Source organism: Cricetulus griseus, chromosome X (assembly GCF_003668045.3).
Source record: "Cricetulus griseus strain 17A/GY chromosome X, alternate assembly CriGri-PICRH-1.0, whole genome shotgun sequence".
Taxonomy (NCBI): Eukaryota; Metazoa; Chordata; class Mammalia; order Rodentia; family Cricetidae; genus Cricetulus; species Cricetulus griseus.
In genome coordinates this window covers 34106991-34251169 of record NC_048604.1, presented here as the reverse complement: position 1 = coordinate 34251169, position 144179 = coordinate 34106991, and the positions used below count along the sequence as shown (strand labels likewise).

Here is a 144179-nt window from a genome sequence, read left to right as displayed (position 1 = left end):
GAACCACAATGGCATAGACAAATTTTTGTACTCTAAACTAATAAAGAAACAGGATTGTTTTAGTTTTGTTTTGTTGAAACAGGTTATTTTTCTCTCCATATTTTGACAGGGTCTCACATTGTAGTCCAGGAGGTTGAGATACTCATTATGTAACCCCAGGTAGCTTTGCATTTGTGGTAATTCTCCTGTCGTAAACCTTTGAGTGCTAAAATTACTATCCTGCTCTGCTAGAAATAGGGTCTTGTTATGTCATCCTGTTTGGCCTTTAGCTCCTAAGATCAAATAACCAGGACTCATAGAATGCACCAGAAAGTCCAACTTAATGAAACCATTCAACTTGAATGTGTTTATGTATTTATTTATGTGAGTATTTGTGTGTGCATGTGTACCTTGGTGCACATGTGGAGGTCAGAGGACAACTTAATGACATCAGTTCTTTTTCCACAATGTGGGTTCCAAGGGTTGAACTCTAGTCATCAAGTTTGATGGCAAGCACTTTTTGTCAGTAAGCCATCTAGTGAGCCTCAATAGCATTTTTTGATTATAAAATCAAACGTGGTGGTATTTACCAGTACAATTTGGCCAGTAAGAGTCTTGATTGAAGATAACATTGTTCAGACTTGCCTGACCTTGGGCTGGAAAATACAAAGGCAGAGCCATGTCTTTTAAATGGGAAGCAGCATAGAGATGTTCAACACATAAACTGACTCATTACAGCCAAACGAATGCAAAATTAGGCCATGAATATTTGCTCAAATTTTAACACAACAGTAATCTCCATATTATGAAGTTAGTAGTTAAACTAGAATGACAATATGGTAGGTTCAGCTTAGTTTATAGCACTGTAATTTTTTAAGTGAAGTTGTTTGCAGCTATTACTGAGAACATTGCCTGTCATTTTTGAGATATCTCATCATTTAATAAATTCAATATTTATAAAAAGGTATCAATTTGACAAGTCTGCAGATGCGTAATTTAAAAATATATTCAAATAATAGAACAGCAATGATGAGATTTTCTAATCTTCGCCTAAGCATCTGTTGTGTCTACCACGATTTTGAAAAGTCTGTTTCCTGGGTGAAGAATTATTTTGGTCAACATATCTGAGCAGCATTCTCAGAAAAATCGCCTTTCCCTCATGGCACTAAACATGATCGTGACATTTTTTGACTTTTGGGAGACGTGCATGTGGACACTTGGTAGTACTTCCAATATGCAATCCAGCCAGTTCCTACTCTAAACATCTAGGGCAAGAATTGTGTATTTAACACAAGGAAGTTGCTAGCACTGTGCCAGGTTTTCTAGTTTGACTGTCATTGTTTATCTTCCTCTCTGGAATATAACAAACAAACAAAAAGTAAAGCCACAACTGTACTATTGTTGTCTGCCATCTGTTTGATTCCATATTCTTCTACGTATTTCTTTCTTCAGCATCATTTCTTTTATTTCACATTTACACCTAACAAGAATTTTTATATAAAAATGCAATAGAATGAGAAATTTTGAATTTAAAACATCATAGGAAATAAATAAGATGTAAGGGATTCATGTTCTGTTTACTGAGAAAATTAAGAACTAAATAGTAAGCTTTTGGTGGGAATATAATATGCAGCTTTTTTTTTTTTTTTTTGGTTTTTCGAGACAGAGTTTCTCTGTGGCTTTGGAGGTTGTCCTGGAACTAGCTCTTGTAGACCAGGCTGGTCTCGAACTCACAGAGATCCACCTGCCTCTGCCTCCTGAGTGCTGGGATTAAAGGTGTGTGCCACCAACGCCCAGCATATGCAACTTTATTATTTGATATTTAGCAGGAAATTGACATTAGAGATTTAGAATGTAGTTACTACAGGTTAAACAATAAGCATACAATGCTTGCTTAACCCATCTTCTAACAAAAGTTTTAATATTTTAACATATCACTAGGGAACAAATTGATGATCATGTAATAAGCTTAATACATTAAGAAAAATATACAGCTTGCTACCTAAGTTAATATCAGTTATAGCACAGTACATTTCATGCTATTATAGGGAAGTTAACTCATTAAACTGGTACCCTCTTTATAATAGGAACTTTTGGATAGCTATTACAGAATATCTAAGAGAATAACTTCATTAAGTAAAATTTGTTTTGGTCCATAGTTTCAGAGATATTTCTGTCAGTCTTGGCAGGAAGCCATGATTGAGTTCACAGTAGTGGGAGTGGGATATGATGGATAATTACAAAGTACTGACCAGGATGTACAGAAGTTGAGCTATAATGAGAACTGAGTAACCGTCAAAGTCTGCTGCAGGTGGCCTACTTTCATCACTTAGCCTCTCAAAGTTCTGTAGCCTCCCAAAATAACAACATAAACTGTAAACAAGCATTCAAATATAAGCCTATGGGAGAACATTTATATTCAAACCATAATGCCCTTTAATGGATATCAATATGTTCATTTTGTCATCACAGTTACGTTGATTGTAATAGTTATTTTAATATTCATCATTATCAACATTCATACCTCTCTGACACCAACATTAGCACTAACTCCATTCTAAACAAAAAAAAAAATTCGGGATAGAAGTGATTAAATGCCTTGCAGAACAAAGTTTTAACAGCACAGTGATTGGAATTGCTATTCAAATAAATATCACAGCACTTCTTTCTCACTCAGAAAAATTTGGGTAGTCATGAGAAGCTAATTCTATAAAAATAAATGGCAAATAACATTTTTGAGCCAGAAATGAGCATGCAGTCATCAGCATTATGTACAGAACTGAGATAAAAGGGAAGTCCCACTCACTGATGCTATTAAAAGTGATACATAATAAGACTGATGTGAGCTAGTGGACTTGGCAATCAGACTTATTTGGTCCTGTCACAGACTTATATAAAATGTAAGTTAGAAAAGATTTCTGCATTAAAACTAAAGTGAGCCTGCACCCTGCACCTCATTTAACTATTTATATTTTTATCATCTCAGTGTCTTTCACAAGTTTTAAACAATTTAGTTCTTTGGAAACCACTTTTTATTTTCTTATTAAAATAGTCACTTTATAATCATTAACAAAGTGTACATTTTGGTCCTTGTAACTAAAAAGAAAAAGGTGAAATTCTATATTTAGCATGCTTAAATTAAAACTTGCCCTAATTGTATCAGCTGCCTACTAGGTATTTTTCAGTAATTAAAACTGAAAACTGCAATTACCAAAAATATTTTTTAAAAATCACTTTCATTTTCTTTCCCTTATTTCAGTATACATTTTAACTGAATAGAAGCTATTCAATAGTTCCTTCATTCAACAGATATTTACTGAACCCAACAGTTTGCTTAGATTTGTTAGGAATATAGTATTAAATATCCTTAGTCACAAAATGATACATGGTTTGGATTCTCTTGATGAATTGTATTCTTTTTCACATTTAAAAATAATTATTCTCAGTCTAGATACAGGGGAAGAGTGCCTAGGCCCTGCCCCAAACGATGTAATGATTCCTCATGGGAGGCCTCTCCTTCTCTGAGGAGTGGAAATGTGGGAGAGTGGAAGGAGAGGAGGGAGGGGGAACTGGGATTTGTATGTAAAATTAAAAACCTTTTAAAAATTAAAAAAGAAAAATTATTTCATAGAATTTGTTTTGCATGACATCATTACTTGTTGAAAAAATCTATATATCTTATTGATAGAATTGCTCTAGCTTAGAATTCTTGAAACTTTAGGAGCAGAAGTGATATTATAGAACAATATTGAGACTTTAATTTCCTGCCTCTATAGAGAAGAGAAGTTTCTAGATCTTCTCAAAGATAAGTATTACATTTTCTATAAGTTACTATCTTCATTTTCATAAAGTGCTCCTCTCTGGAGAAATAACTGTCAATTTTGACTTCAGAAGTATTTTTATACTTCGCATATATTTAGCTTGACTATCAAAAAGAGCAATCGACTCATCTCCAAAATGTGGCAAATCATGAGCTAGGCAGTCTGTTTCAAAAGGAAGATAATTTGAATAGTCATCATATATTACTTTTAAAAAGAACATTTCAAAAGTCTATTTCTACCTATTGACTTTAATCCAATGACTGCTATAAATGATCAGTTCTTTATTCAGCAACATAGAAAATGCGTATATTTGTTAATATTCTAAAAGGGAGAATCATACTTAATGTTTTCTTTAAAAATGAAGTAGATTTACCCTATCACATATTAACAAAAGTATTTAAGCATCTAATGTGATGTCTTATATCTGCAGAATGGAGTTATATTATGGATTGCTTTTAAGCAGATACTCTACTAGTGACTTGTGTCTAGCCTTTGCTTTTATTTCCTCTTAAAATTTTTAGTTTTAATGTTTAAAGACAAGGTCTTCCTAACATTTAGGGACCAGTAAGTCTTTGAGACAGATGGTTGTCCAATGCACTATAGTTTGGTTTGCAACTTTTCTAGCCTATAACCATCAGATACCATTTGCAATGCGTTTCCAATCATGTCAAGTAAAAATGCCTCCTGATGGGCAAAATATCCTCAGTTTAGATCCACTGACCTATGAGGTACATATCTCAGCTTGAGTGAAGCTATAATTTAGAAGATAAAAGGCAATCAGTAGACTCAGGGGTAGCAAAAGGCAATCAGTAGACTCAGAGATTGCCACCAAATAGATGCAGAAATTTGTATTTAGTATATGGATAATCAACTATCCTATGTGCAAGATGATGCTAATAGGTTATATAATGTCTGTCCTGCATGTACTCATCTGAGGCTTCCTTTTGAAGTAACAGTTACATTGTATCTGAGTGAAGAAAAAGAGAATCTGGTAAGGCTACAAACTTTCCATTTATTCTATTCCCAAGATAACTACATTGCTAGTGCCAGTCTGATTTCAATCAGGGTGAAACTGCCAAAGGGACTCAAGATGAAGGCATCAAAATATTCAGTTATAATTGCATTAACTAAAGAGTTAAATGCTTTAGTTATTCACTGTGGTCCATCACCCATTCTCCCAACCATGAGATACTGATATAGATGTTTGCAGTTGGCAAGAAGCATGAAAAATGTTCTAATTAAACATGAACACAAGGAGAAAAAGGAGCCATAATGTAAACATGTTGTTATTTTGCACGGTGAATGATGATTGAAATGTATATGCTTTTCTACCTATGAAAAACTAGGCAGAAGATGACCTAAGCACAACTGTAGTATAAAACCCCGATAGCATGTCAAAAGTGGCTTCATTTTCTTCCTGAAAGTTTTAACAAGGAGTATTATTGTTTTGTTTTGTCTTTGTAGCTCAGATTTCAGAGTTCCTGCATCATCTTTTCCATGGCAATATGATGTTGCTTATCCATGAACAAATAAGATAATAAAATTGCTTATTTTCCTTTACTGTTGAAAGCTTGAAAGAGAATACATGCTATTCTATAATGTTCCTTTGCATCTATTTATTAGTGAATTACACATGCTTAAATACAGGTTTTTCACAGAATTTCTTTATTTTCTTCACTTTTGTGAACACTCAAAATACATCCCATCTGCTTGTGCTTTATAAAACCCTGGGTTATATATATTCCAAGCCCTGTTCACTTTATTCTACAGCTAAATATTTATAGGATAGCTTTAGGACTGAAGTGTCTAACAAACAGTATACAGACAGATCATAGGGCTCAATATTTCACTTGCTTAAGGACATGATCTATTTTATTGTTTCATAAGCGTAGTCTAACCCAGTCGGTTGAAATTGACTTTCATTCTCTTTTACACTCCTTTAAAGACATCTCCCAAACAAATCACTTTAGAAATGACAGCCAACTGAGGGTGATTTATACAAAATATACAGACTGAGAGTAATATATCCCACTGGGTCATTAATTTCAGATGCAATAGTTGCTACCTTTGAAAGAATTCATTTGATCAACCAATGTAACCACATCTTCCTCTGTCAGTGTATTGCCACCATGAGCAAAAATCACAGTTGTTTGGGTTCTACCTTATATGTTGGAACATTTTCTTTTTAAAAATTGATTGGGTTTTGTGTAATTGGAGTATTTGGGAAACAGAGAACAAGAAAAACTTATTTCAATTATATAAGTAGGTCATTAATATGTAACATATAGTTTTGGATTTTTGCATTTTCACAATAGGCATGAAATCTTAATGATTTACAAAAATATCCTTTGTTTAATATATAGTGCCTTTCTAGTCATTTGATTAATCTTATGATGAAATCAGGGGCATATTTAATATTAATAAGATGTTCAATTTTCATCTCTGGATCTAAATTGGATCCAGGATTTACATAAAGAATGTTCCATTTAATAACATAGTACTGACTCCCAACCCATTTCCCAAAGGAGAGTACCAAAATCTGAGTTGAGCTAGTAAGCTGTTTCTGTCTTGCAGTAAAATTTAATTACATGCACCATATTTTCTCCAACATCAGCATTAAATACTGGGAGATCCTTTTTTCCTGTGTAAGCACACATATATGTAACATTATCAGAATGAAATTTTTTTAATTTAAATTAGAAACAAGCTGCTTCACATGTCAATCCCAGCTCCCTCTCCTTCCCCTCCTCCCCCGCCCCCCACCAAACCCCCAAATCCCCACTCCATCCCCCCTCTGCTCCCCAGGGAGGTTGAAGCCCTCCATGGAGCATCTCCAATGTCTGTCATATCATCCCAGGCAGGGCCTAGACCCTCCCCAGTGTGTCCAGGCTAAGAGAGCATCCCCCGATGTGAAATGGGCTCCCAAAGTCCATTCATGTGCCAGGGGTAAATACTGATCTACTACCCAAGGCCCCACAGATTGCAGCCTTGGCAGAATGAAAATATTTTATGAAAAAAAGATTTTTCAATTTTGTGAGTTTTATGAGATTAATAATCTACAATAACCTCACTATTTTTTCTTCACCATGGCAGCTTCCTGGAAAATAATACATATGCATATCATTATATACTTCCTGATATCCTAGAGTACTCCATTAACTACGATTTAATATTAATCTGTTAAAAGAATATTCTGTGTTGAAGACTATGGTCTTAGAGGGACAAATTGTATGGACAATGCATAAAATATCATAACTATTTTTCTTCTTTTTTATTTAATAATATTTCCCCGTACTGCTCTTAAGAAGTAATTCTTTATCGCTTAACACTGAACCTTTAGACTATTTGCAAAGTCGTAATGACTGACAGTTTTTGAGTTGAGAAACACTCCTACATTTCTCTTGATATTGTGTTTTTTAAACACAAAGTAAGTCTACATGGTTGTCTCTTTGCATTGGATATGTTGAGATCAATACTTAAGGCTGAGATTTGGTCAAGTGCTCTTTCTACTAGTTCATTTCATTCCTTTCTCAGCCCATGATGGAAACTCTATGTTGAACTCAGTAAATATTCTTAGAGGCTGACTATGGCTTTAGTCCCCTAAAATTACTTGCCCTAAATATATTCACCATTCCTTCATTATTTATCTAAAGTCTCACAGCCTTGTATTAAGAGCTGCATCTAACCCTCTATGACAAGGAATAATTTACTCCAGTTGGAGGGATACCTATAAATTCATTTTCTCTCCAGTAAATTCTTCAATAAACATTATACTTTCTAGGACTTCTAAAGGTGTGTGTGTGTGTGTGTGTGTTAAGGATACAAAGAAATAGGAAAAAACAACAACAACAACACACACACACACACACACACACACACACACACACACACTTCTGCTTTTCCTAATGCTGAGAATCTCCTTTTCTTAAATAATCAGATCTGTCTTCAATACTTCAACTTCATCATGCTTGCCTTCTTCTACATTTATAACTTGGTTGTAATAGATACAAAGAATTCACTTTAAAATGTTTAGAATGTGCACTTACAGATCAGCCATCATCAGAGCAGCTTCCTCTTGCAGGAGATACAAATGAATATAGAGATCCACATCCAGACATTATACAGAGAGTGAGAGACTTTGGAACACCCATAGGGAAAAGGGATATCTCCATTAAATCCCTTCCCTCAGATTTCAGGGAATCTGAGGGGGAAGGGAGTAGAAAGAGTTTAAGAGCCAGAGGGGAAGGAGGAGACCAGAAGAACAAGTTCTTCTAAATCAACATGAGAAAAGTTCAAATGAACTCACAAAGACAGACGCAGCAAGCACAGGGCCTGCAGGGATATGCACCAGGTCATTAGTATATACTTTATGGCTTCCAGATTATTTGTATGGGATTCCCAAGTGTACGAACAAGTGGGTCTCTCATTCTTGTGACTTCTCTTGGGCTCTTTTCCTTCTGTTGGTTAGTATGGTACAACTTTGATGTAATGATTTTTGTTTTATTTTATTATTATCTCCTAGAAGTCTCTTCTTTACTAATGAGAGCTGGGAAGAGAGTGGATCTGGATTGAGATTTGCAGGGAAGATGGGAGGTATGGGGAGGGGTCAAAGGAGGAGAAAACCATAACCGTGTTATAATGAGTGAGAATTGTGGTCTTGCCACACCTTAAACTCACTAGAAAAACAAACAAATAAAATGTATCCATTTTCTAGGGTTCTCAGTGTAGCAATTTGATCTACTAACCAGTCTTTTCAACGTAATGAGTTAGATGTTACATGTGCTTTTGCTTTGTTTTTGACTTCCATTCCTGTATTGAAATAAAATCTGTATTTATTTAATAGTACTTACTAATGGATTTTCTAAGCTTATTGAAAAAAATATAGGAAATGGAATCTTAGCTATGTTACTTAAAATCAGGAAATTTTCCCATGTTGTTTGTATAGAAAATAATGCTCTTCTCCAGCCAAGAAAGCTAAGAAGTTAAAGAGCAAACCTGAGGAAAATTTCTTATGCAAATAACAGGCTTTTATTTCATTCAATTCTTGAAGTTCAAAGTCATTTCATTTGTATTGTTTTGGACTCTACCAGGCACTTCAGTTTCAGTACAACCAGTGGAAAGAATCTAATGATCAGTGACTACAATATGGTTCACTGTCAACTTTCCTTAAATTAATTATTACAAAACTCCTAAAGTGAATAGAAAATGTTCCTGGTTGTTTATTAGTGGATTTCCATCGAGCTACTGTAAGACCCCCAGAAGCTCAGGCCTCCAGGATCTCAGCCCAGGACCGAGGTCACCCCAATCACCAGGCGGAGTTGAAAACTTAATGCAAACTGCATAAGGCTTTATTACAGTTGTTTAACAAGCTAACTCCATGTTAGCTCAGGCCTTCCATCCATCCACCATGGTGGATGGCTAGGAAAGACAGCTCAAAGTGTCTGCATAGATCATTAAACAACAATAAAGCCCCATGTTAGCTCGGATCTTTCACCCCTCCACCATGGCGGATGGCTAGCAAAGACCGCTCTAAGGGGCCGCAGAGAGACCTTGTAGGGCAGCGTAAGGGGAGTGTCTAGGGGTACGCACAGGCTCAGGATTGGTGTGCCTCCAGGCTTGGAGAGTTTGCCCTGTGTTGATTGGTCAACTGGTTGTTATGGCCCATAGGCCCTCCCAGGGTGGTTGCTATGCTCTGAGTGTCATTGCTGAGTACTTGTTTGTAAAGCACACCCGGAGCCATAAAGCATAGCACCACCAGCTAACCTCTAACCTCCTAGTGATTAAGACAAAGTCAGACAAGCACGTGTTTGGCTGTTATGGCTGCCGAAATGGGGAACTGGTCCCTTCACTACAGTATAAGGAATGGCTTTAAAAACTTAAAAAGCTTGCTAGCTCTTTGAGTCCTGGGCAGCAAGGAGAAGTTTAGTTTTCAAGTGTTCTCACTGGAAGCCACGCTTCGGTGTTTCAATAACAATTACAGCCTAATCCAAAATTTGCAGTTCATGGTCTGGCAACTGGGGGCTTCATTTTTCTTGAGTGTCCTTTAAGTAGATTATATTAATTATCCAAAGTCTTAGAGGAGTTTCCATTCATGAATTATCAGATAACTTCCCTGTCCATTTGCATTGGATCCATCAGTGCTTTACCTAGTTCCATATTAAGCAGGAAGAGCTTTCAACATCTTCATTTTCTTTCGTGCTACCAATCTAGCAATGTATTGACTCAATCACCTAATTAGTCTGCAGCAATATGCATAAAGTAACCATAAAGTAGCCTTTAAAGGACTAATAGAATGGTATCACCGAAATGAGCTCTTATGCTGCATATGGGAACATACAGGAGGCATAGGTCATATCTTTATGTTGCACTCACATTCAAGAAGGAAGACACTGCAGAAAGGTGAAGTCATTGAAGGTTATTCTTAAAGTTTTGCCCACCACACTAATCTACTGTAATACAAAGTCTTAAGGAACCTTTCAAAAGTTATTGATTGATACTAGTAGCAATGAAATATATTGTACTCCTCATCACACTACATATACACACATACACACACTGAAAAGGAGTGTTTTGGGGAAGTGCACTGATAATTTTTGCAATAATTGACACTATTTAAAATTGTCTAACATTTCATTAGAGGAAAAGATGAAATTAAGCTACAAAATTTATGGAAAAACAGTATTTTTAAAAAAGAAGGTCAGGAAATATGGTCCCTTTGCATTTCTCTTTATGGAAACTCATTTGTAATTATTGATGTTCTGAAAACCCTGTCTATCAAAATTGGGATGACATACATATGGAATGAGTTGTCTGTTTTTTATTATAGCAGTATGTCTAGGTTTCCTTTCTTCATTATTGTCTTTAGTGTGTGTGTGTGTGTGTGTGTGTGTGTGTGTGTGTGTGTGTGCTGAATCAGTATGGTCTTGTTCTTGTTAAAGAGCCTGAGTTTTGAGACAGTACTTCATTACATAGTCCACACTAGCACTCAATTTGCAATTCTACTTTGGTCTACAGAGCACTGAGATTACAAGTGTGGAAGTAGCCGTGTATTCCAGAATTAATTTTATTATTTTTAAAAAGGCTCAGTAATTCAATTTGAAATTACTAACTTGCATTTGATCCTGTGTCATCAAAGAGCCCACAAGTAAAAAGTGACCATTTATGGTAGTTATCATGGTAGCCACAAGATGGCAGTACTGAAGTGAGTTTTGCCTGAAATGAAAGGCAGCTGGATTGGAATGTGAAAGATCCCTGCAGGTCAATTAGTTTCTTAAAGGAACCATGCCTGGCAACCAGGCATGGCTGGGAGCCATCAGGAATTCAAGGCTGCTCTCAGCTGCTTAAGGAAGCTCAAGGGCTTGACTACTTGGGACCTTTTCTCAGAAACCAAACCTGTAATTGACTAACCAATGAAAATTGAACTCCCTGATTGCACCTGCCCACCTTTTGCCTTGTTAGTACTGTCCACAATCTGACAATATAGAGTCAGTGTGATCATTTACTAGCACTAGACTTACTCTTTATAAAAAAAAATGAAGAATATCAAATTCACCGTCATCATGGCTCCAGTACACAGAACAGTTCCTGACATACAGTAGACCCTAAGTGCAAACTTAGCCACTACGTTGATAGGAGAAAATGAGTATAGATATTTTGGGGTCTATTCCCATCAGGTATTTTTGTTAGAGATACTGCTAATATTTAGGTACACATGAGCTTTCTCTTCTGCACTGCCAAGACAAAAATCCATCAGCTCTGCAATTCTGGTAACAGTCAATTGAGATGTAAATCAACTCTGAAAATCCACCTCCATAACACTATACACCAAATTTACAGAAATCAACTCCCCTGAATACACATTGGACTTTGACTTTTTCCTCTTTATAACCAACTGGATTAAAATACCATTGAATTTAAACCCATCAATTTTTGCAAAGCACTCAAGAGAAAGGCAGTAGCTAACCAATCATAATTGCCGTATAGTCTTATAAAATAATGTATTTTGTGATCATTTAAATTTTAATACATTAGCTTTTAGAAAATGCTTCAGCTTGTAAGATTTGTCTCTACCCGTGCCTTTAGTTTTTTAATACAGCCAAATGGAAGAGTTCTAGTAGTATTAAATAGAAAGAGCAAGTTTAAACTGTCAGTGACTACTAGCCAACCATCTGGACTTCAACTCAGGAGGAAACTTCCAAGAACTATATATCCGTATAAATTTAATTCAGTGAAACTCAAGAACTACTTTCAAGTGTCTATTATTATCACTGGGGGATATAGAATCTCCTTGCAGGTTTTTAGTCTTCTTGAAAGAATGATTTTTAAATGAGCATAAAAGGAGTTCAAAGACTGTTTAGTGGAGTAGGAGAAAAAAGAACAGGGAGTTAAGCAGGAGATCTTGGCAGCTGGGAAAAAGGAAAGGGGGGGAGAGTAGAGGAGGACTTAGGGAAGGAGGCTGAGAAGGCAGCAGCTGCCACAGCAGTAGCGCCTTCAAAGACACCATGAGCACATAGGTAGAAAAGAAATGATGGGGGTGGCCAGAGCCTTTGGTCCTTGTTTGTATTCCTAATTGAAAAGGCACAAAACTGCATCCCTCTCAGTGTGCTGTGAGTCTTTGGTGGGAAAGTAGCACTCCATCCTCTTTGGACATATTTAACCTTAAAATTACCAGGTTTAACTGTATCGTCAGCTAACACTGGCTCTGGGTGGCTTAGAATTCAGGGCATTTCTAAACTAGAAAGGAATAATAACTACCTATATCTATTGCTGACAGTTTGCCTTCCATTTTGTTAACTTTGGATCTGGAAAGAATAACTCACAAGTTGCTGTCATTGTACCTCTTGGTTTTGTGTATTTGGAGCCAGTTTAAAGCGCTTGTCATTTGGTTATTTTTTATGCTTTCAGTTGGTTTCAATAAGCCTGTGGGGCTTCATCACTTGAAAATAGGTTATTAGCAGACAATAGAATATTTTTCCATTATAGTGTCTGAAGCCTGTTTCTTTTAATTACTTTTAAATTCCCTGTTTACCAAGACATGACTGATCACTGATCATGCAGATTGTTTCTATGTAAATATTGTACCAATGTCCCTGTGTCTAAGATGTTGCTGAGCAAACATAGTCAAGAGGGCATTTCACTCCCTTTTTTCCTACCTAGCACAGTGTCCTCTGGAAAATGTTAAAGAGGGGGAAATTCCTACTGGGATTTATACTTAAACGATAAGGATGGCTGGCCATTTAGATTAGAAACATACTTTAAGTGCATTATTTCCAGGATACCATAAGACCAAAATATCCAAACAACACTAAAGACTACTAATTGGAGCATGCATGATTTTTTATGCTGTATGGCTCAGAAGCTTTATTAAACAAACAAACACACACACATATACTATATATATATGCATATATACACATATATATATAATTTTTCTTAAACATTCAGCTTATACAAAACACTGATTGAGATTTTTTATTTTAATTAGAAAGAAGATTATTTTACATGTCAGTCCCAGGTCCCTCTCTCCCTCCCCTCCTTCCCTGCCACTCCCCCCCCAACTAATCCCCATACGCTATCTGCTTCCCAGGGAGGGTGAGGCCTTCCGTAGGGGGGTCTTCAAAGCCTGTCCTATCCTTTGGGATAGGGCCTAAGCCAACTTGCTTATACGTAGGCTCAGGGAGTATCCCTCCATGTGGGATGGGCTCCCAGAGTCCATTCCTATACTAGGGATAAATACTGATCCATTACAAGGGGCCCCATAGCTTGTTTAGTAAGTCACTGATTACTTGCTTACTGTTATACTGACTGAATTGCTGAAATTGGTGGATTTCTGCTGATAGTGGTTATAGGACAGACATTGGGAAGCCCACAGAAACATCTGACCTGAGCAAGTGGGAGCTCACTGACTCCAGACTGACAGCTGGGAAACCAGCGTAAGAACTAACCAGGCCCTGAGGACACCTCGGAAATATATGGGACCTCCTGTAGAAGTTCAGTACTTATCCCTAGCATAGGTGTGGACTTTGGGAGCCCATTCCACATAAAGGAATACTCCCTGAGACAAGACACACGGGGGTGGGCCTAAGCCCTATCCCAAAGGATATGATAGACTCTGATGACACCATGGAAGGCCTCACCATACAGGGGAGTGTGATAGGTAGGGTTTTAGTGGGGGGAGGAGGGTTGGTAGGGGAGGACGGGAGGGAGAGGGAACTGCGATTGTCATGTAAAACAATCTTGTTTCTAATTCAAATAAAAATTGGAAAACAATTAAAAAGATCAAACTAGGCCCCCTGAAAGTGGGCATCAGTTTCGGGGCTTGGGAAGTCTATGTGGCCTCTGGCAGTGGAACCAGTATTTATCCCTAGTGTACGAATGGACTTTGGGAGCCCATTCCCTATGGAGGGATACTCTGTCAGCCTAGACACACAGGGGAGGGCCTAGGCCCTGCCCCAAATGATGTGACAGACATTGATGACTCCCCAATGGGAGGCCTCACCTTCCCTGTGGAGTGGATGGGGTGGGATGGGGAGATGGTGGAGGGAACAGGTGGGGGAAGGGAGAGGGAACTTGGACTGGTATGTAAAATATTGTTTTTATATAAATAAAATTTCATTTAAAAAGTAAAAAGAAAATGTAGGCACATGTCTTTCATCCAGACACTTGAGAGGTAGAGGCAGGTGGATCTATGTGAATTCAAGGGTAGCCTGGTCTGCAGAGTGAGTGCCAAGACAGGCTCCAAAGCCACACAGTGAAACCCCATCTGGAAAAAACAAACAAACAAGCAATAAAAGACATAGGTGACCAGAGGGTGTATCTATGCTTCACTAGATACTGAAAAGCTAGGGTTTTTTTTTTTCCACTGTAAGAAATATTTTCTTGGGGCTGAAGGGCTGGCTCAGTTAGTAAGTGAAGTGTTAATCTAGTTAATCTTCATCAATAAAAAAATCAGAAGTCCAATATTGGGGTAAGAACCTAAAAGATCAGAGAAGCAGGGAGCAGCCTCCTACCTCTACCATTCCTCTGTCCAAAAGGGATGAAATCCCCTCTCTGCCCCACCTTACTACTTCCTGCCTCCCCTCTGTCTACAGTCCTCCAAACCTCTATGGTTAATTTTGCTCAGCCGGTGGCTAGCTCCGCCCTCTGACTCCAAGCATGCTTTATTTGTCAGAACACAATGAAAATATCAACAACAAATAAGAGCACTTGGTGTGCAAATATGAGGAACTGGGCTCAGATCCTAGCACCCAGGTGAAAAACCAACTGGCTTCCCATGTCTATAACTTCACTGTTTGTGTGCATATACCACACACCCCACATGGAAATACCACATCATATATATATAATATATATGATATATATGTATCATATATATGTATCAATACATACATATATCATATATATGTATCAATACAAACTACACATGTGAAAACTAACTTCTTCTTGGATGAGCCATTTATTCTCATGATGCAATTAATTAATGAATAAAAAGCTCCACTTTCAACATGCTATAGTATATAGGAATCCATCTCACTTGAACAATGAGGAAACACTGTTTTATTTGCAGTATAGTACAAATATAAGCAACTCAGCCTTAATGATGTTTTCTTTTTATGATAATATGACTTTTCCTTTGAATTTTTAAAAATGTTTTTCACTTACTGACAATATGTTCAATGGCTGACCTTAAGACATTAATAATTTTATTTACTTCTTTTCTATACTTTTAGTATTTAAGACAATTTTAAATTTAAATGTTTTCATTATATTCTTCCCATTCCCCAAGTCTTTCCAGATCCTCTACCCCTCCCAAAACCACTCAAGAAAGAAAAACCTAATACAACAACAAAATCTCCAAAATCATTAAAGCAAAATAATACGAAAACAGAGAGGAAAAAAACGGTAACCAAATGAAAGCGCACACAAAACCTGTGGAGTCCATTATATGTTGGTCAACTACTCCTGAATATGAGGCCTGTCCTGGAGTGGTTGATATACCCAGTGTCACACCATTGGAGAAACCTGATTTTCCCTCTCCCAGTGCTATGACAATTCAGTTGTTAACCTTACCCTAGTATCTACGCATTCATTCATCCATTTATTGTATAATATATAAAAAATAACATAAAACAAGAACTATCGCATTGAATTTGGACAGGACAAACCAACAGAAAGAAAAGAGCACAAAGGAAGACACAAGAATTAGAGACTCACTCACACATGCAGGAGTCCCATAAAAATGTGAAACTGGAAATACTCGCACGCACACGTGCGCATACACATACACACACACACACACACACACACACACACACACACACACACACACACTGTATGTATATATATATATATATTATGTACATATATATATATATATATATATATATATATATGCTGAAGAGTGATGCAGACTTATGCAGGCCCTATGCATGCTGCCTCAGTCTTGGTGAACTCATACGTGCCTTGTTCAGTTTATTTAGAGGGCCTCGTTCAGTTCACCTAGTGTCCACCCCTTCTTACATACTTTCTGCCTCCTCTTCCAAGGGGAGAGACCTTTTCTTCATTTAGTGGTATATCCCAAGGTCTAGAACACCACCACACATTTAGTGCATTTTAAAATTTTTTAATAAACATTTTTTTCTGCTACACTCTGCTAAATGTGTCAGCTTTTCCTCTGTTAAAGTGAGAACAATTTTTAAAATCAACAGAACATACTGCATGACAAATTCTCTTTGTTGCATTATTTTAAATCATCTTGCATCACTTCATCATGTATTCCTAAGATGGCAGTATATCCCCAGTAATGGTAACTACTGAGTTTTGCTTAAAAATACAGGATTGCATTTACAAAACAGAATCCTCTAGCTTAAACCTAAAAGTGGTAACTTGTAATATAAGGAAATGTGGTCCATTGTCACATTTTAAAAATACATAATGGTACAAATAACAACACTGACTATACTGTGATACATAGAGAAAAAGGTGTATCTTGATGCAGCTATTTCATAGTATTTAAAATTCTTGTATTTTTCAAAATTATAATATAATTACATTTCCTCCTATCTTTTCTTCTCACTAGCCTTTCCATATACCCCTTCTTGCTCTCTTTTAAATCCATAGCCTTTTACTCATTGTTACGACATGCATGCATGTGTATGTATAACATATATACATGCATGTTTCTAAATCTAACCTACTTGGTCTATAGAATATTACTTGTATGTAGCTGTATGTATTGTGTTAAACACATGCATACATTACTCAACATTGTATGCAGTTTAGAATAATAAAGCACTATTCAAATGGTATTTTCTCTAATCACAAGAAATACAACCTTACTGAAATAAAAAAAATATAATACTCTTGACAACCCTAGCACACATGGTTAGATGTGCTATAATGTCATATGTGAGGCAAAGTTCTCACACTGTTCACCAATAGTGAGGTGCAGTGAATTTATTTCCTTTATAAATTTTTGAAGTGGATAGAGGTTTCAAACAGGTAATGAATATATCTAATAAAAGTTCATTTTCAACCCATTTAGCCACTAATATTAAAAAATCATGCCCACGCATGCATAAAATGGAACCAGTTGCCCCTCAAGATATTTATGAACAGTGCCAAATTACAGCTATGGCTTATGCTAAATGAGTCTTTATTATTGCACTTCCCTAGAGAGATTAGATGACAGAGCTTGAGCAATCAGATACTGTTGTTAAGTGGAAAAGGTGATACTGGCAAAAGACTAATACATCGTTATTGGAAATGTCAATCACCTAAAGGTAACTTTTCTCAGAGTGTATTACCATGACATCGACTCCATAAAAAGCCATCCAAGAACAGAGCCTATAGCATTTTGTATCAATGACAAAGACTAATATTTTACTAAGAAAAATACATCATTCACATTTTAGAACATTAAAATAATATTTTTGTTTCCTTCTGTTTCTAGCAACAGAATTTCTGGCATGTCAAGGTGCTTAAAAATAAAAAACTCAATTAGGGATAAAATAATGAAGATTTTTATTTTAGGAAGCAATGTTTTTCATGTCTCATTGGAATATAAAATTTCTTTTCAAAAACTCTAATACACACATAATAGTATGGATAGGTCAATATTTTTCTATGACCCCCATCTCTGAGACTGTAACTAGGAGGATTCTGTAATACTTGATTGATCTCTATCTCTTTCTCTTTCCCATTCTTTGTTCAATTATTTCACACCACTTCATCATAAAGTTCTAAAATTGTGAGTACACTGTTATAAAACTTCAGTGTAACTGTCATATATAGCAATCATTTTATTTTCCAAAATTAAAATATTTTCATCATCTACACTTTTTCTTTTCTCTCTCCAGGCCCTCTCATGTTCCTCTCTATCCATGGCTTGTTTTTCTTTGTTATTCATGTATCTGCACGAATATATAAACAAGGTTGGCTCAGTTTAGATCCTGTTGCTCATATTTATGTGTTTTCAGGCCTGACCGCTTGGTATTGGATAACCAGTTAGTGGGCTCTTTTCTTGGAAAGATGATTTCTCTGGCTCTCAGCATTCCTTGATACCCTTTGATTCATTATCTAGGGCTGAGGCCCCACGAAACTTCCCACTTCCATGTTAGCATGTCTGTTGCATACCTAGCAATCTTGAGTAGTTTCTAGATGTGATCTAATACCCTCACAGAGCCATACTCAAATCTTTTTTTCTTTTGCTTTTTAAAGTTATCTTCAGACAAAACTGCAGAGTATGTAACAGCAAAGTTACCTCCAGTTAGTCTGTATTAGACTATAAGTCTGTGTAATAGCAAACCGAGTCTCTACTGCACTTGAATGGGAGGAAAGACTGTGACTGACTTTACATAGAATAATCTTTCAATGAGATGTGAAAGCAGGTGTTGATGTTATGAAGCTTGTTATTCCATAAATAGGAACAACTCCCCAGATTTTCAGCTGTCAGTCTTTCGCAGAGGTTTTAACATCAGGCGGGTCAGTTCTTACACCTGGAAAAGATGCTTGAACATATGCAATCACTCAATGGCTTTGGAACATCAAAATATGGTTTCACCTCATGGAATATTGGTGCTTTGGAGGGCAATGATCTAAAACTGTGCATTTAAAGCATATTTGTTTCTTTCACCACTTCCAACACACACATCCAGGCATGGGCACACAGACAGTAAGTCACACATTAAATTCATAAACAACAATATTTGAGAATCTGTATTATTCTAAGCTTCTTGACATACTGTATTTGTAAACTGTGTTGTACAGGGGAGGATAATTTACAAGATTTTCTATGAAACTAGTTATTTGAAATTTTAACTTCAAACGCACAAAGAGGAGTTTTAAAATAGGCATATCTGTCTCTCTAAACACTGAAAACATCTGTTGCAAGGATTACAGAACTGGTGCAAGAAATGAGTATTTTCAAATTTTCCAACAAATCAACAAAATAGTAGAGGGCCCATAAAGCAGTAAACAGACTCTAGCTCAGTGGTTCTCAACCTTCTTTATGCTGTGACCCTTTAATACAGTTCCTCATGTTGTGGTGACACCCAAACATAAAATTAGTTTAGTTGCTACTTCATAACTGTAATTTTGCTACTGTGTGTTTTCTGATGGTCTTAGACAACCCCTGTGAAAAGGTTATTTGACAACCTGTGTTAACAAACAGGTTGAGGACCACTGTTCTGGCTGAACTTAAAGATAATAAAATGAAATTGGATTTTTGAGTGCCTCCCAACTGGGCAGAATTTCTTAAAATACACTTCTCTGTAATAATTCTAGACACAGGATTTTTAAAGTCACAAAATCACAAATAGATAATTTTGTCTTAATTTTTTCATGACTTGTTGTGATCCCCTAACTATTCCATCTACAAAAGTAGAAAAAACAGATGCTAAAGAATGTGTGCACGTTGGTTTGTAGGCTGTTTGGGCTGCATTATGAAAATACCCCTTTGAGAAAAGGAGTCAAGATCATGTTGAGGAAACACACAGAAACAGCTGACCTGAGCAAGTGGGAGCTTACTGGCTCCAGACTGACAGCTGGGGAACCTATATAAGACCAAACTAGGCCCTCTGAATGTGGGTGTCAGTTGGGGGTCTTGGGCAGTCTATGAGGCCTCTGGCAGTGGAACCAGTATTTATCCCTCATGCATGGATGGGCTTTTGGAGCCCATTTCCTATGGAGGGATACTCTCTCAGCCTAGATACACGGGGGATGGTCTAGGTTGCCTCAAGTGATGTGACAGACTTTGATGATCCCCATGGGAGGCCTCACCCTCCTTGAGGAGTGGATAGGGGGTGGGATGGGGAGATGGCGGGGTGAGTAGGAGGACAGAAGGCAGAGGGAACTGGAATTGGTATGTAAAATGAGATTGTTTTAATTTAATTTTAAAAATTAATGAAAATAAAATACCACCAAATCACTCTCATGCTCCTTTTAAATCAGGAGGTACATTCAGGTGTGTGTCATGTTTTACATTCAGTTGGCAATGACAAGAAGACTCTACCTGTAATCTTGCACTTTAACATCATACAATATTGTTGAAATCACTGAGATACAAGAAGTTTGATTGTTTATTCTAAGTGACATGCCAACTGAGTAATAGGGGCATGTCTAAAACCATACCCTCTCCTGCCCAGTCTAATGGCCTATGTGTCACAAAATAGGATTTTTAGCATGGTATATTTTAATGTAAGTTATGCAAATTAAACTTGTCCACTGAATTTTCTGTATTTGTCACAAGTTTTCATTGTTACTGATGAACCTATTTTGTGTAGGTATTGTTGCTAGCTGGTGTCTCAAGTACATTTTCTAGTGATATGTTATATACCAGTGGCAGAGATTGGTTGTTCTTTGACATGCAACTGCAAAACCAGAAAGATTAATCAATCCTTTAACTCCAAAGTAGAGTTTTTTGTTCATTCTCTCCTATTTATCCAGGAGTGTCTAAAGCAGTGAAACGAAGAACTGTTGGAGAGATGAGGAGCTAAGAGTTCATTCTGCTGTCCAGATGTATCCAAGTACTCAATTATTTGGCAATAAATACATCTGGGCAACTGATTGAACTTTTCGCTTTTCTTGAGTCAACTGGAGCATCTACAACAAGCAAAGCCTGCTAGACACCCCAGACTGTATGATTTCTTAATCGAATGAGACAGGGGTGAAGGGACTTCATTGTAAGCCTAAGGGGGAAATGCATTTTTATATTTAGGTATGTTGAATTGATTGCATGTACCTTCAAAAAATTAAAGGAAATTTTGTTTTGAGTTTGTAAAACTAACAACAGAAAAGTATTCTCATCATTGATAATTGTCAAGTGCCTATATTGCCACTGTAAAATAAGTGTGTATTTGTGATTACTGCTAGTTAGGATGCCCTCCATCTATGAATACACACAGCTATAAGTCTATCCAATTTATCTCCTCTAGTAACTCTTTATCTTATTATATGATTCCATTTCATTCAGAACAATGGTACACTCCTGGCATGTTTATTACCTGATTGTTGTGCTAGAATGTAAGCTCTGTGAGAGCAGGGTCATTTTTTCCCTTGTTTTCGGCCACATGGGTGGCATCTGGCAGAGTGCTGAGCACATAATAGGCCATCAATAAATATTTGAACACACAGAAATTTGGCTGTGCAGTTTTCAGTCTTTCAAGTCAGTTGGAATTGGTCTCCAAGACATACATTAACATATGGTTTCTCCCTTAGTTCTGCTCTTTAAGAGTCTAGTTTATTTTGCTATAAGGATACTTTGGCCGAGATGATTTAGGCAGAATTCAGCTACCACCTGTGGAGAAACAGCTTCAAATTGCTGGGCGTGCTGCCCACTGTGACAGATTCCCTCAGTGTTTGCTACTATAACTGTGGAATGACTTGCAACAGCAATTTGAGTTCTATTAATTTAAGAGCTATTTTTGGAGTATTATTTTAGGTGAATGGAATAGGTCTTACTTCAGAAAACTTACTTTCTAAAATTCTAAGGAGTTCAGTTTTCTAGGGTCTTGTTAAATTTCACAATAACTGCTTTCATGTGGGCCTGAGGATGTAGTTCATGCATGAGGCCTAGACCATCCCAACAACGCAAAGCAAAAGAAAAACTAAGTGCTAGAGGAAAACTTCTATTGGCTTCAATACTCATTAGTAATTTCTGGACAGCAGATTGGAGAGTGTAAGTATGGGCAAGAACTGCTTTTAAAATGAATGATCATGTTAGTGTTATGAAATCTAATAAAATGTCCAAAAACGACCCCAAGTACCATCCCCCAAATGCTGCCCCCTGCTTTCAAATAAGAAATTATAAAATGTCCCAACATATACAACTGCATAGTCATAAGTGTGATATTTTCCCTTTTGCCACACTACTGGGAAGTGTCCAGTTTTAGGTGTGAGGGGCTGCATTCTAGGACAAGCCTAGCAAAAATGCAATAATCTAACAGCCTCAAGCCTGAGGTATATAGATCCCTTTCCTGACTTACTAAAGGGTTTTTTTTTCCTTTCCACTGATGTCTATTAACCTGAGGCTCTTTTGCCTGGTATAAAATAACACTTCCTGACAGAGCAGATTGCAGAACAGAGGAGGGTTTTGAAATTGCCTCTGTTGAAGGTTGTTCTAAAGATTATCAACTGTCAAGCTTGTCAAAGGGACTTAAATATAGGCCTTCTTGAAGACAAGAAACTAGATCATTTGATCTCTTACAATTTTTCAACCTCAGGAGTTCTGTGAATTCAAGCTTGTAGAACAAGTTAGGGCCTTAGAATTGAAAATAGAGTGTTTGGTTTTGTTTAATTTCATAGAATGCATTTATAAATAAACTTACAATATTAGAAACTCCCATGTTTACCACTAAGTCTTTAAATTTTTTTCCATCAAATCATAAAGAATTACATGATGTGACTATGCAAGGAAAACATGGATTTTAGAATGAAAAGCGTGTGCTCTATTACAAAATCTCTATAGAACACTTAAAATTGAAAGGAACATTCACGCAATATGCCTCAGGCCTAAGGATAATTTTTGGATTACATGAGTAGTCCCCAGACTGTTATAAATCTGTACATGAGTATTTTCTTCACAGGAGCTATCTGAACATTTGTGGCTAATTCACTTTTGATATTACCATCTGCTGAAAGATGACTGCATATAATAATCACAAGGAATTGACATTTTATTTAAGTCTTGATATATATATATATATATATATATATATATATATATATAGTTTATTATGTTACTATCCACTGCTATTACCTTCTTCTATCACCTCCCACTCCTGCAGCTCAGTTTCTTCCCAAATAGTCTCTCACCTTTTGGATTTTTTCTGGGGACAAATTTTTATCTTCCTGATTATATTGCCAGGGGCCTAACGATAAAGCACTGGTCTCCTAATTACATGTCATATTCAGAAGAGCATTTCACATGACGCCACCTTCCCTCTACTTTCTGATCGTTATACCCCTTTCCTATGATGTTCAAAAGGGAAAAAAATTTCGATTATGAGTCTTTAGTTTCTGAGCATTGAAAGCTGACAAAATCAAACCTTCGAATGCAATGTTACATAGTTCTTATATAATTTATCATACACAGTCAGACAGCGGTGGGTAAAAGAGCTTAGTCAGCAAAGGTGCAGACACCCAAGCATGATGACCTGATCTCAATCCTCAAGACTCACGTGGTGGAAAGAGAGAAGTGACTTCTGCTAATTTCCCCCTGTTCTCCACCCCTCTTCTATGGCATGCAGTGAGTATGCACACACACACACACACACACACACACACACACAAATAAATAAATAAATGGAATTTTAAAAAGTCACACAAGAGTAGTCTGTTAATTGTGTATTCTACAGCATAATAAGAATTCCATGTCAAATTTATTCTCTTCAATATGGGTAAAAAATAATGTGCTATGTCACCATGGTTACCTGACAGATTTTCCACAAATCTAAAGGTAAAAAACAATCTGAAAGGGTTAGTTTCAGAGGATGTAGGACAAAAAGATAACCAAGTTTTACCATGGAGTTCTAAAGTTCTTTATTCTTCAGACATAATGTGTATAAAATGACAACTCCATCCTCTACCGTTAGGTAAGATTTTATTCTTTTCCATTTTGCATCTTCAGCTTTTCCAAGTCTCACTTACTCTTCTTCTTAATCAACCGTTTTATACACTGTAGTTGTCTAATGAGCTGAAATGGAAAGACACACAAACACAGACACACATGAAGATGCCAGCCAGTATTCCCCAAAATGTTTTAACTTTGTTATTTTGTTATTTTTCAAGATAGTTACTGGTTATGGTTTTCTGTATTTTGGTGAATGACATGGATTTTGACAGTTCAAAATTTGTTTCTGAATATTTAACAGTAATCTTATTTTGGTTCACTTATTTTCAAGTGTTCATATGATTTTTATGACCTATGTTAATGAACAAGTATAACCTATTATGCTAAATAAACAAAGTTAAAACTCAATGTTCAGTGTTTGGGTTTATGTTTAGGATGCTAGTTACTTAACATCTGCCATAAAATAATACTATTGAAAACTTTATGGAAATTAATATTTGTCCCTGATTTTGTCTTAGCTTTAGAGACAGTATGGAAATATCTGTGATTCATGTTGCATGATGAAATAAGAAATTTATATGAATAGACACTGATAGAGAATTCATTTCTGTGATTTGGCCTCCTATTATTATTCTATGATTGAGAAACCCAATTAGTTTCAGGTTATTTTTTCTTGTCCCCTCACACACTTGTGCTTATATGCCCACAGATACTATGGGAGTCCTACAGATTCTACTTAGAAGGTAGCAATTTATTAATTATTTTAAAATGGAGTTTATAAAATTTCATAAAACACAAGTCTTCTCAAGTTTAGACGTTTGAACTCCCAACTGTTCTATGTAGCTGGAAGTTTCTGTTATGCCTGGTCCCACAGCTGTTTAGCCCCAAACAAACACACAGAGATTTACATTAATTAGAAACTGTTTGGCCAATGGCTCAGACTTCTTACTGGCTAGCTCTTTCTTAATTATTAACCTATAACTACATCATCTCCCCAGAATTTTCCTTGTCTCATGGCCCCGCCTATAATTCTTGCCTGGCTACTTCCAATCAGTGTTTTATTCATTGATCAATAAAATAAACATATATACAGAAAGACATTCCCCCATCATTCTGTTTGTGCTTATGTAACCAGGAAGGTTCCATTTTGAAAGATAAGTAGAATATAAGAGGTAGAGATCAGAAAGTGTGTATGTTTAAATGTGTGTGTGTGTGTGTGTGTGTGTGTGTGTGTGTGTGTGTGTGTGTTTCTTTGTTTCTCTTTTTGGTTATTTGAGGATTGAAAAATTTCGAATTCTCTCTCCTCTTTGTGATTATACAAACACTATTTCAAATACACAGAACATTTATTTTTAAAAAATTATTATATTGTATAATGAAGCAAAATTTAGGTCATATAATTCATGTAAATTATTTCTTCTATATTATGTTCCTAAACCTCTACAAACACTTCAAGATAATTTTCTATTTGGTTTAGTCAATTTTATGAATGGAAATTTTAATGGTTGTTTTATTTCTGTGATAGGGGAAGGACATTATATCCTTGGTACTGGAAAAATATAAGAGAGAACTAAAATGAAATAAATAAAACAAATTTTAGCTTAATGGGAATACATGACCTGGACTTCAAGTAATTTTAGTTAATAACTTGGGGATCTACACATATAATAGATAATTATGATTATTATTTTCTTAATGAAATTGAAATGTCAGAAAATAAGTAGTTGCTGTTTAATATTTTATCTATACATGTAAGGGAAATAATATATAGTTGGCTAATTTTTAAGAAAACAGTATTTTGTGAAACAATAATTCAATTTTACCAGAGCTAAGAATGTGTATAAAAATGTTTCACAAGATCATGACCATATGCAGCTATAGCAAGTTAATTTATATTGTTCTAAAATAATCTTATTGAAACAGAATACATTTTAGGGAATTTTTTACTTTTACACTAATTATTAAATACTTGAAAAATAAATGATCAAAAGGATTTTAGAATTTTTGGCATTATTAAAAAGAAATTGATATTTTAGAGAGATAAATTGAAAGGATAAAGGACATTGGAATTTATTGGTATTCTTTAGCATTTTCTATCATCTATTTCCAGACCTCAAAAAGAAGAGGGACTTATGTGTTGTCTGGTGGATCTTAACAGATAAAAATGGCCTAACAGTCTGCTGAGATCCCTCTCTCAAAAAATATTTTGAGTCTCTACTCACTAGGAAATCATATTTCACATATTCATTAAAGAAATGGTTTTGTTAGAATTGAAAAGGTGATGCTGCAGAATAGAGGCAGAACATATTAAATTGATAATTTGAATGACTAGGGAAAAAGTTATGTTAAATGAGATGAGAAATGGGAAATACACATTATTCTAGTGAAATCTTGATTCCCCCATTACATAAAATGGATCTTACTGTGTTTTGCTGTGTTCTCAAACTATATAATGCCCCTCTGTCTTACATACATTTAAAATTTAAACTCTCTCTCTCTCTCTCTCTCTCTCTCTCTCTCTCACACACACACACACACACACACACACACACACACGCACACACATACATGTCTTCTCATTGCCAAAATGGTACTTGCAACTCTACAAATTTAACAATCTTGACTCTTGAAATCTCTTTATAAACTTACAAAGAATACAGTTATTAGTTATGTGTTTGGTGTGGCAAGAAAGTGTAGTCAAATCCAAACTCAAAAACCCAGACAAAGCAAACTAGAAAACAGATTGCTTTGACATCTCTGTTCTTAGTTATGAAAATCTATGAAGAAAAACCAAAAGATTACCATGTTAGTCACTAGCACTCACACTACTTCCTCAATGTTCAGAGTAAAGATGGTTAGTGGCAGACTCCATCCAGCAAAGATGCATTTTGTACAATTTAATTCTCAACCAACATGTAAACATTCCAAGTATAGTAATAAGTAGTGAGTAGTCCAATACATAAATATTTTGTGACATCAAGAACAACCCTTTAAAAGATATCTTATAAGAAACGAAAAGTATCCAATCTGAAATTCTTTTATAAATTACTTAAAGATAAAGTATCACCTCTTAATTGACAAAAGAAGCTAAGACTGTTGTTTCCATCATGTAATGCAACTGACCTTTAGTTTTCAATTTTCAATACTACCTCATCTGCTTGGGCTGTAAGGTTTCATTAATTAGCTACTAATTAGTTATTACATAGAGTGACAGCTGTTCTTAGTATGGTAAACCTGATGTATTTGAGTATAAACCAGTTATTGCTGCCCTCTGGTGAATATTGGTGGTTAATGCAACAGTATAAATAGAACTCTCCATATAAATGTAGATTGCTTCATTTGGAAAAAATGAAAATACAAAAAATACGTTTATGTTATACAAATTCTTGAAATTTGTTATAGTTTTTAATTTTAATATAAGAAGAAACATTTTAATTTTAGAAATTGTATATGTTTCCCCAATGATTTGCAAATCTCAAGGAACTATTCGTAATTCCTTTCTCAAAACACTAATTTGAAGTTCTGTATACCCTAATGGGGGAATCTGCAGTAAAGCCACACATCACTAGACCCTAGATGAGAAATGTGACAAGAATGGATAGTTTTGAGCCTGTAAATAAGTGAACAAAATTGTTCTTAGCCATTCTTTACTGCTTCTGTACAACATGTTTACCTCTTTGTTAAAGTATTGACTTTCATATCACTAAACAAGTGCGTTTGAGTGTATGTAATTGTTTGATATTCAAGTTATGTGAAATTTTAACTAATGTTCTTTTTCTTTTCTTTTTTTCCTCTCCTCAGGGAATGAAACAAATCTTTTAATTTCTCAATTCTCAATTTGAACACTGCGGTTGCTTAAGACTGAAGCAATCATGGTGAACCTGAGCAACGGGGTGCACTCGTTCCTGTAAGTTTTAATAACAGCCAAGTTACCTTTACAATTGCTTACTCTATGTTATAAAAACGCTTGCATTTGACCAAGCAACTCTATGACCTGTATCAAAAAGATTGGTATTTTCTATTTAAAGATAATAAATGAGGAATGGGGATAATCAGGCATCTAATTAAATGTTAAAGCTCATGATATGGGGATAATAGCCTCAGTTCAAATAATTACATTTTTGGTTGCTTTTTACCATGGGTGAAGCTTAGAGGTTTTCTTTCCTTTATGAACTGAACAATTAAGACAACCAAGTGGCTGTTTTTTATGGCACTGCATACCTATAATGTGGACACCAAGGTGATTGAGACAGGAAGGTTACAAGATTAATGTCACCTTAGGATAGACAGATGGTGAACTAGACAAAAAGGGAGAAGGGGATAGAGGGTGTTATTACAAGCATCTGGTTGTGTAAAGAATAGTGGAGAGTGCTATAGATCAGAAGGCAGGTATTGAGGATGTAGCTGGACAGAACAGAACACTGTGATCCTGGAATGAACCAGGAGTTGAATTCAAAAGAATGCAATGTAAAGGAGTAGCAAAGGATCAGATACAAGGACAAAACCACTGTAAACCCCACCTAACCCAAAGGTACAATTTGAGGAGTAGAATATATAAACCCTGAGCAGTAGAACTGATAAGTCCTGAATCCCTTTGCTCCTTTGCAATAACTGAAAAATAATAAATAAAGAAATAGGGAAGGAGATGGATAGATAGATAGATAGATAGATAGATAGATAGATAGATAGATAGATACGAAAGTAAGTCTCATCCAGAAAACAGCCATTCACAGATGATATTTTCCACCAAGGAGTTTTGAATGTGATCATTTGTCTTATCATTTTTATCAGGAAAGATGATTGTGTTGGTTTTATTGGATACACTTTAGGAGCTCAAATCTTGAGAGAACATTTGTGTTTGTAACTTAAACAAATCTCATCACTATGAGGGAAATTAATTTGAAATTTACAATAGTGAAACATCTATATCTCCCTTGTCTTAGATTGACACTTAGCTTGAAATTCCTACTAGCAGACTCTGTTCAAGGACCCATATAAAAATGTGTGTTTAAAATTTAATTCCTAACTTTGACTGTGTGAATCAATCAGCTGCACTCTTTACTCTTAAGCCTAAAGTAAGTCCTAGAAAACCAAGGACACAAATGAAGCAGATAGTAGGAAGCATGGAAATTTAAAGAACAAAGCAAGAAATTGACAACTATCAGAAACTCACTTTGCAAATTTGAAAGCTTGGACATAGTTCTAAAAAGGAATGAATGTGTACTATTGTTACAGCATATTTCAAAACACTTGCATAAAATTGTTCTGATTACATCTTACACTTTTTAAAAAAATTTTATCAACACAAATCAACTTCCAATTTTCTTGTCTAATCACAAGATCCTTTAAGAAAATATCCCTTTATTTCTCTCACAGCTTTCTTAAAGGAGAGCTCAAAGAATCAATATTTTACAAATACAGAGAATAAAACATTAAGTCAGCCTCTGAAAGAGAAATACCACATATTTTCCCTCATCTGTAGAGCCTTGTCTTCATAGATTCACATAATGACATGTGAACAGATGACGTGAAAATGGAAGCAAAACTGTCTAGAGAATATTGGGGCCGAAGGGGACAGGGGACAGGAGAGCAGAAGAAAAAGTATTGAAGTGTGGGAGGGAGACATACACAAAATACCTTATATTCTTGTATAAAATTGTCTGAAGTAATCCAGCATAATCAAATAAAATGAAAATCCAAAAGAAAAATAATAATAATAATTACATAAAGTTAAATGATATTGTGCTTTGGAACTAGAGTAAACTTTTAAAATAGTCTGATATCAGACCTTATGATGGACCCTGGTCCTGTCAGTTACTTGGCTATATTGGCTTGACTAAGTGTCATAACCTAACTTTTTTTTAGCTCCATTCTGTTTTCACCTATGTAATGGTTATAAATCGGTACTGAAATCATGTGGGTTTTTTATGTAATCAAATATGATCATACATACATATTTTGTTAAACTAAGTGCCTAACTCAAAGCAATCACTCAGTACAAGTTAAATGACAGAAACTGAAATGATGAGGATGGATGTAGTCATGATCAAGGCAGTGGTAGGGAAGGCTACTATATACTATAAAGTGAAATATTGTGTGTAAGCAAAGCCTGATTTCTTTTCTTTTCTTTTCTTTTTTATTTTCAGTGTGCACCTCATCGGCCTATTGGTTTGGCAATGCGATATTTCCATAAGTCCAGTAGCAGCTATAGTAACTGACATTTTTAATTCCTCCGATGGTGGACGCTTGTTTCAGTTTCCAGACGGGGTACAAAACTGGCCAGCACTTTCAATCGTCGTGATTATAATCATGACTATAGGGGGCAACATTCTCGTTATCATGGCAGTAAGCATGGAGAAGAAACTGCACAATGCAACCAATTACTTCTTAATGTCCCTAGCCATTGCTGATATGCTGGTGGGACTACTAGTAATGCCCCTGTCTCTGCTTGCAATTCTTTATGGTGAGTACAATTCTATTCATTTCTCAGACTCAGATTGTTCTATAATTTTGTGCTAAGCCTCATGGTACTTATTCATGAAGTTAAGTAATTGATCTATAGAAGTTGGCAAACAAAATTGAAAAGCAAAACATAAGTAATAAGAAATTGATTGGATATGTTGAGGTTTATGAAATAAAACTATAGAAGAGTTCTCAAAATTTAGAACAGACATTTTATAATATAGTGAACTTATGCACAAGTACTTTATTCCTCAATGTCATTTGCAAATAATGAATAACTGTACAAAATGGGATAACTGCAAAATGCCACCCCAACTGTATTTTTGCCAGTATACTGACCATAAGTGTCTAATATATAAGAGAAAAACCAAGCTTGTCTTCTTTAGTAAATGTATTTTAAGAAACGTTTCTGAGCCACTGAGAATTAAACCCGGAGCCTCACTTACTCTACACAAAAGCTCAACCGCTGCTATACCCCCAGCATAAGTGGAATTTTTATGCTGACAAAGTAGTTGTTATAAAATGGGCACTCAAAAACAGTTGCTTTTCTTCTTCACATTGTCTATGCCTCATATTTTTATAAAGAGGCAAGGTATAAAAATTAATTTCTGAGCATATAAATGCAAGTTCATATCACAGCCATAAAATTCATCTTCCATAATGATTTTAGAGAGGCTTCAATATTTTATTTGATTTTTCTGCCATCTCTTTACTTTGCTTATTTTAATCTAGGTTTTGATTTTGGCTGAAACTTATGATAAAAAATCAAAATCACATAAAATTCTGGTTAAGAACACTGAATGTGCTTTCAGAGGACCTGGGTTCTTTTTCCCGACATCTACATGGCAGGTCACAACTATTTGAGATTGAAGTCTTAGAGGATCTGATGCCCTCTTTTGGCCTCTGCTGGCACTAGGGCATGCATGTGGTACATAGACATATACAAAGGCAAAATACTCATACACAGAGAGACAAAATTAAAAGAAAAACATTAAACTTTTAGAAACATTAACAATAAACATAAGTTAATCCATTAAGACTCATGTGTTCTCCCTGCCTCAGGCTCCCAAGCAGCTGTCACCACAGGTATATAGCACTTTATTTGACTTTCTGCAAGTATTTTTACTATAAACTTGTTTGTTAATATGTGGGGAGTCCAGTTTACCATTAATTGTTAATATACTCATCTTCCTGTAGAGTACTAGAAAGACAACCAGCTAGTTCCTTGAAATGTATAATGAAATTAGACAGAGAAAATATTATTAAAATAGTATCTAGTCTAAAATCCATAAAAGAGCAATTTGTTTACAATGCAATCTCTCATGACACTTAAAAAACTAAATAGCTGCTCCCAAATCTGTAGTGGAAGCACCTAATCATATCAGTTATTCTATAAAGTATTCTGAGGAAATAAATACAGTTTTCCTATCTCCACTGAGTTTTGATGATGTGTTTACTTCAAAGCACCAGGATTTCTCCTCTTCTTGGTTATTTTGCCTTTTACCTCTCCAATATTAATGAAGAAGAAGTCACAGAAATGAAGTGAAACAACGGTTTCAAAGGTACAGCTTCTACTGTGAGATCCCTACTCAATGCTTTCTGGAGTAGATGAAGGGCAGGCTAGAAAAAAAATGGAAAGTGGCGTAACAAAGGTAAAAAAGAGTATTATTAGGAAGCCTGAGACTCATCTAAAAACACGATTAAAAAGTACATTCTGAAAAGTTTCCAAAATGAGCCTCAGATCACAGACTTAAAAGCACGCCTAAATCTCAACAAAAAGTATCGTTCTGGAGGTAGAAAAGAGTGAAAAAGAGAGAAAAAGAGAGAACTGATATTTGAAGAAAAAAGACAGTGAATGGGTAAAGAGATATAAAAGTATTTTACAGGACAAAATGTAAAGGCCATCAAATCTCCCCATACTGCCCTTCACTTTCAGATGAGGAGTCTACATTAATTAAACAACAAAGAAATAAATGATATGAGATATAAGGATGTGTATTTGACAAGAAGTCAACATTCAATGTGAAGGATTACAGGTGAATTGGATCAAAGTAATACATATATTATGTATATTATATATGATAAAATATATTTTAGGTGTAGTCTATTATTTTGTATAATAAATGTACACTAACAAAAATCAAAATAAGAAATCTAAAATGAAACACTTAAAATGTAATTAAATATGTTAACATACCAAAATACTTTGCAATAGCAACCTGATAACTAGGAATATAATTAATTTTTCCCTTTTGAAAAGTTATTTTTAAATAGTACTGTGAGAAGCAGTGATTTATAATGGCTAGCATAAGAGGATGGAAAAAAGCATACAAAGCAGTGATTAAAGTAGACATTGTGTTCTTGATAACTGACAAAATCAATTTCAAATGAAAACAGTAAGAGGGAAAAGGATGTTTAATGATAAAAGACACAATTAACAGTGAATATGTACCAGGTGAGAAAAATCTGTGCATTCTATTATAAAAATAACATTATAAAGAAAATATTTAAAAAAAGGAATGATTTTAAGGTATCATAATACAAGGAAGACTAGAGAAGTGGAGGAGGGGTGCATGATGGTATGTACCTCTAATTCCATCATTAGGTAGCTATTACACCATCAATTCAAGACCATGTTGGCCTACATAGTGAGTTCAAAGCTGGCCTGAATTACATAGTGCGACTCTGTCGAGAGAGTGGGTGGAAAGAGAACAAAATAAAAATGAGTGCAGATCTTATGGTATGATATAAACTTTGTTCAAGGCATGCATGCCCCTACACACACACACACACACACACACCACACACACACACACACACACACACAACACAGAGCGAGAGAGAGAGAGAGAGAGACAGAGAGACAGAGAGACAGAGAGAGACAGAGACAAAGACAGAGACAGAGATTTAAGATAACTAAGAAGTCATAGAGTTTGATTTTATCTTAAGTTTTACTCTCAGACAACAGTAATTCAGAAGAATGCTATGTTGAAAGAATGAATGGATTGCAATCAAAGATTGAAAAAATGACAAATGCAACAAGGGCTCAAATTCATTTCAGTGGAGAAAGTAATCTTTCCAACAAATATTACTGAAATTTTTGGATATCATTTGTAACAAACAAATCTCAATCCTCATAAGACTGCACATCAAAGAAAAACTAACTCAAAGGGAATTTAAAGCTAAATCCAAAGCTACTAATGTTCTACAAGAAAACAAAGGAAAAATTCTTACAATACTAGATTAGGCCAAGAGTTCTGAGAATTGTTATTGGAACCTAAGGTTCATGTTGACTGCTCTTGTAATAAAAAGTCAAGAGAGCATAAAACAATGACACTGGGTGAATGAAAAGGAAGCTGCAGTGGACAATTTTCAGCAGTAAAGTATTAATGAAGGCAATCAGGAAAACAAAGAGCTAATTTTAAAAATGAGCAAGAGAGATGGATAGGGGAGTCACCAAGTAGGATGTATAAATATCATAAATAAATAGGTAAATGTGAAAAAATCATTATTAACCACATTTTTAAAATAAACTGGATTTAACCTCAAATTATCTCTTTCCATTACACTCTAGTTCATTATGTATGTTTTCATTCACAGAACTGTTTACACTTCTAAGTAATATTATGAGTTCATTCCACAGCCACATGCTAACAGAACTTAGGCTCAACATTAATTAATGAGGGATTTTTCAAGACCCCTTTTAAAAGGGAAGATCACAATCATTCTCATTGCAGCAACATAGCATGCCTTATTTTTCTGATTTTACACAGCTTCACTTTAAGTGCAACTATTATAAAAATGGCAGGTTTTATGCCATGTTCCATAGCAAAGAAATCAGTAAACATTATTGAGCAGCAATGTGTTCTAATTCACCACGAGCTGGTAAAAATGAGTGACCGACAGCTGTGTATCTGCTAAAGTTACTTGGAAACACTGAATTGGTAATATTTACTCTGTCATTGTTTAATTCTTTTTTCCAGCTTTTATTTCCCATCCAATTATCCAGACATTGAATATGTCCTTGAAGTATTATGTTTAATCCATTACTTTAAATGAAACTTAGAATACATATTTAGCTTACTCAGGTTGCCAGCCCTATTTAGAAGCATATCTTTATGTAAATTGCTGAGCATGGGGTTAACTGTCTGTAGCTTTGCTCACTACAATAAACACATCTGACCCTCTTCATGCATTTCATATGTGGCAAGCAAAGAAGCTTTCTGGTTTTAGAGTATCTTTGTGTGTGTGTGTGTGTGTGTGTGTGTGTGTGTGTGTGTGTGTGTGTGTGTGTGAGGACTTTTTTCCTCTTTTTTAATTTTAATTAGAAAGAAGATTATTTTACATGTTAGTCCCAGGTCCCTCTCCCTTCCCTTCTCTCCTGCCCCCCCAACTAATACCCTACCTATCCTATACCCTATCTGCTCCCCAGGGAGAGTGAGGCCTTCCGTAGGGGGTTTTCAAAGTCTCTCATATCCTTTGGGATAGGGTCCAGGCCAACCCCCTTGTGTCTAGGCTCAGAGAGTATCCCTCCATGTGGGATAGGCTCCCAGAGTCCATTCCTATGATAGGGATAAGTACTGATCCACTACAAGTGGCCCCATAGATTTCCAAGGTCTCCTCACTGACACCCAGGAGGAGTGGACTCTAGTTTCCTAGCTATCAGTCTGTGGACCAAGACCTCTCCCTTGTTTAGGTCAGCTGTTTCTGTAGGTTTCATCAGCCTGGTGTGGACCCCTATGATCATCCGTCCTCCTTCTCTACAACTGGATTTCAGTTCAGTTCAAGGTTTAGCTGTGGGTGCCTGCTTAGAGTACCTTTTTGAAAGCACTGTAATAGTATAGTATAGATACATAATCCCCATTGTAAAAGAGACAAATCCAGGTTGACACCCACAATGGAAAGTGGAAGTGACACAATCAAAACACCAGCATGTCCAGTATTAGCCACACAGAAAAATTTATACTTATCAGATTGCAGAGTAATGACAATGAGTATCTTTTACACAATTAGGGCACATTGGAGTAAAGACATTTCAATAAGACTTGTGAAGATGATCAAATTTTTGAAGGACAAAGTGTCATCAAACTTTGGCTATAGTAATCTGCCAAGATCTAAACAGCTGTTTTCATTTTAAATGTAATAAAAAATCTAATTTTTCAGGCATGGAAATTCAAGATTATTCATGCCACAGCCATTTTTTGAGTGCCTATTTTACACCAACCACAATTCTGTGTAATGAGACTAGTGTAAAAACCAATAACAATACCTTTCTGTCCACAGGTGGCTTACTAATTTCTTGTTTAAGTAACACCTTGGTCAAGGTCACATTATCAGACTAGGAAAATATCAAAGTTAAGATCTGAATGTAGATTAAGTTGATTCTAACATCCATTTGCATTTTCAATCAATTATTCCAGTTTGATATTCATGATTTACTCTTAAAAACCCAAGAGGAGCGCCGTGGGTGTGGTAGCTCAGTCATAGACCACTTGCCATGCATGAGGCACTGAGTTTAATTCCAAGCACCATCATTAAAAAAAATCAGGAGAGTTTTGTGAGGAGAAAAGAACATGGGAGCTAATCTAGAGAAAAATTAGAAGTCAGGCTAATAGGTAGAATGTCAAGAAGGTAAGTGTGCTGGCTTACAAACTGTTTCAGAGTATGAGCAAAGTGAAGCAATTTCAGGGCTTCAAACATTCTGAATCCTTTGGGTATCACTGGGGTGTATAGCTCACAGTACACTCAAAATGGCTGCACTTGAGTTTTTTCTGCTTTTGTGTCTTTAATGATTTCCTTATGTGCCTAATAAGAAATTATCATTGCTGTTGTAATTTCTGTATCACTGCTATAATGTTCTTCCTCCCTTATAACTGCAAATTTTTCATACATCTAGCATGGTAATGGTAATGGGTAGTGTTCTCATCTGAGCTTCAGTTTCATTTTTTAAAGAAATCTTTCAAAAGGACAACACTGAGAAATATCACTCTGTATAATCAGAATGGGTATATAATGATACCATTAAATTCCTAATCCAAATAAACACACAATGTTAAGTTTGAAAGTTATTTGGTAAACTTACCTCATTTCACTTTGTATATTCAGACAAGGAATTTCAGAATGAAATAAAATATTGCATTTGGTATCATGTCTTAGCATGTTGAGCATGGTACAGCAGAGGTAAGTATGAATGACAAAATATTTAAATGTATTTAAGAGTTCATCCACCCTTCTCTCTCCCCTCTTCAGTTCCTTCTATGTTTCTTCCCCTAAGTGTTTCTCCAATTCATGACCCATAAAACCTGGTGATCCCATTTTGTATTGAACTTATGAACATGTTTTCAGGGCTGTTCACTTGGGATTGGATAGCATATTAGGGAGCTTGCCCCAGGAGAACACCAATTCTCTGTCTCATTAGTCACTGACTTCCAGTAGTTAGTTGGAGGTCTAGGAGGTCTTAGGAACTTTTTCTCACCTATGTTGAGATTACCTCTTAGAGTATTATTACTTTTATATAAATATTTTGAGATTATAAAAGAATTATATAATTTCCTCCTCTTTCTTTGCTTTAAACCCTCCCATATGACCCATCCCCCACGTTTTCAAATTCATGGCTTCTTTTTCTTTAACTACTGTTATTTTTTGCTTTCTGTTCTGTTGCCACTTTCTGATACCCTTCTACGTCACCTATGTCACCCTTAACTCTCTAAAAGGAGAATGATGCCTCAGAGTTTCAAGGTTCACAATCCACAATTGACTGGCTGATCTCAAAGAAAACCACAAACAGAAGCTTCACAAGTAATTTAACTCTATTTCTGCATAGAGAGTGGCAAATTGCCAAAAGGCATACGCATCCTCTAAATAGCTAATACTGAGGTCACTATAGTTCCCAGTTCTTCAGTGAACAGGATCTAGCCACAGGTGTTTGCATTCTCAGTTTTCAGCTGTACACTCATCTTCTTCACATACCGCAGAATTATTAGTCTCTACCCACAGTCATATCTAAGAAATCATCTCAAAATACACATATTTCATGGTACCAAATATGTATTATAGGTACAACCTTTAAGAAAAACCCACTATTGTTCTATAATATTTAAGACTGCATGGTTCAAGGACAGCATGGAGTGGGTTAACTTTTCTCTGCTATATACCTAAAACTACCATCCAATACATTAAAGAATTTGATGCGTCAAAAGAAAGATGTTAAACTAACAAGAGAATTCAATAGTTTAAGGAATGATAAACAGTGACTCCCCGAAAGCTCATATATTCCTGAAGAAGCCTGCAACTCAAAATCACCAATCAACACATGGGAAAATCAAATTCAAAGCAAGGATTTAACGAAAACCTAAAATAAACCCACATCCACTGATGAGGTGGACTCCTCTGTCTATAGCAATGGAGGCCAAAGGCAATTCCCTATTCTTTCCCAATGAGAATAAAGATAACATGATGAGTTAGGAATAAGAAGTTCGGTGACACAACTGCACAATCGGGTGGTTACAGGTAATAGCGTGATGCACATTTAAGCAAGCCAGAACAAAGGGGTTTGCATGCTTTTATCATAAAATGTAATGTCTCCAAGGAGATGCATCTACTTATTTTGCGCAATGTGTAAATGTATTGACGCATCATAAGGTTCCCAATTAATATGCACAATTTTATGTGCATGTTTTTCATCTGTCAGTTATAAGACATGCCTTTTGCATTTTCTATAGGATGTGTAGCACTGGAAAGAGCAGATGTTCAGACCATAATCAATTTTCCAAAGACTTTATTTGCATGTAATTTATATAACGTAATTATCACACTTCTCATTTACCCCGACTTTCACCATCACTCCATAAGGGAGCATAAACAGGTGCCAAGGCCAGCTGGGATCATTCTTTTGCAAGACAGGGTGCAGACGAACTCCCAGGATGGTGGCTATTTGGCTTTGAGGGCAGTCACAACACCTGTTCAAAACAGTAAACACAAAAGTCATGTTAGTTTGCAAAAGTTGTCACAACTCAAAACCATTGACTAAGTGGATTGAAAAGTAAATTTGTTTTCTCACAGTTCTGGAAGAAAAACGCCAATAAAACGTAATGTTATTGTTCCCAATAGCTTCCGTAGGAAATTGCCACAAACTTGGCTTCAGAATATATTCTTAGGGGCCCAGCAGTTAATAGCACTTGATGCTTTTGCAGAGAATCATGCTGCCCCACAACTGCCTACAACTTCAGTTCCAGTACATCTCGTATCCTTGGACATCTGCATATACATTGTGTACATATGAACAGGAACACATAGGTATACACAAATTTAAAAATTTAAAATAATGTGTTCTGTGGTTGGAGATGGCTGGGCTAGTAAAGCATTTACTGTGCAAGTCTGAAGACCTGAATATAATGTAGATCACCCACCTAAGTAACTAGGCACGTTACACATGCCTGTAATCCCAGCACTGGGACACTGTAGCAGGAGAATCCTTGAGGGTTTCTAGCTACCCATTCTAGCCACATTGTTGAGAAATAAGGTCATTGGGAAACAAAGAGTGCATTTGAAAGAGTTGGAGAACTCATTTTTATTAAGCTGGCTAGCAACAGATCCAGTGAGCTAGTGCTCAGGCAAGAAACTGGGCTCAGATCTACAGTTACTTCAACAGTAATAGCCTGTGCAGGATTATTCTGGGTCTCTTTTGTTATTAGTGGGCTAGGAGTTTGAAGTTTGTTGACTAAGATCCATAAGCAGCACCTTTACAGAAGCAAAAATGACAGGTTGGAACAGTTATTCTGTAACTGTCTCTCAAAGTTAGGAGACAGTAGAGGGGCTAGCCTAGGCAGAAAGTAAGCAATATAACAGAAGCAGGGCACAGAAGTGCCCTAAGAAAATTTATCTCATTTTAATCCTTCTTATAAAAATCTGTGAGTGAGCTTGAGTTTCAGTGAGACCTTGTCTCGAGAAGTGTGCTACTACTTGCTGATGAGATGGCTCAGTGGTGGTTAAGAGCACTGATTGCAATTCCAGAGGAATTCACATGGTCATTCACAACCATGTTATTCCAGTCCCAGAGACTCCGTCACATTTTTCTGACCTCCACAACCACCATGAACACACTTAATGCACAGACACATGCAGACAAAACACTCATAAAATAAATCATTTTTTTAATTTTTAAAAATTAAGAGAGTAACTAAGGAAAGCACCTGAGTTTGACCTCTGTACACATGTACACACACACTAGACACACACACACACATGCACACACACACACACTGTTTTCTAGTCCTGAGAGCAAACAGCTAAAATCAGTATAACTAGGTTGTACACTGTCTTCGAGGCCATACTTAGACAATAGAGTCTAAAAGACGCTGATTTCATTTTTTAATCTTCCTATTTCTGGTAGCTTCCAGCATTTCTTGGATTGTGAGCACATCTCTCCATGTGATTGATTGCTGTGTCAACATTTTTATAGTATTGTGACTGGAACCCAGGTTTTCGTGTGTGCTAAACTACACTCTTTGTTTTACATTTTACAAATGAATTTTGATCATTTTCATCCTCAATTACCCTTTTTTATTATCTTCCATCTCCCACTGACACCCTTCTTAACAAGTTCTCTACCTATTTCCATGACTTTATTGTGTGTGTGACCTACGAACTTTATGTTTGGTTGTATGAGCATGAGTAGGGTTATTGACTAGTAGATGATTGACTTGTCCATGGCTATACTACTGAAAATAATGCCATTCCCTCTCTCAGGAACTTGAAACTCAAATAGTTTCTCATGGAGGACTAGGGCTTCATGATGGTGGGATGGGGCCCATACATGATGGAAAGTTGGCTAGCCCAATCTTGTGCGGGTCTTGTGCAAAGAACCAAAATTTCTGTACATTCATAAGAGCAGTATATCTTTGCATTTGTAAGTGCAACTGTCATGTTATATCTGGAAGACACTGTTGTGAAACATGCCTCACCAGTGGAGAGCTCTTACATTCTTTCTGCCCCAACTTCTGTTATTTTACATTGTTCATTGGGCCTTAGAGTGGATTATATAAATATTCCTCTTAGGGCTGACAACTCAACAGTTAGCACTGTGACTAGCTGTGAGTTTCTGTATTAACTATCACCCAATGAAAGCACAACAGTCACTGAAAAAGGCTGAGAGTAAGCACTAATCTTTAAGTATAAAGATAGATATGTAGATGGTAGTTGGGCTAGGGCCCCCCAAGACATGAGATTTTGGCCAAGTTTATGGTATCGATAAGGCATGAACTCCTTCCTGTGGATAAAGCCTCAAATTCAAACAAGAAGTTGCCATGGCCCGAAGTGGTAGCACAAACTATAATCCCAGCACTCAAGAGGCAGAGGCCATTGGATCTCTGTGAGTTTGAGGCCAGTCTGGCCTACATAGCAAGTTCCAGTTCACACAGTGAGATCCTGTCTCAAAACAAAAACAAAACCAGAAAGTCATGCCGCTATTGTATCACTGTGCATATCTTAAGTAAACATTTTCAGCATTGACCCCCCAGTCTCTATATAATCATTATCTTTCTGAAACCTCACACTAATTCCTTTTAAAAAGGACACATGTAATTTTATAGCTTTGTCATAGCAGAGAATTAACTCCATCGTGGCCACCCAGATGTAATTGAAGTCTTCCTCACTTACCTCATATTTAGTACCTTGTCTCTAGAATGGTCTCCTAAGGGGAAGCTTCTTATTAGGTAAGTAAACCATCCTTATTTGCAATTTAGTCTGCTCCAGTGAGCTACATTAGAAGAAAGGATCTATGAAAAGACAATAATGTTTATATCTGCCTCATCAAGGGATTCAGGGTTCTTATGGAAGCTAGCCAGCAACCCTGTCAACACTGGCCTTGCTTTTCAGAGCCTGTCTGATTCTCATCAGATCATCTGCACTATAACATACCCAACCGTAAGCTCTGTGCTTCTCATCCTCTTGCCCTTAGCATTACCCACCTTAACTATAACATTCCCTTTTAACTCTGACATTCACTCCTACAATAACTAATGTAAGCAATTTACAGTTTTCACCAAAGCCTTTTCCCCCTTACTAGCTACAGAGACCTTATCTCCTGCCTCATTAGCATTGAATGATGTGTGTAGCTATATACACAAATAATTGCTACCATTTTTAGCAATTTCATATGTCAGTGAGGCATTATTATATCACTACTGTCATTAAAAAAATTTTAAAACTGAAATAAATGGTCCTTGGCATCTTTCTATTACAAGGCCCAAATAGGTTTCAATAAAGCATAAAATAACAAACATAACTTTCTCTAAATTATATTCCACAGGATTATGAGTGCAATTAGTCCTATATTTATATGTGAATCACATCTCAGATATTTTCAGGACAGTTTCATTCTTTTTGCTAGCAACCACTTCAGCCTCAGCTCCATAATCTTCTAAGACACAATGAAATAAACAAAATAAGAAGAGAACCTCTAAGTATGTAACATTTCACATCTTTTCCCTTCAATCTACATTTATTCATTCTGTTCAACAACTTACATTTAATCTGTTCAGCTAGTGTTAGACAGATCTTACAACCTGGAATGCTCTACGTAAAGACTACCTGCTTGGTATGCTCCATCTCCCTTAAGTCTTTCTTGTTTCAATGACCATCCCAGTAATATATTTTAATGTATGGTTTCATGAAAGAGTTGTCCAAGCCTGAACACCTCCTTCCAAGGTTTAGTTAAAATAGATAGTTAGGATGTGACATATCTTCTTATAGTTTCAGTCTACCCTACATGTAAAATTACAACAACTATGGATTTAGGATTCAAATATTAAAATACCATGTATAAAATGTTACCTTTAAAATACTAAGAGATTAATGCTGGGAAGATTGCTCAGCTCTTGGCGTGCAATTATGAGGACCTGAGTTTCGATCCCCAGTATCCACATACCAGCTAGGTACAGTAAGGAACACCTGTAATCCCAGTGCTGGGAAATCAGAGGGCCTGTTAGGTGGCTGTTTAGGGCTTTCTAGCCAGCCAGCACCTATACACCTACTCTCTCTCTCTCTCTCTCTCTCTCTCTCTCTCTCTCTCTCTCTCTCTCTCTCCCCCCCCCTCTCTCTCTCTCTCTCCACACATTAAGGGAAGTATTTTTTTGTTGAAAACTCAACCTAAACATGTGTCTTCCAAGCCCAGAATGATATGTCTTGGCATTATTTTCAAGCTTTTGCAATATCTAAGGCATATTGACTTCCATAGAGTACACCGATCAATCTGAAGTTGTTGAATGACTTATATATTTGTGGTGTTCTGCACAAACTCATTGATGAGCAAAATGAAATCATGCCCCCTGACAACTTTATATTTGAAATATCTGATTCTGTCTCTTGTGAAACCATGTAATAAGAATTTCCAATGTACTTGCACAGCATAGGAAATTCACACCTTATTTTGCACTCATGGCTCTACTCAATACACCATATTGCCATTCTCTCAAATGTTGTACCTAGTGCTACTCATTCTTTTGTTTGTCAGTTTTGATCACTTACTATGCTTTGTAAGGAATAGAGAAGAATGTGTAAAATTAAAAATCTCAGAAATTTTTCAAATAAGCAATAGGAAAAATAAAAATGCAATATTACTTTCTTTTTCTATCTCAGTATGCAGCATAGCACCAAGTGTATATTTAGTTTTTCTTCAAACACGTAACACAACATTTGCGATTTATCACTAAAAAATCCTTCCATGTTTATAAAGCACACATACACAGATTGCATATGTGTATATGTATATTCAGTTTATCATATTGGAAATATTGCAAGTTCTTTTCATGATTTCCATGATTTACTTTGTTACAGTGTTATTTTATAAATTATTGTGAGACATCAGTCTGTAATCTAATATCTGTAATAGTCACTCTCTCAAAGGATTCATTAACATTTCCAGGTTATAGAGGTATTACCTTAAATAAGACATCCTCATTTATTTATACCAGTGGGTTTAATTTTTTATTTATTAGAGTCAAGAAATCTGCTAATCGGAAATAAGTTTGATACCTAAAATTACTCTGAAAGTTTTTCAAGAGTAGGCAGTGTGCAAAACTCAGGATTGCCTATCTTTAGAGAGAAGTAACCAGAAGCTTATGCTAAAGGAAATTGGGAAGGACATAGGAATTAAAGTGGAGAGAAACTAACATTGGTGACTACCTACTCTATAAAGTTCTATCACAATCTCCATATTTTCATCTCCACTTTCATAGTTTCTCTACAGATTATAATATATATAATATGTATGTGATATATATATATATATATATATATATATATATATATATATGTTTGCAACAGTAATTCTTTTTGCAATACAATGTGAGGCTTGACTTTCTCAGGGTCAGCAAGGCAGATAAGATTTACATACAGAGCAATAAACTAAAACTGCTAGGAGGAACTTTTAGCAACAATTGCTTATGGTTGTAAGTAAAGGAGAAGGTTTAAGTTTAATTTGCACAAGAAACAAAACTTGGTGCCTTCCGGTGCTCTGGCCTTGGTGGTGTCACAGGCCTTCAGGAAAGTTTACTTTTCCCTGAGGATGAAGAGCAAGTGGGATGATTACCTTTGTCTTTATCTTCCCAGGGGAAATAGGAGGGTGCAGTAATTAAAAAATTTTGAGTTAAAACAACAAGAAGTTAGAGAATCTTTTAGTGCAGGGTTAGTTTAGGTTATTGCTTCTCTATCAGGACATACTTATTTTTTCTATCCATCTAAGCAGCTATGAATCAACAACTTTGGATGTTGTTGATTTCCAGATAGCCGTAATTCTATGGATATCTGGAAATTCTATAATTCTATGTCCTTGAATATCTGGAAATGTCTTAGATGGGATGCTTCTGCCTAGGCCCTAAACACTGACCAAATGCCTGTCAATAAGGATAATTGTAGAAAGGCAGGTCTCTGCAATTATAATGGAAAGGGGAACAAAGACCTGATAGTGGGAAACAGGTCTCACACATAGCTAAGGAATGTAATCAGTAAACCAGAACCTGTTAATGGAGAACAGGTTTCACACATAGCTAGAGAGCCTAATCAGTAAACTCAAAATGCGTAGGAGAAATTTGTTCCCAGTAAATGATGAGGTGGTGCTGAAATGTGGGAAGTAAATCCCAAGTTTGTTGCAGAAAGGAATAAGCTACAGGTATAATCTACATCAAGAAACACACAATTCATTCATGAGACAATAAAGTTAAATACAACTTTTGTATTGGTTTATCCATCAACAGAATCCTTAATTCTTCTGAGTAATCTCATGATATGATAGTTATATAATTACTGTGTGATCTTGTGGCTTGTAGCATAAAAAATCCTTTAAGGGCAACTATATTAAAACATGGACCTGCTCAATAAGTTACTTCCCTCCTATATAATTACCACATTATACACAGGGATGAAGGCGAATTTTTGTTGGCATTTAGTTATTGCTCCAAAATAGAATATATATATATATATATATATATATATATATATATATTTATTTATTAAGGTCCACAACTGATTCTCCCTTTTGTTAGAGATGTGTGTCTTTCAGGAAAATAGAGATAAAGATTCTCAAAGTGATTACTCATACAGATTTGGGAAATGATCCTCCCTTTTGCTATTTACCTTTATCCCTGGTATTTTTGGATATTCTATCAGTGTCCATGGGAGTGTTCTAAAATTAAATACTTCATGAAAGTCAACATAAGATAAATAGAGTTACTTTGATTTATTGAAAATATTTTCACATGTATTAAGAATTTCTAGAACTTTTCTACCTACAATTTTATTCTGCAAATGGAGTCATTTACCTTTTTAAGATACAATATTTTTTTTGTTATTGAGAATTTCATACTCATATACAATATATTTAATCCTAATCAGCCCACACTCTCCATTCTAATTCCTTCCAGGTCCTCCCCATTACCCCTCTTGCTTTTGTGTTCTCTGTTTTGTTTGTGTTTTATAATACAATGAATCTAATTAGTGCTGCCCATATATGTATGGGTGTCAAGCCATTCACTGGATCATGGTTAACCTACAAGGGTCCACAACTCTAAACTCTAAAGAAAATTAACTCTCCCCTAGCATCCATCAACTGTGAGTAGCTTCTCAGCTAAAGGTGGAGGCTCATGTACACCCTTAATGGCCATGCTGGTTCTCTCATGTACACCCTTAATGGCCATGCTGGTTCTCACAATCTTTCCAACATTTTCTTCAGGGATGCTCCCTGAAGTTTGAGAGGAAGCTTTGTGATTTACATGCACCAGTGATGGCAGAACACTCCACTTACTTTCTGCACATTCATCATTTGTGACTCTCTGTATTCATTGCCATCTACTGCAAAAAAAAAAAAAAAAAAAAAAAAAAAAAAAAAAAAAAAAAGCTTCTTGGTGAGGACTGATATCTGCGGTAATTTATGGGTATGGAGGTATGACTTTAGGAAGCATTTAGATCCTATGTTAATTTAGCAAAATAGTAATAACATGGTCTATATGAACCCTGGCCATGCTGTTGGAGACCAAATAGTTCTGTTATGGAATGTCTTGTGGTCCAGCCTCCGGTTTCACTAAACAGCAGCAACCGGGACCTCACTATTGTATTGCTAAGTCGAGCAAGTCTCAGTGTGGAATGTCTCCTAGTTTGCATCTCTACAGAACTAAGCATTTGAATAGGCCTGCACCTGGGCGGAGGTGCTAGGTGTGTAAGTAGCAAGTGAGGACAGAGAGTTAGGGGCCATCTAGCAGAGAGGAGTCAACAGAAGGACAGAAATGGCCTCCTGATAATCATAGAAGTATGTTTAAGAAACAGCCAAGAAGATGCAAAACAAACAAGAGACTCTAGTTTTACAGCATGGAATTGAGAGCTCTCTAAAGATAACAAGATGCCTGTGTTTGGTCTTTATCACCACTAGGTTGCTAGGAGTTTCCAAGCCCACGCTCCCCAACTCAGGCTGAACCTCTTGGCTGACCTGGCTTGGAGACAAAACTGGCCGAGCTATGACACCATGCATTCTTGGTCATATTTCTAGTGTCAAATATAAATTTTCTACTGCAGAGTTTATGTTAATTCCAACCAGAAAGTGTTTTCTTTTAAGAGGTACCACCATATCACTAGTTTAGTGATCATGGTGTTTTTTTGTCATCTAAACATAATCACAGGGCTAGAGAGATGGCTCTGTGATGAAGAGTACCTGATGCTCTTGCAGAGAGTACGAGATCAATTCCTAGCTCCCATATCAAGTGGTTCACCACTGCCTGTAACTCCAGTTCTGGAGGATAAAATTGTAAATGGAGGTTTGTCTCCCACCTGCCATTTCCCAAATATATACTCAGAGGCTTAATTGTAATTGTCTGGCCAATGGCTCCGGCATATTACTCTAGCTCTCACAATTAAAGTAGCCCATCTCTATTAATTTATATTTTACCAGTAGGCTCATGGCTGGTTACCTCACATTTTCCTTCTCTGGCGGGAGCATGGTGTCTTTCTAACTCCACTTTCTTTTCTCTCCATATCATTGTTTGAATTTCCCACTTGGCTCTACTATGCCTGGCCATTGGCCAAATCAGCTTTAGTTATCAACCAATAAAAGCAACACATACTTGGAGCATACAGAAGAACCTCCCACATCATACAATACCCTTTTCTGGAATTTGTGGGCACTGCACACACATGGTACATATAGACAAACAGGCAAACACATATGCATGTAAATGTAAATAAATTTAAAATAAAAAATTGAAAAATGTAGTGGGGCAGTGATAGAGCACACCTTTAATCCCAGCATTGGGGAGTCAGAAGCAGGCAGAACTCTGTGAGTTCAAGGCCAACATGGTCAAAAGAATGAGTTCCAGGACAGCTAAGGCTACATAGAGAAAACCTGTCTTGAAAAACTAAAAAAAAAAAAAATGCCTTTTGTTATCCACTGCTGGCAGTTGAATTTCATCTGTTGACAGGTCAAAAGTTTTTGTTTTGTTTTGTTTAACATTTTTTATTTAAATTAGAAACAAGCTTGTTTTACATGTCAATCCCAGTTCCCTCTCCCTCCCCTCTTCCCCTGGCCCCCACTAACTCCCTATCCCAACCCCTTTCTGCTCCCCAGGGAGGGTATCTTCAAAGTCTGTCATATTATTTGAAGCAGGGACTAGACCCTCCCCTGTGAATCTAGGCTGAGAGAGCATCCCTCTATGTGGAGTGGGCTCCCAAAGTCCATTTATGTACTAAGGATAAATACTGATCTACTACCAGAGGCCCCATAGAGTGTCCAGACCTCCAAACTGACCTCCACGTTCAGGGGGTCTGGAACAGCCCTATGCTGGTTTCCCAGCTATCAATCTGGGGTCCATGAACAACCCCTTGTTCAGGTCAGCTGTTTCTTTGAGTCTTGACCCACAGCCTGGTCTTGACCCATTTGCTCATCACTTCTCCCTCTCTGCAACTGGATTCCAGGAGTTCAGCTCAGTGTTTAGATGTGGGCGTCTGTTTCTGCTTCCATCAGCTACTGGATGAAGAGTCTAGGATGGCATATTAAGTAGTCATCAATCTCATTATCAGAAAAGGGCATTTAAGGTAGCTTCTCCACTATTTCTTAGATTGTGAGTTGGGGTCATCCTTTTAGATCTCTGGACATTTCTCTAGTGCCAGATTTCTCTTTAAAACTATAATGGCTCCCTCTATTATGGTATGCAACCTAGATGCCCCTCAACTGAAGAATTGATTTAAAAAATGTGGTACATTTATACAATGGTGTACTACTCAGCAGAAGAAAAAAATGGAATCTTGAAATTCATAGGCAAATGGATGGAACTAGAAAAAAAAGCAGCATCCTGAGTGAGGTAACCCAGTCACAAAAAGACAAACATGGTATGTACTCACTCATATGTGGATTTTAGACATAGAGTAAAGGATTACCAGCCTACATTCCACATTGCCAGAGAAGGTAGGAAACAAGGAGGACCCTAATAGAGACATATATGGTCTGCCAGAGAAGGAGAAAGGGACAAGATCTCCTGAGCAAATTGGGAGCATGGGGGGAGGGGAGAGGGAGTTAAGAGAAGGAGAAGGGGAGAAGAGGAGGACATGAGGGAGCAGGAAGATTGACTCAGGGGAAGAATAGAGGAGATCAAAAAACGAGATACCGTAATAGGTCAAATTTTTTGAGATTTAAAATTTGAATGAATGGCCTTTAACAGTGTATAGATTCCATCTTTGTTGTACTTTCTACAATCCCTTAGTTTTCATAGTTGTCTTACTCACTGATGTTACTCACCTGATCTATGACATTATTTAAGTTTTTGAAAGGCCTTTTAGAAGTGAGCACAAAAGACAAAACATTAAATTTGATATATTAAATGCATTGCCTTATTATCTCCACTTGCTAATAACTGTTTTCCAGGAGAGAATAACTATACACTCTGGCCACCACTAGATAATCCCAGAGATTGTCTCATATGATCATTAATAAATCAATCTGTGTCATACATTGCCTCAATTCATTTAGATTTTCATGAAACTCCTATATTTTCACCATCAGCTGTCATCATTCACATTATCTTCTGGTCATCCACCATCTGCCACTGGGTATTCATAATGTCTAATTAGGCATTCATCATTTCTCACTGGAATTCCACCATCTGCTACTGTGTGTCCATCATCATTTGCTGGGTATCTGCTGAGTACCACCATGTCTGCTGAGCATTTATATTCTTCCACCAGGCATTGTGGACTCTGCCGATTCTCTGCCATTTCACCACCAGTGCCATCCATGAAAATGCTTGTCCTGTGAATCTTCTCAGGGAGACACAAACAAATGTCTGTTCACACTAAAGAAAGCACCAACAACAGATCAAAGAAGTGTTTCCACCAAAATCTAGTTTAGTAAACCAGCAACTTTATAGAGATTGTTGACATAAATGTGATTGAGGGCTTATATACAGGTGCATCATGAAAAAGTCCATTCCAGTGCATGTGTTGTGATTCATGAAATCGGCCTCCCTGGTGATTTTTATACAAGTTATATAGCTCAGCAGATCAGAGAGTTTATTCTCCCTGACAATTGTTACTGTTTATGTAACTTTGGAGAAAGGAGACTTACAAATCTTGTGAGTTTCAAAAACAGCCTGAAAAGTCTGAGTTGTTCATTTTGTTTGCTTACTGAGTGTTATTTAATAAGCCCATTAAAAGATGGAATATTTTAGTTTGGAAGAAATTGCTACACAACAAAGCTCTACAAATTTTGTTCTTTAAAATGACTATTTAATTTTATTACTCTTTCTCCAGACCTTATATATATTGCAGGGCTGGTTTAGAGTCTGGATTGCTCTCTTAATTTCTTACCCTTAGGCATTCACACAAAACAATCAGGAAGATTAAACAAGACTCTTATGTGTATACCTTTCAAATTTTTCAACAAATTAAAGCTTCCTTCCTCCCTACAATTAAATTCATGAGACTACTTTAGATTTTCAGGACTACATATCTAAACATGTGAATTAGTATTTTTTTGTTTGTTTGTTTTTCAAGGCAGAGTTTCTCTTTGTAGCTTTAGAGCCTATCCTGGCACTAGCTCTGTAGACCAGGCTGGTCTTGAACTCACAGAGATCCACCTGCATCTGCCTCCCAAGTGCTGGGATTAAAGGCATGTGCCACCAATGACTGGCTCGTGTGAATTATTATTTCTAATGAAATATTTTCATCCCAAATCTTCTATCAAAAATATGTGATAATTTCACTGTATACTCCATACCCTAAAGAAAAATCATTAGCAGATTCTTTTATTTTGGGTTCAAATATCACCAAAGGTCCCTATGTTATAGGCTTAGTCCCCAGAATGACTGTACTGGGAAAAACTCTGGATATTTACTTGGATAGATCTTATGAGAACTTCTGTCATAAGGTTTGTGGCCCCAAAAGCTGAGATTATCACCTCTTCCGTTTCCTCTACCACATACTACCTAGCATTGTCATTACCAACCAAACAAACAGCCTAAAAGCAACAAGTCTTCTTAGCCATACACTGGACCTATAAAACCATAAGCCAAAGTGAACCTTTGTCTTCCTAAGTTAATTAGGAATTGGGTTTATGAGGTATTTTATTTGAGTGATGGAAAGCTAGAGAATACACCTAGATTCAACTATAAGAAAAAGAAAAAATTACAATGACAGATATTAAAGAATGTAGTCTAGAATGCTTGATTTTTGATTATATGTAGAATATGATGTATCTAGATATTACTACTTTTCCCTGCTTTCCTCATTAGAAGTTAGAGCTGCACAGCCTTAGTATTAGCTTTAGTTTAACACCTTTACAAAATAAGAATATTAATTTAGTTAGCATTCTTGTTCTTGCAGACATCATTTGACTACAGGCAGGTAAACAACACTCACTAAAGTAAATAAAAACCACTAACATAATGAAGAATTTGCTTAAGGTCAGGCAATTTATTCCAACTGCTATATGTCTCTACTGAACAAATAAGATAATCAAAGCAACGAACTTTAATTACCATCTACATTTTCTCTTATAAGGGTTAATAGTCTCTCTCAATCTAGTCATAACAATAAAAGCATTTTTCTTTGTTTCTATTTGTCTAATCTCAAACACAATTTGTAGTGTAAGTATATACCATTCATAGTTCATCGCTTCACAGATTATCTATTTCTTTGACAATTCAGAGAACACTAAATTTGTAACTCTTTCCCCAAATCCTGTATGCCTATCCAAAGATGGTGAGAAAGAAGATAAATAATATATATTGCATAATATAAGTAATTTATATATGTGACATGTGTAATGATGTATAATTATAATAACTAGCATTAAATGAATTCTATTTCATTCATATCATTCAATACAATGTGGAGGTAGAACACACATCTTCATTACATTATAGATAATGATGGAAATCAAAGCACACAATGTCAAGCTACTTCTCAAAGCAGTGTCCTAAGAACACAAGAGATACTTATTGAGTAAGCTAACACATACTCACAATAAAAATAGATCCATCTTCACACGTAAAAGTGGCACATTTAGGATCATTGTCAATCATGGTTATACATCACATCTTCAAAGACCTGGCAGCTAGGTGGGAATGTTTTGTAGTGATATATTATTTATGGTTTATTAAAGCTTGTTTTAGGATTCTTAAGCAAAGTCATTTGCAAGCCATAGAAGTCAGGCATACACCTTTAACCCCGGCAGCCAGAAGCTAGGATGTGGTGGTACACACCTTTAATCCCAGACTCTGGATTAAGAGGTAGATGGATATCTGTTAGTTCAGTGCCACACTGATCTACACACAATTGATCCATTTCTAAAAAGAAACAGCTCACACAAAGCTGATCTCAGCACTTGGGACCACCCGCCTTTAATCCCAGGACTCATGAGAGATATTTAAACAGGAACATAGTCTCAGAGCTGGTATTCATCCTCCAGCCACATTGAGGATAGGAAGGCATTCACTTTCAGGATTCTCCAGCCACGTTGATGAGAGCATAGCAGTCTGGGATTACAGTCTGAGATTTGGTGGAGACAGGATCACCTTTCAGTCTGAGGTAGAGGTAAGAGCTAGTGGCCAGCTGCTTTGCTTTTCTGATATTTAGCTTGAAGCTTGAACCCCAATATCTGTCTCTGGGTCTTTTATTTTTCGTGTTACAATGTATAGTAGTTAAATCTCTATAGAAATCAATCTGGAGGTTTTTATTTTAGAATCACTCTTATTTACCTATCAATCCCCAATTCCCTCGCCCTTCCATCATCTCATGCTCCCCAATGAACCCCCAACCCTCTACCACCCTGTTATGATAAATCTTTCTGCCAAAAGCCACCAAGCCCCACCACCACGTGTGAGCTTTACGCCAGCCGCCCACCTGAGTTAGGGCCCAAATTAATACACAGAGAGACTTGTATTAGGTTCAAATGCTGCTTGGCCAATGACTAGGATTCTCATCTGTTAGTTCAGTCTTAATTATCATAAATCTATATATCTTATAAGACTTATCTCATAGAGAATGCCTTACTCTGGCTGGCACCCTCTCTTGCCAGTGGCTCACATCCCATCGCTGGAAAGAGAGACACTTCCTGTTTCTCCTTGCTTAAATATGAGTCTCCTTGCTATGTCACTTCCTGCCTGGATCACCATTTCTCTACTACATTTCCCAGAATCCTCTTTGACTCCTAGTCCTGTCTAACTTGCTGCCTCATTGGCCAAACAGAGCTTTATTCAACAATCAATAAGACAAACATACACAGAAGTACTTCCCCCATCACCACCCACTCCCCAAGCATAGTGAGGCCCTGCATGGGGGACTTTCAAAGTCCTAACATCATTTGGGGGAGGGCCTAAGTCCTCTTTCTTGTATCTGGGCTGCAATACTACCATGGGCTCCCAAAGTCCATTTGTGCTCTAGGGATAAATACTGGCTCCACTGTTAGAGGTCCCATAGATTACCCAGGTCTCCTAGATGGAACCCAAATTCAGAAGGCTTGGTTCTGTCCAATGCTGGTTCCCCAGCTTTACAACTAGGGTCTCTGTGCTCTCACTAGGTCAGGTCAACTGTTTCTGTGAGTTTCTCCATCACGGTCATGGGTCCTTTGCTTGTCCCTCCTCCCTCTCCACAACTGGATTCCAGGAGTATGGCTCAGTGTTTAGCTGTGGATGCCTGTTTCTAATGTGATCATTTGATCAGCTACTGGATAAAAGCTCTAGGAATGGCAACCAAGGTGGTCATCAATCTCATTATAGGGGAAGGGCATCAAAGGCAGCCTCTCCACCACTGCCTAGATTCTTAGTTGGGGTCATTTCTGTGGATTCCCTAACATCGCCCCTGTGCCAGACCTCTCTCCATACCTGTACTGTCTCCTTCTATCAAGGCATCTCCTTTCTTGCCCTCCTCTATTCCTCCCCTCTCTCAGGCCTCTTGTTCTCCTCCCCCCTCTCCTTCTTCCCTTCCCACCTCATTCCTCTCCACCCATGCCCCATGATTCCACTTTGTTCATGGGTTCTCATTCCCCTCCCTTTCTTTGAGGTACTAAGCAATCTTCTCTTAGTGTCCTCCTTGTTTCCTAGCTCCTCTGGCAGTGTGGATTGTAGATTGGTAATCCTTTGCTCTATGTCTAAAAATCATATATGAGTGAGTAAATACCATGTTTATATTTTTGTGACTGGGTTGCCTCACTCAGAATGGTTTCTTCTAGTTCCATCCATGTGCCTGTGAATTTCAAGTTTCCATTTTTTTTTTTTTTTGCTGAGTAGTACTCCATTGTGTAAATATACCACATTTTCTCTATCCATTCTTCAGTTGAGGGACATCTAGGTTTCTTCCATGTTCTGTCTATTACAAACAATGCTGCTATGAACATAGTTGAACATATGTCCTTACTGTATGAATGTGCATTCTTTGGGTATATGCCTAAGAGAGGAATTGCTGGATCTTGAGGTAGACTGATTCCAATTTTCCTGAGAAACACCATACTGATTTCCAAAGTGATTGCACAAGTTTGCACTCCCACCAGCAATGGAGGAATGTTCTTCTTTCTCCACATCGTCTCCAGCATAGACTATCATTGGCATTATTGATTTTAGCCATTCTGATAGGAGTAAGATGGTATCTAAGAGTGGTTTTGAGCTGCATTTCCCTGATGGCTAAGGATGTTGAGCACTTTCTCATTGTATTTCAGCCATTTCAGATTCCTCTGTTGAGAATTCTCTATTTAGTTCTGTTCCCCACTTTTTAATTGCATTGTTTGGTGTTTTGGTTACTAGCTTCTTGAGTTCATTGTATATTTCGGAAATCGTCCCTCTGTCAGATGTGGGGTTGGTAAATCCCCACATCTGTGTCCTTTGCCTTATAGAAGCTTCTCAGTTTCAGGGAGTTCCATTTATTAATTGTTGATCTCAGTGTGTGTGCTACTGATGTTATGTTCAGGAAGCAGTCTCCTGTACCAATTCATTCAAGGGTACCTCCCACTTTCTCTTCTAAGAGGTTCAGTGAGGCTGGATTTCTATATTGAGGTCTTTGATCCATTTGGACTTAAGTTTTGTGCATGGTGATAGACATGGATCTATCTGCAGTCCTCTACATGCCAGCATCCAGTGATGCCAGCACCATTTGTTGAAGATGCTTTCTACTTTTCATTGTATAACTTTAGCTTCTTTGTCAAAAATCAGGTGTTCATAGGTGTGTGGGTTAATATCAGGGTATTCAATTCGATTCCATTGGTCTACCTGTCTACTTTTGTGCCAATAACAAAGAAATAAAAATAAAACTACCTTAAGATCCAACTGTACCATTCCAAAGCTGATACTAAAAGAAATGTAATCATACCACATAAACCTTATGCAGTCATGTTTGCTGTGGCAATATGCATAATAGTCAAAGTATAGAGCAAGACTAAATGTGCATCAAACAATGAATGCATAAAGGAAATATTATAGAGATGCACATGCAAATATAATGGAGCTTTGTTCAATCATAAAAAGGATGCAATCATTGCAAAAAAATGTAAATGGAACTGAGATTCACTGTTAAGCAAATTTATCAAAAATCAAAAATCAAAACTTGTACATTTTTTCTCATATGCAGAATCTTGGTAGTTTTTTGTTTTTTTGCTTGTTTGGTTTTTGTTTTGCTTTGTTTGCTTTAGAAATTAAAGTAGAAGGAAGACCCTAAGAGAGACATACATGGTCCCCTGGAGAAGGGGAAAGGAACAAGATCTCCTAAGCTAATTGGGAGCATGGTGGGAGAGGGAGTTAGAAGAAAGAGAAGGGGAGATCAGGAGGGGACAGGAGGACATGAGAGAGCAGGAAGATGTAGTCAGGGGAAGAATAGAGGAGAGCAAGAAAAGAGATACCATCATAGAGGGAGCCATTATAGGTTTAAAGAGAATTCTAGCACAAGGGAAATGTCCAGATATCTACAAGGTTGACCCCAACTAACAATCTAGGCAATAGTCAAGAGGCTACCTTAACGCCTTAAATGCCCTTCTCCGATAATGAGATTGATGACTACCTTATATGACACCCTAGAGCCTTCATCCAGTAGCTGATGGAAGCAGAAGCAGACACCCACAGCTAAACACTGAGCTGAACTCTGGAATCCAGTTGCAGAGAAGGAGGAGTGATGAGCAAAGGGGTCAAGACCAGGCTGGAGAAACCCACAGAAATAGCTGGCCTGAACAAGAGGGAGCTCATGGACCCCAGACTTATAGCTGGGAATCCAGCATAGTACTGCTCCAGACCCCCTGAACAAGAAGGTTGCTTTGGAGGTCTGGACAATCTATGGGGGCACTGGTAGTGGATCAGTATTTACCCCTAGTACACAAATGGACTTTGGAGCCCTCTCAACATAGAGGGATACTCTCTCAGCCTCCACACACTGGGGAGGGTCTAGGCCCTCTTCAAAATGATATGACAGACTTTGAAGATCCCTGTGGAAGGCCTCACCCTCCCTGGACAGCAGAAAAGGGTTGGCATAGGGGGTCAATGGGGGGCAGGGGAGGAGGGGAGGGAGAGGGAACTGGGATTGACATGTAAAACAAGCTTGTTTCTAATTTTTTAAAAAAGTGGGATTATTTAGAAAGGGTAAGGGAACTACCAAAAGGGAAGAGTGAGGGGACATGGTATGATAATGGGGAAAACATGATCGATATGCATGATATGTGTGTGCAAAAATATAATGAAACTCGTTATTTTGTACAATCATTGTATGCTAAAGAAAACATCTAAACAAAGTAGTTAGGAACACTCTGGGAAGAGAATTTAGTATGATAATGAGCAAGGTTTACTCCAGGACACTACTGCTGGGGGGTGATTTCACACTCCTGTCCTATTATTTCTATGAGTTAGGTTTAGCACAATGACTAAAGGCTTCCCAGTTCCTTTAGGTGGTCAGAGTCTGAAACAAGTCAATGCAAAAGCCTAAAGGAGAAAGAAGCAAAATGAAAACAAGAATGCCACTCTCTCATACTGCAGTTAGATATTTGTGAGCATAAGGATTCTTTGCTTTTCATCAGAAGTGCTTTCTAATTAGCAAATAGAGTGAGAGGGGATATAATATGTATTCAAATATTTGAAAGATTTGCATGTTCATTTGCCCTGACATGCAAAAGCAAGATCAATGTTAAAATATGCAGAAAGGAATAGATTATGGTTCAATAAAATGAAATGCTCTGCTATCTCCAGAGAAATACTCTATCACTAAAGGCTATTAAAGGGATTACTACATTATTGGTGGGAGATAAATGTAGACATTCTTAGGTTTTAATCTACATCATAAGATTTTATAATGAACTTGTGTATTTATATTACTCTGAACAAGTTATTTAGAGCCCCAGATTTTCATTATGAAGATATATATATATATATATATATATATATTTATAAAAAATTCCCTTGTGAATGATGAGTAGATAAAGAAGAATTAATATTAATATTAATATTTCTTACAGTATTATTATTGCATTTCCTACATTCTTTTATGTGTCTATGATCTTTAAAAATCAGTTTAGTTAGTCACAGCAGGACATTTTAGATGAAAATACACTTATTAATTCCATGCTGTGTTTAATGACTCAGAAGGCATTTTGTAATTAAAAGAAAGTTTGTTTATAGTAGATGGACTACATACCCATATGCTCAATTTTGAAATTGGTCTTTCATATAGTCAATGAGATGTCTTATAACTACACATCTTTTTTTATTTAAAAACAATCTCCCTGCTGTCCTCTCATTCTTCCCCCATCCCCCCCCATCCCACTCGTGTCCACTCCTCAGGGAGGGTGAGGCCTCCCATGGGGGAATCATCAAAGTCTATCACATCATTTGGGGCAGGACCTAGGCCCTCCCCCATGTATCTAGGTTGAAAGAGTATTCCTCCATAGGGAATGGGTTCCGAAAGCCCATTCATGCACTAGGGATAAATAATGGTTCCACTGCCAGAGGCCCCATGGATTGCCCAAGGCCCCCAACTGACTCCCATGTTCAGCAGGCCTGGTTTGGTCTTATGCTGGTTCCCCAGCTGTCAGTCTAGGGTTCATGAGCTCCCACTTTCTCAGGTCAGCTGTTTCTCTGGGTTTCCCCAATATGGTCTTGACCCCTTTGCTCATCACTCCTCCCTCTCTACTGAGTTTGGCTCAGTGCTTAGCTGTGGATCTCTGCTTCTGCTTCCATCAGCTACTGGATGAAGGCTCTATGATGGCATTTAAGGTAGTCATCAATCTCATGATAGGGGAAGGGCATTTAAGGTAGCCTCTCCACTATTACTTAGACTCTTAGTTGGGGTCATCCTTGTGGATTCTTAGACATTTCCATAGTGCCAGGTTTCTCGTTAAAGCCATCATGGCTCCCTCTATTAAGGTATCTCTTTCCTTGCTCTCCTCTATTCTTCTCCAAATTCAACCTTTCTGATCCCCCATGTTCTCCTCCCTCTCCCATTCTCCCCTACTCTTTCTCCTACCTCCCTCTGCCCCTCTCCCATGCTCCCAATTTACTCAGGAGATCTTGTCTCTTTTCCCATCTCCAGAGGTCCATGTATGTCTCTCTTAGGGTCCTCTTGTTTCTTAGCTTTCTCTAGTGGATTATAGGCTGGTTATCCTTTGCTCTATGTCTAATACTCACTTATGAGTGAGTACATGCCAAGTTTTTCTTTCTGTGTATGAGTGAGGTAACCTAGACATAACTACACATCTTAACTGTTCATATCAATCTGCATACACTCTTAACATAGTGCTTCCACTATGTTGTAGTGAGTATCGTTGTACTACTATTTAAAAATGTTTTCATTCTTTCCCTCTTAGGATGATACATATATCCATTGTGTACTGAAGTGTATCTTTGGCTTTGACTAAAACATAAAATCATAAAACTTTCACTGGGGTTCACTGGTGGAGAACCTTCTTACGGTCTACAAGACTCAAAAGCCACAAGGGCAATGACAACAACAACAAAATAAAGTGCTTACTTTCTAATTTTTCTGTATCCAAATAAAACAGACTAGATAGTCACCTGTGTTCACATAATACTAAGTCCCCAAAATATACTAGGTTTACAGTGATTCAAGGCCATGTTTTCTTTTTCAATAATGTCATTAATATTGGTAGGTGTTGGAGTTTGGAGTGTACCTCTGGAGGAGTTCTTTTGTTCCAGAGTCAGGAATTGAAAGCAGACATATGGGTATTGGGGAACAAAGTGAAAATATATATATTAAGAATTAATACACTGCAAGGTAGGGGTATGCAGGCCAGTGCAGAGTGGAAAAGTTTAGCAACTCAACAGTCTTAATAGGATTGTGGCTTTCATCACGTAAGAGTTGGATCATTTGTATAGTACAAGCTTTTGGGGTCATTTATATGGCATGGGCTTTCTCACACATGTTCTTTTACATGTAGCTTTACATACAGCTTTCATGAATCTCATATTTCAGTAACATCTTAAATTTCCACTTAAGGATGTCTGTTTTAGTATGGTAATATGTTACAGGTTACCTTCAGACACTCTGAAATGCCTCACAAGTGACACCAGCTAATTCTAATTGCCCTCAGAGTAGTGTTTCCCTGCTTTCTTGTTGGTGACTGGTTTTTCTTACCTGTTTCTTCTTCTTTTTTTTTTTGGTTTTTCGAGACAGGGTTTCTCTGTGTAGCTTTGGAGCCTATCCTGGCACTCGCTCTGGAGACCAGGCTGGCCTCAAACCCACAGAGATCAGCCTGCCTCTGCCTCTCCAGGTCTGGGATTAAGGGTGTGCACAACCAAAGCCTGGCCCTGTTTCTTCTTTTTAATAACCCATTAAATCCAATTACTGCTTCCTATATGAACACAAGTGTAGGGCCAGCCATGCACTGAAAGAAGAACAATTTACCAGGGTCCACAGTCTAGAGAGAACTGACTCTTCCTCCTGTTCCAATAACCTTTGAGTACAGGAGTTCCCTCCGTCATCCATGTTGGAATGTTGACTACCTTCACCATATACATGTCTTCTGCAGGCCACTAAAACTGCTGTGAGTTCTTGAGTACAATGGGCCTTGTCATGTTCCAAAGAAACTGGTTCACAGCGATATTCCCTGACATTTAGCTCACATAATCTGTCTGCCACCTCTTCCATGAGCTTCTCTGAGTCTTGAGGAATGAAATTGTGATAAAGATGCATTCCACAGACACCTTTTCTCTGCTTTAACCAGTTGTGAATCTTGTATTAACCCCATCTATGCATAAAAGAATATTCTCTTTTGATTCCTCAGAGTGTCACTAAGATATAAGAATAAAGATAAGGATTTAGAAGGCAGTTTGACATGAGCTCCCTAGCCATTGATTCATGGCCAGTTTTTAATATTTCTTTTTCCTTTTTAAAAATTTTTATTAATTTCTCTTTCTTGTTTTACATATCAATCCCCTATTCCCTCACCCTCCCATCCTCCCATAACCCCACTGACCCCCCCAACATACCCGCCACCCACAGCTGAACAATGAGCCATACTCCTGGAATGCAGTTGTGGAGAGGGAGGAGATATGAGCAAAGGACCCATGGCTGTACTGGAGAAACCCGCAGAAACAGTTGACCTGACCTAGTGAGAGCACAGAGACCCTAGTTGTAAAGCTGGGGAACCAGCATTGGACAGAACCAAGCCCTCTGAATGTGGGTGTCAGCTAGGAGGCCTGGGAAGTCTATGGGACCACTAACAGCACAAATGCACTTTGGGAGCCCATTTCCTATGGAAGGGTAGTATTGCAGCCCAGATACAAGAAAGAGGACCTAGTCCCTCCCCCAAATGAAGTGACAGATTTTTTGATGATCCCCTATGGAAGGCATCACTATCCTTGTCAAGTGGCTTCAATTCATGGACATTTTTAAAGTTCAAGGCATGAGTTTTCTCCTGTGGAGTAGGTCTCATCCAAACAGAAAGTCTTCAGTTACTACCATAATATTCATGTCACTATTGCGCCAATGGGTATCCATTACCAGGTTGGCCACTAGTGTAGTTTACTGTAGAGTTAAGATTGCTGCTGACTATTCTTCCCCAAAAGTCTTCATAGCAGCTTCTGGAACTATGAAAGCTAATCAGTAGTGAGGAGGCTTCCAGGTAAATTCTCCATTGATTTCTCTGTTCTGTGACCCACGTGTATGGTATATTCAGCAGTATGGCCTCATTATTAAATTCTGGTGGGAAACCAAGAAAAATGACACAAATTTGTTCTGTTTTAGTGATTTCTGTGATCCCCTGTACCAACAACTTGAAGGGAGATATCTTATACCTGGCCATGGGCTTCTTGTTTGATAATGTATGTTTTCTAATAGGGGACAAGATCCTCAATCACTGCAGGGTAACTTGGATTAAAAAATTTAAAAATATATTATTTGAGAAAGCATGGAAAATAGTAGATTTACACATGGATTTTCAACATCCTTATTGTTAGTTATATCCTTTAACCATCTCCTCACTTAGCTTTCTCCCCAGTGTTCCCTATTTTCCTTTCAGGCTATGTTTTATGCTATCTCCAGCCCTTGGGATTTCCCACCTCCAAAGCCCCCTTCTAGGTTCCTGGCCTGTATAAGTATTCAAAATTCACACAGAAATCTAAAGATTTGAAGCTAGGATCCACATATGAGGGGGAAATGCAATGTTTGTCTTTCTGGGTCTGAGTTACCAAACTCACCGTAAATATTTCCAGTTCTTTGCACTTACCTGCAAATTTCTTTTTTTATAGCTGAGTAAAATTCCATTGTGTATGTGTGTCAGATTTTCATTATCCTTTCCTCAGTTGATAGAAATCTGGGCTGTTTCCACTTCCTGGCTATTGTGAATAGAGTAGTAATGAACATTGATATGCCAGTATCTCTATAGTAGGATACAGAGTCCTTTGAATATATGCCCAGGGGTGATAGAACTGAATCACGTGGTAAATCTATTTCCAGATTTATGAAGAACCTCCAGGCTAGATAGCAGCAGTCTACCAGTTTTCACTGGGGTAAGAAGAAATCTCAAAGAACTTCTAATTTGTGTTTTCCTGGTGACTAAGGAGGCCTAACACTTTTTAAAATATTTCTTAGCCATTTGTATTTCTTCTTTTGGGAGTTGGCTATGCAGGCCCATGCTGTTTTTATTACTATCACTCTGTAGTATAATTTAAGATCAGATATGGTCTTCCCTCCATTATCATTTAGTTTTCGCAGGACTGTCTTGACTATCCTATTGCGTGGGAATCAAGATTCACTAGACTCAGTACAGGTTAAGTGAAGTTCATTTGGGAGAATGCATTTACACAAGAGGCGGGTGGCCACCACAAGGATCCTCTCAGGCTGTTCCCTGTGACCCGACTGGAAGCTGTGGTCACCTACTCCAGATCTAGTCCTTCCTCCCTCACGTCCTCACCTGGGCATGGTCAGTGCTACAGGAGTGGGTGGATATCTCACTCCACTATCCATCATCTTTTGTATTTTTATATGAATTTAAAATGCTTTTTTTTTCTATTTCTGTGAAGACTGTTATGGGTGTTTTCAATGGAACTGAGTGGATTCTGTAAATTTTCTTGGGTAGATTACTCCTTTTCCCAGTAATAATTCTACCATTCCACGAGCACAGAAAGTTTTTCTCCTCTTCTAGTATCATTTTGCTCTCTAGATCAGCTTCTTTTATGTTGCAGTAATAAACTACCAAGACCAAAGGCAACTTAAGGAAGAGAGAGTTTAGTTTGGCTTATTGTTCCGGGGGGATGAAAGTGCATTATGGTGGAGCAGAGGCATGGCAGCAGGCAGCAGGCAGCAGGCAGCAGGCATGGTCACATATCATACCCTTAACCACAAACACAAAGCAGGGAGAATGGAGGTGGGGTAAGTCTAGATAGTCTCAAAAGCCTGCCCCTAGAGATGCACTTCCTTAGCTAAAGCCACATCTTCTAAACCTTTTTGCCAAGCACCAAATGGGGAACAAACGTTCAAATATTTGAGCCTATCTGGGACATTTTTAATTCAAACCACCACAATTTCTTTTGGGTTAAATTTTTTATTATAAGCCTTTCACATCTTTGATTAGATTTGTTGCAGGCTTTTTAAAAAGGCTATTATAAGTGGGGTTGTTTTTTTATTTCTTTTTCAGCATATTTGCTATTTGTATATAGAAATGCTACTAATTTTTCCATGTTAATTTTGTATTTTGCCATTTTTTTTGAAAATGTTGATCAAGTCTATGAGTTTTTGGGTGGAGTGTTCCTGGTATCTATATCTGTAAACATGGATATTGGCTACTTCTTATTTTGTTTATATTCCTTTTATTTCCTTCTCATAAATTGCTACTCTAGCTAGAACTTTGAGAACTATATTGAATATTGTAGTTGTCCTGACCTGCAGGACAGCAACCTAGAGCAAGAAATCCAGGGAGGGGAATGGAGACAAGAGATGTGAGAGAATGACCACAAGACAGGATTTTGTTCAAGTGGCAAATTTTATTTTTTCCAGGCTAGCTTTTATAGTCAGTAGTAAGGGGTAAAGGGGAGGGGGAGAAAAGACCAAGAGCCAGGTGTTAGTTTAAGCAGGATGCTAGAAAACTATAGAAAGAGGATGTTGGCAGGGTAAAAAGTTCATGGGTGGTGGGGAGAGGGAGGGTTACTTAGGTGAGTGGTGGGACGTGGGAGGGTTGCTTAGGTACGTGGGCCTGTGGTTGGAACAAAGGATTGATGTCTGGCTCATGTTGTTCCTTCTGGGTGCTCATGCTCCCAGAAGCCATTTATAATCAAAAGACAGTTCTATAACCGTGTGGCCTGCCAAGTTTGGCCTAAAGGTTCACCCCAAGCTGTATGGTTCCCAACAGAATATGAGTGGAGAAAGTGGAAATCCTTATCTTATACCTGATTTAACAGGAGTGCTTCATGTTTTTCTCCATCTAGGATGATGTTGGCAAAAGATTTTCCATATACAGCCTTTATTATATGGCAAATGGAATCGCAGAACTGATAGTGGAGGTGGACACAAGCCTACATCCCTAACCCAGAAGAAATCTCCAATCGAAAATAAAAATTTAGTCTTTTTTAAAGAGTCTCACTGGGTATACAAACCATTCTAAAGGGCAGGCCCTATGTCTAGCAGTAGATGGCCAACACAAAACAAACTCAATGGCATTGTTGGAGATTCTTTGTCTCATAATACATACATATACATATACATACACACACACACACACACACACACACACACACACACATATATATATATATATATATATATATGAGAGAGAGAGAGAGAGAGAGAGAGAGAGAGAGAGAGAGAGAGAGAGTCATTATTTTGGGGGGGTTCCTGTGAGTGAAAACATGTATGCCTCTGCATCTGTATGTGTTTCTTTTGGTTTTTCTTTGGCTCTTTAGCTTCTGTTTGTTAGTTTTGTACTTATTTGTTTAGTTTTTTGTTATATCATGTTTTATTTTAATATTATTTAGATGCCTGCTTGTTTTCTAAAGATAGACAGAAATGGTATGGATATGGGTAGGAGGGGAGATGGGGACAATTTTATAGGAGTTGGGGAAGGGGAAATAGTAACCAGACTATATTGCATGAAAAAACCTTATCAATAAAAAGGGAAACTATAACACACATATTTTCACTTCAAAACTTTACTAAAAAAAACATTGAAGGCTTTTAATATTATTAAGCACTTATTCACTTTTCTATGTTGTTTATATCCATCTCATATACTGTAAACATAATAGGCCCTCCATAGAGCACTCATAGATTTTCATAGATTTCCTATTTTAGCAAGAAGTACAACATGAGAATTTCAATGTGCTATTTAAACAATATACATTTCATGTATTTCATTTCAAATTTAAAATATTTTTTAAAAAACAAGTAGACAAATAATGGAAAATAAATTGTCTACACTGTCTTATTTCACTTGATGGAAGTGAAGTTCCTAATTTTGAATTCCTCACAATCCTGTAATCTGTGAATACATGAATTTCGTCAGTGGGTGGCACATATCAACTACAGCAAGCAATTTTTGTCTTCTGTGCAACTAGAATGAGATCTTAAAGATGACAAACTATTTTTACTAAACTGTCATATAGCAATTTTGTTGCCAATAGAAAGGAACTTGGTTAAAGAGAATAATGTAAAATATAAAAATTAATAATTCATTATGCACCTCTTTGAATTCTTATTGTTTCATAGCCTTTATTATTTCAAGTATGTTAGTCTATAGTCAGTCTATTAGTTCACTATATGAGATTCACTGCGACATTTGAATATTAAAAACGAAAGTGAAAGCATCTAGGAAATTTGAAATCTCTATATAATTTTGATATTATTTTAGTATTACATCCAAACAAGATTCTACCTTGAAGAAAAAGGAAAAAATTAAAAGTAAAGATAATTTTTTTTACTAAAATGTACCAAAATACATTTCTGGAAGTGCTTTATCATTTTAAATATGATGCCACATGGTAAAATGTAGTAACCACAGATTTCCCAAGTTTGAACAGAATAAGGCAAGGATACTAGAATTCCAGTAGAGTAGGAAAATTGATTAGCAACATTCACAAACTTATTTCACTTAAAAGTATTACGGAAGGTTTTGTTTAATACTAACATTTATTAAATAATTTTAATATGTAACACTGTCGGAAATTACTTAACTTTCACTGTGTTATTCTTCTGGCATTTTCTGTTTAAGTCATGCTGGAATCAAAGTTTTAAGGCAAAATCTGTTTCCAACAGTCTAGGCTTAGCCATCTATATCAATATGCCAAAAGAGTATTGGAGAAAAGATGAGAAAGGAGAATTAGTTGTTGCATGAAGAAGAGGAATGGATATAGCCTAATGACTCTAAATTCACCTTCAGTTACTCATAGGAGACTTTAGACTTAACTGGAGGAAAAACTGTGGCAGTGGCCCAGGAAATAAGCAGTCCTGGTTAAGATGTGTTGTTGCTCATTTTTTTTTTTTTTCAGCTCTAGTCTATTGTGGGAAATTACCAATACGGAGTCAGGTAGAAATATAAGGGTATTTAATAGGGAAAAGCCTTACTTACAGAGCAACCTAGCCAGCCGGCGTGGTAGAGGTCTCTACAGCAAGCAGCAAAGAGAAACCGAAACCGAAAATGCAGTCCCACTACGTCACTCTGACCACGCCCTCACAAGCCTGGTCAGGCACACCTGTAGCCAGCCCCTAAGAAGGCGTGGCTACAGCTTTCCCTACACTAGTCCTACAAGGTGAGCCAAAGAAGTCCTTAGAAGTCTGTGTATGACTTCAAGATAATTACTATAGCAACACGGTTCAGACCTCCTTCATAGTTAATTGCTTTCCTCACGATGGTCAGTCCCTTGACACTTTGTTGTTTCTGAAATCTAAGATGACTACTGATTTACTATACTACATCCCTGTTACTTCACCCTTGAAGACCTTCCCCCAATCACACATTCCACATATTGGTGCTTTCGTTTCTTCCCATTGACCACACTTTTCTACTACTTTCTATGTTATAACGTTTTTTGAGTGGCTTTGGAGGCTGTCCTGGAACTAGCTCTTTTAGACCAGGCTGGTCTTGAGTTCACAGAGACCTTCCTGCCTCGGCCTCCCGAGTGCTGGGATTAAAAGCGTGTGCCACCACCACCCTGCTTATTCTAGACATTTAAAAATGAGTTCAGAAGCATTGTCCTGGCAGAGATGGGGGAGGAAATAAATGTGCAAAGAGTATGCATACATGCACCGCTTCTATTTGGTTCTTGTCAACTGTGTCCTCTCAGGGTTTGTCTGCTTGTGCATTACCTGCTGCGATGAGTCACTTTTCTTTCATTTGGATATAATTTGCAGCCCCATTATCCAGTCTAATAACTTCTTACTGAAAGCTAGATATTTAAAACAATAGCTTATAGTCCCTTTGGGATCAGGTCTTCTCCCCATCCATGTTTCTTGTTGCTTCAAGGGTTTTATATCTCATTTCTGTTTATTTTAGTGCCCTTACTATATTAATACTGAACATTCTATATTTCTTGAAATGCTTAGCTGCCACATTCTTCTCTGTAGTTTTTCTTTAGTTCTGGTTTAGTTTATGGCTTGGGCTCTTACAACTTGCTCCTGAAGCTGGAAATAGGGCACACGCCTTTAACCCCAGCACTCAGGAGGCAGAGGCAGACAGATCTCTGTGGGTTTGAGGTCAGCCTGGTCCACACAGAGTTCCAGGTCAACTAGGACTACATAGAGAGACTTCTCAAAGGAAAGAACGCTGTTTTGAAAGATCATATTTCAGAATTAAATAATAAATGTTCAGAATATTTCATGAAATGATGTAAGCCACTTTTTATTTCACTCTGTTCTGAAACAGAGTTTATTTCAGTCTCAGCTATTACCTCCCCCATTTGAGTAGAACATCAAAGAGAGGGAAATGTTATTACTATTATCTTCGCTTGTTTTGCAGTAATATGCACAGACATGCACATAAGTACCACCTATTTGTAATATACTGGACATTGTAAAGTCCTGTATGCTACTCTTATTCTTCTTACCAACTTTCGGGATTTTTTAAAGCCAGCATCTTCTTTGTTCTAAATAAATTCATGGACTTAGCCAAATACTGTGTTACTAAATCCAGCTTATTGCTACTGTTCTCAATAATACCCCAGGGATAGGGGTTTTTCCAAGGAACTGAACTCAGAGTCAGGTCAAATAGCCCAAGGCCCTGGGAATAGAATGCTTTAAGGAAACTGTAATAGTTAATATTGAAATAGTGAATTCTTCTAGGGATGGGGCTTAACATAACACTCAAAAGCAGGTCATCTCCAAGTTCACCAGCTGATGTTTTTTCATGGGTTGTGTGCTGTATCACTACGGTAAGAAAGGAACTGGATTAGACTCAAATGTAAACAGTATAATTCCATTGTTTACACCAATGCTCAGTATGTTATTTTAGGATGGATATCTTTTAAGTCAGTTTTATGCCTTTGGTTATTTTCTAAAGCTCAAGATTTTTGTTGTTATTGATTCTCTTTCAACATTTTTATTGCCTTTGTGAAAGAATTCACCTAGATCCTTACTCTGCCAATATGTACGTCTAGTTCTTGTAAATGCTTCTTTACTCACCTTTAATTCTCACGACAGTTTCAACATAAAACACAAAATTATCTAATAAAAGCAAAATGCTTATTTAGTTCCATCCACTACCTAAACTGTATTCACTTTTCCCAATTGAGTAAAAAAGGTATAAATAAGTCATTTCATTTAAGTGAGAATTCAAACAAGTTCATAAATTTTGTTTCTTTGTGTATTAGTTACTTTTCTCATTGATCTGACCAAACTCCTGGCAAGAAGCAATTTGAGGAAGGAAGCTTACAGCTTGAACTTACATGGTCCATCATGGCAGGGAAAGCATAGAAACATGAGAGACAGGCAACTGGTCACATTGACTTGTAGCCAAGAGTGATGAATTTTGCTGCTCAGCTCACTTTCTGCTTCTAATGTAATCTGAGGCCATAACACATGGATGGTGTAGCTGGAGTTCAGGGTGGTTCTTCTTTTCAGTTAATATATTCTAGAAATGCCTTCATACACATTCCCCAAAATAAATTTCCCTGTGACTCTAAATCCAATCAGTTAACAATGAGGCATAACCATCACACTAACAAATGGCTTATTAAATCATTGAAGATTTCATTAATATATATTGAAGTATGTTTCATATTTTCATACATGTACATTATAAATTTTGATCATATATAACCCTCCCTATTACTCACTTTTGTTACCCACCCATTCCTGTCAATCCCCTTCATAGTCACAGCTAGCCCTGTGTCATCATCAGGGTTTTTATTGCTGTGATAAAACACCATGACCAAAGAAACTTGAGGAGGATTATTTTGCTTACACTTCCAGGGAACATTCCGTTACTGAGGGAAATCTGGCTAGAAACTCAAACAGGGCAGGAACATGGAGGTAGGAAGTTAAACAGAGGCCAAGGAGAGATGCTGCTTACTGACTTGCTTCTAGTTGCTGCTTGCTCAACCTGCCTACTTATAATATGTAAAACCGACAATGGTGGGAAGTGATAGTGGGCTGGGCCCTCTCACATTAATTATGAATCAAAAAATGCACCAAAGGCTTGCCCAAAGACCAATCTGGAGGGCACATTTTTTTTTCAGTTGAGGTAGCCTCTCTCAAAACAGCTCTAGATTGTACCAAATTGACATAAACAAGCCAGAACAATTTACCTTGTGACCTTGACCCCTTTCTAAGCCGACCCAGAGGAAGAGTAGATGGGGGTAGAAGGAAGGCAGTATGGGGGGAAAGACAGGAGGAGGGCAGGGAGGGGAAAATGCAGTTGGCATGCAAAATAAATGAAAAATTTAATTTATAAAAATAAACCCTTAACACTTTTCCTTTCATGTTCATCCCTAAGATCTCATGTCAATATTAATATCACAATATAAAATATTCTAACCATTTAAAAATTTTACTTTTTTATTCAAAAAGTTTTTCATAGATTATATTTTGATCACATTTTTTGCCTCCTCCCGATTCCTCCCAAATCGTTTCTACCTCCCTACCCACCAACTTCATGTTCTCTCTCATTCTCTCAAACATGAAAATCCATACAAACAAATATTCCACCTTGTATAGGTCCAATGTTCTGTACAAATTCAAACACATTCAAAGCTCAAAGTCTCTTTCAAAATTCAAAGTTTCTAAACTGTGGACATTTATAAAATTTTTAAAAATAGGTTAAATACTTTCTAACTCCAAAGATAAAACCCCAGGTCACAATCATAGTCTAAACAAAGAAAATCCAAACTTCAACAGTGTAAATAATTCAATGTCCAATGTCTGGGATTTTTGAATGATCTTCTTGGCTCCAAAGGGCTTGGACAGTCACACATCACTGGCTTTTTCATTCCCAGGAAGTGAAGTTTGTCTCTAATACTCAGGACACCTCTACTCCACTACCACAGCTACTACTGTCTTTGGCAGTCATCCCATAGTACTGGCACCTCCAAAATGTTCTGATCTCCACTGCAGCTGTGATACACATCCACCAATAGCCTATTCTGATTACTCTTAAGGGACCCCAGCCCTGGCACACAGTGCCAAGCCACAGCTTAACTCAATGACCACTTCAAAACCAGCATCACATTACAAACTTTGATTGCTAGAATGAGATATAGCCTCAGCTCCTTTTGGACCAGAGTTTCGGTGTGCTGACTGGGAGGAAATACTCCGTAAGATTTCACCTCAAAAACACTGGTCCCTTTTAAATTATGGCTAATTCACCAGTGTCTCATAACCAGTATTCATTGTCTCAGAAAAACAAAGGCTTTATTCCAACTTCTTTTCTCTTGTTAATCACAACAGATTCCTCAACTATGGCTGTTGAGATACCACAGACTAACACCAAATATTAAAAGAAAAAGAAAGCCACAACTTTATGTGTGCCTTGACCAACAATAGCTCTTAATTCCATTTTATCCTAACATCCAAGACAAGAGAAAAAGCAAAAATTGAGATGTAATAATTAATAAATATAGAAAGATACCACAAGGTCAGAAATGAGAGATAGGAAATTTACAAGGTTTTTGTAGAAGTAATCAATATATTTAAGTTGAATCACTTTACAATGTCAGACCCTTGGCAATAGCTCTTAATTCCATTTTATCCTAACATCCAAGACAAGAGAAAAAGCAAAAATTGAGATGTAATAATTAATAAATATAGAAAGATACCACAAGGTCAGAAATGAGAGATAGGAAATTTACAAGGTTTTTGTAGAAGTAATCAATATATTTAAGTTGAATCACTTTACAATGTCAGACCCTTGGCAGGTTACTTTCTTTCCTTTTTTATTGTGAACCTAACCTTTAACAGCTGAGCCAACTCTCCAGCCCTGAAACATTACTTTCTAATGAATGATTTCTCTGCTATGAGATTTTCCACATTCTCCCATTAGTAAACACTAAAAAAGACTAGACAAGTTATTGAAAACAAGCTTCTGAATCCAGCATTACAAGCAAACTATACGTGCAAGGGTAAGCCATTTGGCTTCCTTGAGCCCTTTATTTGGGATTGCAAAGATTAGCTATTTCTACATTTGTCTTTATCTATAAAATATGATTAGTTATTCTTTGACACATATATAATAATGAATATATCCAAGGACTCAGCATACCTTTTTTGTTTAGTTTTGTTTTGTTTCCCTTACTCTGAAACAAGTATACTAGAATATCCCTTCCCCCTTTCCTGTCACAAACTATTTTACAGAAGGAGTTTAAATCTGCTACAGACTCTATAGTAAGATAGAAATATGTCCCTTTCTTCTCACTTGTATTTTTTTCATCTACTTCTATTCCACTTTGGTTTTGTGTTTTGGATCAAATATATGTCTAATTCCAAAGAGCTGATAGGGCCAAAAGCGAAAACAACTTTTAAAGAAACCTTCTTGAATCATTTATTAATCATTATCAGTCATGTAACAAAACTACAGTGTATTAGGCACTAGACTTTGAATGAATGCAGACATGGCCCTAATCCCTAAGAAATATTTCAATTTTACAAAATAATGAACATAAAGGAATTATATCTTGTATTTCCCTAACTTAGGTAAAACATCTGATTTTCATCATTACCTTCAATAACTTCTGAAGAAATTTCAAAATCAACAATGACAAAAATGTACAATGACTAATACCAGTTAATGAAGACATAAAATGGCCAATTCCAGCAAAAAAATCATTGAGGCAAAGATTTTTGTTACATTACTTGGTTGACAAGATGAATTCTTGTAATAATGCATAATGCATGCTTACGAAACAGCAAGTATTTGGCAGGAAATAAAGTGTACGCCACTTGTAGTAATGCTATCAATCTTTCATTCTCCAAGTAGACTTTTAGTTGATAAAAGTAGAGTGTTTGGAATGTTTTGAAGGAGCCATGTCTGTTCAACTGTCACTGCATCTATCAATAATCATGAAATATCACTAAAGTTATGTGCTATTTTGTGAGATACTGTACTGCATTCAATGAATAGAGGTTTATATCTCCACACTGATTTATTCTCATCTTGGACAAACTATCTCTTATTTCTAAATAAAAAATATGTCACCTAAAAATCAGAGAAATAATATCTCATTGGCATGGCACTGAAGCTTAGAAGTTATATATATGAATAGTGTAGCACTTATTATGTATCTTGTGTTTCAATTATTACTAGTGAAACTATAATTAAGAACTGATTTTTCTAGAATGTCATTTTATGACCTAAATAAAGGAATGTAGAAAAATTACATTTAAATAATGATAGAAGAGGGTGATTGCATTTAGAAAAAAACACATTTCAAGGCATATAATATCTTAGAAATCAGCTCAGAACAGGAAGTAGCCTACTGAACACAACTTTCTTTAAGAAAAAATCTTGTTATGTAGACCAGACAGGCTTTAAACTAGCACTCCTCCTACCCTACCCTGCATCACTATGTTGAACCTGAATCATAAGTTAGTGTTTTTCTATGCCTCATATATGTCTTGGAAGGCCTCTCTCTTGGATGGCACACATCCTGCCACTCAAGGATGCAAAGGGGAAAACGGACAATTCCTGTTTCTCCTTGCTTAAGTATGAGTCTCCTTGCTATGTCACTTCTTGCCTGGAACACCACTTCTCTACTACATTTCCCAGAATCCTCTTTAACTCCTAGCCCTGCCTAACTTGCTGTCTCATTGGCCAAACAGTACTTTATTAAACAATCAATAAGATAAACATACACAGTACATTCCCCAACAGAACTCCATTAAGGTTACTTACATGAGCACTGCTTTTTCTGAGTAAGTTGAGGTTGCTTATATATTCTTAATTCAATATTGGTGGAAGATGTGTGTTTAGGATTTCATCTATTTCTTCTAGATTTTCTAGCTTTTTGGAGCATAGAATTTCAAAATATTCCCCAATGATCCTCTGAATTTCATTTTAGTCTGCTGTAGCAAGGCCCTTTTCATTGCTAATCTTGTTAATTCCAGTCTACTCTCTGTTCTGGTCAGTTTGTAAATCTTTTTTATTTATCAAAGAATCAGTACCATCAAAGATTACAAAGCATCTCTGTACAAAGTCCTTGAAGCTCAGAACCAGGTTTGCTATGTGACTTATCAAAAGATTTTCAGACAAATTAGAAACAATGTTAATAGGAAAATATAAGACTATTAAGCCTTGATTTTAGTTTTCTGAAATGTAGTATTCTACATTCTTTGGAGTAAAACTACTGATCAAGCATATCAGACACATAAATATGTTCATATGTGTGTGTTTGTATGTTATGAGTACAGCTGTTAAAAAAAGAACTGAAAAGATAATAATGAAGCACCAGGGAAAATTTTAACTCAAAGTTAGAGCTCAGATATAATAGTTCAAGACTGAAGCAGTTATTGCACTGTAGAAATCTGCTAAACAAATAATTTGAAAGAATATCGAGAAGTCAACATAGGTGCATACCTCTTTTAGCACCATAAAGAGCTATATCATCAGTACAAGGATGAACCAGAAATGAACCTGAGCCACAATCTTACCCTAGGTCCTGACAAAAAAGGTATTATAATATTGAAATGTGCAATAAGACATATAGAATCACATCAACTGGGTTATCTAAAATGTTCAGGAACACAATGAAACTGTTTTCTCCTAATCACAGATTGTTTTTTAATTCTAAGAAGTGGAGACTGCATCCAGTCAATGTAATGCCAAAGGATCTGTTATATTCTATCAAAAGCCTTAAATTTGCTCTGCAGAAAGGGAATCAAACTAGTTTGAACTATTTTCAACTATTTATATTCAATTTTTATGTGATATATTTTGATCATATTATTTCACCTCCCCAACTTCTTCCAGATCCTACCCAACTTCATACCTACTGAACTTCATGTTCTCTCTCTCCAAAAAACATGAAACAATATTTTGTAGGTCACTGAAGTTGAGTTTTAGCAATTTCAGATGATTTACCATAATAACAGTTTTGAGCCCATTTGGCCTGAAATAACTTAATGTGCTAGTTACAGGTTCTATTGCTGTCATCTTATTTCAGTCTACATGTGTTTGTCACTCTTCAAAATTAAGGGAAGTCAGGATAGAAACGAGGAAGCAGAAACTGAACCAGAGGTCATGGAAAAGTGCTGCTTAATGGCTTGTCCCCCATGGCTTGCGCAGTCTGTTTTCTTTATATAGCAGCCAGAACCAGTGGTCCAGGGATGTCACAGCCTACAGTGAGCTGGACTCTCCCATACCAATCATCATCAACCAAGAAAATATGCCACAGGCTTGCCCACAATGCCAATTTGGTGGGGCTCTTTTCTCAATTGAAGTTCCATCCTGCCAGATAACTGTGGATTGTGTCAGGTTAACATAAAACTACCCAGAACAATCAACCTTTCATCAACTCGATATACAAACTTATAGCACAATTAAACCATAACCTCAATTGTTATCCCCATGATGTGATGTTAATATCAAAAGAAAACATTTCAGTTTTTAGAAGTTCCACAGTCTTTAAACACTTTAGAAGTTCAGTCTCACTGGGCTGTGGTGGCACACAGCTTTAATCCCAGCTCCCAGGAGGCAGAGGCAAGTGGATCACTGTTCCAGAACACCCTGGTCTACAGACTAAGTTCCAAGGAATCCAGGACAACACACAGAGAAACCCTGTCTTGAAAAAAAGTTCAGTCTCTTTTAAACATTCAAAGCTTGAGTCCCTTTAAAATATCCAGTCTCTAAAGTATCCATAGTCTCTCAAAAATTCCAAAGTCTCTTCATTCATAGCTCCTGTAAAATCAAAATTATATATATTCTTACTTCAAGAAAGAAAAATCAGGGCTTAGTCACAATCAAATCAAAGCCAAAAATCAAAAAGTTCAAAAATTTCTAAAGCTGAACATCAGGAATTCGCACATGATCCTCTAGGCTCAATTCCATTTCTTCAGCTCTGAAATCCACAGCACACAGCTTGTCTCCTAGACTCAAGCAGGGTTATCCTACAGCAAATGAGCTCACTGTTGGTCATCTCAAGGTAATGGCATCTCCAAAATGCTGGGCTATCCTGCTGCAACTGATGCAATGCCTTCACAACCGACCTCTCCTTACCCTTACTCCAGGACCCCAGCCCTGCTACACAGTGCAAAGCTTCAGCTGCTCTCCAGGACCCTTCATGCCTTCAAAATCAGAACCTCCTGGGTGACTTTTACACTACCAAGTTTGGCTTCTGGCATGAGATATACCTGTGGCCCCCTCTGCACCACAGCTTCTGTTGCTTTTCCCTAGAAAACACTTCCTAAAAGATTTTGTGTCAAATATCCTGGTTTCTTCTTAATCGAAGGCAACACTTGAGCCCCATCTGACCAGTATTGATTGTCCCAACAGAGCAAATTTTTACTATGGTGGTTCTTAACTCAAAATACCAAATTGTCCAAAAGAATCTTTAAGGGACTCTGAGACTTCACAAGCCAGGACTTCTTCCTTCACACTGTTCTCAGCAACAGCATCTAAGTCCTCACAGCAGCTCAATAAGCTATGAACACTCAATGGCTTTTCTAGAACAAAGTTCCAAAGTCTATCCTCAGTTCCCCACAAAACATGGGCCAACACTGTCACAGCTACAGCTCATGGCCTATATTAATTTCTGTTTTAGTTAGGGTTTCCATTTTGTGGTTAAAAAAAACTGACCATGATTCATTTGAGTAGTAAAGTTTTTATTTCATATTCCAACTTGTAGTCCATCATTCAGAAATTCAGGGCAAGATACTGGAGATATGAACTGATGAAGAGGTCATGGGCCATGGAGGGGTACTTCCAACTGACTTGCTCCTCATGGCTTGTTTAAACTACTTTCTTCTAGCATACAGGAATTCCAACCCAGGGTAGCACCACCCACAGTGAACTGGACCTTCTTCTATCAAACATCAATGAAGAGAGTGTATGCTAGGCCTTTCTACAGGCTGTTCAATTGAAGGCATTTTCTCAACTGCACATATTAATTATATAGTAATGAGATGCATTGTCTTTTCATACATGTATGCCATGTAATTTTATCATATTCATCATCCATTACTCTTTTGAGGTCCTCTTTTCTAGTTAATTCCTTATTTCAAAAACCATGAGAGAAGGCTGGGGACCACATAAGCCCCTCCTCTCTGAGGGACTTATAGGGTTCCATGACCTTCCTAGCTTCAGTTAATGTCCAATAAAAATCCAGGGAAGGGTGAGGCCTCATGAATCCTCCTCCCCAACCACAGTTAACTGCCTATAAAAGCCCATGATGGCGGGGTGTGTGTTATGCCTCATGAACCACTATTTTCTTGCTACAGTTAACTGCCAATTACAACCCAGGGAGGTGTGGGCCTTCTTGATCACTTCCCCTCTCGCTACAGTTAACTGACCTCCCCCCAAAAAACAGGGAGAATGGGGCTCATAAACACCTTCTCTCTTGTTACAGTTAACTCTCTATAAAATCTGAGGGAGGGATGGATCCTTTTGAGCCCACCCCTAGGCCTACATCTAACTGGCTTTAAAAAATCAGGAAGGTATGGAGACTCATGAGTCCCTCCCTCCTTTATGACAGATGCTGATTGGCTGAATCTTGTGCAGATAATAGCAGCTGTAGTTCCAATAGCCAAATCATGTCCCAGAAGAAAGCATTCTCCAGTACTTCTGTTCATACCCTGTCCTTTAGACTCCTTTCCATGATGCTCCTGAACCTTGCTGCAGAGGGCTATACAGTTGTCCCATTTAAGAGTGATCAATCAATAGTAACTGATTCTCAGCATGTTGACCAGTTACAAGTCATTGCAGTTCCTGCTGCCACATCAAGTAGAAGCTTCTCTGACAAAAGCTGACAGCAGCACTAATTCAAAACCATAAATATGAAAAGAACAACTGAGAAGGGCACATCATATCCATTTAGAAAAGCAATATCAGTAGCTTCCTCTTTAGGACCTATTACCAACTCAGCCATAACCTTAGACTGGATTTACATTACCAAGCATGAATGCCTCCTTGTGCAGTGGGCACCCAATTCAATAAGAAAGTAGTTGGTTATCAATATAACCATTATGCCGCTATTGAACTAATAGACATATCCTGGTGCTTATTAATATGAACCACTACAAAGTCAATACAACAATACTCTATCTCAAATTCTAGGGATATTTTCTTTCTTTTGGTTCTTTATAAGGCAAAACTTTTCCAATCCAGTCAATTGTCTTACATTCTTTTCTGGATGGCCTAATACCTGAATTCTGGAATTATTAATTTCTATACTTTACCCTCCACTAGCCAGTGGTCCCATAGAAAGAAAAACCTACTTAATCTGAGGATGAAATTCCCTTCTTGATTCACCAAGAATGTCTCACTTTAGATGTACCTGGTCACCTGTAGGAATATTTTGGGAAAATGTGGCTGTCAACTGGTGAGAGCAAATATTAAATTGTTGATAGAGGTGTCTGTTGAACTAGAAATATATGTAGACACATCTCTCTCTCTCTCTCTCTCTCTATATATATATAGAGAGAGAGAGAGAGAGAGCAACTGTGAAAACATTTAATGAAGCTTTATAAGTAAGGAAGACTGTTTGCAATCTTTATTGCAGGATAGAGGAAAATAAACCTACATGCACACACAGCTTCCAAACCTTCGTTCAGAATTTGTTATCCCTAAGTACCATTTCCATCATTGGTACTTTTCCTATGACTCTTCTATGTTGCTTTGGCAGGAGACATTAAAACATGTGAAACAATATAAGATTGAAGGGCATTTACTGCTGGATGCTTCATCCTAGCAAACTATGTTGCTTCCTGGTGAATTACTAACCATTCCCAGTCTGTTCCTTTATTAGTCATCCATTAGCAAGTAGCACCTCATTCTCCAAGCACTCATCACTAATTGTAGTAAAACAATCTCATCATAGTGTCACTTTTCCTGCTACAGTGACAATTTTTGAAATTGTTTTAGAACATACCAGCTGCTTTCTTTCTTGTTTGTCAATAGTTATTTATGCACCTAGTTTACTTCCAGTGGAAAGAAAACATTTATGCTGATGAACATCCAAGACTCTGTAGCTCACCCTTTGGTTACCCTAATTATGTGCCCTCTATGTAGAAGAGCCATAGAAGCCATGCTCTATGCTATGAAGGCACACTCCAGTAGCTCAGACAGGATGTGCTTAAACATATGAATAATATATGTCATCCTTTTGTCAAAGTCAAATGACTTGACTGTTATCAATACCAATTATCAATATTCTCACTAATGTCATTTTATTAATTGAATTATCATGCTAAACAGTTGAGAGCTTGTTAAAGAAAGTATCAAATGTTAAAACAAATATTTTATGCTTTCAAAGACAAAAACTCTTTCAGAATTTAGATTTGCTACTAGTTATACTTACAATGTCTAAAGTAGTACTGTATTTCATATAGTTAAATTATGGGCTTGAACTCCAAAAAATGTCATGCCACCTCCCAAACAAATCTACCATAAAAGATTCTTATAGACATCAAAATGATATTTCACAATCTCTTTTATTGCATGGAAATACTTAAAACCACCCCCTCGATGATTGACTATCTCCAGAAACAGTGTCAAGAAATATGGACTTGGAAATTTTTGACGGATAACTGGTGGAGGTGGTATGTTATTAAGACCTGCATAAATTTCTTCAAGAGAAGGATAGTATAATCGGGCAAAAAATCCTACTCCCATCTTGGAGTCTGGTTCAGTAGATTAAGTTCACGTTCTCAAGTCCATGATGAAAAGAAGAGGCTCAAACAGGTACTTGGACAGTCCAAAGGAGTTTGTTGAGGAGTTCCATCAGTAATTTTCAATATTGTCCATGTTCAGTCTTGAGAGTAGTCTTAAAAGAGGTGAAGATTTAAATCCAGAGGCATCGGAAACTGATATGACATTGAAGACCCAAAGTACAGATGCTACTTGCAGACAGGACGGCAGGTTATGTCGGTAGTGTTCCAATGATCTTGTTGTGAAGCATAGAGGCTAGAAAGACTGGCTACCAGGGGCTTGCTTGGTTGAGCCAGCCAATACGTAGACCGACCAGAGTGAGACTGAGACTGCTTGTTGAAAGGAGGTTGCTGTGTACTACTGGGTCTGTCCTCATTGGTTGAAAGTCTGAGCAAAGATGATGTCAATAATAAGGTGATCTGTGACATCATGAGGCATAAAAGTACTGGTGCCTCTGTTACTCGCTAGAGTACAGGACACATTCCAGAGTACCCAGACTCTCCAAAGCTTTCCTGTATATCAGGGAATATAAAGAAAAACTGTGGTACAATAAATGTACTAGAATAGAGATATATGCAGTTTACATTTGGAAGACATAGTAACTGTACATGGAGTTTCAGAAATGGATTCCTAAATGAAGTACTATTTCAGCTGGGCCTTTAATTATGCATAGGAGTTTCTTTGGAAGAACATGAAGCAAAGGGCTATTTGATAGGTATCGGTATGGGGGAAAACAGCCAAAATCAATAAATACAGAGAAAACTCAAAGGGGAAAATAACCAAAGATGACACTAGAGTAAATTGTAGTTCCCTAAAATGTATGCCATACAGTCTAATGAAATCCTATAGATTTCATTTAACAAGGCTCATAATCATCACAGGTTATCCAGTTACTATTGGAGTCACAGCAAATTAAGGAAAGCATGTAGTGCTCTAACCCAAACTGGAGCCGTGCCTTGTGCATACTTTTGACTAAAAAAATCCTTCAATAATTTATCAAGTTTAATAGGGCATGTGTTATCATACATATTATGTGTAACAGATATTATCATATACACAATATTCACTATAAAATGTGTATGTAATGCATACCATATAATAAATGGTACCATACTTTATAGGAATTTCTTCCTGCCACTAAAATTAATGTGCATCCAACAGAAAATTTCTTTCCACTCTCATTTCCTATATTTGTTTCAAACATAGACACAATCTGCCTCAAGATGGAGGTACTAAAATACAAAGAGGGGAATTGTAACTGGTCAGGCAGAAATGAAGATATACTAAAGAGACACTTGGGTCTCAATTTGACTATCAGACTGTTGAAACAATAGACTCAAAACAAATGAGAATTTCCCTAGGAACCTCATGCTGAGAGGAGGAAGGGGGAACTAGTCTCCCAGAAAGAGATTTCTAACAGTTCTCACAACTTGACAGGATGAGACTGAAGCCCATAATATGATGGGTCAATGCTGGGCAGAAGCTGATGGGTGGCCAGACTTGACTTGGGGCACAGGTTGTGACAACCCACTCCAATATCCCTAACAGTGCTGAGGCCAGAACCCCTGGCATCCCAGCCACTGTCTCACTAGTAAGTTGTCCATAGTTTGAGTAACTTTTCAAATGAATTCCTTGAAGCCTAGTTTTTTTTAAAAAAAATCTTGCTACTGCTACCCAGACTTAATTTATTTAAGAAAGACACTCAAACATGAGTGTGAATACTAATCTCCATGGTGATTACATTTGTCTTGCTGCCATTCCTCCTTTTCTATTGATTCAACAATCTCTTTGCACTTCAACATCATCAAGTATTTTCTTTTCAGAAACCAAACTATAGCATGGTTAAAGTAATACGCTGGAGCCAAAGCCCCAAACAAGGAAATACAGAAACATAAAATTAAAGGCACAACCCTTATTCCCCTTTCTGTATCATTTCATTTTTCCTGCTGCTGAAAAAGTGGGGTTACATAGTACAAATCCAGCTGAAATGATCCTTTATACATACTCAGAAAGGCAGAGAGTACAAAGGAGGTTTGTGGTCTGTCCTTGTACATATGAAAACACTCTGAAACTAATATATGAATAGGGAATGAAAATATTTATCATCAGTCCTTAGGGAGTGGCTTGCAAGTCTGTTTAAATGAAAGTAGATTAACCCAAAGTCATAGCTTTTGGAAGAGGTAGAATTCCTTTTCCTTATGCGTGTGCCCCCTGAAAGGTCAATCACACTTCACACACCTGTATAAAGTGTAAAGGCAGGGCTAATGGGACTCGATGTTTTTTTGTTGTTGTTGTTTTGTTTTTTGTTTTTTGTTTTTTTTTAATGAGGACACAAAGTTGGATGGGTGTGGAATTGGGCCTGGGACCTGGGAAGAGATAAGGGAAGGGACTGAACATGATCAAAAGGCAATGTATATAATTCTCAAAATAATAAAAATTTAAAAGACATGTAGAAAACCTTAGAGTTGTGAGATTCTCAGTTGGAAAATTTACAGGGTGCTTTGAAATAATTATTTGCCAATCATAATAAACAAGCCAGGTATGAGTTCCTAGTGGAACTGTAGGGTCATAACTTTCAAATGCAGTGAAGTCCTCAGGGCTACACAGGCAGAATTTTCTCAGCTGAAAGAAGTCAATTAATACAATATGTCCCCACATAACTCTTTCAGAATTTTGTCATCATACTGTGAAGCTACAATCTCTGAACTCAGTGTGGTTCTTCAAACTACATTTTTGATAATTAATTAAATTTACCTTAGTCTGTGCTAGCATTTCCCAAAAGTGTATATGCAGAATACTCTCACTGCACTAGAATTTACTTTACTATAGTGTAATATGCCTATAGGACTATTATTTAAACAGTCAGGGTTGCCTAAACTTGGAGTGTATCTGGCAAGGGTAACAGATAAATTATCGTGGAACTTGTAATTAGTGTAAGAACTCTTTTAAAGGTCTGTAACAGATGATTGTTCTGAGATGTGGAGAATAATTGGAGAAAAAGGTGGTGTATTGGTTACCAGGTTTGTAGGCCATTCAGGTTATCAGTAGTCACTGCCATTTCAGCAGAAACAGAAGACAAAGTCTTCTTGTCATCATTTGTACAGAGATGCATCAATCAATGACAAGTTCCTCAACAGAGAACTGAAGTTCAAGGTGCAGCAGTTGACCCTCCTATGGACAGGGAGGTTGAACATCCTGCATAGTGCTGCCAGGAAATCCCTACTTCATACTAAGAGGGGGCTGGCTGGTTGCATATGTAGGATGTCCCATCTCCCCGCCCACTTCGTCATGACAGATACTGGAAACGCCATTCTGCTTGATTGAAGAGCAATAAAATCCAAGCATAGAAGAAACAAAGATATTGAGCTACGTCACTAGGAAGTGTGGAGACTCACTGATATAACTAGCTCTTAAGAGGACGAGGGTATGTGAATGCATCTGTAAAATTGTGGCCAGCGCATCTACCTGGAACCATATGACAAAAGGGATAGCGAAGTTTGCAGAAATTCCTATAGACCCATAGGCAGTGCTTCAAAGTGTGTCACTTCCTCTCAGTATTATGCCAACACCCAACAGGAGGAGCTTTGGTAGTTGGACATTTTTATGGATGATATTCGCAGGTAGAGTACCTAGAGAAAGAGAGAATTCAATACCTACTCATAGAAAGAATGCCATTTATAGACTTAAAGTAGAAAAAGTAAAATTGGATTACTAAGTCAGAAGTCATTTACCTCATATCAGGAATCCAGAAAGGATTTAATAATTGTAAATAGGATAAAAGCAGTCTAATTTCAGGCAAGAATCCAAGTTACAAAGTGGAGACAGGAATGATTCCAAGAGAGACAGTGGTATGTCACCCAATGTTTTTGAAAACATAATTGTTAGATATAGCATCTAGCCAGATCAAAGGGACTTATCATTATATGATATATAATTATACATATTTACAATTTGTTTTCAAGATTAGGCTTGCCTCTTGAAATATTTTGTGAAATAAGTACTGTATTTACCAAAAATTTGTATATGACAAATCTGCATCTTTCCAGGTGTATTTTCAGTCACATATAAACACATTTGATTCTTTTGTTTTCACGTAAAAAGAACAACAGTATGATTTCTTATATGATTAGACATAGATTTGCATTTTCTATAAGATTCATGATTAATTAAAGAGTAAAAGTGAAACAAATATAGATCTTGTATTTATCTTGCAAATTTTTAATTAGAATTTTATGAAATGTGTCACTGTAACAAATTATTTTTTCATTTTCCTGTTTCTAGTACTTGCTCTTAGACAATTAAAACCTCTAGATTGTTTTCTACTTACCTTATATACAGACAAACTATAATTTCTTCTTACTGAACCTATTGTTGCTTTTAGAAGCTATAGTTTTACTAGGCCTACAGTGGCAGGAATATATAGATAATTTTATTCCTTGTTTTCCAATGCCAAACAAGTTGCTTAAATACTCATCTCAGTAATAATGAACAAAGTGTCAACAGGGGCTTGTAAGATGGCCCAGCATATGAGAACACTTACAACTAAGATTAACCAGCTAAGTTTGATTGCTGAGATCCACCAATTAAAATGAGAACACAGAATAGTGCATATTGTCCTCTAACCTCCACGTTACCGTATCAAATGTCAGCCCCACATATACACACAATAACTAACTAATGAAAAAAATAAACAGAAACAATGAGTAAGCTCAGTCTTATTTACCTAGCACTCAGAGGGACCTAAGTTTAAGCATTATAACTGCAAAAAGAAAAAATGTTTAATAATGAAAATGAGAAAGTTATCATCTCTAGTTCCTGAATTTGAAGACTGCATTACCTAAATTATTGTATTATTTCTATTAGTTGTTGTTTTCAGGTAAACTATCAAATTGAAGAGAGTTCTTCATATCTATATCTATATCTCTCTATATATATTAAAATTTTAATTAAGAATGATTTTTGCTTATTCAAATTATTTTCAGTATCTACTAAAATAGCATAACATTTTCTCTATCATTAACATAATAGATTGTGTTGGTATATTTTACAGTGTTGGATCATGATTGTGTTACTGTAATTACTGTTGTTTTGTCTTGATGTATTGGTCTTTGGTACTTTTCTGAACCCTGTTTATTAGTATTGAAACTGAAATTTTGTATGTATATTAATGGATGTTATTTGTCTCTAACCTATTTAAAGGATTTCAAGTTTTGACGTTGACACTCTGTTTATGAATTTTAAAATGTTCTTGATTCCTTCAATTACCTGTTCAGCATTCACTTGTGTACTGTTTAATCTCAATTTGCCTGTGAATTTTCTGTAGTTTCTTTTGATGTTTGTTTCTAGTTTAATTCCATTACAAGACAGTGGTTGTTAAGATGTGTTCTGTGTCTAACACATGATGTATTCTACAGAAAGCTCCAGGGGACACTGAGAATGTTCTCTCACATGAAATGCTCTGTATGTGTTCTCTAGGCCCATTTGACATATCATAACATTTACCTATAATTTTCCTCTTTATATGTTTGTCTAATAACCTGTGTATTGGAGGAAGTGGAGGTATTTGAGTAATCTACTAGTATTGCTTTGAGGGTTGATCTGTGACTTTAGTAGTATTTCTTTTATGAAAATGGGTAGACTTTTTCTTCACTGAATATATGTTTAGGGCTGTAATGTCCTGATATTTGATCTTTCCAGTGACCCATTCTATTGACTAGACTTTCATATACATTTTCATTTCCAGCATTTTAGTTCATTTTTCTTCTGTGTTCCTCTTTTATTCAATTTTCATTTTAAAAGCACCGACAGACCTCCTTATTTTTTTCATTTATTTGTATCCTTTTGCAATTTATTCAAGAGTTTATTCACGGAGCTAGAGAAATTGCTCAGTGGTTCAGAGCACTGGCTGCTCTTCCAGAGGACCCAGGTTCAATTCCCAGCACCCACATGGCAGCTTACAACTGTCTGTAACTCTAGTTCCAGGGGAACTGACACTGTCACACAGACATACATGCAAGCAAAGCAGCAATGCACATAAAAATAATAATTTATAAGAAAAGGAGCTTGAAGAGTTTATTCATGTCATCTTTGATTTCTCTTAACACATGTATGAAAACTTTTTTGATTTTTCGTCTGGAACTTCATCTAAAGGAGGTCATTGGAGGCCAGTACTGTGGGATTTACAATTTTTTCAGGAGACATGTATTGGGGAATTTAAGTTTAAGTCAACTAATTTTTTAAGATTTATTTATTTTATGTATATGAGTGCTCTCTCTGCCAGTATGCTTGCATGCCAGAGGTGGCATCAGATATCTCTCATTTTAGATGGTTGTGAGCCATCATGTAGTTTTCTTGGAAGTGAACTCAGAACATCTGGACCAGCAGACAGTGCTCTTAAATGCTGAGCCATTGCTCCTAGCCCATAAGTCAACTATGCTTTTGTGTGTGTGGAAGTTTGATAACATTTAAGTGGGACCAGATTATACTATGGTTAAGGTAGCAATTATTTTCTGTTAGACTGGTGCTCAGGAATCAAACTCTATCCCAAGATCCCCCTGAAATTAGAATGCTAACTGAAAAAAGTCACTAGAGGTGAATCCACTGTGAACATGAAGTAATAGTCAATTAAAAGCAATTATCTTTCACATATCCATCATTAAAGACATGTTGATAGTACCGTGTATAATAATATATTAGATCCCCTCTTCTGGTGTGCAGGTGTGCAAGCAGACAGAGCACTCATATACATAAAACACATAAACAAACGAACCTTTAAAATTAAAATAAATAAATACCATATTTTAAACCCAATAATATTGTGGGGATAAACAAGCATAGAACAATATACACTAAAACCCTAGTTACTGTGAGTTGAAATGGAAAAAATAGGCATAATCAGTAATAGGAGAAAACAAAATAGAAAGCAGGAACAACAAAAAAAGAAGAGAAGAGGTAAGACAGCACCCGATAAAGGCAGAAAGAGGTAAAGAAATGCAATCAAACCCCGAACAATCTTAGTGTTATGGAGGACGGCACAGGGAGAACCCACACATCCGTTCACACCCCAGGTCAACCTATTTTCTTTAGGAAAGCCTATTCAATTAAGGCAAAAGTGGGCAGAGCAACATGGTTCACAAAACTGAAACTAGATATAGTCCGTAAGGAATATATAAAGGTGAAAGAAAGAGAACTTAGCAAAGCCTGGCAATCTGTTTCTCTAAATTCCCTCACATGAGTATCACATGGGCACAGTGGCTGAGCCTGTCTGAAGCCTCGCCTTTTTTTCTCCATCGGATTAGGTGTAGTTCAGTGAGATCAAAGCCTTTGTGGGATTTTGCTTCTTCTGGCAGTCTACTGTTTACCCACCACCAGAGGGTGTGGGACATTTGGCTCTCTTTCTCTAGCTACTTGGATAGGGCTGTAAGCTTTTCTCTGGCAGACCTCATACTCTTTTTAAAACATTTTTAAGCACTTGCCAGAGCTTGTTCCTTTTCAGGTGAGCAAGTGAGTCTCATTCTAATCTGTTCATCAGATGACGTGTCCACTGCATGGGATTCTGCAGAGATCTGACTCAACACTTTTCCATACCGTTGATGGTATTCGGCAGGCTCAGTCTCTGAATCTTGGCCCAGTACACTTGCTATGTATTCCCAGAATGGGCCTTGCAGAAAAGGACCTTTGTATTTACAACTTCAATCGGTACAAAAATCAGCCAGGATCTAAAAAACTGGCTTCATTTCTGCTGACCTTGTCATGATGAACATATCATCAAGTAAATGGCATGTGGATCCCAAGTTTCCTGTGTGGCTGATTATAAATCTGCTCAGTGGTATTGATTGATTTTGACTCTTGTTCTCTATCATCTTTAAGTTATCTCGTAATAAAAGTGCAGTGAGAATTTCCCAAGTTTCTCTCTTTGTCTTAAACACAATTCCAACCGTCTTCAAGGACATTCACTCCACACTGGAAACAAAGCACTTGCTCTTTGGGGCCTAAGATGTTGCACTTCCTAAGTTTTCCTTCCTTTCTTTGCTAGGAAAATTAATATTTGTCCACCATAATTCATCTTAGGACAGATGTTCTCCAATCCATTCTGCTTTGTCTCCAGAGAGTCTATTAGTAGGTGTATGGACATCATCTGCTGTCTTCTAAACCCTAAAGTGTCATCCTGTAAAACATTATATGTAACTTTGCTTCTAAAAATAAGATTTCATCTTTTCCAGCTATTCTTTTTTACTATGGAAATCTCTAAACTTTCCACATATTAACTGTATGGCAAATGTGCCTAGATCATGTAAATTCACTTATTGCTCTAAGAAATCTGCATTTATGGTAGAAAATAACAGATATAATAGTTTATCCAGTGGAACTTCTCCTCATCTGTACATTTAAAGCACAACTGGGAATGAAATTTTATAAGCAAAACATGTCAAGTACTGTAATCATCAATACAATCAACTTCCATGGCAGACATGATTCAAGGAAGCAAAGAGAAGTGATAACAGACTGAGGTTGTAGCTCAATAGTAGAGCACATACCTAGCATGCACAGGGACATAGGTTCAAGCCCTAGCTCTGAAAAACAAAAAGAAAAGTTAGCAATCAAAATTCATTAACACTCTGTTTAGAGGACTTCCTAGCAATGAACACTTGAATAAACATGACATTGGTCGAGTTTTCAACAGCCATCACTTTCATATAATTCAAGAGGAAGAAATACTTTGTGCCATGAGAGGTCACTAAGACTCTAATAAATAATCTTCAGTTTTGTGACCTAAATAACCGGAAGAAACTAGGCATGTTGGTTCACACTTATTCTTAGCACTCTGGAGGGCTGAGCCAGGAGGATTGTCATAGCTAAATGTCACATAATGATTTCCTTAGCTAGAAGGGTGAGATTCTGTCTCAACATCAAGAAGAAGAGGAGGGGGGAGGGAGGGAGGAGGGTGGGAGGAGGAAGGAAGGAAAGAAGGAGGGAAGGAAGGAAGGAAGGAAGGAAGGAAGGAAGGAAGGAAGGAAGGAAGGAAGGAAGGCAGACCTAGGAAAAAAGTCTAAATAAACTTCAAATTCAGTCGAGAAGTTGAAGGAATAGCTAATAGAACAGTGATAAAAAGACCACAACTTCTCCTGTGAAAAGCCATAAACTCCTCCTAAAAGTTCATTAATTTAAGTTATGCTTGCCAGTAAATGCTTCAAGTAGGTTAAGAAATGATAAGTGAATTGAAATGACATTTAAGCTGCAGCCCAAGGAATAAAAATTATGACTTGTTCCCAACTAAGTCAATAATGGCATACAAAACAAAACCACAAATACTCTTTGATGCAATACAAATAAAATCCAGCATCTCGACAATATAATATTCATAATGGTTAGGTTATGATAAATTTTCAAAAAATAACAAGGGAAAAGTAACATTCAAGCATGTGCACAGACCCACTTTTCAGAAGCATACCCTGAAAACATTCAGACACTGAAATTCAGAGATTATTATGATGATGATGATATAAAAGAAGCTATGTTCATAATCATTGGAAATTGAAACTTTCAAAAGACATAGAAACAACAAAGTAAATAAAGGGAATTTGAGAGCTGAAAAATAATACATGGAACATTTCATTTTGTAAGCAATATATTGACTTTATTTGCCTGAATTTGCTGAATCCAGAGCATTAATTTTTATTGCATCTAGGACTACAAAGACCCACAATATCTAAAATACTTAACATTCTTTTAAGACCATTCTTTTAGACACAATAAAGTAAAGGAATTTCAAAGCTGAAAAATAATACATGAAACGTTTTAAATCTTGTAGATTAAAAGATAGATATAAGAGCAAATGGTAAATGACAGAAAAAAAGCAGTGTATTTGAAGAGAAATTCAATCATTAAAGTCAGCACCAGATAGCAAAACATACTCAGAAAAGAAATAATGCATCCTATGGAATAAATGATCAAATCATATATTAAAGTTCTCCGACATATACATGACTTGAGACTCAATGGGTAAAAGAGGGAACATTCTATTTGAAAAATAAGGATTGAAAAGTCCTAAATTTGCTAAAAGTCATAGAACTTTTAAACAAACAAAAAAGCCCAACAAAGCACATAGCATCAACCCACAGGGAGAGAGAAAAATCTGATTTACAGTGGTGCTTCATCATCAAATTAAAAATATTCCCAAATACACAAGTTTCATTAATATTAAAAATCATAGGCCAGGTGGTAGTTAATCCCAGCATTGAGAAGCAGAGGCAGATCGAGCTCTGTGAGATCAAGGCCAGCCTGGTCTACAGAGAAAGGTCCAGGACAACCAGGGCTACACAGAGAAGCCTGTCTCCAAAAAACAGAATTTAAAAAATCATAAATAGTAATCAGAAAAGGTGTTCACCTTGAGAAAAAAAGCAAATACTGACTACAGGACGCCCAAGAATGGAATTATAAAAGATTTGGAATCAATTACTTAAATTATTTAAACTGCTAAAGGAAATAGTGAACAAAGAACTAAAGGAGACAAGGAAAATGATGTTGCAAAAGAGAACATACTTAAAAGTTTAGAAGTATAAAAAGGAACCAAGCACAAATTTGGAAGCACATTAACTGAAATAATATGTTCACTAAAGTGATTCAACCACTGAATGTCAACAACCTAACTTTATGCATTGAGTAACTAGAGAGAAAGAGCAAGATCAGCCCAACATGCAAAATGATAAACATAATTTTCTGACTGATTTCCTGTGTCAAATGGACACAAGGAGAGTCATCAGAGAGGAAGAAGCCTCAGTTAAGGAAATCTCTCCATGAGACCCAGCTATAAGGCATTTTCTCAATTAGTGATTGATGTGGGAGGGCCCAGCCCATGGTGACTTGGGTTCTATAAAAAGCAGACTGAACAAGCCTCAGAGAGCAAGCCAGTAAGCAGTAATCCTCCATGGCTTCTGTATCAGCTTCTGCCTCCAGGTTCCTGCCCTGTTTCAGATCCTGTCCTGACTTCCTTTGATGATGAACAGGATTATGAAAGTGTAAGCTGAATAAACGCTTTCCTCCCCAACTAAGTGTTTCTTCACAGCAGTAGAAACCCCAACAAAGACAATAATATAGACTAAGAAAATACACAATTTAGAAATCCAAAACTTCTTTGAAAATTTGACAGTTTTAGTGAGAAAAACTAAGGAAAGGAGAAAAACTAAGTGACACGATTGAATAAAATTAGGTACAAAAATGGGTATGTTTCCATAGAACTGAAAGATTAACAAGTAGGAGTGAAGAAATGGCTCAGGGGTTAAGAGTACTTGACATGTTCTCAGAGGACCTCATTTCAGTTTTCAGTACCCATATGAAGCAACTCAGCAAACACCTGAAAATCACATTTCCAGAGGATCTAAGGGCTTCTTCTGGCCTTTAGTAACACACATATGCATGTGTGCACAAACATAAAAATAGATAGATGATAGATAGATAGATAGATAGATAGATAGATAGATGATAGACAAATATTTTAAAAGATTAGGAAGTAATACAATGTCACATACCATATGACAAGTTAAATACTCTAGATAAGGAAAGAAAATAGAACACTGAGAGAAAACTGAAAAACAAACAGAAATATTTCTGATTATATAGCAAAAATCATGAGGAAACTACACACTGGATCCATAAACTAAAATTATTTCTATGTTATACGCAACAATAAACAATCCGTGAAGGGGAAAGGGACAAGATCTCCTGAGAAAATTGGGAGCATGGCAAGAGGGGAGAGGGAACTAGGAGAATGAGAAGGGGAGAAGAGGAGGGGAGAGGAGGACATGAGGGAGCAGGAAGATTGAGTCTGGGAAAGAATAGAGAACAAGATAAGAGACACCATAATAGAGGGAGCCATTATAGGTTTAAAGAGAAATCAGGAGAGGGAACTGGGATTGACATGTAAAACAATCTTGTTTCTAATTCAAATAAAAAGTGGGAAAAAACAATAAACAATCCATAAAGGTAATAAGAGCATTTGAAAAATCTCATGTGACCACCCCATTAGCTATTGATAGGAACATAGTAATAATGAGTCAATGAACACATAGAAGCCTCCAAACATAATTATCAACAATCCCACTATGAAAATAATTCCAGTTATATGAAATGTCCAAAGTATATAAATATGTAATGACAAAAAATAGTTTTCCTAGGAGTCAGGGAACAAACAAAGGGTTGTTGACTGCATAATGGATAGTATTTTTCTTCTGTACTAAAGAAATATTCCAAGCCTAGAAGGAAGACATGTTTGTACAATATTGGGAAGCGACTAAATGACCTGGGATTGCACACATTAAAGTGGTTACTTTTATATTATATGTCTACTGTGATTAAAAAAATTATAACTGATGTTATTTATCATCATCATCATCATCATCATCACTGGAAAAAATAATGAAATTTTACTGTCTTTAAAATGTTGTAGAGAGGGAGCAATAAGTAGACTACAATGGAAAAGTGTAGACGGTCAAATTGGATAACATGTTTTTTTTTTTTGTCTTCTCTTTTTTCTCTTTCAGATTATGTCTGGCCTTTACCTAGATATTTGTGCCCCGTCTGGATCTCACTAGATGTGCTATTTTCAACTGCGTCCATCATGCACCTCTGCGCCATATCGCTGGACCGGTATGTAGCAATACGTAATCCTATTGAGCATAGCCGGTTCAATTCGCGGACTAAGGCCATCATGAAGATTGCCATCGTTTGGGCAATATCAATAGGTAATTATACCTGGCCATAGAATTGCAGCGGCTATGCTCAATACTTTCGGATTATGTACTGTGAACAACCTACAGACATCGACTGGTAACATTGCGTTTGATCGGGAGACGAGTAATTATTCTTGACCTACATATCTGATATTTAGGTTAAAAATAATGAAAGTGGTATAATGCATATGGATATGAAGGCATAAGTTTTCCATTTGTATAGCTAAATTATTTTTTACATTAATAAACCAATGGATTCTGCAACACAGATACAAAATGTTATGAAGACTACAAAGATATAAAAAAGCCTAAATTTTAAAAATATAACCTTGAAATCTATAAAAAGAAAGATCTTTCCAGAATATTTGATCTACTAATTTTTACATATCCTATATGCAAGTTTTTAATGGAAAATTAATAATTCAATTTTAATTGGCATGAAATAAACATACATAAATTTGTGTTGCTATTAAACAAAATTGACTATTTCTCATCCATTTTAATTAGTTTTTTAGTTCTGCTTAAACACAAAAAGACAGCTGTTGTTTTTTGAAAGATTCAAATTATTTAAGGAGAGACAAATGACCATGCTATTTCACATACTTAAGATATTCATAAATGTTTTGACCATGCTGATATTAAAGTCAAGAATTTTAACTAGATGGAAGTTAGACGATTTCTAATCCTCTCCTCTCACCCAGTTGAACTTATATGTCTCATGAAATAATTTGTCTTCAACCTGTGTTTCTTTGGAACATTCAGAGGGAGACTATAACAAGATCCAAACCTCTCTTCACTATTCATTAATCATCTATAGTTTTATCTGTGGATTAGTCAAGTGATACATAGACTTGTATCACTTTTAAGATTGTTTTGTTGTAGCTGATTCTGTACATACACAGCAAGGCACTCTTAGATAACAAGCCATGAAGCCTCCCACAGAAGCATACCAATCTATATATGCCAATTGTGCTTATGAAGTTCAGTTCACATTCTGTCAACTCATAAATCAGCATATAAGGTGATAGATATAAGTATGAAAATTTTAAGATAAAATGATACTTTTACATTAAAATTTGATGAGAAAAGAATAACATGTACATAGAAAATAATGAAGATATGTAGAGTATATTAAGAACATAAAAATAAAAAGCCGAAAATTTTTTAAGGTCCTTACCTCATACGCCAACAAAAATATTATACAGCAACATTATTAGTAAGCATAAAATTTTGGTAAAAATATTCTGTAGAATGTTTACTACAGGATGGTGAGACATTAAATTCATCCAGAAAATGTAACATAATAAATTTGTAAGTACACAATAATTTGGACTCATCCAAAGAGGCTAGACAAAACTTCAAGGACAGACAGACAAATCTACAATGATGTTATAAGATCTCAACAAGCCAACCTTGGTGATTATGAGGACCAAGAACAAAACTGCTAGTGATTTCTTAGATGAATTATATATCAATTTTTGAATGTTTTGTTCTGAAGATTATATTATACTCTTAAACATACAGTGACTCATAGGACATCAATATTAAGTGTGTTAAAAATGAACATTTTAAGAGAAAATTATTTGTTCAGGTTTTTTAAAAAGGAACATAAGCTGACCAGTTGTGGCATACACCTTTATTTGGGAAGTAGACATAGGCAGATCTCTGTGAGTTCAAGGCCAGCGTGGTCTACAGAGTTTCAGGACAGGCTCCAAAGTTACACAGAGAAACCATGTCTTAAAAAGCAAACAAGAAAGAATTTAAAAAAAAAACACAAATCTATTGTATCTTAATATATACATAATTAGATCTAGGACAATAACTATGCTTGCAAAAATAAAATCAGTGAGAAGAAGGGCATTGTTTTGCAGTCTTTATCATTGGATTTGGTGAAGAAGTAATTCACTTCAATCCCAAGTATTGCTTTCTGTACTCTCTTCAGTGTTAGTCTGCTAATTTCATCTAATTTATTGAAATAGGCTATTTTTAATTATTTAATATTTAATTATTTAATGTTGTGAAAATAATACACAACATCACACAGACAACTTCAATACAGGAAAGTGTTTTTATAATTACTTCAGATAATTATGAGAGAATTGGCATTGTATGAGAACTTAGCAAGCGGTAGCTTTTTTTTTTTTTTACTTGCAATGTAGAATCTGAAACAGTATCTTGGAATTTTTAATTCCTTGCCACATTAAAATCCACCAAAATACATAAGCAAATTATTGACACTTGATTTCGAAACACAAAGCATAGGTCACTGGGAAAATATTGGTTCACTAATTATACAGACCTTCCAAAATTTGATTATTTCATTATACAATATCAAAATATTGTGGGTGCTAATAGTCACTACTGATATTAACAGAAAAGTCTTTAAAATTTCAGAAGATATCAAACTTTAAGGGATGGATATGAAGTTTTTAAAAATATCAATAGTCAGATAAAAGTTTACATTGTATCATTGGCATGAAACATCACCTATGCTTGTTACCTGACTTGAGCTCAATACATTTATTTTTTGAGAAAATATCTACCTATATACAATTCTGAGAAACTCAGGTGTGTCTGGCAGACATTATTTCAAGCAGTAAGCCTGATAAGTATGAAGTACAGTAAATCATTTAGCTGTAGTCTTCAAAATTATACATAGTACTCTAAAATCTTTTCATTTTCATAAAAATCAAAATTAGTTTATCAGTCTCCAAGTAAAATATCTTGTTTTTTTAAAAAGAATAATTGAATTGAGTAAAGTCAAACAATACTATGGTTTGCAATCCATACACATATCCATATGTACAAAGAAATATTTAATATTTCCTTATGGTGTTTAAATTTGATTTTACAGTTTTCAGTCTTCCATCTATCTTTTGTAGACACATCTCTGGGCATTTAATTTATTTGACTGCTATTGTAAATAGTATTGGTTTTAAAATGTTTATTTCAGATTGCTTGTTGGTGGTATACATAAATAAATACACCTAAAATTTTACGTATTTATTCTTTGCCCAGAGATCTGGTTAAATTCACTTGACATTTCTAAGAGATGTTAGGAGTTTCTGCCCTTTTCTATATATGCTCCATGATATCACTTATAATGACAGTTTCATTTGGTTCTTCCTATCTTTATTACCTTGATAGAATGTGCAAAGCAGTGTTCAGTCAAAGTGGAGATAGAAGACATTTTCCCTTCTTGTCTGAGTAGAAAAGTTTTAGTATTTCAATATTAAGAGTGTTGTTTGTGTGCTGGGGTGTGGCTTCAATGGTAGAAGGTTTGTCTGGCATAGGGAAACAAAAGAAACTAATGTGTGTTAGTTCAGGCCTTTTGAAAATTTCTTTCATTGGATTCAGGAATTTCCCTTTCATTCTATATTAGTTGTGACTTTTCATAATAGGTATGAATTTCCTCAAATCATTTTATCCGTATCTAGTGTGATGATTATTGGATTTATTTCCTCTTTTGTTCTCTTAGTATAGTTGATTATATGTTTTTGAATTGTAACTAACCTTGAATTGCTTACATAGATTCCATTTGGTAACAGATTTTTCATTTCTATGTCTTTGGATTCTTTTTTAATTTAATTAACCTTTTAAGCTAATTGTCCAGAGATATTTTTACTTTTTATTTTGTTTTCTTTGGTGGATAGTTTTAGTTGTGAGGAACTGTCTCTATATCTTTTTAAGTATTTGAAGATTTTTAGAGTATCACTTTTGCTTAGAACAATTAAATAATTTAGTCATGTAGCAGGACTTGAGTGTGTGTGTGTGTGTGTGTGTGTGTGTGTGTGTGTGTGTGTGTGTGTGTGTGTGTGAGAGAGAGAGAGAGAGAGAGAGAGAGAGAGAGAGAGAGAGAGAGAGAGAGATCTTAACTGTTGATTTAATTACTTCAAAATGAATAGTAATATTATCATTTTCTTTTTCATATTATTTTGGAACATAGTCATTTTCAAAGAATTGTGTATTTTACCTAATGTTTCTAATGTGTTGGCACTAAGCAGCATATATAAATCTTATATCATCCTTTTAATATCTTCCTAAAGGTTTCCTTTTACTGTCTCTCTTTTCTTTTTAATTTTGCAAATGCTATATTAGTTTTACTGAATTTCTCCAAGAAGCAAATTTCTTCTTTACCTCCCATTTCCATGTCATTGATACTTGCTCCTTCTGTATGTCCATTTACCTGCTTACCTTGGGCTTACTTCACCTTTTGACAGAAATTTCATTCAGTGACTCTTCTTTGGGTTTGTTTTACTGTCCATTCTCTACTTTTAAAGAAAAATCAGTTTAGTCATTTGATATCTTTTAAAATATGAACATTGCAACTGCAATTTTTCTTCTAAGCACTGCTTTCATTGTGTCTCATAGTTTTGTTATGGTGTGTTTTAATTTTATCCTAACATATTTTAATATATTATGGCTTCTACTTTGATCCACTATTCATATAGTATCAGACTACCAAATTCCCAATTTATTCCTATGTTTGAGAATTTCCAAAATTACCTTTCTATTAGTGAGTTCTCCTTTTATTCTATCATAGTTGGAAAACATACTTTGCCTATTTTCAGTCCTTGTAAGCTAATTGAGAATTGTTTCCTGACTATTTGAACATCTATTTGTAATAATATACTTGGGAACTCTTATGGGTGCACTTAAGAATATATATTCTGCTGTCATTGTTTGGAACATTCTGTAGACATATATTAGGTCTATCTATATTATAGCATAGATCAAGTCCTGTAGTTCCTTGTTAATTTTTTTTATTTACTCAACCTGTCAGTGAAAGTTATGTAGTAGAGTCTCCATTCTGATTTGGAACTAGCTACTTCTTTTTAAATTATGTTAATTATTCTTAGTGTATTTTATAGTTTTTTCATTAGATGACTATCTATGTGTTTGTCATCCATATGTCATCTTGACTTGTTGCCATTTTTATTACTTTAGCTTCTGTTTAGTGAGACTATCTCATTGTGAAGGCTACTGTACTTTTATTTCAGCTCAAAGTTTGAGGGGAGAAATTATTTAATCTTGACATGTCTGTTTCTGTAGTGAACTGCTTCTGAGAATTTTGCATGAATTTTGTAATTTGATTTTTTCCTTGTCAGTTTATTTTTATTTAGTTAGGATTTTTAATTTATTTTCCATGCTGACCATAGTTCCCCCTTCTTCCTCTCCTACGGTTCCATCTCCCACCCCCTCCCATCAACCTCCACCCTTATGATTACTGATGATGTGGAGGTTCTGAAATATCTAATCGGCTACTTAAAATTCCTTTGAGAAATTTTTTAATTGGAGCTTTATAGGTTTCTCATGTTGCTATTGAGTTGTTTGATTTCCTTGTACATTCTGGTTATTAGCTTCTTATCCGATGTACAGTTTGAAAGTTAATTCCTTGAATTCTCTAAGTTTCCTCCTAACACCCTTGGCTGTTTCCTATGCTATGCAAATTTTTTTTTTACTATTTTATAATGTTTTTTATTTTAATTAGAAATATTATTTTACATGTCAATCCCAGTTCACTCTTCCTCCCCTTCTCCCTGCCCCCCCAACTCACACCCTACCTATTCCATACTCTTTCTTCTCCCCAGGGAGGGTGAGGCCTTCCATAGGGGTTCTTAAGAGTCTGTCATATCCTTTGGGATAGGGCCTAGGCCCTCCCCCATGTGTCTAGGCTCAGGGAGTATCCATCCATGTGGAATGGGATCCCAAAGTCCATACCTATGCTAGGGATAAGTACTGATCTACTACAGGAGCCCCCATAGATTTCTGCGGTCTCCTAGCCAGTGAATAATTCTTACCATTGTGTTTTTGTTTCCATCAGTTATTGGATAAAGGCTCTCTAATGACAGCTGGGGTAGTTGCCAATCTGAACACAAGAAATGACAAGTTGAGACTACATATTTACTATCTCCAGGAGTCTTATTTGAGTTCATTCTTATAGAGTAATGTGAGTTTTCCTTGCATCAGGTTTCTACCTGACCTCTAAATGCTCCCACCCATTCCAATCATGTATTTCAGAATTATCTCCAACCATCCATCCCCCAACCTAATCCTTCATGTTCCCATCCCCACCTGTCCCCAGTCCACCCAGGATATCTCTTCTATTTCCCCTTTCCAGGGAGATCCATGGGTGCCCCTTGGGCCCTCCTTGTTACCAAGCCTCTCTACCCAATTATGAGGGAGTACATACCTTGTTTATATTTCTGGGCCTAGGTTACATCGCTCAGGATGACGTTTTTCTATTTCCATCCATTTGCTTTCGAATTTCCTGTTGTCATTGTTTTTAACAGCTGAGTAATACTCCAGTGTATAAATGTACCACATTTTCTATATGCATCCTTCCATTGAGGGGCATCTAGGTTGTTTTTAGGTCCTGGCTATTATAAATAATGCTGCTGTGAACATAGTTGAGCAAGTGTCATTGTGGTATAATTGAGCATCCTTTGGTTATGTGCCCAAGAGTGGTATAGCAGGGTCTTGAGGTAAATTAATTCTCAATTTTATGAAGAAGTACCATATTAATTTCCAAAGTGCCTGTGCAAGTTTGCACTCCCACCAGCATTGGAGGGGTGTTCCCTTTGTTCCACATCTTCTCCAGTATAAGCTGTCATTTGTGTTTTTGATCTTAGCCATTCTGACAGGTATAAAATTGAATCCTAAGGTCCTTTTGATTTACATTCCCCTGCTGGCTAAGGATGTTAAACATTTCTTCAAGTGTTTCTCTACCATTTGATATTCTTTTGTTGAGAAAAAACTAGACATCAAAAATGTAAATAATCCAGTTAAATAAACGTATATCAATGAATTTTACTTCTTCTAATGTTTTCTTCTTATCATCTAGAATCTCTCTGTTTGAAGAACATTTTTTACTAGTTCTTGTAAGATAAGTATGATGGTGATAAATATTCTCAGCTTTTACTTTTCTAGATTTATCTATATCTCTCCTTGAACTCCTATTGAAATTTTTATCCTATTTATTAACTCATTGCAGGTATGTATGTGGGTATGCACATTCTACTGCATTGTGTGGAAATCAGAGGATAACTTGTGGTAGTCAGTTCTCCCCTTTCAGTTATGTATGTTCTAGATATTGAACTCCAGCATTTCTCTTTGATTATAAAATATTACTTTAGTAACTTTAATCAGCTTTCTCAGAATGATTCCTGACTCTCTTACCTGTATTAAGGTTCTTTGTTTTACTTAAAACAAATATGTCACCCAGAAGTAAATATAAAATGGTATTTATTATGACTTATGATATGAGCCCTTTTTTCTCTTTCTCCTAATATTAAAATCTTCTACTTCTCTTACCTGTTCGGCATTTTAATTCTGAGGTATCTGTTTGGGGTTCTGTGGATTTGTGGGAATTAAGGTTGATTGAATTCCTAGATTTGTAGATTATTTTTTAAAAAATATTTCTTCTGTTCCTTTCTTTCCTTCTTCACTTCTTGCTATTTCATGTGTGTGTGTGTGTGTGTGTGTGTGTGTGTGTGTGTGTGTGTGTACGCGCATTTTGATTCACTTTATAGTGGATATTCTGGTCTATTGAATTTTCATCCTACTGGTGAGAAATCTCCACTATTTTTCAGTGTCCTGAGGATTGAACTTTTCTGCACTATACTGTAAATAACTCAGATTCTGTGAAAAGAGATTAAGAATATTAACTTTATTGTCAATTCTCTCCCAAGATAAAGTTCAATAACACAATTTTGGAAGTAGATTTGGGGGGAGGGTGAGGAATCCTAGTGGGTTTTTCTGAATAATAAATGCACTGTAGTCACTGAGTGCTTCGGGAACAGTTAGTCTTTTGGCTTCTCTCGACATGGAACCACTGCTTTATGATCTGTGAAAGTAGCAATTTAGGACTCTATACACTCAGCCACAGCATACACAGAATAGAACTTCCACCTAATAGTTTCCTCGACAGGATGAAAAATGCTGATTTCCTGCCACTTCAGACTAAAAACTAGGAGTGTGAGAAAGCCTTGTCCACTGGCTGTATTTTGTCAAGGGGAGATTTCCTGTCTTACTGAGTTGAAAGGCGGGAAGAATAAAATGTGCATTATTTAGACAATATAGAATCCCAGTGTTCATATTTGAGTACTAGTAACATTCCTGACTAAATTTTCCTTATGGTGCTTCATGCTCCCATGACTATTTCTAGAAATGTCTTCCTCAGTAACTAGGATGGAAACCAAGACATCATGGGTACACTTGGGCAAGAGCTATATAGTCCTATACCTACACCCCTATCCTCCATTGTGCTTTTGTAGTTTTTAGTAGTATTCCTGAGAAATAAGTTGGTTATTCCCGACTTTATTATTATTTATATGAACAATATTCTGTTCTATGGACATAGTATTTTTTGCCTTCAGTTTGCTTACCGTTTTTAAATAGCTTAGTTAAAGTTTTTATCTGATAACTTCCATATCTAGGTTCCCTGGGAGAAAGTTTTGACTGCCTGCTTTATTTATTATGCATGGGCCATATGTTTTGTTTCTTTGGATTAGTATATATTTATTGTTAGCCATGGCTTGCTGGTATTTAGATATTCTCTGTTCTTTAGGATTTGTTGTTTCCAATGTTTATTGTGATTTTTGTTGGTTTAGTAACTTTTCTGGAGTAATTGTACAAAGCATATATTCTTTGTCAATGAAGTCTCTGCCTCATTAATTTGGTGACTAGCTGGTAATTAGATAGAGATTGCTTTTTTGCCTGGAAACAATAAATCTACCCCCTTTCCAGGGTCTGTGTTATTGTTGGGTCAGGATCTGTGTTATTGTTGGGACACACTGTCAGCATTCAGCTAGGGAGTTTACATTAAGACTCCTGTGGACTTTACAGCCTGTTTGCACAGAGCCTCAGAGTCAGCCAAACCTGAGAGCTTAGGGCCACATGGAATCTTTACAAATCACAGTATTAGGAATAAATGCACACTTACACAAAGAGATCTAAATTATGAGAACTATGTTGGAGCTTTGGACACCCTTATGAACATAATTATTTCCCAGCTTCTCTCCTCATCTTTCTACTTATTCCACCCACATGCAATTGTTAGGCATTGCCTTAAGCAGCTGCATTGTTAGAACAGTTGCCAGAAATGTTTTCCCGAAATGTCCCTTGAAGAGAGGCTTTTAGAACTGGTTAAACTTCTAGGCAAATCCAACAAGAAAAACATTTAGTTGGTCTTCCAGGACAATACTAAAACTTGGCAAATAGATATATATCTGAATTCCTGCATTTGAAAGATCTGCTCCATGTTTCTACCATTGTACCAGGACCATCAGCTATTATTCAAGGCTGCCACTGGTATTGGTAGAAATGGTGAAAGCTTTGATTCTTGACAATGGCAAGAATTTCTTGTATTAATGTTTCCTCTGTTTGTTGCTAATCTTTAATTACTTTCTACAGTCCTAGAGTTCTAATTCTATTTTTCCTCAGGAGTTCTGTTGTTTGTACTGAGAAGAAAATATTTTGGAAGTCCTAGCTCTGCTATTTTTTTAGATGTCACTTCCAAATCTGCTTTCCACAATAACCACCTTCTTCTTCTTCTTCTTCTTCTTCTTCTTCTTCTTCTTCTTCTTCTTCTTCTTCTTCTTCTTCTTCTTCTTCTTCTTCTTCCTTCTTTGTTTTTCTCTTCCTTCTCTTCCTCCTCTTCTTCTTTGCTTCCTTCTCATCAATCTTATTCCTCTCATCATGCTCTTCTTGCTGTGTATAGGAGGCTAGATGCAAACTCACAATGATCCACCTGCCTCTGCCTCCTGGCAGTAACCTTCTTAATATGCCTTTTGAACTCTGGCATTGCCTTGTAGATATAACTCCCTGTATTTAAATTATTAAGATAGGAAATAAAGTGTACCTCGTTAATTGATTCCAATCAATCATTAGTTGTTTTCTAGACTCAGAAATATACTAAATTTATAAGAGTAGAGTCACTTTAATCCTTCCCACCATTTGTGTGTAATGTGTACATGTAGGCACAGGCAGGCAGAAAAGACACACACACACACACACACACACACACACACACACACACACACACACACACACACACACACACACACACGGAAGGGTCTTGCATTCACATAAGATTTATGTATTCTTCACTGTTTCTTGCTCATATCCTTTCTTTTTATCTTCAAAGTCTTGCTGAATCACTTTTCTCACACTGAAATCTACCAATATTTCTGTGTTTATTTAATAAAGATGTTGTCATCCCACTTTTAATTTTGAGAAATTGTGACACAGGAATTAGTTCTGTTGATCAACCATTTATTTTTTGTCCTCTCTTTGGATTTGGGTGTTTTGGTGACTTCATATTTTCTAGTAATATGAACAAATAGTCATGTTTTTCTTCTCTTCATGAAATATGCTTTTTCTTACTAATGATTTTAAATTTTTATTGCATCATCTTTTAAATATTTGTGATGTCGAGGCTTAAACTAAGACCTCAAGTATACCAGACAAGTCATACACAGTCTATTTTATATTTTAAAATAAGAAAACTATTTGTTCTCATGTGGCAGTTTGTCACTTGTGTTTGGAGTACTTGAGCTTCACAGAAATCTAGGCTGAGATTTTTTTTCACCAATTTGAGGAAGTATTAACCACTATTTCTTCAAATATATTTGTTGTTCCCTTTCCTCTCTGGCCATCCAGGAACATACAAGTTGCACCATTTAATATTATTTTATATATCTCAGCCTTTACTCTTTTTGTTTTTCATGATGTTAATCTCTAAACATTGGTGTTCCAGGCCTCTGAAATTTGCAATTTTGTCATCTAGTGGTCTTTTTAGTTGTTTTGAATATTATAAACACCAGAATTTCTACTTGTTCTTTTTATGGTTAATTTTCTATTGTCTTGCTGTCTTTCAAATTATACCATTTTCCTTTCATTGAGGTTAAAATACTTACTTTGAGATTTGTTTTATTTTTAAGCCCTGCAGCCAGTCCTAATCTATTTGCATTAACTTTCTACATTTAGTGCTTATTAATTTCATATTTTATTTCTTTGAGTTGAATAACTTTACTTGAAGGACTGGGAATTGTTACCCAGTAGTACTCTATAATTCATTTCATTTGATAAGATTATTGTGTTTCCCTTCCGGGGGGCAATTAATGATCAGTGTTCTAATTGAAAACCTATTTTCTTCACACTGTGAAGCAACTGATACTTCTGCTCAATTTTCTTGGTTTCTTGATACTTCTTTGTTATCATGTTCTAGAATTTCCTCTGAACCAATGTTCATTTTGGAAATATCTATTTATTTGAATATGTCTGGAAATATTCAAATTTCCAGCCATCTCACTTCCTGTCTGTCTGTACGTACATCCAGACCTCTATGGTTTGCTAGTGTACTGTTATTGAACTTATTCATTAGTTTGAACACCTTCATCTCTGGTAATATTCCTTCTCTTTTTTCATATTAAAATAGTCCTTTCATGTTTCTTATAATAACTATCCACATAATATTTTCCATACTTTTTTAATTGTATACTTATATGTCTTCATATTTAAAGTTTATCTTTTAAAAATGGCTAATAGTCTTATTATCTTATTCTTGTATCTATACTATTTATGCAGAAATTTAATATAATTTTAGGTAATTGTGGCATAATTATTGTTGACAACTTGTTTTATCTGGTCCTCTTATTTCATTAAAATTTATAAATAACAGATTTCTGATTTACAACAATTATCTCAATAGTTGTATGATTTCTTTACATTTTTGCTGCTGTCTTGCTGGAGACTTTATGTAGTATATCAGTTTTTATTCTTTTTATGAAAGATATGTTGATTTTTTTGATAAAATTCCTACTTGACAGATGTAAGTTCATTAGCTAAGCTTTTCCTTACTTCTCTTGAGACGATTATGTTATCTTCCATCTTCCTGGATTTTGATATAAAGTGTCCAAAGTTAATCCTCGTTTAGATTTGCCATTTTTCCACGTGCTAACTTTTATATTTTAAATTTTATAGTCTTGAATGATTTCCTGTGGTATTTCGTTCTGTTTCTTTTGAGTTTGTCTTACTAAATGTTTGATGAGCTACAAATTCCTAGAGATGCATATTTTTTCATCCGATTGAGTCAATTGTTGCCTTTATTTCCCTCAAGGGTGTTCATGTCCTATTCTTTGTCCTCTTGTTCCAAAACATAAATGGCTTCCTATAGCCTCACCAGTTATTAAAATTCTATTGATTTCTCTAATTTAGTTTATGGTGTTTTTTAATTTTTATATTTGGAGACAGAGTTTCTCTGTGTAACCAGACCATGCTAGCCTCAAACTCACAGAAATCTGATTGTGACTGTCTCACAAATGCTGGGGTTTGATGTGTGCTCCACCACTTAGCTGCAATGATGTTCTTCATTGGGCTTGACTTCAGATGATTTACATTGACTTTCACATTCCCCAGCTGTTGCTTTTACTGGTAACCCTATCCAGGGTTTCAGATAGGGTATCTTGCAGTTGTGAGATTTTCTTTCATTTTTATACCCATCCTGAAATGCCCATTTCTACAACTACTATAGTTATCATTTCTAAGTGAGTGATTATTTAGCAGATTTATGATAAAGTTCTTCTCTTCATTCTAACAGTCATGTTTATGTGTTGATAATTTTCTGTTGACTTATATCGCCTTGGGTGTATTCCTCCATTTCTTTGTATCTCTAGAAACCTTGTAAAAATGTTATTTAAGAAGCCTTGGATGGTCTGTTTTGTTTTAATAACAGTGAGCTGCAGGTCTGCTTTCAGCCTAAAGTTACAGATTTAAGAATAGGGCATTCTGAGCGTGTCGTCACATGTATATGAACCCAGCATGAGAGCTACTAAGGAAGAAATATTGTGAGTTCAATGCCATACTGAACTGCAAAGTGAATTCTAGGCCAGCCTGAGCAACAAGGCATGAAACCATGTCAAAAGAAAAGAGAAAAACAAAATCAAAAAGAAGGGAAACAACTTTTCCCCTTAACATTTGTTCTTTCCTACAATTAATGAAATGCTCAAGATGTGTACTTGGCCCCTTTTACTTTATATAATGCGGATTCCAAACTCTCTTTTCCCTGCAAGAGATGATATTAAAATCACTCTAAGTAAGTTAAACCTCTTAAATGATGCTCGCCCCATATTTTCGTTACAATCCTGCTCAAGGTGCCAAGCAGGAATTCAAGAGAACTTTGCATGGCAATTCCAGGCTTCCTCTACTCTGTGATTCCTTCTTTCTCAGGTTATACCACCCCTATTCTAGTTCTTTTGGCAGTCCTGAATTCTTTCTTCTTACTCTAAGTTCAGTTAGACATTAAATTTTTTAGTTCTATATAAGATCCTCAGGGAAAGTACATAGGAAGTGGAAATTCAGTTCCCATGATTCCCAACTTTGAATGGAAAGCCCGGGTTCCTTTCAATTTCTTCTTGTTTCTTGTTCAGTTTCAAGCACCTAACAGATATTTTGTTATTGCTGCTCAAAAATTTATTCTGAGTTTCTGAATGTAGGAGTGTGTATTTTCTATAAATTTCTCAACAACTAATATAAAATGCTCCTTTAAATATTTTTTAATTTTCAAATAAAAGTAGGTTTTCCATATACATATTTTTCATTTAAAATATTGTGATTATAGTTTCCTTTCCTGTATGTTCTCCAAGGTCCTCTTTAATTCTCCACCCACTCAAATTCATACCCTTTGTTTCTCTCATTATAATACACACAGGCATCTAAGTAATAAGAAGATAAAATAAAAATAAACCAACAAAGAACAAACAAAAACCCAGAAAAATAGAGCCAAAGAAAAAACACGGGAAACATATACAGACACTGAGTCACATGCTTGCACACACGGAAACCCCATAAAACAAAATCAGAACCCACAAAATATAAAGAAGCCATCTGTGAGGTTAAAGAAATGTTCCAAGTATTCGAGACAAAAAACAAACCAAAAAAACAAACAAAAATAAAAAACCACCAAAACTACTACTGAGTTTGTTTTGTGTTGTATTGCTATGGTTTTTAAAGGAGTTTCTGTAATTGTTTGTTAGGACCCGAAAGCTGGTTTTAATACTAGCTAGTATAGCATGACATTTGTTTTAAATTTTGATTATGAAAAAATATTTAATCAATGAATGAAATTTGAGATTCTATTGACTTAGCTATCAATATATGCAATACAGCGGAAAAATCATTTGGATGTTTGAATTATATCACCAGCATCAACTATAGATATTTTCACATCACTTTGAGTTCTGACACAAACAGCGTCATATGGTAGATGCTCATCAGCTATTTCTAAATTTCACTAGACTTTGTTACTTACTGTGCTAATTACAAATCATGTACAAAGCCTGGACTATTGGCATAGGTCTGGAATCCCAGGCACTCTGGAGGCTGAGGCAGGATAATCGCAAATTCAAGGCTTGCTTGGGTTATGGAGAAAATTCAAGGCCTTCCTGAGTAATTTAGTGAAACTGTCTCAAAATGTAAATATCGAAAATCGGACTGGGAATGTGCTTTAACACTGGCAAGGCCCTGAGGTTCATTTGTCCAAGCCACATAAAGAATGAATGGATTGCTGTTTCTAAGATTACCATTAGTATTAAAATAATTTGGCTCCTTTGAAGTCTCTTATATGTCATTCTGTTTTCTTTGAGGAGCAAAAATTCTTGAAGTACACAGTCACAAGAAAAAGGTCCAAACCTTTACCTCAGGACTTTCCAGGTTCCCCTTATGTCACCAACATTCCCCCTAAAGATCATGACTTTGTAATTTCCCCTTTTAAGAAAAAATATGGGGCTAACCTGCATCTATCTTCAGAATTTTGAATACAAATAGTCAAGAGTTTTATATTGATTCTCTGACAGTGGCTCTAACTTAACACAACTCAAGTTAAGTCCTGTAACAGTCCTGTCCTTCCCCCATGTACTCACAGTGGATTGCAATCCCAACTGCCCTGCAGCACTGGCTGGAAGCCTGCAGTTACCACTACATCCCTCTTCCTCTACATCACTGGTTCTCAACCTTCCTAATGCTGTGACCATTTAATACAGTCCCTCATGTTGTGGTGACCCCTAACCCTAAAATTATTTTTGTTACTACTTCATAACTGTGATTTTGCTACTGTTATGAATCATAATGTAAATATTTTTGATGATAGAGGTTTAGCAAATGGGGTCATATAGTAGGATTTTCTTTGGACCATCAGATCGTAAATAATGTCACAGAGACTTGTTAAATAGAAATGCCTGTCCTTAACTTAGGCTTGTTTCCAACTAGTTCTTATAATTTAACCCATTTTCATTAATCTAGATTCTGCCAAGTGGCTTGTTACTTCTTCTCCATACTGTATGTCAGAGTTCCACCATGTGACACTGTTGAATCCCTCATGCCAGATTCTTTCCCAGAATTCCTATCTCAGCCCAGAAGTCCTGCCTATCCTTCCCTGTCTAGCTATTGATCATCCAGCTCTTTATTAAACTGATCAGAAGGTGCCTTAGGCAGGTGAAATAAAACAGAGATGTGATCCTAGCAGGTTCAGGACCCAAAGGTTGAGAACCACTGCCCTGGTGCCATTTTCCAGAATCAGAATTGCTTTGTACTTTCAATGGAACTGTCTAAAGATCTCAGCAACTCATCCCTGGCCTTTAATCTCTGTTTCGCCTTTCATTTAGATTACCATTTCCCCTTCTATAATCATCTCTTTTCTGAGGCTACCTTCATTCTGAGGCTTTATTTTCCTCCTGGGACCTAAGTTTCCATCTTTTCCCAGGTTCTCTTGTCTGTTTTCCAACCTCTTCATACTTATTCTCCTGGATATTTTCTTTGTAGCATTCCCACGCTCAACTATCACATCGTCTACAAAAAAACCTCACTTTATTTCTGGTTGCTGCCTGGAATCAAGAAACATCTATGTCAACCACTTTGTGGCTTCAGTCAACAATTCAGCTAATTTTGCAAATTATTTCCTATTTCTGTTACTTTCTGACTTTCTGTGTAGGCCCTGACAGTTACTGTTACCTGTTCACTTTTCCTACAGCTCCCATAAAAAGAAATCATTCTTCCATTTGTCATTGTTTTCTGATTGTATCTCAGTTTGTCACCTTAGGGACCTTTGCCTATCATTTTTAAAGGTTCTTTTTCTGTGTTTTTGAGTTCTCTTAACCACACTGCTTACCTTTGACATCGAAGTTCCTTGTCATCCATGAATAGTTACTTTCCTCAAGCTACATTAGTTTGTGGTGATAATGTGGTCATCTGAGAGTGCTCCTGAAAATTCCTTTCCCCCATGCTGCCAGCCATATTGTGGCTAATATAAGATCCTCCCTCGCCCATTTCCACATACATTTCTGGCCAAGTACACTTTCTGTTCCCTGGGCAATCCTCTTGTAAGCTCAGCCTCTTCATGATTTCTTTCTTACTGTGTTCCTTTAGATCACATTTTTCAACATATCAGAAATTCTTAGCACTATAATGCAGCCACTGTCCTATAAATACATATGCACACATGTATACACATGCATATATGCCTGCATTCTTTCTTGGATCAAAGCTAAAAAGCCTTGAGGTTCCAATTTGACTGTGGGGTTCTTAAAGTTCCCACGCCACCAACACCATAACTTAAGCATACATACAAAATGCCACCTCTCCAAATATTAGTACCAATTTGTCATCTGACCCACAACTAATCACTCAACTGAATTGGAATCCAGTTGTAGAGAAGGATGAGTGATGAGCAAAGGGGTCCAGACCAGGCTGGTCAAACCCACAGAAACAGCTGATCTGAACATCGGGGAGCTCTTGGTTCTCAGACTGATAGCTGGGATACCAGCATGGGACTGATCCAGACCCCAGGAACATGGGTTTCAGTGAGGAAACCTCAAAAATCTACTGGACCTCCTGTAGTAGTTCAGTATTTAACCCTAGCATAGGTGTGGACTTGGGAGCCCATTCCACATAGAGGGATACTCCCTGAGCCAAGACACACGGGGGTGGGCCTAGGCCCTATCCCAAAGGATATGATAGACTCTGAAACCTCCCCCACCATGGAAGGCCTCACCATCCAGGGGGAGCAGAAAGGGTATGTGATAGGTAGGGTTTTAGCTGGGGGGGTGGTAGGGGAGGAGGGGAGGGAGAGGGAACTGGGATTGTCATGTAAAACAATCTTGTTTCTAATTCAAATTTTAAAAATCTGAAGAAAAAAAAAGAAAATTGAAAGAGCCCTGTTTTTCTATGTTCTTTTTAGTTGCTATTTATTTTTTTCTTCTCTCATATATTATATCCTGACTACAGTTTCCCCTCCCCCGTCTCTTCCCAGGGTCCCCCACCTCCCACATATCCACTTCTCTTCCAGTTCCTTTCATCACATGCTGTTATCTATGGTATTCAAGTAACTCACAGCGGGGGGGGGGCCAAGGGATTAGTCAAGTCAGTTTGGTCAGCTTAGATGTCCTTGAAAAGTACCTTCTCCATATTACATAGCAATTGAAAATAGATATATCAGAGGCTTCTCCAAAGATCCATAGCAATTTCTCAAATCAATAGTTCCATTTTGTTGGAGAGGCTATCCCAGGAAATTTATTCATATGCCCTTTTCATATTACCATTCTCCAGTCATTTGTTACCCATATCTTGACAATCTGTTTATTATTCCACAACAATGCCCTAAGTTTAAAAGGCAAAGGAAGTGTTTCCAACTCTAGAACTTTTTGTAACTATTGTAGCATATTCTTTTGTTTTCCATAGTATTGCTGCACTGCTATAGTGTAACCATTTTATGAATACTACTACTGGTGTCTACTGAAGGTTTTCAAACCCGATTTGCTAAATATGAGAACAATTTGACAACTGCTGTCTAGTCAACATTGATTATAATATATTATCACTTAATAGGTACATCATAAATCCAAAATTGATTAAAAAATAAATATTCACTTTAGTGTCACTGACAAATACATTATCTGATGGTTTGAAAAGAACTGATCTGTGTTGCTTGAATTCAAGGTTTTAGGAACTAATACAATGCATTTATATATAGACCAGTCTAGATTTACTTTTTGAATAAAATAATATCATTAAATGAGTTTTCTATGAGACTAGAATAAGATAATAACTATAGACAGTTTGTAATGTAAAGCAAGTGTAAGACCCAGTAATACTCAGGCTTACATTTTGCAGTGAAATAATTCTAATAAATGAGCATTTATTACATTAGAATGAAATAATGCATGCAAATATAGTATGTTTGTCAGTATATTAACTATTTATTAATGAAGATCTTTAACAAGTAAGAGTAGTAATGGCAGCAGTAGTAGTTGTTTCTATAATAATAATGTTAAGTTATATTTTACATGCTTATTGAAGATTCATTTTATCTTTAAATAACATTAATAATTAATTTGCAGTAATATATCATATTTCTAATAAAATGCACATAATAGTAATGTATAATGTTTTCAAAAACTTAAAATATATAGATATATTAATGAATTCAATGTTTCTATACTGTTAAATTAGATCTTATGCTTATTGAAGATTTTCTTTAAATAATTATTATTATTACTATTAAAACCATTTTTCAAAGTTTGCAAAACTTTATGAGATAATGCATGTGTAATATTTGACTATTAGCTTTAATAACACCTGCCATTTATAGCATTACTCAATTATAACTTGTTTTTTGTTTCTGTTTTTTTAAAGAAAATAATTTTTATTATAGACAACATTCTTGCAAACATATAAGATCCAAGCAAATACACATGAAATGCCTTTTGAAAATAGAATTATAACTTGTTTTAACTGTTTTCAATATCCTAAGATGACACAGCCTTACCAAAGTTAACTTCAGAAATATTAAATTAGCTCCATTAATAATTATTTTATTGTCTGTATTTAATTAAATAATATATGAACTATATGGAATTTTTTAAAAATTGAATTATATAGTAACATATAGGAAACACTGAGTAAAAAATTGTTTTGTCATTGAAATTATTGTTGGTATATGTCAAAAGCAGTTAGTTCATTTCTACCCTTCTTACTTGATCAAATCAAGGATGTTAAAATATTAAAGAGTGCATATTTGCTAAATTTAACATTTCTGAAGTTAGCTTGATCAAATAATATGTGACTTTCTGAATTTTTATGAAAATAAGTTAATGCATTTAAGGTATATTATTGGTAGTAGTACTGTTATTTATGCTTAATGGTATAATAACACATGAATTACTATTGCTTGAATTGAAAATGATAAGGAAGACTTTACATATTTGCTAAATAACTTACCGATGAATACAAAACAGATGTTCTCAAATACTTTGGTTTAAGGACCCTTGATATTTTTCAAGACATTTAAGTACTCCCAAGGACCTTTATTTATGATATATTGTATCAGTAGTATTAATATTAATGTTTGTGATATTGCACATTAAAAGTTTAAAAAGACCCTGATGAATCATTTTCTTTAAATAATAATAGACTAAGCCTGATTAATATTAACATATTCCACTTTTTATGACAATTGATACAATTTTAATTTTTCAAGAATAAAAGCATTATTTAGCAGGTTTTAATTTTAAAATTTCTACTGATACAGTAACAACTAAATTCCTAAACACATACATGCATTCAACCAGTTATGATGTTTCAAAGACAGAAATATGGAAAAGCACTCAGAAGGTGAAGGTAGTAAAATCAGAAGTTCAGCCAGGCTGAGTTACATAAGTTCATGTCTATGAAACTCCCGAAATATAATAAAAGTTGGAAAAGGAAAACTACACCCACAAAAGAATTATAAGAGTCTCAGAGGCTCTGGGTCCTTGAAGCACACTTTGAGAACTGCTGATACTACTTCTTAAGTTATTAAAGTATTAATAAAATAGTCTGTGAATGATATTTTGTTATTAATGCTGTTAAAATGATTGTTATTATTATTGTTATTGATAATGTACATATGGTGTTTTTAAAAAGTTAAATCCTCTCGTTTGTTGATTGCATTCATGGCTTCCAGAAACATAATTTATGATTGCACAGATTTAGTAAAGAGGTTAAACTATTTGACCAAATTATATCTATTGTACATGGTTTTAACCAAATTAAGATAAAGCATTTTTCATCGGTGCTATCCATAATACACATGGCTCCCCATGTGACACAGAGAATGGATGAGATGAAAGACAGCTATCAAATTTACCCTTTCTTCAATGTACCTAAAACTATACAAAACAATGCCAAGTATAAAATTGGCCTCACAGGGGCTGGTGAGATGATGGCTCAGGAGGTAAACACCCCTTTCTCTTAGCCTGATGACCCATGTTCAGTTCTGGAAAATCGCTGTCTTAACATAGGCATTCTATGGCATGCAGGACACAAACACAGAGAGGGGGAAACAATTGGCCTCATAGACTCAAATACATCATAGTTGTCATTGCCCCAGCCCCCTATTGTCTCTTGACTTGGCTTTCCTTAGATTCCTTAGGAAGGAGAAAAATCTGTTAACCTAAGTTCACAGTTCTCCAGAGCTGGGCTCTGAAAGATGCTAATGTGCACCGATCTTGTAGCCAGTGTACGATGCCTTGCTAGGCACTTCAGGTGACTCTCAGAAGGTCTCAAAGATTACACAAGCATTTCAGTGACAAGTTGGAGCTTCATGTCCAGGTATTCTTTATAGCCATGCCTGTAGAAGGATAACAAACTTCTCAGAGGAGTCTCCAGCCTCAAGATCTCGCCCCTGAAGTTCTGGGCAGCAGATGAGGCAGGGACTGGAGAGGGACTACTTTACTTGCACCCTCTGATGCTCTTACTAAAAGCTTCTGGGAAGATGTACAAATTTTCTTTCAGATTTTTCTCATAAAATGACCTTCTTCCCTGGGACCATAGCAAAGACCTGAGTGTTTCTACCCAAGCCCAAATTTTTGTTTGAAAAAGTGTAGTTTAAAAGGTGTCTCCAACTTTATATACCCCTCACTACTTCCACCTCACACATACCAGAAATTCAATGTCTGAAGAAAATACTTAACATCTTCCAAACACTCCCTTTCTTATCTTCCAAGAGATTAAATACTAATCAATGTTATTTGTGTTTTTCTTTTTTGATCATTCAGTCTAATACATTGCAGCTGACAAGCAGTACTTATGTCAATTAGTATGGCCTTGAGGTATTAAGTTCCTCATAGTTCCTAATGTGCTCACCAGTTAACTACCATCTTTGAGGGAGCACTTATACTTCCTCTCCCGTTTTGCAATGCAGATATCCAGCAGCCCATAATGCCACTAGCCTATGATAGACTCTCACAGACACAATCTGAGTTTGCCAAGGCTTTAACTTCTTGATGCAGAGAGGAAAAATGAATATGAAAATTCCCTTGGCAAATTGTCCCTATGTGTTGAGGGAAGAATATCTTTATGGTCTACCATAGTGAGTTCTTACAGTTCTCAGAAGGTTTCAGCATAAGATCACAGTCTGCCCCTTGCCTTTCTGCTGATATTTCCTGCCCCGAATCCAATTTATTTTTAGGGCTGATCACTTGTCAATACCCATAGGAGTAAAAAAATTCTGTCTCTCTGTCTCTATCTGTCTCCCGCCTCTCCCTCCCCCTTCCTCCTTCGCTCCCACCATCCTCTTTCCCTTTCTTCCTCCTTCCCCACTGTAATACCTTGAAGATACATCGTCAGCCTCATTCTGTTTCTTGACCTTGAAACCATGTTGCTGATGCTCAAGCACACAAATACATACACATGTACACACACACACACACACACACACACACACACACACACACACACACACCCTTGCCAAAAAGAAAAATGAATTACTTGCTTCTGTTCACAGGTTAGTTTTTGCACAATGGTGAAATACAATCCATTCATCCCTCCCAGGCTATTGTAGATGGTGTACTACAATTGTTACTGCACTTGAGTAACAGTATACTAAAAAAAATCAATGACTGGACTTAATGATATTACTGAGGACAAATGTGAAGCTACTTCGTGGCTTAATAAATAGTTATTAAGCACTTTGCACGAGCCAGGACAGTTCTGGGCACTGCACATGGAACAAAATGGAATCAGAGCACTCCTAGACATAATCTCCAATAGTTTGTCTCAAACATGGAGATTCTACACTGCTACAGCAATTCATGGAAAGCCATCATCTTCTGTTGGAAGTTCTATGAGCTTCCTGGTATGCCGTGAATAGCTTTCAACAAACATCATGTCTAAATGCCTTTTGGTAAAATGCTAATGAATGACTGTGCTACTGTACAAACCTGCCCAATCATTACGCATGCTGTAACGACTTCTCACCTTTTTGTTTCCCTAGGTGTTTCAGTTCCTATCCCTGTGATTGGACTGAGGGACGAAAGCAAAGTGTTCGTGAACAACACCACCTGCGTGCTCAACGACCCGAACTTCGTTCTCATCGGGTCCTTCGTGGCATTCTTCATCCCGTTGACGATTATGGTGATCACCTACTTTCTAACGATTTACGTCCTACGCCGTCAAACTCTGATGCTACTTCGAGGCCACACCATAGAGGACCTGCCTAAAATCAGCCTGAACTTCCTGAAGTGCTGCTGCAAGAAGAACGCTGGTGATGAAGAGAACACTGAGAATCCCAATCCAGATCAGAAGCCGCGTCGAAAGAAGAAAGAAAAGCGTCCTCGAGGCACCATGCAAGCTATCAACAACGAGAAGAAAGCTTCCAAAGTCCTTGGCATTGTATTCTTTGTTTTTCTGATCATGTGGTGCCCGTTTTTCATCACTAATATCCTGTCTGTTCTTTGCGAGAAGTCCTGTAACCACAAGCTGATGGAGAAGCTTCTCAATGTGTTTGTTTGGATTGGCTATGTGTGTTCAGGCATCAATCCTCTGGTGTACACTCTCTTCAACAAAGTGTACCGAAGGGCTTTCTCTAAATATTTGCGCTGCGATTATAAGCCAGACAAAAAGCCTCCTATCCGACCAATTCCTAGGGTTGCTGCCACTGCTTTGTCTGGGAGGGAGCTCAATGTTAATGTTTATCGGCATACCAATGAACGTGTGGCTAAGAAAGCTAATGACCCTGAGCCTGGCATAGAGATGCAGGTGGAGAATTTAGAGCTGCCAGTCGATCCCTCCAATGTGGTCAGCGAGAGGATTAGTAGTGTGTAAGCAAGAGCAGCCTTCCTACAGGAAAGCTCTTGTAGGAAAGATTCCCCCCTTGATTTTCCCTATGGATCATAACTAATGTAAATACTGCTGTGTGACAAAACAGTGTTTTTATAAAATAGCTTTGCAAACCTGTACTTTAAAATCATGCGCTAACAGTGAGATTTGAAGTTCTATATTTACTGTTTATGATAGATGGAGACTAAGTTATTTTGATTCCTTGCTGAATAATAGTGTTTGTTTCTCTCTCCCGTCCTTCCTTATTCCATCCCCTCCTTGCTCCTTCTTTGCTTTCTTCCTCCCTATCTCTGTTTCGTTTGTGAATGTGGAAATGTTGATGTTCATCTCAGGTGGCATTTGCAGGAGACCAGAATGATGCACATGACTGTGGTGATACTTCAAACCACACCTAAATTGACAGATTCAGTGGCATCTTTTCCAGGTTAACAGTAAATATGTGCTTTAAATTCTCGCTCTGCTCATCTACACATATAAATACAGTAAGATAGGTTCTGCCCATTGTGAAAAAACATCCATCAGTGAGTCAGAGACAGAATTTAACTTTGTCGTCACACATCGGGGAAAATTTGACATTGTCAGAATGTTGTGTCAGTTTTTTGCTGCAATGTCTGTCCCCAAACATAGTGGTATTTTAACATAGCAGCTGGTTAACCAGGACTACAGAAGTGGAAGGATGCTAAAGAGATATACACAACAAAACAGCTTTTCACTTCTTAAGGACAATGCTCAAATTCTGATTATTATGATAAGCAAACTGGAATTAGTGTTTTCATTCTGGTCCTTAGTAAATACCTAATTAATGACCAAACTGGGAAATGAAATCCCAGAGTTAATTCCCAATCCAGGATTCAACATCAATTGGATTTTGATCTCAGAATTCTGGAAAATCGTGTGCTACACACAAAGTGAAATTTACATTTTGAGCCTTATTAAAATATTTTCTTAATTATGGTACCTCTATCTATAGGACCCAATTTAGCAGTCCATTTTTAAGTAAAACTAGTAGGAGAAGGGTAGATAACCATGACCTTGGAAGTTTTACTTGATCAAGGACTACTGACTTAGGCCCTTAGAATGTGAAAAAAAAAGTAATTTAAAAACACACTTTTATTGAACTCTGGGAAGAATAGAAATACAGAGTTTCCATTTGGATTTTAAACAAAATTTATCTCATTTTCAGATCCTTCCAAACTCTCTAGTGCAGGAAAAGGCTGCAGCTAATTTGTGAACGTGGCAAGCTCTCCATTGTACTGCAATTATATACGCCAACTTTAAATCTTTATTCAGATATAGTGTTGTGTTCCAATAAGTGTTGGCCGTTGATTCATTCGTGGGCCTGCTGCTCTCTAAGAATTAAGTACCATTTTAATGAAATTGAAAACCATGAAAAGTTTTCAAACATTGCTCAAGTTAGATCATTAAGTCTATGCTTCGTGCAGAGTATACACATTCCCAGTAACTGTGTTTCCATGTGTGTCCATTTCACACAACTGTGGATAAATTTCTGAAGAATTCATGATGCTATATTTCATGCCCGACAGTTGCTTGCACACCTAGGAGTGTGCCTCTTAGGATCTTTAAACTGCTGAAGGCAGAATCTGAATTTTAAAACTCCTGGAGTGTGTTCTCAACATAGAGCATAGATAAATTCAACAGTCTGCCACAGCGGCAGTGGGAGAGCGGCTGTATTTGAGAAAACTCAAACAGTCTCTATTTGATTTACAACACTGCCAAATGTCAGTCAATTGCTTGAGCATGCCCAAACATGACACGAAAGTAAAGTCTACCCACCTGTTAGGTCAGTTGAACTGCATGTTAAAACAATTACCTGAAATTGAATGAGATGACCTACTTCTTACTGAAATGAAAAAAAAATGTCTGAAGACACACAGCATGCATTGAGCATGAGTTCTGCACATACAGATGGTGCTGTGCATGTACGCCATGTATGTTGCAAGAATCCGCTGATCCGAATCAATGTAGGGCAGAGGAGCTTATGCAGAAAGAGCTGGAGAAAACTCCTTCAGCAATCCATGAGAGACATTCAGATCTGAAGAATTGTATTAGAGAAAATGGGAAACATCTGATTTCTTTCTTTACTATCAGGGGCAAGCTCATAGCACATGTTTTACAGAGAAATAATGTATAAACCACGGAGTTCCAAAAGCACTAGCAATAAGTTGAATGATAATAGCTTATAGCACATTTGTTAATAATTCTTATGTCATCAAGTAGTAGTACTCAATAGTACCCAACACAGCAGTTATCCTCAACTTGTGTGCTATTCGTAAGTTCTGTGCAGTTTGGTATGAAACATATATAATCATTTGGAAATAAATCCTACAGTACAATGTTAAATCTACAAACTTTTATAAATGTTTTAAAACAATCCAAGTGACAAATGTAAACGTGGTGAATTTACTGTCAAATCATTTTGATGTAATATTATATACGTATACTGTTTAAAACACGTGCAACAGACTGCCTTATATTATTTCCTGTAATTTTTCTCCTTTGTCAAATGGTACTTTTGTGAATGGTTGCAAAGTGCTGTCTTCTTCCTGATTCCTGTATGTTACCTTCGCCTGAGTTTTGTGAGACTTCCTCTTAATTTATTAAATTCATTAAAATGGCCTAGAACGTCATGTGTCTTTTTTCCCCCGTGCACCGTTTCAGCATCAAAATCTACTCCCTTAATTAAAAAAGTTGGGTGGGGAGGGAGGGAGGAAGATCTGGAAGGAATCGGCGAAGGGGAAGAATGTGTTCAAAATTTGTTTAAGTTTAACCATTGCTTTCAATTCTAAAAATCAAATTCATGAGTAAAATGATTCTTGAAAGCTTATAAAGGCAAACACTATCAGAGAACATCACTTTCTCTGACTGATGATGTGCGTATACTAAAGGACACCAGAAGAACAACATCTAAGAGGAGTGGCTGACAAAGACAGCATCAACAGTAACAACTAGAAGAATGTATTCACATTCCTTAGAAGAATGTATTCACACTGACAAATTATGCCATCTTTCTTTCCTGGGCATCATGGTGGGGTGGAGTGGAGAAGAGGCTTGCTTGCCTTCTCTCCTCGACAGTTATCAGCACTGTCATCTTTCCACCAGATACATGCTCCCCAAAGACAGACGAGAGCATCTATCATTTTTTTTTTTTGTTTTGCTTTGGTTTGGTTTGGTTTGAGGCAGTGTAGCTCTGGCTGGCCTGGAACTCAATCTGTAGACCAGGCTGGCCTCAACCCCAAAGATCTGCCTGGTTCTGCCTCACAAGTGCTGGGATTAAAGGTGTGTGCCACCATTATCTAATTGATGGTTTTATCTTCAACATAGAGAAGCTATTATACTTTCAACAGATGCACAGCAGACACTAACAAATCATTGCTAAATTGTCTCTATCTATTGCTAAATGAGCTATAAGAACTCACCGTTCATTATGCCATAATGAAGTATGGCACTATCACATTAACTTTGCCTCTCAACTCAGGAAGCTTAGCCAGACACCTCTAAAATTATCAGAGCCAACATAAAATGCAACTCTGCTTCTAATAACTGGAGCCATGGCTGACAAAATGCATTTGGCTTTTCCTCCAATGTATATAATTTATAAGTGATGGGAGAACCAAAAGGATATTGGTCTGAGTTCAGTTCTAGAAGGAAGCACTGGCACTTCATCCCTCTGTAAATATGAATGGGCTGTTTCAACAGAAATTAAACAGCCTGAATCAGCAGAGACATTGCTATGTAGAGCTGGAATTAATTATTCAATTCAAAGTCTTGCTAAGCTGTCCAGATTGGCCTAGGATGTGCTACATAGTCCAAGCTGCCCTTAAACTCAGTCTCCTGAGCACTGTGATTACAAGTGTGCCCTACCAGGCCAGGCATCCAAACTGCCTTGAACTACTAAAACTGGGAGTTGCTTGTGCCCAACACAAAAAACAAAAAAGGCTAAATTTATGTGTGTGTGTGTGTGTGTGTGTGTGTGTGTGTGTGTGTGTACATGTGTGTATGCATCAGTGTATATCATGACATGCGGGTGTAAGTGAGAGAACCCCACTTCAGGAACTGGTTCTCTCCTTCTACCTTGTTTTGAGGCAGTCTCTCTTATTTCTATCTCTCCACTGCCTACTTCAGGCTGGTTGGATTGCAAACTTCTAAGATTCTGACTGATTCCTCCAACTCAACTTTCTATCTCCCATTGGGATTACAAATGTGTACTATGTTAGTCAGGGTTTTTATTGCTATGAAGGACCACAAACAACTCTTATAAAGAAGCCATTTAATTGGGCTGCCTTGCTTACAGATTCAGAGAATCAGTCCATTATAACCATGGTGGGGAGCATGGTGGTGTGCAGACAAGATGTGTTGCTGGCTACACCTTGGCATACAAGCAACAGGAAGTCAACTGAAACACTGGGCAGTATCCTGAGCACAGGAACCTCAAATCCCGCCTGCACAGAGACACACTTCCTCCAACAAGGCCATACCCACCCAACAAAGCCACACCTCGTACTAGCACTCCCTATGAGATTATAGGGGCCAATTACATTCCAGCTGCCACATATACCATCAGTTCTGGCTTCTACCATGGATTTCAGGGATAAAACTCACATCATTAGGCTTGCTCAGCAAGCTGTTACCCACTGAGCCATCTATCTATTCCAAGGTTCATTTTTTTCATATCCCAATAGTGGAGTCTCTACTACTAGTGAAGGGAAAGACAGGCAAAATGCTGAAGTAACTCAGTCTATAGCACTGAACTGCTCTTCTAGGAAGAGACATAGAAAGATGTCACTTACTATCAAATAGCAGTAGGTATCTTGTACCCACAGCTTCTGGTCTCCCACTTAACCTAGTGCAACTTCTACAACTGAAACCCATTTCTCCTTGCATATTTCTCCTACACATATGTTAAAAGATTTCTTAGAAAGCTGAACATGTTGGAAAGACATGTTCATACAAATCTACAGGAGGAGATTATAACAAAGTAATTCTCAAATATTACATGACTCATAGCATAGTTATACCACCAATAGCTCTAGCATAGAGCATTGGCTGTGTTCCCTTCGATCTTCAGGATGTGTTAACATGTGATCTTGGGATTTGTGTGCCTGCAGGAGGCAAGAAGAAAGTAGGACACCACACCACACTTACAATAAAGATTTAATTTTACTGAAATTTAATTAAATTCTGTAAAAATAAATTCACAAAGATAAACTCACCAGTGAGAATCACTTTCTGACTAATTTCGAAAGTACTCATCCACTATAATACCAGATATAGTGATAAAGATGCGATGTATATCCTTAACAGGTTCCATGGGCTGCTTTGAATTTGGAGGTGAGAGGCCTAGGCCTTGATATTTACACTGTCCTCAGGAGAGATGTGTGACATCTCTCAACTATTTGCAACTCCCTGAGAACTGAGAGCCATCAGCCCCCAAGCCTCTCAGCTCTAAAGGAATGAACCCTTCAACTCTAAAGGGAAACCATGACAGAAGAGTACAGTGTCCACAACAAAAAGAAGACATATTGGATAGAAAACCATGGGAGCCCAATCCACATAGAGGGATACTCCCTGAGCCAAGATACACGGGGATGGGCCTAGGCCCTGTCCCAAATTATATGATAGACTCTGGTTACCCCCCTATGGAAGGCCTCACCCTCCCTGGGGAGCAGAAAGGATATGTGATAGGTAGGGTTTTAGTTGAGGGGGGAGGAGGGGAATGAGTGGGAACTGGGAGTGACATGTAAAACAATCTTGTTTCTAATTCAAATTAAAAAAAATAAGATGAAAAAAAAAAGAAAAGAAAACCATTCATCAAACAGGGCCTGGTACCAGAGGGATTCAAGGCCAGCCTGAGATACATAGCAAATTTCAGATCAGCCTGGGCAACTCAATAAGACTCTATCTAAAAATAAAAATTTCAAAACAGGTCTGGCTAGAATCTGTAATCGAGTGCTTGCCTAACAGGCAGGAGACCCCTAGTTTAATCACCAGTACCCCTCCCCAGCCCTTCCAAAATCACAACTACAAAGATTTGCTTTTGCAACACACACCTCTGAAAACAAATGTGTGGAGTTTCCATATCACGCATCCCCAAATCTCGGAAGACACAAGGTGGGGTATCCTACAGTTTAGTTCATCTCTGAGGACCAAGAATAAAATCAAGTTTGGTGAAACAAATGTCAATGTGAGGTTAATTTGAAAGGACAAAGATTCAATTTTCCAAATGTACTCTAAGTTTTATAAAATGACACCCGCACTTGTAATTTTAAAACACAATTGGAACTGAAAATTCCACTTCCTGAGAATTGACTGGTGCTTGAAAAAGTTAAGCTGACCAATATGAAAAAAGATTGAGTGCTGATTCAGTCACCACTGGCCAGTTTTGAGAAGAGGATCCATTATCCAGAAGGTCAGCAGGTATTAATTCCCTTTCAAATGAAAACTTCCATATGGGAAGGAGTACAGCAGTATGGAATTTAATTAGCAGTGGTCTCCTAGCCTTGCTACATACTTCAAACATATATATATTTAGTGATATATATATATATATATATATAGAGAGAGAGAGAGAGAGAGAGAGTTATCACCAACTCCCCAGGTTGAGGATGCAGTCCAAACTGTCTCCTTCTCAATTCAAATACCACTTAAAATACTGAGTATCTAAGATACCCCATATTTTTGCCAAAATTGTTTATAAATGGGGGATTCTCACAGTCTGTTTCTTAGGTTTTACAAAATTGTATGATGGATTACAAAAATTCAGTGAAACAAATCATTCTTGCTTACTGGTTTATTATAAAGGAAACAAACAAGGATCTAAGGATATGGCTCAACGTCATGTGTATAGTGCTTGCATTATAAGCATTAAGATCTGAGTTCAAATCCCCAGAGCCCATGTAAAGCATAAAGCACACATATGTAAGCCCAGTGCTCCTAGGGGAAGATGGGAGAAAGAGTGGAAGGGAGAGGCTCTTGTGCCAGTTTACCTGACATAAACTGTAGCGAACTACAGAAACACAGACCCAGTCTCAAATAAGATAGAGGATGAGAACAAACATCTAAGTCTGTTATATGACCTCAACACACACTCTGTGGCACACATTCTCTCTCATCCACAAAAACAGTGGGGGGAGTGTGTATGCATACACCAAAAAGTAAAAAGAAATCAATAAATTGCTAACTCCCAACCCTACCAATATCCCTATTATCAGCTTCAGTTCTGCTTTTAGCACTCCATCAGGGTTAAATGTTTGGACTTATAACATTATGACTTAGACAAAGCACTAGTACTAATTATTTTGGAACATATTCTTTGTGTGAAAATCCTCTGAAGCTGGACAAAAGGACACAGAAGAAAAGTTCATGATGCTTTACATTTTCCGTATCTTCAAACTTTACACCAAAACCAGCTTCACTTGGCCTGATACTTTCTTCCTTGTTCCAGGGTAGAAGAACTTGTTTCTTCACTATTAAATCCATGATAATTGTCATCCACTGAGCAATAACAATGCACCAAACACAAATATGTTGTAAGGTAGATAGTATATCACTTTGACACACTAGGTACTTTCAGCTCAAGGAGACTGAAAGTCTTCAGAAACAAGAAGTTCTGATCTCTGACCTTCTCTAGCTAGCCTTTCTTCCCCAAAGTACATCATAGAATGTACAGTTCCTCTCTCCAGAAAATAGCTATGAACCCTACAATGTCAGTCTCTGACCTACCTCCTATGAAAAAAGGCTTTGAGACTTCCATGATGTAAAGGAATGCTACACAGTAGCCAAAAGGAAGCCAATAAAACTGGCCTTCTAACTTTCTCTTCCTTTGTTATAATTAGTTCATATTTTTGCCCAATTACATTTCTATGTGGCTTCACGTTTCCTGAGTGAACTGAAGCTTTAAAGGAAACCTCTCCAGGGTCTTTGAATCTCTATGTCTGAAGTCTCCCTGGTCACAGAAATCTTTAATTAAATAAGTACGTTACATTTTTCCCTTTTTACTCTATTGATTGTTACAGGAATGTTGGACCTAACTAAAGGCCCTTTCATCTAATCACTGTCCCTGTTTCACAGAACCTAAGTATAAAATAGGTGTTTTTTCATTTGTTATGTCATATGAAGTTATGGCTAGGCAAAATTTGCTATAATTTTTCTTTCATTAATCTGTTCTTTATCACAAAGGGACCCTTTATGGCTCTTATTATCAAGGGGATCTCTCCCTTCCTTAAAATGAGAGGGGGTTTCAAGGCAGTCTCCACTGACTCCAGGATTTACCTCCCCAGTTGATATTGCTACATTCTTCCTTTTAATCTGTAGCACTAGGGTTTTAAGCTGTACATGACAGTATTTCAATTATATTTTACATTATTTCATATGGATTTAAGGTGTAATCTCTGTTTTTAGTGTTTATAGAAGGAATGGAGAGTGACAGTAATTAGGTATGAGAGTTTGGGCTAATGGAGTTGTTCTAAAACTGGGTAGTGGTAATGGTAGCACAACTCCACTAATCTACTAAAAATTGTTCATATATACACTTAAAATGGGTGTCTTGATCCATGAAAGCTCTGTGAAGAATATATTATGATAAATACTGAATTCAAAGATGTGACAGTAATGGTTTGGGGCATCTTTGACAAAACCATAGCTATTAGATCATCAGGATAGCTAAATTTCTTCTTCTTCTTCTTCTTCTTCTTCTTCTTCTTCTTCTTCTTCTTCTTCTTCTTCTTCTTCTTCTTCCTTTCTTCCTCCTCCTCCTCCTCCTTTTCTTCTTCTTCCTCCTCCTCCTTCTTCTTCTTCATTTTATTCTTTGTAGCATTATTATTCACTTTTTGTCTTTAAGCACATGCTTGTTCAAATATGGGAGTACAGGTGCGCGCGTGCGCACGTGTGTGTGTGTGTGTGTGTGTGTGTGTGTGTGTGTGTGTGTGTACATGTGCCAATCAGAAGTTAACTTTTAGAAGCCCCTTCTCTATGCAGAAGAGAAGGCAGAAAGACTATAAGAGCCAGGTGGATGACATCAGGAAACGAGGTCTTCTAGATATAACACGACTGACACACATATGAACTCACAGAGACTGTGGCCGCAAACACATGGCCTGCACAGGTCCAAGCCAGATGGGGTTCCAGCAATGAGAGGGGGAAATGGACATGGGCTTCTACTCCTAACCAAGAAGGTATCTGCAATTGATACCTACTTGCAAAGGAAAACCTAGTTTTTTCCAATGCAGTCTTACTGGGTATACAAAACACACTTAAGGGCAGGCCCAATTCTCAGCAGTGGTTCTCTTACTTATTTTTGTATTTTGTTTTGTTTTATTTCAGGATGTTTTTATTTGCCTATTTTCTTACTAAAGAGAGAGAAAGAAGGTGTGGAGCTAGGTGGGTGAGTAGGTGGGAAGTATCTGGGAGGAGATGAGGGAGGGGAAACCATGATCACACTATGAAGAAATCTATTTTTTACTTTATCTAAATTTAAGTATTATCCCTAATTGAGAATTTCTAATTAAACAATTGCTATATTTTCCATTTTTAAAATGTTTTAAGTCTGAGATCTATAAAGATATTCTTATATTAAAAATTGGGTCTCTTCTCCCACATGGTCTCAGGGATAGAAATCAGGTCATCAGACTTGACAGTAAGGTTCTTTGCCCATTGAACCATCTTACTGGCCTTGGGTTTCTTTTCAAAATCAAAACTAAGGACTTTAGCATTTCTGTTAGTTTCTCCAAATAATTTAACCATTTTACATTTCCAATTCTGTGGCCCTTTCCACATCATTTTTGAAATAGCCTCAAGCCACCCAGCTGTTTCCTGGTTCTCATGTCCCAGTAAAGGAATAAAATATCAGGAATATGGAGAGTTTCATTACTGGAATGGAAGCCAGCTGCCTAAAAGGCACTTCTACTGAAAGTCAGACACATAGATACACAGCTTTTTTGTCCTTGTCTTCCAAGAGTTGCCATGAGCCAAAATTTAAGTCAAGAAAATACTGTACTTGGAAAAAACCCCAGGCCCTTCATTGTGTTGTATCAAACTTGCTTTGGCTGAATTTGTGAATGTCTTGGCTCATTACTCTGCCACAGCTCCATCAAGATCTCTTCTGTATCCATTTTCCTTCAAGCAATTAGAAATTTGAAAATAGCATATCATAAACTTCTTACAAGTTAATGACATTGTGTTTACAGCAGTTGTAATAGATTACTGGCAAAAAATTAAACTTTGTTGACCCTAGAGATGACTTCTAGGAAGCCTTGCTTAAAATAACAGGGGAAATACTGTTGTGGCACTAAGCCTAGCTAAACTATCAAGAAAAAATGACAAAGAAAAGAACCAACAAAAATAAGGTACTCCAAGACCAAAATGGCAATCAGAATCCTTAACTGCTATAGTGTATGCTAGAATATGTCCAGTTATTGATAAATATATGCACATGAATGTAAAGAGGGTCATGCAAACTCTGGTTGGAAAAAAGCAAGCAATTAAATTAAAGGAACAAATCAAACGGGCACTTTTAAGTTTAAAAGTGTAAGAACTGAAAGAAGTGTTTACTAGGGAAATGTGACATTTCCTCAAAGCATTACACGTTATGTTCTCCTATTGCTCCTAGGGGATCTCTCTCTGCCCTAACTTTGGAATTCAGATAAGGCACAGAGTGTATTATAGGACATCAAGTTTGTTATAGAGTGTAGTAGTGTACCCTTGGGTGATATGCATGGGTAGTAAGTAGTCAGAGGAAAACACTCTCATAAGATGAGATTGGACAATGGCCACAGAGATCATTGTGTTGACCTATATTTTAGGAAGACTTTTTTTTTTACTGTGTCTTAAAGTTTAAGGATAAACAGATTTCTTGAAGAATTCTTCTGTCCATATGATTGACAGACCCATTTGGATGAACTCTTACAGTATGGGACAATAGTATCTCTTTGTTCTTTACCAGTAAGCCTGGGCTGGATAGGAATTGTATGATCTTTTGGGCAGTATAAAATATCATATTGCCACACAATACCAGAGATAATATACTCAGATTCCATTCTTTCAACAAAATGCCATGTAGATTTAAAAGAAGTAGAGAAAGAAAAAATAAAAATAAATCTATAAATATAATCATGCTTCACAAATAGGAAATGCCCTTCCCTTAATGTGCCACAACAAAACCCCACTGCTGTTTCCAGGAACTGCAGGGCTCCTTTTTGTATCCTCTTAGTCTCATAGATAAAACAATTTTAAACTCAGAAAGAAATGCAAGAACAATATTATTAGCATTTTAGAGAAAAACAGAAAGGCAGATAGATGAAAGCAAGGAGCTAGATAAACAGAAAGAAAGGCATGCCTTTTGAGTTAGAGGTCAAGAAAGAACCCAGGTTCAGTCATGAAGACCTTCTAGGAGCTGTGTTGGGAGACAATGTCTTCACAGATAGGGTAAAATGTCTAGAGTGTCAGAGAAAATAGGTTTAAGATTTAGGTCAGTATTCAATAAAGAGAAATAGAAAGAGGGAAAGAAAATATTATACTTTGTGCATTAGAACTTAGACATTACAAAAGGCTTAGAGGTGGGGATCTAGAAGCAACTGCGTTGAAGGGGAAGCTTTAGGGTACAAAATCATATATCTCATTTAAAGGGATAATTATTCCTCCCATCTCTTTAACATGTCATCATGTGTACCATCTCCCTCAAAGTTATTGTCTTCCTGAGGGGTAGTCGCCTGTCCAGGTAATTGACAAGCTCATTTGTATTAACTCTGAGGCTTGAAGGCAATAGTATACCTTTGTGATGATTCAATTTCTACCCAATCAGAGGTGCAACTCAATAGCAATTCTTGTGAACAAAAAATAGGTAACAGAACAGATTACAAGCTTAAAAGAAAAAAACTAACTATGATTCACCAGGAAGAAATAGCTTTCCCTTAATGGGCTTCAACAAATCCCTGATGCTGATGTCTCCCTCTGTTGCATATAGCAGCAAGCTTGTTTCTAATTTGAACTAATAAAAAAAAGTTCCTCCTGTTGTGGTGACCCCTAATCCTAAAATTATTTTCTTGCTACTTCATAACTGTAATTTTTATACTGTTATGAATTGTAATGCAAACATCTGTGTTTTCTGATGGTTTTAGGCAATGCATGTGACCTCCAAAGGCATCATAACCCACATGTTGAGAACCTCTGTTCTAAGGGGAGAAAAACTAAGATTACATAAAGAGTAAAACTGGTTGAGCATCACTGTCATTTAAGCCCAGTCACCTGGAAGGAGACCAGCTGAAGTGCCTAGAAAGAACAAAAACCAGTCAGCTGCTTGGAGAAATAAAGAAAAGCTGCTATATCTGGAATATACTCTCCAATCTGTTGAGCATCCCAAATGCTGTACGGTGTGCCAGTTTCCAGCTTCCGTGAGCAGCCATTCATGCTGGGGTGGACTTCGGTGATGTAGCTCTCTGAGTCATTTTTGCTTCTGTAAGTAACTGCTCACCCATATCCCTGTAAGTAAATGCAATAAAAATCATTGGTTTACCATTATTGCAGGGAAGTTAAGGCAGGAACGTAAAGCATCATATCTTAGTCAAGAGCAATTTGACTCTTCAGTGGTATCTGTACTTTGGTCTGTCACTGGTTGCTTATCTGGAGATGTGTTGTCAGTTCATGTCATCCTTGTAGATCTCTGGAAATCTCCCTAGTGCCAGATCTCTCCTTCAACCTATAATGGCTCCCTCTGATATGGTATCTCTCAACCTGCTCTCCTCTATTCTTCCCCCGACTCAAACTTTCTGCTCCTCCATTTCCTCCTCTCCCCTCCTCTTCTCCTCTTCTCATTCTGCCAGCTCCCTCTCCCCTACCCTCATGCTCCCAATTAGCTCAGGAGATCCTGCCCCTTCCCATTCTCAGGAGTCCATGCATTTTTCTCTTAGAGTCCTTCTTGTTTTCTAGTTAACATAAGGAACTTTTATTTTAAAGGGTCACAGCACTAGAAGGTTGAGAACCACTGCCTTAGAAAAATCCCATTGTTTCATCTCCTTGTAAGCATCTTGTCTTACAAATGTATTATTGTTTCACCTCTCTTTTCATGTCCCCTGTCTTAAGAAATTTTCCTTCAAGATTAAAGGTTTTAAACTCAGAAGAAACTGCTACCCAACACCAGGGAAACAAGACAAGCAATCCAAAGTTAGTCATTATAAAGGGATCCATCTTTAATGGCCTCTAAGACTGTATGTAAATGTTTGACTAGTAATATGGTCATACATACCAACATTGTCTTTTATAACATAAAAGTGGAAAAATCCAAATGTCCAACAATGATGAATTTCATAAAAATAACATGTAGTATATAAATAAAATGGGCTATCATTTGAGAGAGAGAAATGCATGAGATAGTATTCATTTATAATGCTAAAACATGAACTTTGAAAATATGCTGAAAAAAAACCAAATACATAGTGACCAAATACTTATCTTAACTGTTAGAAAATCAATGAATCCATAAAAGGACAAGTTAATTAACTGTTAGCTAGGACCGGAAGTGCGAATTTTAATTAATTAAAAATGGAAAAGAAAGATCATACTGTCAGGAAAAAAATCTAAAACATTCTTTTTTATTTAAATTAGAAACAAGCTTGATTTACATGTCAATCCCAGTTCCCTCTCCCTCCCCTCCTCCCCTGCCCCCCACCAACCCCCTATCCCATCCCCTTTCTGCTCCCCAGGGACGGTGGGTGAGGCCTTCCATGGGGATCTTAAAAGTCTGTCATATCATTTGGAGCAGGGTCTAAGCCCCCCCCACCCCCGTGTGTCTAGGCTGAGAGAGTATCACTCTATGTGGAGTGGGCTCCCAAAATCCATTCGTATGCTAGGTATAAATACTGGTCCACTACCAGCGGCTCCAGGCCTCCTAACTGACCTACTTGTTCATGGGGTCTGGATCAGTCCTATGCTGATTTCCCAGCTATCACTCTGGGGACCATGAGCAACCCCTTGTTCAGGTCAGCTGTTTCTGTGGGTTTCTCAGTCTGGTCTTGACCCCTTTGCTCATCCCTCCTCCCTCTCTGCAACTGGATTCCAGAGTTCAGATCAGTGTTTACTTGTGAGTGTCTGCTTCTGCTTCTACCAGCTATTGGATGAAGGCTCTAGGATGACATGTAAGGTAGCCATCAATCTCATTATCAGAGAAGGGCATTTAAGGTAGCCTTTCCTCTGTTGCTTAGATTGTTAGTTGGTGTCATCCTTGTAGATCTCTGGACATTTCCCTGGTGCCAGATTTCTCTTTAAACCTATAATGACTCCCTCTATTATGTTTTTTTTCTCTTCTCTATTTTTCCCCTGACTCAATTTCCTACTCCCTCATATCTTTCTCTCCCCTCCTTTTCTCCCCTTCTCTTTCTCCTAACTCCTTTTCCCCTCCCCCATGCTCCCAATTAGCTCAGGAGAATTCAGTTACATCCTTAGAACAAATAATCAGCAAATTTTATGGCATGTTGTTGGAACACAGTCCTTGAATGAAGTTGTGTGAGGAAAATTTTTGAGAACTCTGTGCACAACATCTCCAAGAAAACAAAGCAAAAGTCTTGCAATATCTTTTTCTCCTTAACATGTCAAAGCAAAGCATACAGCTCTCAGTTCAAAGGAAGTAAGTGGCAGCTTATTCTTGGGCCAAAATATGAATCACTACTGTGTTACTGGTGGTCTGGTGAACGTCCAGGCTTTTGGTGTCTTACCAAAGAATTCAAAATAAGGGCTCACATAGATTTGTGAATGCAACAAAAGATAACTTTGTTCCAAGTGCAGCAACAGAATGTATTAGTAAAAGACGCACTGGCAGGATTAACAGTGGGCCACATGTTGTTTACTTTGTTTTGTTTTCTTTCCTGGGGAGGGATGCAACAAGGATGAGGGGGGAATATGGGTGACCAGGAGGTGAACAGAATTGGGGTGCATGCTGTGAAATCCTTAAAGATTCAATAAAGAAGTTAAACATAAATAAAGAAAACAGTGGAGCACATGAATGAGGGTGCTCGTGGGTCACGAATGCTATTGGTGCTTCTTCTGATGAGGTTCAGAAGAAGGGAAAGTTTGGTTAAGGCACATAGCAAGGGTGGTTTTCTGTTTTGAATGATAGACAAGGTCAGTTTTCCACTGTGCATGTTCCTTCTTATAAAGCATCTGATTTTAATCATAAGCATGCACAATGATGCGTAGGCATAGGTAAACAAGGCATTCTTACTATAGCTTCATTTTAGGACACAGTTTTGCTTTACTACATATGAACTCAAAACCAATTCAATCTGGAACAGCCTTTCTAGTCATCATACCCAGGTACACTGGGAATATATGTGAGTAGAAACTGTATAAATTTGATTGATGGTAGAGTTAGTGAAAAGTATACGATTATTCAAAATGGATGTTCCTATAGCCCAAGTACAAAAGAAGTGTGCATAACTGAAAACACATAGAGTCTGGGCTACTAAACTATTCTTTATACTTGCTTGACATAGATGTGTAAGAACACAAATTTAGGTTACCTTAAATATAGTACAATGAAGAAACAGTATTTTGGAAGGTTTTATGCTTAGAGAATGTGGTGGTTTAAATAGGGATGACTCCCACAGGCTCATACATTTGAATGCTTGGTTTTAGGGAGTAGCACTACTTGAGAGAGATTAAGAGGTGTGGTTTTGTTGGAGGAAGTATGTCACTGGGGGTGGGCTTTGGGGCTTTCCAAAGCTGGATCTAGACTCAGCTCTCTCTCTCTCTCTCTCTCTCTCTCTCTCTCTCTCTCTCTCTCTCTCTCTGCTGCCTGTAGATCCAGATATAGAACTTCCAACTGCTCTAGCACCATGTCTGCCTGTGTGCTGCCATGCTTCCCACCATGATGACAATAGACTAAATTTGAACTGTCAGTGAGCCCCAAATAAATGCTTTTCTTTATAAGAGTTGCTATGGTCATGGTATCTCTTCACAGCAATAAAACACTAATTAAGACAGGGAGTAAAAGAAAGTCACAAATCAAGTCACTTTTCCAAATACATTAGTAGAAATATCAGGTGGGCGATTTAACTGGGAAATTGGGTTTCTCTGTTGTGGATTCTTAGTCTTATTGACAAGAGAATTTAAAAACAGATTCTGGAGCAAGCAAGGGGCATTTTATTGAGGCTGAAGGGAAATATGAGGCAGGGAAGCTGCAAATCTTGGTAGCTATTGGGAGGAGTGAGATGGAGATGAAGATGAAGATAGAGAGTCATGTCTTTTAAGTTAGGCACAGAACGTTCAGCAGTGGAGGGCGGCCCAGAGCTGCATTGGGCAGGAGGGGGTCATCAGAAAAAGACTGAGAATATCCCCTCATGGCCTTCCATATCCTTGGAAATTGCTCTGTACATGGCCTGAAAACAAGATAAGACACAGGGACTCCTCAAATAAAAGCTAAGAGACATTACTAGACCCCTCCATACCTTTCTATACATGTTTTTAAAAAGTATGAATATAAGCTATAACAGCTAAAGATAGATGAGCCTGGCATCTAGGCATCTTGGTTTGGGATGATTGTAATTGTAGGTTTTTATACCTGTTTTTTTTTACTTTTGTTGGGTGGGTTTTCCATTCCTTGGGGTCTGTTGCCCTCCCTTGATCTTAGAAGCACCCAGTGGTTGTGCCTTGCCTGGAGGGGAGTGCTTCTGAATCACTGCCAGATGTGGCCACTGGGGGTCTAGGGTAGAATGTGTGTTTCTAGGTATTGGGTGCTGACAAGAAGGAATCTGGATGGTTGCTGGGGGTTGGGGGTCTGAAAGGCTTCACAGGAGAGAAGAAACCTGGGTGAGCCACCCCAGGATCTGTGAACTCTGGGAGTGGGAACAGAAAGGAAGAGGAGACCACAGTAAGTGGTCTGTTAGTAAGCTGGGGATAAGATGGGGTGGGGATGGAATTAGAGGGGAGGAGGGAGAGTGAACATGTCCTAGCAAGCATGCCTGCCATGCAGGTATCCAAAGTGTGGCAACTGGTGGCTGAGAGAAGGGATGGGATGGTGGAGGAAGGCTGTAGAAGATGAGTGATTTGCTGGGAATCTACCCCAATATCTCTTAAGCTTTAAGTAATATTTATGCAGGCAATGTAGTTCATTGTCGAGATACATCAAGATATTTTTCCCAGGCCTGAGAATATCTAATTGGTACTCTTACATAAGAATGGCAGGTCTGTTAACAGAGCTTTTGGCCTAAATCTTGGCTCTGAGTATGAATACTTGCCAACAAGAGAAAAGATAGAATGTAAGAAAAGATGGAAAATGAATTCATTTTCCTTTAAACTGAGATTGAGGGCAGAGAAATGCTACCCTGTCTCCATCTTGCCTGTAGGAATATTACAATTTCATAGAAAAGATCAATCAAAATCCAAAAAAGTAGTCATCTGTGGATTTAGCTGTGGGTCTATTACCAGACTCTCTTTTTTAAGATGTGGAGGTATTTCATGAAGAAATCCTAATCCTAAATATAACCAGGTTTTAAAGGTACCTCCAGAGGGGTTCCATGTTCTTGTGTCTCAGAACAGGGAATTAGAGACTTTTCCCTAGTAGCAAAAGCAGAGGCAGATGACCCAAAAATAAATACCCTTAGGGTGGGTGTGTCTCATAAACACCTTATTTCAAAAACATAGACAAATGTGTTCATTTCTTTCCACAATGTTAGGCTTCATTGAATAACAAATTTGTAAGGCAGAAGCAAATACAGGCTTTCTTGTTCCAATTTGAAGTAATAACAATAGCTCTCAGATCACACATCACATATCACTTTGTGTGTGTGTGTGTGTGTGTGTGTGTGTGTGTGTGTGTGTGTGTGTGCTACACGATGACTACAAAGGGTTAAACAGGCAAGGAGTTTCAAAGAAGCCTGAGAGGCCTGGGCTGGCAAACTAACAGAACTGCAAAATGGTCTCTGTGGGACTCAGATAAGGAACTAAACTGAACTGCAAAAGAAGCCTGGTGGCTGCTGCAGCTCCTGTGTGCTTTCATACAGTTTGAAGAGTCACTCTCTGCAGAGAGCTAAAATACCACCAGAAAGAGGGGAGAAATGAAGAGAAGATTGGATCTGGATGGGAATACAGAAGAACGGCCAGATGGCAATTTATCTGTCACACACACCAATTTATCTTGACACACACACCAAGTGGTCAGAGGATAGGTTTCTCAGTATTAGATGTCTGCCTTTTTACAGGATCCAGGTGAGGGAATTACGCCTTTCCCTTGATCTGATGTATGTAATACTTCTCAGGCATTTCTATATAACCCATGTCCCTCTGCAGTCCTAATTCATGCCAATAAATTTTTAAAGTAGTACCTTTTCTCCTCCAAGAATAAAAGTAATTGGTCAATTTGTAGTGTCTGAATAGTGATGGGCAGACGTTGCCATCCCCATGTCTACCCATGCGTGAAATCACTTTCCATCCTCAAAATGGAGTCAAACACTGCACATAAAATGGAGACCCTTGGGCAATACACAGCTTGATATCCGAAGGGGCCAAAGCAAGAAGAAAAGTTAATATCTCAAAGGACAATTCTGAACAAGTGACAAAGACTTTTATGTTACATATTTTGGGATTTATTTGAAGAGGCAAATCATTTAAATAGCATTGTAGTTCACAGCACATCTGAATGGCATGGGCTGTCTTGGGCATTTTCTGTTACATGTAGTTCTATATATAACTTCCACATAGCATGTTTCATCAGCATCTTAAATCTCCCTGAAATGGTATTATGCAATCATTATGAGTCAGAGATTGTCTTTACACATTCCAGAGTGCTCCTGCCTGCCCCTGTGACTCTAGCCTGGTCTAATTGGCCTCAACAGAGTAAGGCAGGTAGGGAGCTTCCAGCCTTCCTTCCTTTGTCAACATGTTTTTCTCATATGCTAAGTTTAAGGTCTTTGTGTGAGGATTTCTGGACCTTGCCTTCCATCCTATTCTTTGGCCTCACCAGGGAGTCCTTTCTTCTTCTCTTTGCTATTCCTCCAACAAGAGATTTGTCATTAGGTTGGCCTACTGTCACATGATTGGTGGGTGCATTCTATTGAAAGCATCTGAAGCACAGAAGTGAAAGAAAGAAAGAGAGAGAGAGAGAGAGAGAGAGAGAGAGAGAGAGAGAGAGAGAGAGGAAGAGCTGCATGCTGAAAAGAAATAACATGAACAGAATTCAAGTAGGGTCCAAGGTAGAAAGCATTTCATTGTGCCACCTGGTGGAATGAAATAGACGGGACATCTTTTCTTTTCCTCTAGAATGCCTTGTTGGCTCTGTTACTCCTCTTGACAAGATATTTGTCTTCACAGTTTCACCCTCCTTTCAAAAAGAAACTTTTTTCTCTAAGTTGTCACTGATTAATCATTATATCTGTTGACATCTTATCCTGAGGATACAAGCAGGACATTCCTGATTCCACTTTGGGAAACAGATTGTGAAGAAATAACCTCAACCACCCACCCCTTTGGAGCAAAACCTGAGCAATTTTGTTTAGACAAGCAGAAGTATAAGTATATGTCATAGAAATACAGATTTTGAATATAGATCATGAAAAGTATTGCTTAATTACCAATTAAAAACATACATATAAAGTGATCACAAGTGTGATTGAGAAAAGACTTGGAAATCATCAATCTCATAGAAATTTTACATTAAAACCTTAATTTTAACTTTATTTTGAAGTGAACATAATTACTGCAAAACCATCCCTTACCAAGTTATGAAGACATAGCCTCACTTAGGTCAGGCTGGCCTTGATCTCACTATGTTGTCTAGGTTGGCCTTGCACTCATAGGAGAGAAGGCATGGAGGCAGGAGCTTGAGGTGGTTGGTTACATTGTATCTGCTGTCATGAAACAGAGAGAAACCTGTTACTATCCGTTTTATTCAGTCATGCCCACACTTGGGGGAGAATTTTCCTACTTCAATTAATACAACCTAGAAATTCCCTCACAGGCATGCTGGAGGTTTATTTCCATGGTGATTTAAATCTTATCAAGGTGACCAACAAGATTAACCATCCCACTAAAGGGCCCAGACCTTTGCCTAGCCCCCTGCTTTTGACAGGTTGTAGGTTGCAGAAAAGATCCAGCAAGATGTAGTCCCTTGACTCAGAAGGAGGTGCTGAGTGCACCCCTCCTTGCCCCACCTTACCTTATAATTATTGGGAAGAAACTGCCAGATACCATCCATGTGGTGAGGAACCAATCAGAAGTTAGCTGCCCTGGGGGTCTTTGGGTGTGCTTTACTGATAATAGTGGAATGCAGTAGGTAGCAATGGCCTTTGGATGGCTTCCAGGCATAGCAACCTTTCTGCAGCTGTAGCTGACCAATCAACTCAGGATAGGTTCCCAACCGGAAGGTGTGCCAATCCTGAGACTGTTACTATGCAACTAGCAGACCCCCAGACCTCCCCCTTTGCTCTACCCCAATGTATGTCGTGCCCCACTGCTTATTTTTTAACGAATGATCTTTTTATTAATTTCTTTTTTACATTCCAATCCCAGTTCCCCTTCCCTCCTCTCCTCCTGCTCCCCCATCTTCCCCACCCTACCTCCCATCTGCCCCTCGGAGAGGGTAGGTCTCTAGGAAGTCTACTAAGTCTGTCCCATCATCTTCTTGAGGCGGGAGAACAAAGGCACCTACCCACCCCTGTGTCTAGGCTGAGCAAGGTATCTCTCCATATAGATTGTGGCTCCACTAAATCAGTTTGTGCATTAGAGTTAAATCTTGGACCAACTGCCAGTGACCTCATATATTGTCCCAGCTGCAATTAATGGGTGATCTTATATCTCAAGCCTGTTTTGATTTCTTGATTTTATGCTCTGAATTCACCAGCTTGTTTTGAATACATTTAAAGTTTCGAATTTTTAATCTAAGCTTCATTATCTCTTGTTGTGATTTTAGAAGACAGTTAACATCAGCTTCTGGCCTGCACACACACACACACACACACACACACACACACACACACACACACTCACACACACGTGCACATATACACAATAATAAATGCATTACATACCAAAGTAAAGTTTACAAACACATACCTGATAACTAAGCATTATGATATTGAACTTTCTAAACTTATTTGACTCTGTATTGATAATAATTAAAATGACTTTAACATTTTATATTTCATATTCATGCAAAGCCTTAATGGAATTTTCTATACTCTACAATGGGAGCATTAAAAATTTATATGCATGAATGATTTCTGAGCAACATTGCAGTTAATAACATTGCAGTTATGTGTGTGCATGCATTTGTTGTCATTATTAAGAGTTTTTACTTTTACTTGTATTAAATATTCTCTCTGTGTGTATGTGTGAGTGTATGCACATGTACATGTACACATATGCATCATGGAAGTCATGTAGAGTTTCAGAGCACTACTCGAAAAGGGTTTCTTTCTTTCCTTCCACCATGTGAATTCCAGGCCAGCAAGTGCTATAGTAGGAAACTCCCCCTTTGAAACATTTTTTTAAAACCTCCTTTTTTTCCTAGTCCCTGAATTACCTCCTTGTAAACTTTCCTTTGTTTTAACTTCAGCACACATAGACATAAAAGTCATAGCACAATCCCCCTACCCCGTGTTTCGTTACATTCCTTATATGTATTTTAGAAAATTGAACTTGTTGGAAGCCTTCCTTACTTTCTAATACCTATGAAGAATTTGCTCAGATTGTTATATGCCTTCAATTATTTTTATAGGAATTCAAGAGCAAGAATTGTTAAATATGTAGGATATAATTGCCATCTTGAAGAGGAAGCCTTAAATGATTTTATTAAAATAGCCACAGAAATTAAAATTAATAAATAGCACAATTTGCATGAGAATTATATTCCAAATATATTTATCCTTACCAAGTTTAATATAATTTTTGAAAACTCACCATAAAGTTTTATATATCTGATATATTTGTACAATGTTAAATGAAACAAAGCAGTTATGGCAAATTTAGCAAACACAATAAATATAACTCACTTTATAGTACTGAGATAAAAATATAAAGTATAAGACAGCTGGAGGTGTGTCTCAATGGAAGCATTTATCTAGTATTTTGGAAGCCCAGAATTTGATCCCTAACATGATAAGGTGGGAGGGGAGCATGGGACTATATATATTCATAACTTCTGAATGCAATAGGTTACATTTTGTTCAGTTTTCATTTTTGTGTTCTTTATGTGTATTGGTGTTTTAAGTGCATGTATGTCTTTGTGAGGCTGCTGGATCCCCCTGTAATGAGAATTACAGGTAGTTGTAAGCTGCCATGTGGGTGCTGGGACTTGAACATAGGTCTTTTGGCAGAGCAGTCAGTACTCTTAACTGCTGAACTATCTCTCCATTTTTTATATCACTAATAAATAAATCTACTATGCAGCATTGCCCATTCAAAAGAGGATCACTGAAGCATAGTTGACAAGATTATGATTAACAGCAAATGTTTGCTAAACCCTTTAAGTACTGAGCAATTAGAATTCCTAGAAAAGTTCATCTTAATTATCGTCACACTACTTAAAAGGTCTCTATGGTAAGTAAAAGATGATAAACTTTATAATTGTCTAAATTTTTTCCATGTGAATCTTGAGGGAAGTTGACAGACATTAGTAACAATTCAAACTTAATAAGCACTTTGTATATAGCCAAAGTCTTACAAGGCACCTAAAGCAGTCCAATCCATGACACTTGCATGATGACCCTAACCCTAAGTTCTCATAAATTCAGCAGTTTCACATTTTATGGGGTAATCAAGGCTCATACTTGACAGTTTGCATAATGAATTCCACGTATGCCAGAGAAGCAGCATTTCAACAATGTTCTTGGCACAGCTTGTTCAGTTGCCCTTGGTTCCACCAACACACACAGCCCGACTACTGAGAAAGGCTGGAGAGGCCTGAAGGCCCTTGGAGGAAGTTCCTAAGGTCTTTAACTGTGAACTCCCCCAAGAACCAATCTCAATTGCCCCTTCCCTCCTCTCTCTCCCTCCCTCTCTCCCCGCTTTCTTCCTCCAACTCCTACCAAATCTATCCTAAGAACTATTCCCTGATCTTAAAAGTTTTAAAACTAAATGAGTATTTTCTATTTAGCTGGGTAAATCTGAATATGATCAACATTTAGCTTAAATTCAATAGGCATTCATTCATTTAGTATTTAATCAGTTAATACTAGTTGGCAAAATGGTTGGTTCAACACAAAACAGAAAAACAATTCTCTGTACTCACAGAACTTGAGTTTTCCTGAGAATAGACTTGAGGGGAGTACAGGAGATGGATCCCAGGGTTCCTAGTATGGAACACAAGTGCCTTACGACTCAAGCCACATCCCTTCAAAGCTAGCTTATGCAATAAGCTACATGCTAACAGGTGTGAGCGCTATGAAAAAAAAATAGGGAGTGTGGTGAAAAGCTAGACTGCTAAAAAGGCTGAAACTTTCTTTTAAAGTCAACAAGAGCATCACTTGAGAAAGCAGTATTCAAGCAAAGATCAACGGCATGATCCATGTGCATATTCCAGGAAAGAAGTTCCTAAGCAAGGGAATAAAACAAAGACCCTTAAATATTAATGTGTCCAAGGGAGAACTGACAGAGCCTAAAAAACACAGTATATTGAGTTCTCAGTGGGCCAGAGGGACTCTAAGGTCATGAAGTTAAAGATGAAACAAAGAACTGGATTAGGCAAGCCCTCAAGTGGATGCTTAGTTGGAGTGGCATGGAAAGTCTTTGCATTCTGATAAAGTTTGTCAAGACACCAGTGCTTTTGAGTATTATACAACATGAACCTTCATTAAATAACTTGTAAGTTATGTAATATAAACATATATTTAGTAATGTATGTATTTATAGTATATAATAACAAATTAATAAAATCTTGTCATTTCAGGAAAGCTGGTGGAACAGAAGGATGTCACACTAAGTGAAATAAGTTAGACTTGGGAAGACAAGTATCACATGCCATTTTATGTATGTGGAAACAACAGTATCAAAAGCAAAGATTCCAGACTTGAGCATAGAATAATGATTACTAGGGACTGTGAGGGTAGAAATGGAGCATGATGATAGATGGAGGGTGGCTGGAGTCAAGGAACGTATGTTGAAAATATATATAGAAATATATAATAAATTCCATTAGTGTGTATAATTAACATGTGTTTATTAAAATAAATATTTTTAAAAAGAAAAACTACAGGGACAGTGATCTCTATTTGAGGAAACAATGCCCAATCGCTAAAAGAAGCTGAAATTAGACTTACTTATATTGCTAAGTAAAAGAAAAAATTCTGTTGTATCATTCACAGGTCATCTCCTCTCACTTGTTTGTAGGATTATGCTGAAACAACACCTAACCTAAATGCATTGGCAGATTTTTAAAAATTTATTTTCTCCTTTTTATTCTTTGTGTCTTTCACATCATGCATCTACATCCCATTCATTTCCCAACCCCTTTGTATCCACCCTTTGCAACCTCCCCCCAAAATAAAATAAAACAAAAAAATTAAGGGAAAAATTCAATCTCATCATGGAAGCTGTAGTGTGGCACGGTGAGTCATGCAGTAAACCCTTTTAACCATGTATCCTTACTTGCAAGTGGTCATTGCATAGTCATTGGTCTGGTTCGAGGGCTCTAGTTTCTACTACACTATGAATGCTGAGCCAGTTCTCCTGCTTTCATGTCCTCAGAGTCAGTTCTCCTACACCTATACCTTCAGGATCAGCTCTACTATGTTGCTCAGGTCTGGCATTGGGGCCACTCTCCTGAGTGATGCATCTGTTGAAAGGTAAGGCCAGCTCCCCTGCTTGTATGACCTCAGGGCCAGCTCTCCTGCCTAGCTCAGACTTTGGTGAGTTGTGGGGGCATCTGTCCACCACCCATGCTGCCACATGACAGATGAGTAATGGGGACAGCTCTCCCCTGTTTACAACTTCAGGGCTGCCTCACTCACACCTCTGCCAACAGGATTGGCTCTATTGTGCTGCCCAAGTGAGGTGTAGGGCCTGCTCTTGCTGTTGCAGATGATGGTAGGAAGAGTAGCTCTCCCACCCTTAGGACCTCAGGGCCAGCTCTCCCACCCTCCTCAGGTATTGATGGATGAGGAGGGAAGGCATCTCTTTCCCGAATCAGCAGATTCTTAAAAGGAAAAAGAACTGACTTCTTTTCAAGATTGACGTGCTAATTTCTTAGGATACAGTTTTCAAATGTTGTGTAAGTAGAACAGAAATCATGAGGTGCTACACCAACATAAAGCTATTGTGTCTCATTGGAGCCACAAAAATACAACTAGAGGAACACAGAAAGAGAACACAAAGGAAACAGAACCTCTTCTGATAGATTCAGTGGCAAACATTATAAAATGCATATATCATAAAGACCATAGAGGCAACCCCTGAACGAGTAATGAAGAGAATTCCCACAAGGATCTAGAAATAACAGAACAATATGAAAGTACCTATAGAATGGATGTTTTTATGTCTTAGAAACATTTGGAATAAGGTTTACAAAATAAAAGTAAGAAATATATTCACTTTAATCTTTAAAATTATAGATTGGCATATAAGGTAATGTGTTTCCACACAACAATTTATGTACATGTCATTATTTTATTTTGTTCCCCTGCTCTACAGCCAAACCCTATGCTCCTTTCTCCCTTCAATTGATTCCCTTGCCTAGTCTCAATTTTAGTTCATTCTTCTGCTTTCTTATTACATATATCCCCTTAGTCTTTGAAACTAAGTTTTCATTACCTTAGAAAGCCTTTCTGGATACTTTACCCCAAGCTCTTTGAACTTTGTATACTTAAAATGATTAAACTAAATTGATTACATCAAACGTGATATGATTTGTATAACTTATTCCTGATTTCCATGAGACAATTCCAATCCTGCAGTTTTCTGTATTTCTTACAATTTATTTTTATTTGTATTTGTGTTATGTGTATGTATCTGTTGGTGGGTATGTGCACATTAGTGTGGGTATCTGTGGGGACCAGAAGGTGTGGGATCACCTGGAACTGGAGTTATAGGTGGTTGTACTTCTAGTGACATCAGTTCTAGGAACTGAACTCAGGTCTTCTGCAATAGCAACATGCAATCTTATTTTCTGAGCCATCTGTCCAGCTTCATATTTCATGTATTTAAAAATATATTTTTATAATTATTTTATGTGTATGGGTGTTTTGACTGTGTGTATATCTGTGCACCAGTTATATGTTTTGTGTGCTTAGAGGCCAGAAGGCATTGGATGTCCTGGAACTGGAGTTACAAATGGTTGTGAGCTTTGATGTAGGTACTGGGAATCAAATCCAGATCCTCTGGAAGAACAGTGAGTACTCATAATTGTTGAGGACCTACTCTCCAGCCACCATATCTTATGTTTTGATGAGAAATTGAAAATAAAATTTAAATAAAGACAACCGTATTTAACCATGAAAAAAAACTCTTATTCCAGAAAGGGGTTTGTCCTTTAACCATTAAGTAGAGATTGTGCCCAGATAAGTGTCCATCTCATAATTTTTATTGTGTCCAACACTGTTTACTAAGGGTAACATCAACTCAATATGGTGCTATGTTCTACCATAGATGTTTTTCACCTTTTTATGTAATGCTAATGGAACATGAGGCAAGGGCAGAGAAATTACTGCAACCATCTAAGAGGAACAGGGATAAATTTTTGTATGGCTTCGTTTACCTTTGGGTTCATTCTATTTTGGAAATCCACCAAAGCATCCAGACACCAGACCTAAATTAGATTTTTGTGGTTGCTTTTCTTTCTTTTTTTCATTTTTCTTATTTATCATTTTTTTTATTTTAAAAACAACCTTTTCTCATTTTACCTACCAATCCCAGTTCCCACTCCCATCCCTCCCCCTCCTGCTCCCCCTCCTTGTCCACATTGCACTCCCTACCCACACCTCAGAGAAGGTTAAGGCTTCCCATGGGGAGTCAAGGAACTCTGGCACTTCGAGGCAGGACTGAGGCCCTCTCCCCATATCTAGGTTGAGAAAGGTTTCCCTTCAAAGAGAATGGGCTCCAAAAAGCCAGTTCAAACACTAGGGATAAATACTGGTCCCACTGCCAGTGGCCCCACAGATTGCCCAAGCCATGCTAGCTAATGTCACCCACATTGAGAGAGGGCCCAGTATGGTCCTATGCAGCTTCCCTTGCTGTCAGTCCAGAATCAGTGAGCTCCCACTACCTCAGGTTAGCTGTTTCTGTGGGTTTCCCCCAAATGGTCTTGACCCCTTTGCTCATATTATCACTCCTCCCTCTCTTCGAGTGGACTCTAGCTACATGAGGAACTCTATTGAATCTAGTAGCATTAGCAAGGTTGAGAACGGCCGCTCTAATTCATAACAGCCAACACTCTCAGATCTAAGATCTGCTGACACATGATACCGCATACGCGCAGTGCAAAAGGAAAGTACGCATGCTTATGCTGTGTATACAGAAACACTGCAGTAAAGTCACCTGCGATAGCATGTGTAGGTGCTGCCCAAAACAAGTTGGATTCACAACACATTTTCATTAGAACTAATTCTTCATGGCTGTGAATTCAGTCAGACTTTCCTTGATATCACACTTCTCATGATAGCTCACATTGGGTCATGCTGCCTCACATTGTCATGCTTATGGCCCATAGTTACGGAACAAGGCTGTAAATATGGGTGATGTGTTAGCAAGAGAAAGATACCATTTAGGTGATTTTGTTTAGAGTGCCAATAAGCAAAGGTTTATAAACAAAGTTGTAGCACGTAAAAGAAAAGACCCAGAGACAGATATTGGGGTTCCAGCTTCAAACTGAAGATCATAAAAACAAAGCAGCCAGACGGTAGTTCTTACCTCTACCTCAGCGCAAACCAAAGGGGCGAACCTCAATCTGCTCCTGACTTCACTGCCCCTCAGATTCACTCAGATTTCTCTGCTCTCCTCAGCGTGGCTAGAGACATCAATGTCTTCCTATCCTCAATGTGGCTGGAGAAAAAATGCCAGCTCTGAGACCATGTTCCTGTCTTAGATACCTCTCATGAGTCCTGGGATTAAAGATGAATGATCCCAAGTGCTGAGATCAGCTTTGTGTAAGCTGTTTCTCTTTAGGGCTGGATCAATTTCGTGTAGTTAATGTGGCCTTGAACAAAGAGGGCAAGCTTTAATAAATCATAAATAATATATCACCACAGAAAGCACAAAACATAACCAAAGGAACAATACTATTTATAGAAAATATAATTTGCATAAAATAAGTACTCGAGTCACTATTATGAATTTTAGTAAAATACTATACAGAAAGACCAAAATATGGAAATTAACCACTTAAAAAGCAATTGCTATTCTCTTCTCCAAAAGGTCTTAATGACTAACAAAACAATCTAGATATTTTCATTGCATATAGCAATTTTAGGAATCCTTTTTAACTACAAAGTGTCACTGCTTGGATTGTGAAATCTTTGAAAGCATTTTATCTATCAACTGTACACTTAAGAGAATGCCGAGAAAAGAAACCTATAGTAATAATCTAATAAAAAGATTTTCAATATAAATTATTTCATAATGTTGTGACTTTATTCTTTTTATTGTTGTTTATGTTTTATTTTACTTTTTTCTTCGTTTTTGAGGCAGGATCTCATGTAGCCGAGACTTCTGTGAAAGTCTTTGTGTAGCCAAGGATGACTTTGAACTCCTCATCCTACTGCCTGTACCTTCCAAGGACTGAGAGTACAGGTGTGCACCTCTGTATCAAGGCTGAATTATTTCTGTAATTATATAAATAAGATGTTGTTATATTTCAGCAAACTCATGCTTGACAACTTGAATTTACATTAAGAAATTCTCACAATGCCATTATATTATTTTCATTCTTTGCATACCACTTTGAAGTATCCTTAAAGTGAATCTGTTTGACTAGCAAATCACTTCATTTCCTCTCACTTTCTATTATTCTTGAAGATGCAAGAAAAAATGAAGAAATTTTAAGCTCCTTTTTGAACACCATTTTGGAGAAAAATCCATATCAAAATTTTTGTAGATAATAGAAATTTTCACTTGCCATTCAAAGAATTGGAGTACATTCTTAGATAGTGGAGCAAGTCTGCAGTAATTCTCCCTTAGGGTCATCGAGTTAGCATCAGCTTACTTCTCATGCGCACAAAAATGTTACTAGAGATCTCTCAAAGATTGATTCAGGCTCAAACACAGGCAAGTGAGTTTCCTGAATATTTAAGCTTTCAAATCCTTGTTCTACAACAAAACAGTACCTCAAGGCTATTCAAGTCTTAGATAGTAGAGATAATTTATTTCGTCTCTTGGTGATACTGCAAAGTGACCAAACATGAGTCCAGATAGCTTTCCGGCCCCAAATATGGAGATGAAGTTTAATGCATAGTCTAAACATATGAATGCCTAATCAAGTGACATAAAAAACAAAAACAAAAAAAAATGATTACTCTGACTAACAAAATCAGAATGGTTTTGCCAGGAAACAGTACAACCATCAGCAAGGGGTTCACCTGAATCTTTAAGCTGACAGGCATTTCAAATGTGCCTCCTTAAGAAACTGGTAACAGGAGCACAAAACAAACCATGGTCTGGGCCATCAAAACCTACCAGGAAGTCTCCAGATTTAAAACAAAAACAGCTAGAGTTTGGAGCTGGTGTCATAAATGACACCAACTCCAACTCAGAAGCTCTACTCCTTTCTGAATTTATCAAACTGTGTACAGGGAAACCTGATACACAACTATCAGAGAAACAGAGACAAAAGTAGAAACTGGAAATTACTATACATTTCAATTGTGGGTAACCACCATCACCATATCTCACTGTCGGCAATATGGGCAATATCAGCAATATGATGGAAAATACTGACTGTCAACTTGCCTTAAAGACAAACCTCTAAATATGTCTATGAGGGAGTGTTTAGATTGGAAAACAGAGATGGAATTACCCACCCTAATGAGGACAACACTGTCCAATGTGTTGGGAGTCATAGAATGATAAAACAAAGACAATGAATTGAGAACCAGGATTCATTTCTCTGCTTTATGAGTGCAGATGTAATGTGTCTCTCTGAATCCCTTCTTCCCTCCTAATCTCCCCTCCCATTTTGATTTCTTTCTGTGTATGTTTTGTGACCCATTGAATTTACTTTTAGTTGCCTTTACGAGCATGGGTGCTGACATTCCCAATGCTAGGTTTTTTCAGGGAGAACACATACAGATGTCCCAATATTGACAAATTCTCCTAAA

The 144179-nt window shown here is 37.0% G+C and overlaps 1 protein-coding gene and 1 long non-coding RNA gene across 2 annotated transcripts; one reads left to right on the top strand and one right to left on the bottom strand.

Moving 5' to 3' along the window:
* The first annotated feature begins 27740 nt into the window (after window positions 1-27740).
* Htr2c (5-hydroxytryptamine receptor 2C) lies at window positions 27741-113925 on the top strand. Its single transcript, XM_035450077.1, has 4 exons — window positions 27741-27775; window positions 30015-30331; window positions 90601-90801; window positions 113096-113925. The coding sequence occupies exons 1-4, from the start codon at window positions 27741-27743 to the stop codon at window positions 113923-113925; spliced, it is 1383 nt and encodes a 460-aa protein (XP_035305968.1).
* Window positions 60049-65389, bottom strand: LOC103163385. The gene is made up of 3 exons (XR_003488541.2): window positions 65345-65389; window positions 61013-61121; window positions 60049-60486 (listed from the first exon to the last, which is right to left on the bottom strand). It is a non-coding gene; the product is annotated as an uncharacterized LOC103163385 (long non-coding RNA).
* Window positions 113926-144179: the final 30254 nt, after the last annotated feature.

What these genes read in the sequence shown, in the direction of transcription:
- Htr2c (XM_035450077.1), top strand. Translation starts at nt 27,741, where the DNA reads ATGGTGAACCTGAGCAACGGGGTGCACTCGTTCCT. An exon ending in AACGGGGTGCACTCGTTCCT is followed by an intron (nt 27,776 to 30,014) that starts GTAAGTTTTAAT and finishes TTTTATTTTCAG; the next exon opens with TGTGCACCTCATCGGCCTAT. An exon ending in CGTTTGGGCAATATCAATAG is followed by an intron (nt 90,802 to 113,095) that starts GTAATTATACCT and finishes TTGTTTCCCTAG; the next exon opens with GTGTTTCAGTTCCTATCCCT.